General features: G+C 39.5%; 4 protein-coding genes across 9 annotated transcripts; 1 reads left to right on the forward strand and 3 right to left on the reverse strand.

The window, feature by feature from the left end:
* Window positions 1-11102: 11102 nt before the first annotated feature.
* Window positions 11103-73974, forward strand: fbn1 (fibrillin 1). Its single transcript, XM_051134579.1, is given in 67 exon segments — window positions 11103-11573; window positions 11662-11946; window positions 14701-14783; window positions 15460-15558; window positions 18166-18261; window positions 18341-18436; window positions 21257-21454; window positions 24370-24495; window positions 27163-27288; window positions 29210-29362; window positions 29615-29815; window positions 30635-30775; window positions 30856-30975; window positions 31052-31177; window positions 31917-32039; window positions 33897-34019; window positions 34393-34545; window positions 34848-34901; window positions 35674-35799; window positions 35873-35998; window positions 36841-36960; window positions 37043-37140; window positions 37142-37181; window positions 37528-37578; window positions 37664-37789; window positions 38322-38546; window positions 38629-38754; window positions 39558-39686; window positions 41437-41562; window positions 41709-41834; window positions 43120-43242; window positions 43336-43461; window positions 43975-44100; window positions 49868-49990; window positions 50076-50198; window positions 50284-50409; window positions 50557-50679; window positions 53015-53137; window positions 53223-53390; window positions 54952-55020; window positions 55104-55229; window positions 55403-55525; window positions 55604-55762; window positions 55976-56047; window positions 56144-56269; window positions 56566-56688; window positions 56806-56925; window positions 58327-58443; window positions 58659-58784; window positions 58863-58982; window positions 59085-59210; window positions 61311-61466; window positions 61808-61867; window positions 61937-62062; window positions 62339-62458; window positions 64332-64454; window positions 64524-64655; window positions 64732-64857; window positions 64947-65153; window positions 65240-65365; window positions 66635-66757; window positions 67005-67121; window positions 67789-67917; window positions 67989-68108; window positions 69195-69426; window positions 69716-69881; window positions 71084-73974. Coding segments are annotated over 66 exon segments (8619 nt in total). The 5' UTR covers window positions 11103-11573; window positions 11662-11773; the 3' UTR covers window positions 71462-73974.
* A 2907-nt stretch (window positions 73975-76881) lies between these two features.
* Window positions 76882-79460, reverse strand: dut (deoxyuridine triphosphatase). Of its 5 annotated transcripts, none has more exons than XM_051134583.1 (7): window positions 79321-79460; window positions 78490-78640; window positions 78048-78139; window positions 77919-77963; window positions 77761-77835; window positions 77140-77210; window positions 76882-77047 (listed from the first exon to the last, which is right to left on the reverse strand). In XM_051134583.1, exons 1-7 carry the CDS (start codon window positions 79376-79378, stop codon window positions 76991-76993), a joined length of 549 nt encoding a protein of 182 aa, XP_050990540.1. In that variant the 5' UTR covers window positions 79379-79460; the 3' UTR covers window positions 76882-76990. The 5 variants fall into 5 exon arrangements, with proteins under 5 accessions (XP_050990540.1, XP_050990541.1, XP_050990538.1 ...); XM_051134584.1 differs by having other exon boundaries at window positions 78490-78634; window positions 79321-79398; XM_051134581.1 differs by lacking the exon at window positions 79321-79460 and adding an exon at window positions 79132-79273.
* A 3136-nt stretch (window positions 79461-82596) lies between these two features.
* Window positions 82597-95266, reverse strand: slc12a1 (solute carrier family 12 member 1). The gene is made up of 26 exons (XM_051135403.1): window positions 94879-95266; window positions 93674-93817; window positions 93517-93592; window positions 91738-91833; window positions 91522-91661; window positions 91323-91433; window positions 91134-91245; window positions 90066-90193; window positions 89885-89969; window positions 89656-89807; window positions 89377-89484; window positions 89084-89207; window positions 88908-89009; window positions 87650-87805; window positions 87416-87515; window positions 87220-87331; window positions 86928-87068; window positions 86148-86254; window positions 85991-86073; window positions 85552-85680; window positions 84384-84512; window positions 84192-84303; window positions 84014-84100; window positions 83751-83886; window positions 82878-82945; window positions 82597-82781 (listed from the first exon to the last, which is right to left on the reverse strand). The coding sequence occupies exons 1-26, from the start codon at window positions 95119-95121 to the stop codon at window positions 82646-82648; spliced, it is 3117 nt and encodes a 1038-aa protein (XP_050991360.1). The 5' UTR covers window positions 95122-95266; the 3' UTR covers window positions 82597-82645.
* Window positions 95267-96860: 1594 nt separating this feature from the next.
* On the reverse strand, window positions 96861-99849 carry ctxn2 (cortexin 2). Of its 2 annotated transcripts, XM_051134460.1 has the most exons (3): window positions 99683-99849; window positions 99256-99403; window positions 96861-98533 (listed from the first exon to the last, which is right to left on the reverse strand). In XM_051134460.1, exon 3 carries the CDS (start codon window positions 98462-98464, stop codon window positions 98219-98221), a length of 246 nt encoding a protein of 81 aa, XP_050990417.1. In that variant the 5' UTR covers window positions 98465-98533; window positions 99256-99403; window positions 99683-99849; the 3' UTR covers window positions 96861-98218. The 2 variants fall into 2 exon arrangements, with proteins under 2 accessions (XP_050990417.1, XP_050990416.1); XM_051134459.1 differs by having other exon boundaries at window positions 99256-99849.
* Between the last annotated feature and the right edge of the window lie 1207 nt (window positions 99850-101056).

The raw sequence follows: 101056 nt of genomic DNA on the forward strand, positions 1-101056 counted from the left end.
TTTAAATATTTTACCAGAGGTTATTACATCAGACATTTTTGATATCTTTTTAGTATTATTTAGATATTATTATAGATTTTCTTAATATTTGGATTCATTTTATATTTTCTGTTACAGTTTTAGTTAAATGTTTGGTACATTTATATGCGCTTTTGTTATTCTTTTTAGGTTTAATTTATTTTTATTTCAGTTTCGGTTTTAGCTTTTAATTTGACTTAGTAATTTTTAAGCTTAAACTTGAGCTTATTTCAGTCTTAAGGCAACTTTTAAAATTTTTGTTTAGTTTTGAATCCAAGATATATAGTTTTAGGTCTATATGAGAAACTATGGAATCAAACAGGTTGAAAACTGCTGAACTAGATGTTAATAATGGTGGAGCAATTTATTACATTTAGATGAAAGTTTATAATGACAAACATCTGTTTCTTTAGAATAATATCACTGATGAGAGCAGGAGTGTATTTTGAGAGAAATTAATGTGACCTGGAGCAAAAAACCAGTCTTAAGTATCACGGGTATTTTTGTAGCAATAGCCAACAATACATTGTATGGGTCAAAATTATCGATTTTATGCCAAAAATGTTCCATGAAGATATTTTGTAAATTTCCTACTGTAAATATATCAAACCATATTTTTTGATCAGTAATATGCATTGCTAAGAACTTCATTTGGACAAATTTAAAGGTGATTTTCTCAATATTTAGATTTTTTTTTGCACCCTCAAATAGTTGTATCTCGGCCAAATATTGTCCTTAACAAATCATACATCAATGGAAAACTTATTTATCTTTGATGTATAAATCTCAGTTTCAAAAAATGGACCCTTATGACTGGTTTTGTGGTCCAGGGTCACAAATGGTGTTTGTTTTGATCTCAAAGTTGGTTAAAATTGTTGAAACGCTTGCAGTCAGAAGGTGGCGTTCTCGTATAAGCGCAGACTGAAGTTCGAGGAGAACAAAGCTGGCACGGATCTGAAGTCAGAAAAAACACGAAACGCGCAGAGAGACGCTTCAGATTTCATGGGTTCATAACTGCTGTAAAATCCGACAGGAATCCTTCTCAAGTCAGACAGAAGAACTGCTTCCAAATCAAAAGTGTGTTGAGTGAGTGTGAGTTTGGGTGGAGGAGCTGCAGCGGCGCAGGCTGACGTCAGACAGCTGCTCACATTCATCTCACACCTCACGTGAATCTCTCTCGTCTGCGCTCAGACCGAGGGGCTTTCCAGAATTCCTCAGCTGGAGTGGGACAGATTCTGTGCGCTGGACAGAAGAACTCAGACGAATATCACCGAGCTGGGCTGTTCTGAGTGTTTGCAGTCAGATGCCCTGGTAAAGTCAGACGGTTTAGCCCACGCTGACTATGAAGCGCTAGTAAACCAAACAGCTGTAATAAATAAATGCAGAAGAGGGATGAAGTGATTCAGTGAGGGTTTCACAGCGGCTGACGGTGTGACGAAGCGCCTGAAAGCGTTACGGGTCGTTTAGAACAAACACTGGACTGACTCCTGGTTCCTGTAATTCGTGTTTTTCAAATCGCAGGCATCTTCTGCCGTAATGGCAAAATCGTGAGATTCCAGTGCATTAAGTGTTGAGTAGTGGCGTTATTTCCCAGCATGCGCAGCCCAAGGCCAGTAACGCTTTTGGAATTCATGCTTTTGATTATGAGCGCGATCGTGCCGCCTGTGAGCGACTGGCCTCTTCATAAAAGATCCAGAATCTGCTGAAAAACAGTCTAATGACAGACATTTACAACTTGAAATATGAAACACAAGATTCAAGCACAGCGTGTGTTCATGAATTCACCGCAGACACGACTGAACATGTCTGTAGATGAGAACACGCTGCTTTGTTTGCAAACAACAAACGGTCACGCACACATCGGCCTCTTTACAGACCGATGGATCCTCTGCAGTGAATGGGTGCCGTCAGAATGAGAGTCCAAACAGCTGATAAAAACATCACAAAAATCCACAAGTAACCCACACCACTCCAGTCCATCAGTTAACAACTTGCGAAGACAAAAGCTGAAACAAATGAGTCCATAATCCATAATAACGCTTCCTCCAGTGAAAAAGTGGTCTGGTCTCAATCAGGAGAGAAATCTGCACAGATCAAGCACAGCTCTAAACAAATATGTGGCTGGAGTTTGATATGAGAGACAACAGGAGATGGACTTTTATTATGGATTATGGACTTGTTTAAATTTTATTATGCATTATTTTTATTACGTATTTTAGCCAGAACCTACAACTTGACGTTTTTAAAGTGGAATTGTTTGAGGTTTTTTCTTCTCAAGATGTGAACTGATGGACTGGAGTGGTGTTGATCAGCTGTTTGGACTCATCGTTCATTCTGACGGCACCCATTTACTGGTGAGACAGTGATGGAATGACACATTTCTACAAATCTGATGAACAAACAAACTCATTCTAATCTTGGATGTTCTAATTCCAGTTTGTTTCTTCAACAGATTTGTAAAAATGTGTCATTGCATCACTGTCTCACCAATGAATCCTCTGCAGTGAATGGGTGCTGTCAGAAGGAGAGCCCAAACAGCTGATTAAAATCATCACAATAATCCACAAGTAATCCACACCACTCCAGTCCAGACAGTTGTTTTGGGTTGTAAATAGTGCAGATTTCTCTCCTGATTCAGGCCAAACCATTTTTTCGCTGGAGGAAGTGTTATTATGGATTATAGATGTAATGATGTTTCATCTTTTGTCTTCTCAAGATGTGAACTGATGGACTGGAGTGGTGTGGATTACTTGTGGATTATTGTGACGTTTTTATCCGATGTTTGGACTCTCATTCTGACGGCACCCATTCACTGCAGAGGATCCATTGCTGAGCGAGTAATGAAATATGCTACGTTTCTCCAAATCTGATGAAGAAACAAACTCATCCTAATCCTGGATGAACGGAGGCTGAGCATGTTTTCAAAAAGTGTTGGTTTTTAGATGATCTGGTTCTTTAATCCACGTGCCCTTGTAATGTTTAATCAAAATCACGAACGAAGGAATCTCTCTCTTTTCTGATGCCGTGTGCATGAGGGCGGGACAATAATCGCTCCTGTCGCTCACATGAGATCACAGCAATTAGCAAACCACAATGATCCAATCAATTCCCGATGGACAACATCAAGTCCTGCCCTACATTTTTCTTGTTCAGAAGCCGTTTAACTTGGACGCAAGTCAAAAGACATCGCAACTACTGTTTCCATCAGACCTTCAGTTCCTGCAGTGTTTGTTTCTCGCTGTTAGCGGTTTGCGTGTGATCATCACTGGTGTTGTGATTGAATCATCAGGTGTTGGTGCTGTTGGGATTCCAACCGTCAGTCCGACAGCATCATGTGACGCGTCTCTAAACGCATCCGGAGCCAACAGTGACACACGCTGAGAAATATGCTGCCCGTGGCCCCTGTGTGTGTGTGTGTGCATTAATCTACACTACTGAGGGTCTTTTGTCAGGGTCGTTACAGACGACAGGAAAACAAGATTGTGCAGCTGTGAACATCAGCCGCCTGTCGCCCTCTGCATCTGTCAGTCTGTCGTTCTGCTGTTGATGGAGCTCACACACACACACACACAGATCTGATTGGATGAGATCATCTGAGGGTCGTCATTTGTCTTGGGGAACGTGCGATGGGCGAGTCGGTGTGAGTCAGCGAGCGAATTACCTCAAACATCAGAGATGCACGTGATGCTCCGGTTAGTGTGAGTTCATCACCTGCTGATGTCAGACGCTCTAATGACTGCACATAAACTTTACATCTGTACGCCAAGAAACAGAACTGGGTTTAAAAGGCTGCAAGTATGACAGAGTTCGTATGAGGTGCTTAAAGTGCTTGAATTTGACTTTTTAGGCTTGGAAAACCCTTGAAAATAGCAATATTCCTATAAAGGTACTTGAAAAGTGCTTGAATTATTGAAAGACAGTGTATCTATGAAATAAGTGTTGTATTATAAACGCAACACGCAGAATTCGTGGAATTAAAAAATATATTTTTTGGCCTATTTCAGTCATAAAACTATCAAGCTAAACCAGAAGTAGTACTGACAGTGTCGTGTAAACATGCCTGAAGATGCGAAAAGAGGAACGGACCAACCGAATCAATTGAGCGAGTCATTTAAGCTGGAACCACTTTGATTAATTCGAACTTGGTCTTCTTCCCATTTTAAGCGATTCACTAGCAAAAACCAGATCAAATTATTTTGATTATATCATTTTCAAATTTTGACATCACTTGTAATGATTTTAAAGATGTTGCAACATGATTCACTGTTTCAAAACGCTCCAATCGGATCGCGTATCGCGAATCATTTGATTCAGATCGGGCCTTCAGATCGCGTTTCGTGAATCATTTGGTTCGCCAATCATTTGACTTATGTTGGAACTTTGCACATCGTGAATCATTAGATTTAGATCAGAACAGGTTCTTGAATCATTCCACAGTTGAATGATTCGCAAATCCTTTGATTTAGCTTTTGCTTCAGATCTGAACCTAGGAGCTTGGATCGCAAATCATTTGAATCAGATTGGGACTTCGGAGCGGTTTTGCAGTTCTTTTTTTCTGATTTTTTTCTTAAACAGTAGAAAACCTCAAACCACAAGTGAGATCTGTAATTTAAAGTCCTTGAAAATTAAAAAGTACTGCTTAAAATGTTGGTTTACAGTATCTCTACGAACCCTGATATGAACTGAATCAACTGGTCAGTGGTTTAGACAAAGATTGAGACCATCAAAAGTTGGTAGGACATTTGAGTTTTGATCTTCCTCAGGTTAGTCTTGAGCTCCACCTGTGCGCCGGCCATCTTGTATGATTTCGTATGTCTGTTTGGGAAACGGCACTCATCGCGTGTGTAGATGCACATGTGAATGCATGTATGCTTGTTTACATGTGCCTGAGTGTGTGTGTGGGTGCAGGTCTGGCCGAAAGACCCAGTCGACCCAAAACACGAGAGTTTTCCAAACCGTAGATGGTCAAAAATGTGAAGGGAGGTCGTCAGTGTTTTCCTTCGAGCCGCTCCTCTGTGTCAAAGGAGAGAAATGAACCTCAGGGGGCTGAAACATCCAAACAACAGCAGCACCAGAGGATCTCAGACCACTCTAACAAACAGCCCGTGATCGGCTGATTCCATCAAAGACATCCTCATCTCTGTTTGCAGATATTTGCCTGATTATGGATTACAAGTAATGTGAGTTATGTAATCAGATTACTTTTTCCAAGTTTATTTATTTGTTTATTTGGATCCCCATTAGTGGCTAATGGGTCCAGCAAAAAAAAAAAAGATACTAAACTGCCTTAATCCAAATCAGTAAAAATCAATTCAATAAAACATACATACCCCAAATTCATTCAAAACATCAAAATCAACAGTTTACTGTATACTGTCCCATTAGATATTCCTTTACAGATTTTTTTAAACCTCATGTAACTAGTGAAGTGACACGTTACTTTTTAATTTACAAGAAAATGTCATTATACTTTTTTTATGTATCACTATTACTTTTTAAAATAAGTAACACCAGTTACTTTGTTTCCCCGTGTATTCAGTGACTGCTCTCATGTTGCCATGTTGAGAGAAATCGGGAGTAAGTGCAGAGGCGTTGTATGCGCTGTGTAAACATGATGATAGACTAAATGTCAACAGGCATTTACTCATCTCCCTTACACAAAAACAGATTCAGTGTTCCTCAGAATGAATAACAGTGCAAACCTGCAAGAATTAAATATGAAGGTTTTATTTGCATAAACGGATAACTCTTGATTTCATGTTTTGTTTTTATTGTTTTATTGTGTTAGCTGGTATTTTTACTTCATCAAATCAACTGCAGTTTGATTGCGATTATTTGGAATGCACAATGAAAAAAACATTACTTTTGAAAATTAAAAACGGAGTTATCTGTTTTTGCAAACAAACTCTTCATATGTTAAAATAGCACAAATAAAAGTCATGTATTTAATCCCATTTTATTACCCAGTGTCTTTGCTGCTGACCTTCCATGATCCAATCCAAAATGACAAAATTCCAAAAATTGAAGTTGAATTTATATTTCCTTCAGCCACTTTTAGTGTGAAAGGGCTTTTATGTTTGGGCAAATTTTTTTTTTTTTTTTATATATTAAAAATAAACCCTGCCCAGATGAGAGAAAGTAACGTTTAAAAAAAAATAATAATGTAATTAGTTACTTTTTAGGGAGTAGCACAATATTGTAATGCATTACTTTTAAAAGTTTCCTCAACACCAGAGAGGCCAGAGAGTTCATGTGAGAGGTCACAACCCGGGCCCTTATAATGCTTTCCTTAGTGTGTTTACATGCGCTGCTTTCAGATCTTTCTGGGAAGTTCATATTCACAAACTGAGAAATTATAATTATGGCATTAGATGCGTTCAAAGCAAGATTTTGTTTACTACCCACAAATACACTTACGTAGCTACTGTGAAGCGAGTCATTGTTCTAAGACGAAAAAAATCGTACATTTCAGTATCTATCATCTAGACGCATCATCTGTTGCATTCGCCAACAACTGCTTGGAAAATCAAGGCTCAAAGAAAATCCCCACTTGTTTCCCAGTTGAATCATATGCACAATCTTTCCAACATGACTTGAAAGTGAACGCCTGAAACCTTGTTTTTTTCTGTAAACACACTCATTGTCGTGTTCTCTTTGTTAACTGATTGTGTCTGCATTGATTCTGAACTGAGTTAATCCGTACTTACTGGCTTCAGCGAATGGCTCCTTTGTATCCAACAGCTGGTTTAAGAGGGTTTAATAAATATAAATTGAATTGTTTAAAGTCGGTCGTGTGCGACTGTGCCGTTGACCCTCGCGAAGATTTAACGAGCGCAAATCGCCCGATCAAAAGAGAATTTTAATGAAAGCATAAAAATGACATGCTCATATTGAGTCTATCAGTCAGGAAAAGGTTACGCAGACATTTCCAAGACCCTGGATCCGAACGGACCAACGGCGAGAGCCGTAATGTCGAAACGAAGAGCTCTTGGAACGGTGGTGAAACTCCCCAGGAGCGCCTGGCCTGCCAAGGTTTCTCCAGAGGCGCAGCCTAAAATCATCCAGACCGTCACAGAAGATCCTGAAGCGGCGCCCAGAGAACGGCAGGCTCCTCTCGAGGTCTGTGTTTGGGATGCCACAATCAGAAAGAACACAAACGTTTGTCTATCGCTTGCCAAGATCATTCCAAGTGTTTTGGGAAGGTGTTCTGTGGCGCGAGCCGAGCCGAGCGTGAATCGGGTTCAGGAGCTGGAAGACTCGAACGCTGCTCTATATCAGACGAACATCCATCCGTGATCCAGCTGGAGATGAAGCAAAGTCGGATAATGTGAAACACAAATGCATATTCACACGAGAACGGCAGAAAAGAAGCACACAGCCCAGTGTTTACAGATGTACGCTGTGAAATCCTGAAATGTGACGACTAACTATTAATGACTCACTGCACTCTTAAAATAAAGGCTCCATACGGCTGTTTTTAGCCGGAAAGCTGTAGAAGAACCATTTTTGGTTCCTCAAAGAACCTTTCGGTGATCAGAACCCAAAAGAACAACTTTTTCTTAGTGCGAAGAACATTTTGATAATCGAAAGAACCATTTGTGCAGTGGAAATGTTCCACAAAGCTGGTTTACTCAACAGTGCCATAGAAGAACCATTTACGGTTCTCCAAAGAACCTTTCCGCGATCAGTTCCTAAAAGAAAGAACCTTTTGTGCAGTGGAAAGGTTCCTCGTGGAACCTCGACACCTGACAACATTATGGAAGCGACTCCTGCCGTTTCAGAGGTAAAAACCCAGCTGAAAGTCTGAGTTCTGCCGACACGCAGGCGGCTCTACGTGAACCTGAACGCTCTGCGATATCAAAGCGATCTAGACGTGATTAATAATGATTGATTCTGTGAGATTTCAGATACTCCTCCCATATCACTGATCGTCTGGGAGTCGGAGCGCTCGATTCCTGGAGTCCAAGACCACGGGAAATGAAAGGAGACACAGTCGCTCCTGAGCCAAGGCAAATAAACAGTGTGAGAAAGTTTGAGTAAGACGCTTTCGCACAGGCGCACGCTCCCCCGCCCGTCCCTCCATCCGTCTGCGATCCGCACGAGGCCGGGAACAGGAACAGGAATGGGATGCTGTTATTGGGTCACGTGCAGCGAGAGAGAGGACTGAATTCCTCAAAAGTAGGTCAGTATATTGGAGCATCTGTTTAAGCCATAGCGCCGAGACTTAGAGAAAGTAAACACGCAGAAGAATGAGCAGAACTTTGTCGGTCGGCCTCGAACCCCGCAGCCGACGGGACCCGGAGACACACGACCCGCCGCGGGACGCCTGATGAACGATGACGACACGACATAAATGAAAACAAACGCAGTATATGGGACATGTTTATGAGTGAAAAACCACATTCAGTGTGATTCAGAGACTTTATTTTCACCGTGACTCATCTATTTATGAAGGTGGTTGATAAGTAAAGCCGCAGCATTGTTCTAATACCGCTATAAATCTTATTAAGCACTTGAATTTGACTTTTTGACATTTAAGGCCTGGAGAACCCTTGAAAATATCAATATTCCTGAAGAGGTACTTGAAAAGTGCTTGTAGTGTTGAAAAACAATGCATCTATGAAATAAGTGTTTACATTTTTTAATAACCACATACATTTCAAGCAATTAATAAAACATTTTTGCCCTATTTCAATTCATGTCATAAAGCTATTGAGCTAAACCCGTAGTAGTACTGACAGCGTCGTGTAAACATGGCTGAAGATGTGAAAAGAGGAACGGATGAATCGAATCAGTTGAATGAGTCATTTAACCTAGAACTTCTCAGATTGATTCAAACTCGTGACTTTTTTTCATGTCAAGTGATTCACTAGCAAAAACCAGATGAAATTAAAGGAGCCACTCATTTTCAAATTTTAACATCACTTGTAATGATTTTAAAAACCATCGCGTCGCAACACGATTCACTGTTTCGAAGCGCTTCAGTTGGATCGTGTATCGCGAATCATTTGATTCAGGTCGAGACTTCAGAACGGGTTCTTGAATCATTCCGCGAATTGATTGATTTGCAGTCCGAGTCCTGATCTGAATCAAATGATGATTCACGAATCAATATTCGGCTACACTCTTAAATATAAAGCTGCTTCAAAAGGTTCTTCAAGCGATGCCATGCCATTTTTGGTTCCACAACGAAGCATTTGGTCAAGGTTCTTTAAAGAACCATTTCTTGTTTACCTTTTTAGAATCTGAAGAACCTTATTTGCTACAAAGAACCTTTTGTGAAACAGAAAGGTTCTTCAGATGTTAAAGGTTCTTTATGGAACCATTTAGACAAACAGGTTCTTCTATGGCATCGTGAAGCACCTTTATTTTTAAGAGTGTAGGGACTTCATAGCGTGGATCGCGAATCATTTGATTTAGATCTAGAGTGAGTTTGTGAATCTTTTTTTGCTTTAGTTTGGAACCTAGAGCGTGGATTGTGAATATCATGAATGTTATTTATATTGGGACTTCGAAGCAGTTTCAAGAAACCCTTTTTCTGATTTTTTCCTTAAACAATAGAAAACCATAAGTGAGATCTCTGAAGTCTTTGAAAATCAAAAACGGAGTGCTTGAACATCCTTGGAAGTCCTGGAATTTTATTTTACAGTATCTGTACAAACCCTGTACTTAGATATTTTTAGTTTTTATTTAATATTAGTTACACTTTTAGTTATTTTTTTGTGCTTTTGTCATTTTTATTTTTAGGTTTCATTTTTTTTTTTTTTTTATTTCCAGTTAGCAATTTTAGTGCCATGGAAACATTTCTAATTTTGATTTAAAGTTTTTTTTTATTTATTCTGTTTCAGCTTTCAACTAGTTTTATTTTTAGTTTTAGTTACCAATAATAACCGTCTTTTAAGCATGCAAAATTTATTCAGAAACTGCGATGGTTTTGATCCATAACAAATACTAATAAATAAATACTACACATTTCTGTAGCTCCAACAGTAGAGCGCCACGCTAGCAACGCCAGTGTCATGGGTTTGATTCTCAGGGAATGCATGAATGAAAAAAAAAATCATGTAGGTTTAATGCAATGTAAGTTGCTTTGGATGAAAGTGTCTGTCCAATGCATAAATCTGAATGCAACATGTAAAAATACACAATCTAATTAGCCTGTAACAATGCAAACCTGCAGCCCTAAAAGTTTGTTTTTATTTTTAAGTTCAGCTAAGAGGTTGCGATGTATTTGTCTTCTGTTAGTCGCACAAGTTGGCAGGTCAGAGGTCAGCAAACTTGAACTTGTAAAACTTGTCATGCATACGAGATCAATGAGATGCAAAGTGAAGTGTGAGCCCTTGTCGGCTGGAAAGGATGAGCGAGCGATTGCCTTTAGATGAAAGATTATGATGAAAAACATTTGTTTAGAACACTCGGATGAGATCAAAAGCATGTCTTGAGAAAGTAAATGGGCTTAGTTTCGTGTTGACTTCAGTCTGCATTCCTTACAGATGATTACGCTTCTGATGCACAGAAAGCACAAGAGCTCCAGTCCGGTCCAGAGAGAGGAGGGTGCGGCTCGGGTTTCTCCACCCACCGTGAGCCATTGTTCCTGCATCAGTGTCGGGCCGGACCCTGTCGGGTCGAGATGCGGACGGGACGCTCCCCTCCTCTGACCGCAGACGCAGACGCCCACGTCAGGATGCAACAGCCCCACTGTGCATGAAGCAAGGGGAAACCAAGTGCGTTGGTACATCAGTGCGTGGTACTGCGCAAAAAGCCCCGCTCTGCTTTTTGTAAGTGAGGCCACATGCTTCTCCAAAAGCGCACGGTTTGAATTGTGTATTGTGCAGCACGTCTGGAGGGTGAAAGTCATAAATTGTTTCCCATGAGCCCCCTCTCTTTGTGCATTGTTCGTGTTCTCTCATTACACGAGTCAAGGTGCTGCCAGCGAGCGCGCGCGCGCACGCGCCAAACGTGACTGGGAACGCGGACAAGAGATGATGCTGCTGCACAAGTATGAGGCGCGCTCACGAGCCAGAGTCTGTCAGCAGCAAGCGAAAGTTCAGAAAACTTTCAGAAACGCTCCTCCTGACCCAATTCATTGAGCAAACCCTCCTTTTAAGGTGTTGTCAAAGCACGATGTGATTACCGTGGTATTTCGTCTGAAAGTTATTATGGGGTTTGCCTGTGGTGTTGTGTGACGCGTCCTTTGAGCTACCTCGAGCGTGGTCATGATCTCCCCATAACGACTCGTTTTCTTCCTCTCTTTGGATGAATGCGCGTTTATGCATCTCGCAGTGGTTTCGGCGTGTTCCCCGCTTAATTCGCGCAGGTTCTCGCGAGATCAGAGGGGAGCGAGTGTTTTCGGCTGCGGCTGGATGAGATTTGAGTGGCGCAGCAGAATGAGCGCTGATGCAGTAACGCAGCCGCAGCGCTTTGTGTTGCACCTCTGAGCCGCCTTTACGCACTTCTCCTCATCCTGACAACTTTTACCAGGCACTTTACAGTCTTTGTCTGTGCAGCCTTACTGGAGGAGACTTCATCTTCATCTTCCTCATCATCTACTGGAGGTAGGCAGAAACTTTCTTTCCTTCACTTTTATTTTATCCGCCGCTCCTGAAGTTTCTCTGCTGTCCTATTCTTCTTTACTTTCCACAGAGGCGCATCACTAACGCACGCAAAGCTGCTTTCCTCTTCTCTGAGTTTGTGTGTTTTTGTCACTTTGGTTATTAATGTGAGCTGTTGGTCGTGCAGCGGGAGCGCGCGCAGAATGAGGCGGCTGCTCGTGCTCGCGACGGGACTCTCAGCGCTCGTGTCGCTGTGTGTATCAGCGCAGACGCTCGACGCAGGCGCAGACAGAGCTGCGCAGACGCTCGACGCTCAGGAGCAGCCGAGAGCGAACCGATCGAAGCGGCGCGGCGGCGGACAGGACGTGCTCAAGGGGTAACGGGTCTCTTCTGTATCACTGAAAAAAAAGCACAGCATTTACTCTGAACAGCACGGTAACACTGTCATTAGCAGCCGCCGAATTCGGCTGTGGGAACCGCGCTCCGGTGTCCGTCAACGAGAGGCACTACATTAATGGCAGTTTTGGTTTCGTGAACTTTACAGGGAGCTGCTGTTTCCACTGGTTTGTTGATTGTTTGTTTTGCAACATCTCAAAGCGTTTGTGTGGAGCGATGTGTTCATCTAGATGATCCCGATAAAACACAAACACCTATAAAAACAGCAAATTATAGGAAAAGTCTTAATCTCTGTTCACAAAAACCTTTGAAAGCTGGCAGTTGAGACTTGTTATCTCACCATTCAAACTCACCAGAAACGAAAAATAAAATCGTGGGACATAAACTCAGAATTCTGATGTTTTTTAACACCGTTTTTTTGAAGTTCTGTCTATATTCAGAGTTTTCCCTCAGAATTCAGTTCTCTTTTTGTTTCTAAAAAATAATAATCTGATATAATAATTATATAATATAATACTAATTTTGAGCTAGTTTGCCTTTTTTATCTTACAGTTTGCACTTTCATATCACAGTTTCACAGAAGTGAACTTTGTAGACAAACCTTGATTCCGGCTTGGGAAAGGCTGAATGTTTAAAATATACTTTAACAAGCTTTTAGTTGGAAGAATTTAAGAGTGAAATCTGTAAGAGAGACAGGGAGATTTAAAAAATGTTAAAGATAGATAACGATTTCTCACAATTATGAGGAAAAAAAAATCATGAGGCATAAACTCAGAATTCTGATGTTTTAAAACACAATTTTTAGTTTCTGTCTATATTCAGAGTTTTTCCCTCAGAATTCAGTTCTCTTTTTGTTTCTAAAAAATAATAATCTGATATAATAATTATATAATATAATAATAATTTTGAGCTAGTTTGCCTTTTTTATCTTACAGTTTGCACTTTCATATCACAGTTTCACAAAAGTGAACTTTGTAGACAAACGTTGATTCCGGCTTGGGAAAGGCTGAATGTTTAAAATATACTTTAACAAGCTTTTAGTTGGAAGAATTTAAGAGTGAAATCTTGCAATTTGTAAGAGAGACAGGGAGATTTAAAAAATGTTAAAGATAGATAGTGATTTCTCACAATTATGAGGAAAAAAAAATCATGAGGCATAAACTCAGAATTCTGATGTTTTAAAACACAATTTTAAGTTTATATCTATATTCAGAGTTTTTTTCCTCAGAATATAATTATTTTTTCTTTCTATAAAATAAAACAGGTTACTTTGACTTTCAGAGTTTTTTTCTCCTCAGAATTCAATTCTTTTTTTTGTTTCTACAAAATAAAACGGGTTATTTAACTTTTATTTTACTTTTTTTTTATTTCACAGTTTGGAATTTCATATCACAATTTCACAAACAACTAGTGCAATTTGTAAAAAAAAACTTTGATGTTGGCTTGAAAAAGGTTAGAATAATTAAAATATAGTTTAACAAGCTTTTAGTTGGAAGAATTTAAGAGTGAAATCTTGCAATCTGAAAGAGAGATTTGAAAAATGTTAAAGATAGATAGTGATTTCTCACAATTATGAGGAAAAAAGAATCATGAGGGATAAACTCAGAATTATGATGTTTTTAACACAATTTTAAGCTTATATCTATATTCAGAGTTTTTTACTCAGAATTTATTTTATTTTATTATTTTTTTTCTTCTAAAAAATAAAACAGGTTATTTGACTTACAGGTAATTTTGACTTTCAGAGTTTTTTCCTCAGAATTCAATTTTTTTTTTTTGTTTTTTTTTCTGAAAAATAAAACAGGATTTTTTTTTATCTCACAGTTTGGACTTTCTTCTCGCAATTCTGTATTTTATATCCCACAATTCACAATTGTGAGAAAAACGTCTGAATTTTGAGATATAAATTTAGACAAAAAAGCTGCAATTACCTTTTTTATTCATTTTTTTTGTTACCTGGCAGAAACAGGCTTCTCTACAAACCAAAATATAGAAAAGACCATAAATAATAAACATTAAAAATTGACAGGAAATACAGGAAAAAAAAAAAAAATAGAAAACAGGAATAGAACTTTTTTTTGTGTGTATTTTTCCCACATATTTTTGCTCATTTGTTGGTAAAACAACTCTTACTCAGAAATTGCTAGTAGATTTCACAAAGTGCAGTTTGTAGACAAACTTTGACGTTGGCTTGAGAACGGCTAGTCTGAATGTTTAAAATATAGTTAACAAGAATTCAAGAATGAAATTTTAAAAGTGTGAAGTTTCAACGTTTTCAAAATGTAAAGATAGATTACGATAGTATTTTCTTGTACAGTGTACTCTAGTAATCTGATTTATTTACAACTTCAAAAAATCATTTGTAAAGGCCTGTTCACATCAAGAACGATAGCTATATTAGCATCCACGCCAGCGGACGATATTGTCTGTTTATTCTAAGCGCACACTAGTCTGCTGCTTCAAACTCTGCAGCAGGATTGATTCTGATTGGCTGTCAATGTTTTTATTGTTCATCAGCTGGAAAAAAATGACAACAATATCATTTCTCTGTGCCTGTATTGTTTTAACTGTGTACTCTGCTGTTTTATTTTGAGAACGATTTTTAGAACTATGATTCTTGGTGTGCACGGGCCTTTACAGTGTATGTTCTGTTCCCATGTTCTTCCTATGTTAATTTGATTCTATGTATGGAGAGTTTCACATTTGAATTTGACCCCTTTTGCTCGTCCCGCAGGCCGAATGTGTGTGGATCCCGTCATCACGCGTACTGCTGTCCTGGATGGAAGACCTTGACCGGAGGGAATCAGTGCATCGTCCGTAAGTCCTCATCAGTTTCCTGTTTGGTGTGTTCCGGTCCAGCACAAGCAAACGGACGCGAGCTATCAGCACGAGCGAGCGCGACTGTAACAGTGGCGTACAGTGGAGGGCGGGGGTTCCGCGAGCTCTGCGCTGAATGATTGTTTTTAGCTTTCGTCCTGTAAATGAATAGATTGGCAGCGCTCAGGAAGGCTGTCGTGGTGTTGTGTGATTCTGGCGCTCCGTCGTCTCTCGGGTGCGGTGGGTGGGGTGATGTTGTTTACTTGTGAAGGTCAGGAGCGCTAATGGATCCCGGTCACAATGGCCCAGATTCTCTCTGACCTTCTGACCTCTCGCTGACCGCACTTAACAAGAACATTCCGGTAATAAACAGCGTTTGGACGCGTTCCAGTTATATGTGCGTCGTGCAATCGCATTAATCCGATTAAGCCGATATTTCCTGAATAAGACAGCTGGCATATGCCTCGATGAACTGCAAGTCTGTCTCACGGAAAGACCTGGAGCAGGACCAGACCTGAATCTGCAGACTTTGATTTTGTGGGATGAATTTAAACATTCTAGTGTATATATGAGAAACAATAAGACAGGAGATGTGTAGAACACTCAGAATATCACTCATCTGTGAAAGTCAAGCAATCAGTAAATGTCTCAATCATTGTTTTTTTTCCCTCCTCAGCTATTTGTCGCAGCACCTGCGGAGACGGCTTCTGCTCCAGACCCAACATGTGCACCTGTCCGAACGGCCAGATCGCGCCCACCTGTGGATCCAAATCAGGTAATTCAGTCCGCCTGCCTCTCCTCTTCATCCAGGTGTGTGTCCGTCACACAGAGTCAGAGGGTATAAGTAGCAGTAGTAGTAATCATTTCATTAAATTAATTGATCAGTTTCTTCAGCTATTATTTGTTTGCTGTTTTTTAAGTAATAATAATATTTGCATTAAGCACACATTAAAAGGCACACTTTATTATACTTCATTATAGTTTTGATGCATGCAGTTTTAAGATGTTCTTTTCATGCATTCTTAAAGTACTTTCTTCTTCATGTCTATTTTTATACTTATTAAGCCTGCATTTTTGAAATGTTTTCTTTTTATGACCATTTTCATACTTACGATGCATGCATTTTTCAAATGAAAAACTATTTTATATTTTTTCATGTATTAACACTGTGTATCAAATATTCTATATAAATCAACTTGTCTTGATGGCAAATATGATTTTGACATATTTTGAATATTTTTTTGTTTAAAATCAGACATTTCATGATCCTCTGACCGTTTTTTGCAGCAGAATAATGCACTGATATTATCAGCAAATGGACAAATAACGACCCGGCCGATTGCAGCACATGCAAATCTCGCAAGAGTTTCACCGAATATGGTTTGGCATCTTAACGTGAAAAATGTTGCAAGACGGTCATCCGTTTTAGGGTGTTGAAAATAATGGTTTAGTGTCCCGATCGTCTCAGATTCTTGCGGTTGTTTTATGGCCGTGATTGTGAATAACAAATATTGTGAATATTAGCTGTGTCTGGATGGGTGTGTGTGATTTGGAGTCTGTCCACAGTCAACAGGCCTCACCCGCCACTCCAGCTCCTCGCTGGATCACTGCTGCAGCTCCACGGGGAGGAGACGCTCGTGTGTGTGTGTGCGTGTGTGCATGTGTGTGTGTTTGTGCTGTAGTTTGGGGACAAGTTTGTCCCCAGATGTGAGCTCAAGCCTCCCTTCGTGGGCGTCCACAACAGGAACAATGATTCATGCACACAATAATACTGTTTTTGTGCTTTTTACTCCAGGGTTTTGTGTTGGTCTGTAATTGGCTTTATATTAAAGGGGTCCTTTTCCTTCCTCATTTTTACTTTCTGTGAAACACACTCAATTTCAGTGCGTGTTTCCTCTTGCAGAAACAGAAGTAACGCCCACTGCTGTTAGTGTTGGGGGTAACACATTACAAGTAACTAGGGGTGTAAAAATAAATCAGTTTGTAGATCGATTCTGCGATTTTTCCAAATGCATCATGATTCTCTCTGGAATCGAGTCTGAGCATAGTTTAACAGCAGATGGCAGTTCAGGCTAGTTTTTAACTGAAGAAGGGCACTTATGCATTCAAAAGAGTAATTTAAGTGGTTAAATGTATTTGCACCTCAGCTTTTATGACGCAACACTCTCGTAATTCGCTTCAACCTTTTCGAACTTCATAAATGATTATTGTAGATTTAAGTGGTGTGCGTGAAAGGAACTGGAAGCAAGCAGAGCACGGCTGTTTCTAAAGCAAGCAGTGCCTACTGATGTTAAAAACTAAGCTCAGAATCGATTCCGGAGAGAGAGCAATGTATTCAGAAAATCGTAGAATTGATTCACGAACCTACGTGAGGTATGTAATCAGATTACTTTTTTCAGGTAACTAGTAAAGTAACGCATTACTTTTAAATTTACTTTAAAGTTACTTTTCCAAAGAAGTAACACCACTTACTTTGTTTTCCCATCTATTGACTGACAGCTTTCCTGTCCTGAGGTGTGGAGGCGTTATCTCCAGCCTGAGACTTTTCAGTGTCACTTTTGGTGTGAAAGAACCTTTGCAGTTGCCAAAAATATAACTTTAGATTTTTTGTTATTAAATATAAATCAGCAAGACCAGCTCAGGTGACAAAAAGTAACGCAAAAGTAACGTAAGGCATTACTTTCCATAAAAAGTAACAAAGTAATGTAGTGAGTTACATCTTTATGGAGTACCGCAACATTGTAATGCATTACTTTTAAAAGTAACGTTCCCCAGCACTGACTCCTGTGATTGGCTAATGTCATCGCACTGTAGCCACGCCCTCTTTTACAGCATGTCTTGTGATTGTCATGTGATATCATTGATACTCAAGATGGCAAGCGTTGTGGTAGAGCCGTCCGAGGCAAAAGAAATGTTAACGATTTTAAACTCAAATCAACATAAATGTAACCAAATATCTATATCGAGATTATTCTTAACAATTTTTTAAAAAAGGTGACGACAGTAAAACACATTTTGTAAAGCGCAAGAGTGACAAAATATATTCACTTTTGAGAATTTTACGCAACATCTTTATCCAATAGCAGTATGGCTCTTGTGATTGGACAAGACGTGAGTTGTTCAGAACACACCTGCTTGATTACATACGATGATGACACATGAAATCTGCTGATTTCAAATCTGGGCATTTTAGAAAGTTCGAAACACATAATTCATATTTCGTTTTTTTTTTTTTGAGTTCTGAAACTTGCAACCTCTCATATGTGTAAATATCAAGAACATTTTGATTCTCAGTTAAATTTAAAGCAACAGAAGCTTGTGTGTGTGTGTGTGTGTGTGCGCAGTATGTACAGTAAATAACGTGTCTGATGTTTGTCTTTAGTCCAGAACTGTAACATCCGCTGCATGAACGGCGGGACGTGTGCGGAGGAACAGTGTCTGTGTCAGAAGGGATACAGCGGAGCTCACTGCGGCCAACGTAAGACACCCGTAACCCTGCAGCACACATACGGACGCACACGTGGCACATCTTAACCATATCTGGGTCTCTTCTGTAGCGGTGTGTGAGTCCGGCTGTCTGAATGGAGGCCGATGTGTCGCTCCAAACCGCTGTCTGTGTAACTACGGCTTCACCGGAGCTCAGTGTGAAAGAGGTGAGATGCACCTTAAGTTCACTCCAAAGATGTGCATGTGATGCATAGATTTATAAAACATCACAGATGGACATCACTCATCACCACAGACACAAACTACAGACATACACAGTTTGTAGCTCTCTGCATTTCGTGGAACTGTTTCCTCTTAGAAGCCGGTTGAGGCCTGTGTGTGTGTGTGTGTGTGTGTGTGTGTGTCTGTTCAGGACCTGCTTTCTGGACTCTGATGTTCTGTGGATGTTATTAGCAGCAGATGTGCTGGAGTTGAGTGTTTGTGAAACAGGACAGAGCGTTCTCTGTTTGTTTGCTGCTTGTCTTGTTGGAAATCATATTTATGTGGAAATGGCAAGTGGAAACATCCCTTTATGACACATCCTCGTCCTCCCCGCTGGAGCAGAAGACATGATCACGTTAGGAGGGTCGGGTGTGTTTATCAGCGCTGATGTTCGCTGGGGCAACGAAAACACAAGTGTGTGCTGCATTTTGGGTCAGTTTAAAACTCTGAGTTCAGCAAAGCTCTGCAGTTTATAGACACGTCTGCTGTCCTTTATCAGGTCAAGTATGAAGTCAGTTCTCCTCAGCTTCACACAGGAACCGCAGGTGCAGAAAATCACATGTCTAACAACATTTTCAAAAACGCATGTGAAGCTTTGCCTACTCACCTGTCAGTCAACTGTTGTGCTGAAACTGGAGTTTGATATAGATAGACAGATAGATAGATAGATAGATAGATTGATAGATAGATGTCCAGTCAAACGGTGAGGACCCGTCCATGTGCTTGACCTTGATTTAGTGGTTGTAAAGGGTTAATGGTGTCAAGTGTGTGTGTGATTCACACTCAGCTGAAGTCACATTTTTGTAAATGATTGTTAAATTGGATTTGTGCAGGAATGAGGTGCACAGAGAGCGCAGTGAACACAGACATTCCCAGAGATTTATTCAGCTGATGAACTGCAGGAGATCATGAATTCCATAATGAATCAAGCTCAGCTAATGCGGCCTGTGTGTCAGTGTGTGTGTGTGTGTGTACTGGTGTTCCCTACAAGAACCAAATGTCCTCACAAGTAGTAACCCAGTAAATTTTGACCTTGTGGGGACATTTTTTGGCCCCCATGAGGAAACAAGCGTATAAATCACACAGAATGAAGTGTTTTAAGAATCTAGAAATGCCAGTAGTTTAGTGTGTAGGTTTAGGTGTAGAAAATACACATTTTATCCACATTTTATTGGACAAAACCCATTACACCTATGGAATGAACCTATAATGATAGGAATACCAGTGTGTGTGTGTTTGTATGTGTGTTAGTGTGAGTGTGAGTTTTATTGCTCCCAGATGTTGAGCAGTGAAGGGAGTGTCCCCTTCAGACAAACACACACATGACATCACACACACACACACACACACACACACACACACACGTGCAGGGTGTTCCCAGTGTTCACATGAAGCAGCAGTGAGTTGATCGACACTGTAAGAACATCAGCACTGTGAGACTCGTGATCATTCATTCTCAATTGTCTGTTTCACTGCTAGTATAAGTATAAATGAACTATTGTTTTAAATGATTAATCATAATATTTCTTGTAAACTTTTAAACAAAACAGCATGTTCGCTAGTACTGTATATCAGTTTTGTTGGAATATTGTAATTGGTAATGAGAATCATCAAATTTTATTTTAAATATTATATTAGCCCAGCTAATAAAAAGATGTTCTAAGAACATTTCTTTAAGTTCTAACTTTTAGCTATAAAAACATTATTTCTGAATGTTATGTCTCCATTACCTGTTTTTAAAATGTATCAAATTTTTCATCTGAAAGTTAAGGAAACATTCCATTGTATCAGTTTTTATGTTAATGTTACTTTTTAATATATTCTCTAAACCTTCTCTAGAATGTCCAACTAAAACGCTTCAGAAATAACATTCCATGAACAATCTGCTAATGTTTTGAGAACATTATTAAAGCTGTTCTGTAAACACTACTGGAAGAACGTTTGCTCATAACATTGAGAGAACCTTTTCAGAACATTCTGAGAATGTCAGAGTGTGTTGCGGTGCAGTCTGTGTCATCCGTGCAGTTTTCTAGTCAGATTCAGTCTAATGTTCTGCGCTTCACTCAGACGCAGTGCTTGTGTCTGTTCTTTAATAATGTTAACACAAAAACATTATTTATACATCATTCATGGGACGTTTATCTGATATGTTTTAGCTGGAGTTTAGGCTAATGGTTTTAAAAATTTAAAGAACATTTTCAGAACATTCAGAGAACATTCAAAATGTAACATTCAAACAGTCAGAATGTAACATTCAAACATTCAAAATGTAACATTCAAACAGTCAAAATGTAACATTCAAACATTCAAAATGTAACATTCAAACAGTCAAAATGTAACATTCAATCAATTAAAAATGTAACATTCAAATGTTCAGAATGTAACATTCAAAATGTAACATTCAAACAGTCAAAATGTAACATTCAAACATTCAAAATGTAACATTCAAACAGTCAAAATGTAACATTCAATCAATTAAAAATGTAACATTCAAATGTTCAGAATGTAACATTCAAAATGTAACATTCAAACAGTCAAAATGTAACATTCAATCAATTAAAAATGTAACATTGTAATATTTGAATGTCAGGAGTATGTTGCGGTGTGGTCCGTGTCATCTGTGCAGTTTTCTGGTCAGATTCAGTCTGATGTTCTCCGCTTCATTCAGACGCAGTGCCGTCAGTGTGAACTCACATGCACTAAACTTTTGAAGTGTCATGCAAACTGTTGCATTAGTGTGTTAAACATGTTCTGTGTGTCTCTAGATTACAGGACGGGTCCTTGTTTTGCCTCAGTCAGTAACCAGATGTGTCAGGGTCAGCTGACCGGAATCGTCTGCACCAAGACGCTGTGCTGTGCGACGGTGGGACGGGCCTGGGGTCACCCGTGTGAGCAGTGTCCAGCGCAACCGCACCCCTGCCGCCGTGGCTTCATTCCCAACCACCGCTCTGGAGCCTGTCAGGGTGAGACACACACACATACGAACACCCTCACACACACACTCACATGTAGACAGGTGTCGCAAAATAATTGGGGCGTGGGCTAAAAACGCCACCAAAATGAACAAAACACCCCTAAATTCAAGGTAAGGGTGTAAAAAATGCCCCTGAACAATTAAGATAGATCTTTTATGGCTGTCTCGATTAAAGTGAAATATGAAAATGAATGAAACTTGTCGATTGCGGCATTACGTTTACAGTAGGTCTGCTCAGGTTGCATCAGATTTCTTTTTACACACAGTTTGCAACGTTGACATGAGACTGAAGTGGTGAAGCTCTTCCATTCTTTGCTCACCTTTTTATTCAGTCATTTATTCTCAGTTTGAACAGCTGTTTTGTTTTTCATGCGACTGAAATAACCAGTATGAAGGCTGGATTTTCTAATCTGTAAAAAGCAGTAAACAACTTTGTTCATTCAGTGGTTCTTAACTTATTTTTTCCCACAAAAAAACTTTCAGTTAATCAACATTAATAATTATTATTACAATATGAAGAGCAATAATCAACACTAATCCTAGTTTTTCATTAATAGGCTATTTACATTATTCAGTTATTGTGTGAATACATGTACACGAGCAGCATTAAACACACTGTGTAATTAAACATAAATGCCATGTGCAGCTTCTGTTCCAGCTTTGTTGATGTTTAAACGAGTTTAATTGTAACCCTGGACCACAAAACCAGTCTTAAGTATCACGGGTATATTTGTAGCAATAGCCAACAATACATTGTATGGGTCAAAATGATACATTTTTCTTTTATGCCAAAAATCATTAGGATATTAAGTAAAGATCATGTTCCGTGAAGATATTTTGTAAGTTTCCTATCATAAATATATCAAAACTTAATTTTTGATTAGTAATATGCATTGTTAAGATCTTCATTTGGACAACTTTAAAGGCGATTTTCTCATTATTTTGATTTTTGCACCCTCAGATTGCAGATATTTAAATGGTTGTATCTCAGCCAAATATTGTCATATCCTAACAAACCATACATCAATGGAAAGCTTATTTATTCAGCTTATTTAAAAAACTCTTATGGATTTGTGGTCCAGGGTCACAATTGGTATCAGTCTATGGTGTTGTGATTGAGTGAAGTAAGTGGTTCAATTTGACATAAAAACCAACACAGAAGCATCAAATAATCAAGTAATTATTAAAAGTGCCCTTGCAAAGGAGAAAAAATCCCTGGAAATCAAGTCCTGGGGCAAATATTGTTGGAAAATTTTAATTTCTGACCCTGACATAGACACACACACACACACACAGACGGACGGATGGACAGTTCACTCTAATTGAGTCAGATTGGTTTTGGTTCTAATGCAGGAATGCTCGCAGTCATGCAAACAAGGACACACTGTCAGAACACATAGATGCACGCCTCAGCGAACCAGACGATCCCACAACACACACAAACTCACACACACACACACACTGATCAAGATCTACACTTATCAAGAGCAAACACACAGATCCAACACACAAACACACACACACACACTGACTGCAAACGAATCACTCAGATGATGCACCTGTTGATCTGAGCTGAGGCTGACAGGAGCAGTGCTGGGGTAAGATGGGCCAGTCTGTTCCGGTCTGTGGTGCAGGTCTTGAAGAGGATCTCCGGTATTGTCACAGACCAGCTCCGGTGTGTGTGTGTGTAGTTTGGCTGTGACTGTAATTCCTCCAGCTGGGTAAATTCTTTTATCGTCTGGCTGTCTGAGTCGCTCTGGGAGGGTGAGCGTGGGCTCGTCTCGCTTTCGTCTCCTTTCTCTTTCGGTTCGGTCTCACACTTCTCCTCAAATCAATCAGGTTTTTATCTGGTCCCTTAATATTTCTTCCCTATTTACATGTCTCCCCGCTCTTCACTGTCTGTCTATGTGTGTCTGTGTGTGTGTGTGTGTGTGTGTGTGTGTGTGCGCAATGACTCAGTGCTGCATTCTTCTGTGTGTGATGCAGGTGTGTGTACAGTATCACTATCACAGTAGATATTAACCTACGCTAGACTGATGGGATCAACACGTCTGATTGCACTGGTATTCTCCAGTACTGTTCAAAAGATTTAAAGAACTGAATATTTAAATATTTTGAGAAGTTGATCAAAAGTGACAGTAAAGACATTTGAAATGTTGTAAAAAATAATACAAAAAACTTTCTATTAATCTGTGAATCCTAAAAAATAAAATGCATCTCGGTTTCCACAAAAATATTGTGCAGCACAGCTGTTTTCAACACTGATAATAATCAGAAATGTCAGCATATTGGAATGATTTCTGAAGGATCATGTGACACTGAAGACTGGAGTAATGATGCTGAAAATGCAGCTTTGATCACAGAAATCAATTACATTTTACAACATATTCACATAGAAAACAGCTATTTTAAATTGTAATACTATTTCACAATTTTACTGTAATTTTGATCATATGAATGGTGAGCAGAAGACACTTCAAAACACTTAAAAAATGTTACTGACCTCAAACATTTGAACACTAGTGCATGTGTTTTTTTCTTTAATGTGGGTAAAACAGTATGATTTATACAATGGAAGAAGAACATCTGACTGTCTGTACAAAAAGTCACATGATCAATGACTCTCATTTACTTACATTTTACATTAGTCATACAGAAATAGAGCGCAATCTGAATATTATGATTTGTTCACGTCTTAACTCTTTGCTTTGTTTTCAGGCTCCACAAACACACATGAAGCGTTGCGACATGAGACCAGAGTGCTGATGTTTCCTCCTCGTGTTGTTCTGTTTTGAATTATACACACTGATTTGAGTGCATCTGTTGTGTTGTGTTGTTAAAGCATTTCCTCTCTCTCTGTGTGTGTGTGTGTGTGTGTGTGTGTGTGTGTGTGTGTGTGTGCAGATGTGGATGAGTGCCAGGCCATTCCTGGACTCTGTCAGGGGGGAAACTGTGTGAATACTGTGGGCTCATTTGAGTGCAAATGCCCTGCTGGACACAAGTTCAACGAAATCACACAGAAATGTGAAGGTAATCACACACACACACATTAGAACTCACTGTTCAGCTCTGCAGATGGAGTTTCTCTCTACACACATGAACTCTCTTTAACATCTCAAATGTTTCTCCTAAACAGCCGTGACATTATAGAGAGCAAACAGACTCAAGCTGAAGTGCAGATGTTCTCAGATGTTTCTCCTAAGGAAAAGTCCCATAGTCTCACATCTGTCTGAACATGAGTTTCAGAAGACATCTCAACAGTGTCTCAAACTGGGCTCAGATTTGCCAACATTGTCAGATTGTTCTGGCAAGGTTCTCTCAAAATTATGAACAAACGTTCTTCCAGTAATGTTAATAGAACGCTCGTTAAGTGTCCCTTCTTTAATAATGTTAACCCAAAAAACATTTATACTTCATTCATGGAACGTTTTTCCGATCTGTTTTAGTTGGAGTTTAAACAAATGGTATTAAAGAATATTTTCAAAACATTTAGAGAACATTCAAACGTTCAAAATGTAACTTTCAAATATTAAAAATGTAACATTCAAACATTCAAAATGTAACATTCAAACTTTCAAAACGTTACATCCAACAAATTCAAAATGTAACATTCAAACATTCAAATGTAACATTCTCATGTTGCAACGTGATAAAATGGAATGAAACATTTTTAAATGTTAAAAAAACAGCTAGACATTTTGGATGTTCAGAGAATGTTCGGATATAACATTTTCATAAGTCACTGGGAATGCTAGTAAACATACTTTTGTGATTTGGAAAGATACCAAAAGCCGCAGTCAAAAGTCAGATCTCAATATGAAACATTGAAACAAACAAACACATCATTTCTCATCCGATGAAAACCAGTGACTCATTTGGGTCTGTTTTTATCTCTCTTGAGGACTTTTTGTAGAAACATCTGAGACGGAGCTCCTCTGAGTGTTCATCTGTGTGTATTTTTGTCGTCTCAGACTCTCTCTCTCTGCAGTTGTGAGTGTGCTTGTGGCAAAATCTGGTTTAGTTCAGCTCCTCATTTAAACGTCTCCTGTAGTTTGTGTTTTATAGTAGATCGTTGATTATCTCACATAAACTCCATCTATAGCATCATCTAATCAAACTCCATTTGATTCCACACTTCAATGCACTGTCGTTATTTTCATAATTTAATTCTGATGTAGCGTAAATGGTGATCACTAAATGATGATCACAGAAGACGATGTGCGTCTGACATCGCTTAGACAGCGCCATTAGCGTGAGTTTGTTTAGACAGCGAGTCTGAATCTTCTGTCATTAGCTCAGAGACGACGCTTTTAGACATGTTTATAGGACAGACGCACAGAGACAGAGAAAGTCTGGCTGCTTTGCTGTGTTTACAGCAGAACACAAGGGTTTTATTTTTACTCGTGTTCAATCAAACGAGTCGTCGCTGAACTGGAGTGAGACTCTTTAAAGCAGAACCGAGTGTATGTGAGATCTGTACCCGCCCCGCACCCAGAAATAACGGCCCAGAGCTCTGGAAAGCACCCGAGCGAGAGCCAAACTCAAACTGCTGTCCATTATTAGTGAAGTCGTATTTCACTGCAGAGATGCTGCGGTCAGTCGTCTGACAGTACATCTGACGCTCACATTGCTCAATAATTCACATCACACAGCAAAACCCCTTCAAACGCAGCGTCCCGCAGCTGCAGCGTTATGTAGATGACGACCCGTTGCTCTCTTTAGTAGTTTGGGTGCCAGAATCTGAGTCTGAATTCGCCTGATGAGTGTTTCTTAGATAGAAACTGTGTTTCACGTACTGAATGAATAGTTCAAACAAAAATGAAAATGTGCTCACCCTCAGGTGATTCAACACTAGGATGAGTTTGGAGAAATGTGCCCTTCCATCACTGTCTCACCAATGGAGTGAATGGGTGCCGTCAGAATGAGAGTCCAAACAGATGATAAAAACATCACAGTAATCCACAAGTAATCCACACCACTCCAGTCCATCAGTTCACATCTTGAGAAGACAAAACCTCAAACAAATCCATCAAGACATTTTTAACTAAAATCCATAAGTCCATAATCCATAATAACACTTCCTCCAGTGAAAAAGTGGTCTGGTCTGAATTTAGGAGAGAAATCTGCACAGATCAAACACTGTTTACAAGCTAAAACAAATATGTGGCTGGTTTTTGATGTGAGAGACAACAGGAAATTGACTTTTTCACTGGAGGAAGTGTTATTATGGATTATGGACTATGGTATTTTAGTTAAAAATGTCTTAATGATGGATTTGTCCAAGCATTTGTCTTTTCAAGATGTGAACTGATGGACTGGAGTGGTGTGGATTACATTATTGTGATGTTTTTATCAGCTGTTTGGACTCTCATTCTGACGGCACCCATTCACTCCATTGGTGAGACAGTGATGGAATGACACATTTCTACACATCTGATGAACAAACAAACTCATATCTGGGATGACCTGGGGTCATTGTGAGCATAAGACACTTCTTACCGATTCCAAACTTTTAAACAGTAGTCTAGATATCAGTTACTACTGCAGTCACTATTCGGAAGATCATCATGCAGGTTAGCTTTGACTAGTATGATTTTCTTGGACAGCCAGCGTCATGAGTGTGGTTTTGATGGTAAAGATGTTTGTACTGTACTGGCTGATTTAAGTGTGATGATCTGATGTGTTTGTGTGTCTCAGACATTGACGAGTGCTCTCAGATCCAAGGCCTGTGCAATGGAGGTCAGTGTTCCAACACCATCGGCAGCTACTTCTGCAGGTGTCCGGTGGGATTCGACACGGCGCTGGACGGATCGCGCTGCATCGGTGAGTCTGATCCAGCTGTCCTCACTGAAACTCTCCTCCTGTCTGTTTCCAGTGTGTGTGTTTGCAGAGGAAATATTCACATTTCCTTATTGCTCGCTTTCAAAGTCATAACGAAACCTAAAGGAGGAGGCCAGCAGATCCTCCGAACTCCACTGCAAACTCACATTCAGACCGAAAATGAAACAGCCATTTCACACTTTCTCATCAGTTCTCCACGAGAAGACCACATTCCGTGTGTTTTTCTCATTGAAAACCTTTCAGGGTTTCCATTTTTTTAATTTAGGTGAACCCAGATAGAGTTCACCGGGTTTGAAAATCATTGGACGTGAGCTGACTGTGGTAGAACATGTACAGTTATTCATCAGGCCAGTGCAGCACATTCAGCTGAAGCTGATGAATTACATGAAACTGTAAAAATAAGCGTTTGTGCGCGAGACCTTCGGAGGAGGAGTGTGTGTAAGTGGGTCAGTGGTCTTCAGCTGATGTGTGCTGGCTGCGTTTGTGTGGAAGGAATGTGCGCTATGACTCGATCCACTCCAAACGTCTCCTGAGCCAAACATCCCTCTCTTCTCCATCATCAGGCTCCGCTCGCTCGCTCACGCTACTCCTGCAGCTGGAGATGCTCTGTCATTATACAGACTGCGCCGTCACACTGCATATGTGTGTGGGGCCATGTATCCAATGTGAAGTGACATATGCGTGTACCCAGCTAACAAAAATATGTTCGAAGAACATTTTGCTAAGTTATGAAAACATTATTTCTGAAAGTTCTGTCAACATTCAAAACATCCAGTTTAAAAAACATTTTTTAATGTGAATGTTAAGGGAACATTCCATTGTATCATTTAACAAGAATTACAGGAACGTTGCTTTTGAATGTTCTGAAACAAGTAGTAAGGTTTAAAAAACGTTAGACGAAAGTTCAGAAAGAAACATTCCATGAACGATGTGTAAGTGTTAACATGCTAACTTTTTGAAAATTCAATTGAATTCATATTTATAACATTATTAAAGTCCAGATAACTCTAAACGAGCATTCTATTAATGTTGCTTGAAGAATGTTTTATGTTTTATAACTTGAGGGAACCTTTCCAGAACAGTCTCTGTTGGCTGGTGGACGTGTGTTTATGTTGAGTGTTTGTGCATCGCATGAACTGATTTACAGAGGAGTGTTTTTAAACAGATTTTCTCTTTAGCCAATCAAATGTGTGTTTTTAACCCAGCCAGTCATAATATGCACACAAATGCAGATTCAACAGTTTCCTTTTTTTGTCATAGACAAAATTTTATTCCACCCCCACACCATAAACAATCACACCCAGCCCCAACAAAGCAATCCCCAATTAAAGCAAATTACATCTGAAGATCTGAAGAAGAAAAAAAAAACACACGTGAATTTATACATGCATAGCATGACTGGAATGAGAATTAAAAATGTAAATAAATATATTTTTTTAAATAATAAAATAATGATAATAAAAAAATATATATATTTTTATATATTTATACATATATACCTCCACCCAATCCACATCTAAGGTTTTTAAATCATTAAAAAAATCATAAATTGTTTCCATTTTTCAAAAATTCCTTCTCCCCTACCTCTCATATTGTATTAATTTTTTTCAAGTTTTATAAAGAAGGCCAGATCTTTGAGCCATAATGAAATAAAGAGTAAAAGAGAGGTTGTAAGGAGGTCCAGATTCAACTATTTCTATATTTATAAACACTGTGAAATGTGCAAACACTTGTGTGTAGATGAATTGTTTTGGATTTCCAAATCGTGTTTTGTGATTATGAATGAGGATGAGTTTGTGAAATGCAGTTTGCAAATATGCTGTAATCTTATTTTGTGAATGCGTTCGATTATGTTAGCTCATGCCGAAGCGCAGTGACGCTGTGTTTGTGTGCTCTGCTCCAGACGCGCGGACGGGGTTCTGCTACGCTAACATCGTGAACGGACGCTGCGCTAACCTGCTGCCGCAGCGCATGTCCAAGAGTCAGTGCTGCTGCGAGAACAGAGGATGCTGGTCCGGATCCACCGTCCCGGAGATGTGTCCCATCCGCGGAACAGGTGACCGAGACGATTCGTCATGCTGTCGATCAAACAGCTTTATTAATAACTTTATTTTTGTTTGTATTTAAACAACATCATAAAAAGTTTAGAACAGCTGAACAATTGAAATGGTATTTTGAACAAAAAATGTAAAATAATTTTTATGGTACAGAAGCTGTAATCATTTTTTATTAGTCAACTGAATAATATGAACTGAATATGAATATGAAAAATGACTAACACACACACACTCTATCTGTCTCTGCTCAGAGGAGTATCAGAGACTCTGTCTGTATGGTCACACGATTCCTGATCCAGACCGACCGGGTCCGGGTCCAGGTCTAGGTCCGATTCTGATTCCGATCGATCCTCGTCCTGGTCCTGGTCCTGGTCCTGGTCCTGGTCCAGGCCCAGGTTTTCCTCATGTGCCGCCCACATCCGTTGAACTTCCCTCATTCACCATCAGACCAGGTAATACACATAAATGCACATAAACACCTCTGCAAAGACACATTTCACGATTCCGCAAGTTTCCAGAAACAGAATGTTTTCAGTATTCCTGCTCTTTTTAACCAGTGAATTCATGACTTTCAGTTTACAGTTTTTCAGTTGTTGCAATTATGCAAACTTGCATAATTTTTATCCTATGCACACTTGCATGATTTGGATGTGCAAGGCACTATATTTTCAGTTTGCTCACAATTTATTCCTAATAAGATATTTTACAGGATGGCATAAATAGAAAATTGTAAATTCATAGTAAAATTCCCATGGCGTTTTAAGATTTGAATGTTTCCATGTCTAGAAATCACACTTTTAAAATGAGGCCTCCCCATATCAGTATTATTCCATTATCACTGAGATACTATTGTAATTTTTTATCATGATTTTGAAGCAGGTTTTTTATATTTTTTGATTTCTTTTGAATTTTAACATTTTAGTAATTTTTTTTTTTTAATTTTAGTAGTTTTTCTATATTCCAATATGTTTTTTATTTTTATTATTATTATTATTTTTTATTTTAGTACATCAATTTAAATTAAAATAAGAAATGTTGCCTTGGCAACTAGCTGACAAAAGCTGTTTTTAATTTAATTTAATTTAATAATTAATTTAATTAATATAATTAATTTAATTTAATTTAATATTAGTTTAATTTGAAGTTAATTTTATTTAAAATAAATAAAATATTTTTTATGGTTTTAATTTTAGTTTTAGTTAACTCTAATAAGCTTAATTATAATAACTATAGTAGACTCTGAGCCTGACATTTTCCTGTGTCTCTCTTAGTCATTCTGCCTCAGAACATCACGAACATGTGCGAGGCGTTTCGTAACCTGTGCATCAACGGCCGCTGCGTGCCGACGCCGGGCAGCTACCGCTGCGAGTGCAACATGGGCTACAGACTGGACGGCCGCGGCGAATGCATCGGTCAGTGTTTCGCCTGATATCAGACGTGTGGAAGGGGTCTGGGGCGAGCGTTTGATCACGTGTTTTGTTTGTGTGTTTAGATGCGAACGAGTGTGAGCGAAACCCCTGTGTGAACGGAGAGTGTGTGAACACGCCCGGATCCTATTACTGCCAGTGTCCCACTGGATTCCAGAGCACGGCCACCAGAACCGAGTGTCGAGGTAACCGTACACAAACACACACACGCACAATACTCGCACACATGCACACACGCTCACGTCTGCCTGTTGTCTGTAGATCTGGATGAGTGCGTGGCCAACGGCCGCATCTGTAACAACGGCCGCTGCGTCAACACGGAGGGCAGCTTCCACTGCGTGTGCAACGCCGGCTTTGAGATCTCAGCTGACGGAAGGAACTGCCAAGGTGAGACGTCCGACTGTGATCCACAATGCACTGCAGTTTAGAGACAGACATGAGTAGAAGTCATAACTAAGTGTCTGCTTTTAAACCAGTGATGTCTGTATTAGCACTGATGGGACACTACGGGCTAAACTTCATGGCAGAAGTGAAAAACACTGATTGTGTCCACACAGGTTTCATAAATACCACTGTAAATGATCTCTAAACTGATCAGTGTGGACAGTCTGGGTGGGCGGGACATGATTGGATGGGTGGGGCTCAAGTGCATGGGTGGAGTCAGAGTAGGTGTGGTCTAGTTTCAGGGGAGGGGTTAAAGCGAATGTAAACAACATGTTTACAGTATTTCAAGCAAGGTTCGCACAAGTACTTACATTTAGATTTTAGAAATACACGTTCTAGAATACCTGGAGCTACAGATTAATAACCGTCTCTAAAGGAAGAAGAATTAGCAATTTCTGAAAAGTAGGTCCTGAATTATCAGTAAAAGGCTGTTATTATTTCAGAAACTGGGTTTTTAGGTCTTCTCATGTGTTGTAGGGCACTCAAGGCTGTTTTTATTTAATATGTATAATGGGAATTAATATATAGAGAGAATGTTAGAAATAAAAAGTCAATTAGGCAAAACAGACATTATATGTAAAGTGCATGAAAAAGGGCTGGATGTTCATGAAGTGATGCCTGTTGAACCCTGACGGAGTGTTTTGGTTGCTTGGTTGTGTGCGTGTGTGTGTGTGTGTTTTAGACACTGATGAGTGTTTGATAAGGAACATCTGTCTGAATGGCATGTGCATCAATGAGGACGGCAGCTTCAAGTGCATCTGCAAACCTGGATACTTGTTAGATGGTACTGGACGATTCTGTGTGGGTAAGTGAACACACACACAGTTACTAACCGGCCCTAAACAATCACACAAAGACACACAGAGATCAAAATCAGAACATTACTGAGGACCTTTTCACATATTTGGGCCTTCCAAGCACAAACCTCAAAACACACACACACACACACACACACACACACATCTGAAGTCATGCGTATGATGTACTTGCTCATTAATGATTTGTATAGTCTCAGGAGGAACGAGTCTAGAACACAGGAAACCACACACACACACACACACTGTTGATCACACTGATTGCTCTCAGCTTCAGTCTCAGAGAAAGAGTCTGAGCTCAGATGAATTATGTGTATTACTGATCTCACGTTAAAGGAACAGTTCGCCCAAAAATCAAGATTAGACTTCATGAGCAGATGTTTAGCAGCTCTTTCTTGTGCGATAAAAGCAGACGGATCCAGCAGATCCACAAATCAGACTCATTTTCACACCTGAGTCATGATTCTTTAATGTGTTTTAGATACTTACTGCTGTTCATTTTCATGGTGTAGTGAAGAGCGTCCCAGATAACAGGGAGTCTAGAGTTAAGAACAGTAGCGTTACAGAATGTTTGAATGTTTGTTCAGAGCTACCTGGTCTTTAATAATGTTCTCCAAATGTTAGCACAAAAACATTATTTACACAGGTTTCGTACAAGGTGCTTAAAAAGCTTGAAGTATTTGAATGCGACTTTTTGAGATTTAAGGCCTGGAAAAGCTTTGAGAATAGCTAAATATTCCTGAAGAGGTACTTGAAAAGTGCTTGAGTTATTGATAGACAATGTATCTATGAAATAAGTGTTTAATTTCTTTAACAAGCACATATCTTTTTCTGTTTCGAAGCGCTCTGATTGGATCGCATTTTGCAAATCATTTGATTCAGATCGGGCCTTTAAATCACGAATCATTTGACTTAGATCGTAACTCTGCGTTTTTGACTTAGCCGGCGTCCCAATGTGCATACTATCCATCCTTAATTCTATGTGATTTAGTAGTACTTTTCAATACTATTTAGGGCAGATAGTATGCACATTGGGACGCAAGGTCAGATTGGAACTTTGCAAATCAATTAGATCGTAACCTTGAATCGCAAATCATTTGATTCAGATAGGAACTTTGCGTATCGCGAATCATTTGATTCATATTGGGACATCGGAGCGCGTATCACAAATCAGAACTTCGGAGCTGGTTCCTGAATCATTCCGCAAATTGAAGTCCTGATCTGAAATGATGGTTCACGAATCTTTTTTTTCTGAATTTTTTTTTCTTAAACAGTAAACCACAAGTGAGATCTGTGATTGAAGTCCTTTAAAAAAATCAAAAAAGTAGTGACAGTGATTTTATTTTACAGTATTTGTACGAACCCTGTTTATAGTTGGACATTTTAAAAATATTACCATTTGTTACAAAACATCCAGAGAACATTCAAAAATAACATTCTCATAATGTTTACATGTTCCCTTAAAGGGTCAATTCACCAAAAATGAAAATGTACTCCTCTTCCTGATGTTTTAACCCTGCATAAGTTTTTCTTTACTTCTGTTGAACACAAAAGATATTTTTTCATTCTATAAAAAGTAAATGATTGCCGTCAACTGTTTGGTTACTTTTTTTGCAAAATATCTTCATTTTGGTGAACTATCCCATTATTGTTCATATAAACGTTTTTAAAACATTTAAAAAGACATTCAGAGAACAATAAAATGTTCTTAGTAGATCTGAATTGTTAGCTGTATGATTAGTTATCTGTAAGGGTTTTGATCAGGTTTGAGGTGTTCTGTTGATGCTCATCACGTGTGCAGATGTGTGTGTAGCGTGTCATGTGTGTTCTGTGTGTGTTTGTGTCAGATGTGGACGAGTGTGAGACTACTGGCCAGTGTATGAATGGTCACTGCGTCAACACAGAGGGCTCGTTCCGCTGCGAGTGTATGGCGGGACTCGCCGTGGGGCTCGACGGACGCATCTGCGTAGGTGAGTGCAGCCACATACACACACACTCACTCACACACACGCTCGCTCACTTATACATGCATACTCTTGTACACACTTGTGCTCATGCACACACACTTATGCATACTCTCATACAGACACACTCGTGCATGCATACTCATATACGCACACACACACATGCATACTCTTGTGCAGACTCGCATATGCACACACACACACACACACACACACACACGTGTCGTTTGTTGTTCAGTGGGTTTCATTAAGGGTTTTGTTTGTTGTTCTGAGTGTTGAAATGTTGTTCTGCAGTCGTTTAGTCAATGGCTGTTTATCACGGCATGTTGTTGTTGTTGTTGTTGAACGCGATGCTGAGGACACTTTTGCTCTCCTGCAGACACACACATGCGCAGCACGTGTTACGGCGGTTATAAGCGCGGTCAGTGTGTGCGCCCGTTCTTCGGCGCCGTCACCAAATCCGAGTGCTGCTGCGCCAGTGTGGAGTACGCCTATGGAGAGCCCTGCCAGCCGTGCCCGCCGCTCAACTCAGGTACACACACACACACACACACACACACACACGGGTGTAGCGTGACTCTGCACCAGCGTCCAACCAGCAGCAGCTCCCACACATCACTCCTCACCTCTCCTTGCCATGGAAACCATGACATCATGGATGACATCAGCGCCTTGAGAGGTTCAGCATGTCTGAGATTGAAGCTTCTCAGTGTGTTTGTGTGTGACTGGAACCTTAAACACACACGCACACATACACACACACACACACACAGCCATGTTTAAAGTGCTCTGGCATCTGCAAACACGTTGTTAAATTGTGTGTTTATGTTCCAGCTGAGTTTTCGGTTCTCTGCAGTCACGGCCTAGGAACCACGACTGACGGCAGAGGTGCGGTCACTCTTACACACATACATGTATACAAAAGAACTCTGAAGAAGGTTATATTTTACCCCAAAATCCGAAAAATGTATGAATAGATATGTAATTTATATAATTAGTCTGAATTACTAAGCAACTGTATATTTAATATAATAATAATAACAACAAGAATATTAATAATTACATATTTTTCTATTATAAAATGAATTTTTAAACTGTATTATTCTATTAAATAATATAATTATAGTTAATAGTTATTAAAATTATATAAAAAATAATATGATAAATGTAACCAATAAAATAAACTTTTATTAAGTACAGATTACCCAGATTTCACTCAAAAAATAAAGACATTTGTGTATATAATAAAATATTTAAGTATATAAAAATTACAAATAATACAAAATAAATAATAAATATCTAATAATAACATACAAGATAAATACTAGTATTTAAAAAAAAATAACAAATTACCCAAATTTCACTCAAAAAATAAAGAAATTTGTGTATATAATAAAATATTTAAAAATTATAAATAATACAAATTAAATAATAAATATCAAACAATAAGATATATGATGAATAATTTTATTTTTTTTTTTAAATTAAAAGTGTTATAATTACATAAATTATACAGTTAAGTTTACATTAACTATTACTTAACAGGTGTATGCATAAAATAAACAATTTCTCATTTTTTCATCTGATTTATGGGTGAAATATGAGCTGAATATGTTCTTTGTGAGATTAATTGCATCCAAGTATGTTCTCCGTGTTTCAGATATAAACGAGTGTGCGCTGGATCCTGAAATCTGTCAGAACGGCGTGTGCGAGAACATGCTCCGAACGTACAAGTGCAATTGTAATCTGGGCTTTGAGGTGGACATCAGCGGGAAGACCTGCGTCGGTCAGTATCTCTGCAGACATTAGCGCGAGAAGCGCGCAGACGTCTGCATCACGCGTGTGCGTCTGTGTTTCAGATGTGGACGAGTGCATGATGAACAGACACCTGTGTGAGAACGGCGTGTGCAGGAACACGCCCGGCAGCTTCAACTGCCACTGTCCAAAGGGCTTCATCTTCCAGCCCGAGACAGAGGTGTGTGAAGGTGGGTCACGTCACACACACACACACACACACACACAACCTACATAATATTTGTGACTCTGGAGCACAAAACCCGTCTTGAGTATCACTGGTATATTTGTAGCAATAGCCAACAATACACTGTATGGGTCAAAATTATCGATTTTTCTTTTATGCCAAAAGTCATTAGGATATTAAGTAAAGATCATGTTCCGTGAAGATATTTTGTAAATTTCCTACCGTAAATATATCAAAACGTAATTTTTGATTAGTAATATGCATTGCTAAGAACTTCATTTGGACAACTTTAAAGGTGATTTTCTCAATATTTTGATTGTTTTGCCCCCTCAGATTCCAGATTTTCAAACAGTTGTATCTCAGCCAAATATTGTTCTAGCCTAACAAACCACACATCAATGGTTTATTTCAGGTTTCAGATGATGTATAAATCTCAATTTCAAAAAATGTACCCTTATGCATCCTTAAGTTTTGTGGTCCAGGGTCACATATGAATATAATCAGATGGACATGTTTTAATAGCGTCTAATTTTAGCTGAAAACAGACACGAGTTGAGCAGTTTGATTCATTTCTGTGAACTTGATTCACTTGATTCAGTTATTTGTTTGCACCCTAACTCACACATGTTCTTAAGACATACTTCAAGTATAAAATGTTGAAGTTCTAAAATAAGAAAAGAGGTGGTACAATAAATTTGCTTCGTTTGAGTGAATCAGTTCAAACTGTCCATTTTAATGAACTGACATAAAACTTTGATTCAGTGAATAGTGTTCAAAGTGTTGCATTGACGACTTTTTGAGTGTTTACATGTTGTAATCACATCTGATGTTCTCGTGTGTGTTCAGATGTCGACGAGTGTTTGAGTAACCCGTGTGTGAACGGCGAGTGTAAGAACAGCGCCGGGTCGTTCCTGTGTCTCTGCTCTACGGGAAGCACACTGGACAATTCAGGAACTCTGTGTGTGGGTGAGTTCACTTCCTGTCCCTTCACACATCATCAGACGTGTGTGTTAAAGCCTCATGCGCGCTGCGTGCGTGTGTGTTTCAGAGACCACTAAAGGCACGTGTTGGCTGAAGGTGGTGAACGGACAGTGTGAGATTAACATTAACGGAGCGACGCTGAAATCTCACTGCTGCGCCACGCTGGGGGGCGGCCTGGGGCTCACCGTGTGCCAGATGTGAACCAGGTGAGAAAACCAGAACCGTGTTCAACCATGTTCTGATAAAAATAATAAATGTTTGTTGAGCAGCAAATCAGCATATGAGAATGATTTCTGAAGGATCATGTGACACTGAAGACTGGAGTAATGATGCTGAAAATTCAGCTGCGCATCACAGAAATAAATTACACTTTAACAGATATTCACATAGAAAACAGCTGTTTGAAATTAGAATAATATTACACATTTTACAGTATTTTTGATCAAATAAATGCAGCCTTGGTGAGCAGAAGAGAATCTTAATCATTAGTGTATGCTGGTGTTCTGATCTGTGTTCTGTTTGTTTGCTAAACGCATGTTTTGTGTGTTTCAGATCCGTTCTGCTCTAAAGGTTACGGGCGGTCGAAGGGAACCGTCTGTGAAGGTGAGATCTCACGTCACACTTCACTATCTTCATATGTTTAGAAGTGAGTTTCATGTTCACCTGATTCACGTGTGTGTGTGTGCAGATGTGAACGAGTGTGAGGTGTTTCCTGGCGTCTGCATCAACGGGAAGTGTGTGAACACGGACGGGTCGTTTATTTGCCAGTGTCCCACTGGGATGACGGTGGATTCGACTGGAAGAACCTGCATTGGTACGTACAAAACACCAGCAGAATGCGTTTATAATGACTACATCTACATTTACACCTGTAGAGCTTTTCTGACTTCAATTTTCAGATTCATGTTTGTGTTTGTGTTATGTTGGCATGGAAAAAATGCATAAATGTGAAATGCTAAACACTTTATTTTTTATAAATGTAACTGAAATAAAATAATTTGGTGTTAAAAATAAAATTAAATAACATTTGTGTTCTTTTAGTCTGCACACAACACCCTCAAACCAGTTAGTTAAATGGGAAAATAAATGTCATTGCTAAATAAAAACAGCTGAGAACAGCTGTGGATCTGTTTATTCTAAATGACACTTTAATTGATTCTTTTTTATTATTGCATATGCACAGCTAGACTGTTCTGCATTTATGCAAATGATCACGCTAACTGTAAATGAGCATGCATTTACAAATGACAGGAATTCATTAACATACACGTTTAACTATTAAATCCGAGCTTTATGAAGCATTTATGAATTGCAAAAGTGTTTTGTGCATATGTGTGTGTTTGCAGACCTGCGCACGGAGCTGTGTTACCTCACACACGAAGACGAGCGCTGCGGCGCTCCGATCCCCGGCCGGCACCGCGTGGACGCCTGCTGCTGCTCCGTGGGCGTGGCCTGGGGCCCGGAGTGTGACGAGTGTCCGGAGAAAGGAACGCCAGAATACAGCCAGCTCTGCCCTCGGCCCGGATTCTCCCACCGCGGAGACTTCATCAACGGCAAACCCTTCCTGAAAGGTGCGTGCACTCGCTCATACACTCACACATTCATTTAGTTAATTCGTTTATCCTGACTCGTCATTGTTTGTTTTCTCCGCAGATATAAACGAGTGTAAAATGATCCACAGCTTGTGCACAAACGGCCGCTGCAGGAACACCATCGGGAGCTTCCGCTGCAGGTGCGACAGCGGATTCGCTCTGGACTTTGATGAAAGGAACTGCACAGGTGAGATCAGACGCAGGAAATGAGGTTCAGAAACACATGTGAACACTAATGAGTGCTGATGTGTCATGTGATACGCAATCATCGTGTCTAAACAAGGCTAAACTATTTAGGCTATTTATGGCTGTAAAATAAAACAATCACGTCATGCTGGTTAGTAGCAGGTGGAACTGAACTCAGTCTAGATCAGGGATTCACATCTTTGACTCTTGGGTTCTTCACCGTCCACAGTAATATTCAATTAATTCATCTGACACAGTTATGTTTTCAGATTTTATAAGTCAGAATAATTTAATTTAATTTAATTTAAAATTTAATTTAAATTAATTTACAGAAACTGTAAGTGTTCAGAGTTTAAAATAAATAAATCAAATTATAATTATTTAAAATAATTCAACTTTAGGTTTCCAGACATAGTGGGACCTTCTTTAAGTTTTAATTTAAACCAATAAATCAGCATGACTTTTCCAGTCATTTCTGAAAAATATTAATTTTTAAAAATATTTTTTACTTTTAATTTTGACCTGATAAGTATTTAGAGCTTGGCATAATTAGTAAAATGCATGTTCATCATAAAAATACTTTGGAGTGTTAGTATTTTATGAATTTCTATGACTTTTCCAGGTCAGTACAATTGATGCCTGCACAATATACAGTGCCAGTTTTACTGAACAACTTAAATTAAGATCATGATTTTTAGTTGTTTGAATGTGTTTTCATGCTTTGTCTTATTTTAACTCATCCTGGTTTGGTTGAGATTGGTGTGTGGGTATGTCCTTTAATTGTGTGTTTGTGTGTTTTCACAGATATCGACGAGTGTCGCATCTCTCCCGATCTGTGCGGTCACGGCACGTGTGTGAACACAGCCGGCGATTTCCGGTGCGATTGTTTCCCCGGATACGAGAGCGGATTCATGATGATGAAGAACTGCATGGGTGAGACGCTCACACGCGGTTTTTCAGAAAGTTTGACCGATTCAAGATTTCAAATTTTGAAATGTAACTACAGCGTGATTCATGTAACATTCAACAAAAAAACAAAAACAAAGTCCTATATAAAAAACAAACGTTCAGTTCAAAGTGCAGCATGTATGAAGTTCAACATGGTGTAAATGTAAAACAAACTAATTTGTTATATATCTCTGCAGAAAATATATATGAAATATGAAGACAAATATTGTCTTAAGCATATCCTATATCAGAAATAATATGAAATAAGAAAAATGCCAAATATTTCTGAGCCAAAGTGTAGACATTAAGTTTCATAAGTCAACTTGAAAAGTCAAGACAGTTCAAAGTCTTCATGTCTGTCAGTATAACAGCAGCGATTATTACCCGTAAATGAAAACAGCAGCAGCTTTCAGTCTGTCAGACATACAGTAGTGTCTCTGCACAGCTTTCTGCTTTTCCATTGTTTTTTATGTAAATATGACTGACAGTGTGTATAATTGTAATCTTTGCTAATATTTTTATTCAGACCTGATTCTACATTACATTTGAGTTAGGACTGTCAGTCGATTACAGTTTTTTTCAAAATAAATTTGACTGTGAAAATACCCACAAAGATTATTTAAAGCTATTTTTTGTGTTAAATGAGAAAGTGGACATTACAAATTGTAGCTTTAGAAATAAATATTTTATTTGATTCAACATAGAATTTATTACACATAAACATTTAGGCTGCAACAGACAAACTATGGAACATAAAAGAAGATCATTTGAGAAACATGAAACAAGTCATTGTAACCAACACAGCTTCGTTACCAACAGTGTTCAAAATTCCTTCTGTTATTTTCCACAAAAAAAAGGTCTGAAATGACACAAGGGTGAGTAAATGATGACAGAATTTAATTTTTGGTGAACTATTATTCACCAAAAGTGCTTTTATTATTATTATTATTATTATTATTGTTTTATAGAAATGATAGGCTACTCTAAATAAGAAACTAAATCTGCCAGCAGGTGGCGGTAAATGTCTCTATGAGTCATTCATTCATTCGATTCATTCAAAAGTCTGATTCATTCAGGAATTAAGTAAATGGCTCATTTTATGAACGGGCCTTTGAATCATTGATTCACACGATTCGTTCAAAACGTGGATTCATTCAGAAAATAAACACCGCTGTGTTGCTCTAAGATCCGCAACAATTCTGCTGTGGCTTCAAAGGTGATATGTTCTCTGAAAAAATGAGCAAAAACACATAATATTGTCTTTAAAACATCAACTTTTTATTTACTGAACTGTTGTATAAAATTACATTTAAGCTCGTGATAGATCAGGACAAAATCAGCACTCGTGTCATATATCGCTCTTGCTGCCGATGTGATATCGTGTGACGTATGAGACAAAACACATATGGGGCATTTTTTGTGCCAATATCTTGAATTTTAGAGCGTAACTGCATTTATGTTGTTGCTCTGCATCATATTTGTCAACAGTCGACTATATGATATACAAGATGACGTACAGGTGTGGAGGAAATATTTCAAAATATTTAAATCACGTTACTTTTTCAGAACTATTTGACGCATTTAACTGACAGCCCTAATTTGAATGAATCCATAAAATCAGAAGAATTGCCCAGGCCTAGTTAGATGGGACTGACAGTGTGACGACTGCGGTCACGTTTCATTATTCACAGGTGTAATATCAGAAGTGTCCTGAGTAATGTGTCCTGTGTTCCAGACATCGACGAGTGCGAGCGCAACCCTTTGCTCTGTAGAGGAGGTGAATGCATCAACACCGAGGGCAGCTTCCGCTGCGAGTGTCCGGAGGGCCACGAGATCGCTCCTGACGGCTCCGCGTGTCTGGGTCAGTACACGTGCGTGTGTGTGAGTGTGTGTGTTTCATGTTTGTTGGATTGCAAATTTTAACCAAAACCTTCATTTGTAAACATCCTGAATTCAGTTTTTGGTTATCGTGTTTATTGTGTGTTTTGTTTTGTTTCTTCTCTGCAGATATCAACGAGTGTGAGCTGAGCGACAAGCTGTGCAGGAACGGTCAGTGTGTGAACATGATCGGACGCTATCAGTGCTCCTGCAACACCGGCTACAAATCCACCGAAGACAGACTGTCGTGCGTCGGTAAGACACGCAGATGCTCATATTAAACGTGGCGTTTCCCACATGAATCACTGTGTTTCGTCTGACGTCACTCGCGCCGTGAGTCCAGACAGCAGCTCTCGCCGCTTAAACAATCCTAATTGAGTTTGTCGTTACGGTTTCCTGTGCGCTAAACAGGCTGCTCGTGTTTTAAAGACAGTGTTCTAGTTCTGTAACCACTGAAATCTCAAATTCATCATTTTTACAGCAGAATGTCACATGGATGTGTGAAAATGCGCTCCTAAAACTAGAGAAAATCAAACCTGAAGTCGGCGGAATTTAAGAAATATGCACTTTCTCATCCAAGTGAACTAAAATAACGATATGTGTGGAAGCCGAAATGTTTTGTGCACTATATGTGATCCTGGAGCACAAAGGGGCTTAAGTAGCACTGGTAAATTTGTAGCAATAGCCAACAATACATTGTATGGGTCAAAATGACCGATTTTTCTTTTATGCCAAAAATCATTAGGATATCAAGTAAAGATCATGTTCCATGAAGATATTTTGTAAATTTCCTATTTTAAATATATGAAAACTTAATTTTTGATTAGTAATATGCATTGCTAAGAACAACTTTAAAGGTGATTTTATCAATATTTAGATTTTCAAATAGTTGTATCTCGACCAAATATTATCCTTAACAAACCATACATCAGATGATGTATAAATCTCAATTTCAAAAAAATTACCATTATGACTGGTTTTGTGGTACAGGGTCACATATTAACATTTGTGCTCCTTAAAGAAGATTTAGGATTCTCATTATAATCTGACCCTGAAAGTGTATCTTTGAGCAATCCTGATCATTACATATAACTCTAAGGAACAAGAATGTGCAAAATGATTATATATGTACATTATTAATGTACTTTATAATGTGCTTTGGACATCAGTTTTAGATCAGAGAGCTTCTGAGATGATACCGAGGCTTCCATAAATATCCAAATCAAAATGTGTTGTGCACCATGACAAAAAGACAACACTGTTCTTAAACCAAGTAAAATAAAAACAAAAACGGCTGGTTTTGAAATATAGATAATCATTCCATAAATGAGGAAGATTAAAATGGACTGGACCACTTGATGATCATCTGGAATCTGTCGGGAAATAACAGCGGGAAAATAAACACACATGTTGATCAACAAACTTACAGCAGCCACATACAGGAATATACTAAGCTCCACATTATTACTGTACGCAAACTATAGACTCTAAACAGAATCTGACGTGTGAATGTGACTCAGGTGACGTGTGTGTGTTTCAGATATCGATGAATGCACCATTGAGAACGGCGGCTGCGAGACGTTCTGCACGAATTCAGAGGGGAGTTACGAGTGCAGCTGTCGCCATGGTTACGCCCTCATGCCCGACCTCAGGAGCTGCACAGGTCACACACACATTACACACACACACACACACACACACTACAAACACATGCTCACACTGTACTGATGGTCTGTCTGCTGGTGTGTGTGTGCAGATATCGATGAGTGTGAGGACAGTCCTGACATCTGTCACGGCGGTCAGTGCACCAACATCCCCGGTGAATTCCAGTGCCTGTGTTTTGACGGCTACATGTCGTCCGAGGATATGAAATCATGTCTGGGTAAATCACACGCTCACTCATTAATGAGGCTCATTCGTAACACAAACACCTGCTTGGAGATGTGCTGTGGCAATACCATGGTATTATCTGAAGTACACCGGAGGTCTGTGTGTGTGCCGTAACGCAGGGTTTCCCAAACTGACGTTGATGAGGTGATGAGAACCTAAAAATGAATTAAATCACACAAATGTAAAACAGCAAAAAAGTTTCAATTAAAGAAATCTAAATAAAATGCTAAAAACAAATAAATCCTAAAATGTTAAAATAAAAAAACAATGACATTTTTTATTTCTTTACTTGCACATCTTGTAATTTTAATCAACAACAGAGAACTATGAACTTGCAAGTGTGTTGTTAAAGTATTAAAATATGAATCCCTGTCATAATGTATGAATATGGTACTCATCAGTACTGGTAAATGTCAAAGCAGTGTGCTGATACTATTGCAGTACAAACACACTCATACAGTACACACGTTCTCTTATTGAATCTGTGTGTGTGTGTGTGTGTCAGATGTGAACGAGTGTGAGCTGAATCCAAACATCTGTCTGAGCGGGAAGTGTGAAAACACAAAGGGCTCGTTCATCTGTCACTGTGACCTCGGCTTCTCCGTCAGGAAAGGAACGACCGGCTGTACAGGTGAGACGCCCTTCACACACACACACACACACACACACACACACACTAAATTGCTGACTACTAGAACATTTATTAGAACTTCATAATCAAAGTTAAAATTCTTCAGTGCTTCATTCTAGTGTGTGTTTGTCATTTATAAGCTGTTATAGTTTTTGTTCATATTCCGAATTATATTTTATTTTAAATGTCCTGTTTTCATTTTAAGTTTTAGTCATTTTTATTTTTACTTACAAAATGCCACCACCAGCATTTTTGATCATTTTCACAAAACTTCCATGCCTCCCAGAATAAGTTGTTAATGAATATCTGAACATGCAATATGTCAAATCAAAGAACCGAACTGAACTCTGCTTTTAAACAAAAAAACATGTTTTATTGTAGCTTCATGCAGCCATTTTAAATCAACACTTGAATGTGGGCAAGTTTCATTAAAAAAAGCAAAATTTTGGGGAAAAAAAATGAAGAAAATGGTGTTTTTGTCAGTCTGCGTCTGGATCAGATTGAGAATGATGATCAAAACATAAAAACAAGTTTTCTCATTCCTGTACCACTTCCTGATTTCATATGTAGCATTAGGCAGTAGTTTTGATGTATATGCTGTTTAATCTCCTTACATACACGATCGCTTATTTTTGGGTCATTCCACGAAATTGGTGCCTTTTGGGTCCCTAAGAAATCAAAAACATAGATTTAATATAACAACAAATAAATGTGCAATTTATTCTTTCATCAATATTACACTATAAAAGTCAACTAAATATTATTTTAAATCATTTAAATAGCTTTTTTTGGCCTGTCCCTCACTGATTTTTCTTTTTCAGCAGGACTTTTAATTTTGCAAAATGATATAAAATCACATCTGCATATTGTTCTAAATATAGACTCATTGTTAAGCAATGTTTTTGGCATAAGTATGCATTTTTTTCTGTAAAATATGAATCATTTTATTGGTGTCCCCTGATTTCATGTCAGCCCTGTTACCCTCATCAAAAAACCCATGTAAAATAATGTACATTCATGTGACATCATTTCTAGGAGGCAACATCATCTCTCAACCAGGATTCCAACACTTCAAACACCAGCATGTTTCCCTCACTCTATTTTTGATGATTTATGAGGCTTGACTGAGGGGGGAAATCATGCAATGTCAAACCTGTTACCATTTTTAAAATGTAAATTTACACATTTATTACATTTAATGTAATCAACATATATTAGTAAAATCCTTTCAAAGTGTACAGTATGTGCTTTTATGAACGTAACTATTAGCAATCAGCAAATACTTTTTAGAGCAACAGGTTTTGACGTGTGTAACAGGGCTGACGTTGATTAGGTTTGACCCTGTTTTTTAAAGATAGTCTGTTTAAAATTCAAACATTTTAAAGATATATTATTGAGCTAATGCCTATATCTTTCAGTAGCATATGAGTATATAGCATCTAGTAACGCTTGTGTCGGTAACAGGGTTGACGAAAATACCAAAACAATAGTCACAGAATAATTAATGACCTAGCGTGAGATGGAGTCTTTAAGGTGTCTTCATTTCGTAGATGGATATTTAAAAAATGTTGATTAAACTTTTTTATTTTTCAATTTTTCCAAGTGGAAAAGGCACTAATTTTGTGGAAAGACCCTTTTACTTCTTCGCCGTGTTTTGATTGGGATTTTCAACACTGTTACAGAAGATGCGTAACAGCGCCTCCTGCCATATGATTCTTACTTAGATTGTTAATGGCGGTTGCTAGGGTGTTGCTGGGTGGTTCATAAGGTTGTAGGTGTGTTGCTAGGGTGTTCTGGGCGGTTGTCAGTTTGAGCTCTGTCTCTATGTCTCTCTCTCAGTCTCAGTCTCTCTCTCTCGCTCATATTTTCCGTGTTTTCGGAGCATGTTTTCCTGGTCTGATCTGAGTCAGCGCGCAGGAATCCCGAGGCGCCTCATGTTCTCGGAGCTCCAGCTCGGGATATCTGCACGTGAGGTTGAGCTGGGAGAAATTCGGCCCAGATTCCTGAGCGCTGATCAGCGGCTAATGAAACGGCCCGTTGGAGCCGCTCAGGCAGTGGAAGCAGATGGGCGGCAGCGGCAGCGGCGCTCGTCCTCGTGTTTGTGTGACCGAATCTTCTGGCCCGCTTCCGAGCTCGCGTCTGCGTGTGTTTCTGTCCTGTTCGTATTTCTTTCTGTTGGCTTTTCATTTTAATTTCTTTCACATTTCCATGCTAAAAGCATTTCACGCACATCTGCGGCCGTTTGTTTCTCTGTGTATTTTCGCTGGTGATGATTTTAATGTGTGTCATTTATAAACGTCCTGCCGCGAATCAGACGCGAGCTTCATTTAACGTGATGTTTTCCAGGCGTGATGAGACTGACGTCTGATGGTAATGAACTGAAGATCATTTATTTGGGTTGTGTTGGATTGTGGGAGAGCTGAATCAGTGATGGATGAGCGTTTGAAGGTCATCTGCGTTCCTCTTCACGTGTGTTTTAATTGGCCCGTCGGGCACGTGTGAATAGGGTGATGCCATCAGTGGGCGTCAGCTTCATGGGTGGGGTCAAGGTCAGGGGTCAGCGCGCACACACACACACACCATGTCAGAGTGTTTTCCAGTGTTTCAGGATTTTTATGTTTCTGGTGAGTTAAAAATGAATCTCTGTGTGACAATTCAACTAAAGTCTGAAACATGAATAGAAATAGAACAGAAGGGACTCTCTTTAACCTGAAATATTTATAATAGTGCTGTCAAACAATTAATCGCATCCAAATTAAAAGTTTTTGTTTACATTATATGTGTGTGTACTGTGTATATTTATTATATATTTATATAAATACATACACATGCATGGATATATATATATATTTATTTAAATCTAATTGTTTATAAATTAAATACATTTATATATAATAATAATTATATGAATAAAATTATATACATGTAAATATAAATAAATATTTTAAATATATATACTGTGTGTGTGTGTGTGTATATGTATATATATATTTATATATATATATATATATATATATATATAATATACACAATATACACACATATATTCTGTAAGCAAAAACTTTTATTTTGGATGCAATTAATCGTGATTAATCACTTGACAGCACTAATTTGTAATTATAAATATAAATATAAATTAAGATTTTAAGATAATTTAACAACATATTTGCGTGTTTATGCCGCTTTGATTACTTTTTTATTTAATTGAGATACTGTTATAGTTTTTAAATATTTAATTTTTAATTTTTTTTTTTGATATATATTTAATATTTGTAATATATTTTTATCTGTAAAGTTTTACTTTTATTGTTTTTTTAATTTGTAATTTTTATGAATTAATTCATGTTTAGTAAGCATTTTATTTTGATTGTTTTTATTTTAAAGTAATTTTTGGTCCCACTTTATTTTACGATCCAATTCTCACTATTAATTACAACTTTTGCCTCTGTAAGCTCATAATTTGCTTCTTCTTATTAGTAAGGTAGCTGTTAAGTTTAAGTATTAAAGGATCTAAAATATTAGATATTAACAGCCAATAAGCCAGGAATATGCATGGTAAGTAGTTAATAGTGAGAACTGGTCCTTAGAATAAAGCGTTACCTAATATGTGTATTTTAATTTTACACGTTTATGAGTTCGTTTTTCAGTAAGTGTTTTATTCATTATTAGTGTGTCATGTGCTGTGTATTTGTTCAGTCCACAGATCATGATGATCTTCCTGCCCTAGAGAAACATTCGTCATGCAGTTTTATTCTCTTTCAGCACTTCACGTGTTTGTGCTTTAATTCTGTGTAATTTGACTGGCGTGATAATGAGTCTTTATTGATGAGCTTGTTTATCTGAGCTCAGTTCCCATCAGGCCAGTTAAGTGGTTTATTTTGGAGTAAACACTGAAGCGCTCCATTATTTCCTCTCTCTGGTTTTATCACTTTGATTCGGTGTCAGCTGGACGTGTGTTGCGCATATTTTGCGGATTAGATTTGCTCTAATAAAAGCTCAGCGTGCTATCGGGACGAGCAGACGGAGAGGTCGCTCCGCTCCGGTTATTTGAGGACAGACCGAGAGCTGCGGTCTAATGAGACTCCGTGGAGGAACAGAATGTGAAGGTCTCGCAGCTGAACTTCATCAGACACGTTCAGCGACGCGCTCGTTAAACAATCTCATTAGACGGACACTGACCGCTCGTGGGATGCTGGGATTAAGCGGACGCAATTATTTCAGGCCCCGCTACAGGAGATGACGTCACGCTCCGGGACGGCGCCGCTCACGTGGTCAGGCGTCGTGTTCACGGGTCGCCAGATGTGAACTTGAGTTCACTGTGTGGCGGGAGCGCGACGTGTCATGTGACAATATGTGTGTCGCAACAGAGTGCAAAGTAAATGCTTCATTCACCATTGTGAAATTGATTTTTAATAATAACTTCTAAACCTTTACAGACAGACCAGCTTTGCTTTTCTTTAAGGAATTCATTCGCAATTACAGTTAAGTCCAAAAGTTTACAGCCCCCTTTTGGAATCTTCAAAATAAGAGGGATCATACAAAATGTGTTATTTTTTTTTATTTAGTACTGACCTGAAGAAGATATTTCACATAAAAGATGTCCATAAGAGAAAATAGTTGAATTTAAAAAAAATGACCCTGTTCAAACGTTTACACCCCCTTGATTCTTAATACTGTGTTGTTTCCTGAATGATCCACAGCTGTGTTTTTTGTTTAGTGATAGTTGTTCATGAGTCCTTTGTTTGTCCTGAACAGTTAAACTGCTGCTGTTCTTCAGAAAAATCCTTTAGCTCCCAAAAATTCTATGGTTTTCCAGCTTTTTGTGTATTTGAACCCTTTCCAACAATGACTGTATGATTTTGAGATTCATCTTTCCAAACTGAGGACAACTGAGGGACTCACATGCAACTATTACAGAAGATTCAAACACTCACTGATGCATCAGAAGGAAAAACCATGCATTAAGAGCCGGGGGGTGAAAACTTTTGGAATTTGAAGATCAGGGTAAATTAAACTTAATTTGTCTTCTGGGAAACATGTAAGTATCTTCTGTAGCCTCTGAAGAGCAGTACTAAATGAAACAAATGTGATATTTAGGCAAAATAATAAAAAAGCACACATCTTCATTCTGTTCAAAAGTTTTCACCCCCTGGATCTTAATGTATGTTGTTTTCTTCTGGAGCATCAGTGAGTGTTTGAATCTTCTGTAATAGTTGCATATGAGTCCTTCATTTGTCCTCAGTGTGAAAATATGAATCTCAGTATCATGCAGTCATTGTTGGAAATGGTTCAAATACACAAAAATGCTGAAAAACCACAGAATTTGTGTGACCTGAAGGATTTTTCTGAAGAAAAGCAGCAGTTTAACTGTTCAGGACGAACAAGGGACTCATGAACAACTATCACTAAACAAAAAACACAGCTGTGGATCATTCACATAACAACACAGTGTTAAGAATCAAGCCATTTTTATGAATTCAACTATTATTTTCTCTTGTGGACTGTGTGTAAACATCTTTGATGTGAAATATCTTATTCAGGTCAGTACTAAATAATCAATAACATGCATTTTTTATGATCCCTCTTATTTTGGTAAAATAATTAACATTTTGCAGATTCCGAAAGGGGGGGTGTAAACTTTTGACCTCAACTGAGAAACAAAGCCTAACAAATCATGGCAAAAAAAAAATGCATATTTAAAAAATATGCAAAAAATGTTGGTTACACTTTCAGGTTGTGACTCTGTCTTCATGTGTGTGTGATTTAGATATTAACGAGTGTGAGATCGGCGCTCATAACTGCGACCGACACGCGACCTGTACGAACACCGCCGGCAGCTTCAAATGCAGCTGTGCTCCGGGCTGGATCGGGAACGGGATCAAATGCACAGGTATGAATTTTTGCTCATGATCTGGTGTGTTTGTATTGATGGTGGTCAGGTGTGCAGCAGAGCTGTTTCCCGTTTCCTGTTTCAGATCTGGACGAGTGTTCTAACGGGACGCACCTGTGCAGCCCCAGCGCGGACTGCATGAACACCATGGGCTCCTACCGCTGCCTGTGCAAGGAGGGATTCTCTGGAGACGGGTTCTACTGCGTCGGTACTGATTCTCACACACACACATATTCATTCACACATGTGATGTGATGCTGCTGTTAACGCACACGTGTGTGTGTGTCCTGTAGACTCGGATGAGTGTGCGGAGAACGTGAATCTGTGTGAGAACGGACACTGTCTGAACATCGCGGGTGGATACCGCTGTGAGTGTGACATGGGCTTCATCCCCACCGCAGACGGGAAAGCCTGTGAAGGTGAGACACTCCTCTGTCTGTCTGTCTTATGTGTGTCTATGTGTGTTTGTGCCTCAGAGCTGTGCGGTTCTGCAGTTTCCTGTGAGTCCAGTTCCTCCAGATCAAGGCCCGTAATGCGTTACAGCTGTTGTGTGTGTTTCTCCGCAGACATAGACGAGTGCACGTTTGCAGACATCTGTGTGAACGGCCGCTGCCGCAACATCCCAGGTCTCTTCCGGTGCCTGTGTGACCCCGGATACGAGCTGGACCGCAGCGGAGGAAACTGCACAGGTATGGGATCAGCTCACGCACCAGACACGTGACAAGTAACGTGAGTTCGTAATCAGATTACCTTTTTAATTAACTAGTAACATAACATTACTCTTTAGTAATTACTTTTTTAAATAAGTAACGCAAGTTACTTTGTTTCCTTATTTAGTCACTGGCAACTCTCCTGACTGCATGTTGAGAGCAGTGTTGGGTGTAACAAGTTGCTAAGTAATTAGTTACTGTAATTTAATTGCTTTTCCTTGAAGAAGTAAGGGGTTTCTCTTATATTATTTCTGTAATTTAATTACAGTTACTTCTTAAGTACTTAAACTTAATACAGGCTGTAGAACATTTATATACAATACAATACAATACAATAGTGGATTTAAAAGTCTAACCTTAAATTGCATGCTTTTTCAGAACATTGGTGTACTTTAGTGTTCAGTTCTCACTATTAACTTGTTGGCTGTCAACAGTGTTGGGGGTAACACATTACAAGTAACATGAGTTATGTAATCAGATTACTTTTTTCAAGTAACTAGTAAAGTAGCGCATTACTTTTCAGTTTACATGAAAATAGTTTCCTGTTTATTGATTGAAAGCTCTCCTGTGCCAGGAGTGAAATCAGGAGTGAGATGTTACTTTAGTTCTAGAATAAATGTGAACATGCATTAATTCATCTCACTCACCAAAAAAAAAAACAGATTCAGTTTTCCTCAAAATTAATAAAAACAATTAAATGCAACTCAGAATATGACGCAAACCTGCAAATTAAATGCTAAAGAATACAAATATCCTTTATATATTTAATCCTGATTTATTAACTGATGTCTTTGCTGATGACCTTTGTTGATCCAGTTCAACCATACTAATAAGCAAAATGTACTCAAGATTAACTAACATTTGTTCTTCTCATATTTTTTATTGCTGAAGAGTGTTGAACTTTCATGTTCTGCGTTCTACTGTACAGACATTAATTCACTTTTCCTTCAGCCTGAGGCTTTTGGTGTAAAAGGGCTTTAACAGTTGCCAAAAATATAACTTTTTATATTAAAACAAACAAGCAAACCCTGCCCAGATTTAAAAAGTATCTCAAAAGTAACATAATGCATTGCTTTCCATAAAAAGTAACTAAGTAATGTAATTAGTTACTTTTGTAGGGAGTAACGAAAAATTAGATTGCATTACTTTTAAAAGTAACTTTCCCCAACACCGGTTATTAGCATGAATGTTACTGGGATATTGGTTGTTTATTATTACTTGAAAAGCACATGTTACTGTCTTATTCTGCAAGACCTTATTCTAAATCCTTAATTCTACCCAATTCTTAAACTTAAAATGGTCAAAAACTACTAAGTATAAATAAGCAGTAAATAGGTGCAAATTGAGGCAAAAGTGTAGTTAGTTCATAGTGAGAATTGGACCTAAATGTAAAAGTGTGACCAGAATAATTTGTGACCCTGGACCATAAAACCAGTCATAGGTATATTTACAACCAGTAGCACAGGTATATTTATAGCAATAGCCAAAAACACATGGTAAATTATCGATTTTTCTTTTATGCCAAAAATAATTAGGATATTAAGATCATGTTCCATGAAGATATTTTGTAAATTTTCTACTGTAAATATATCAAAACTTAATTTTTGATTAGTAATATGCATTGTTAAGAACTTTATTTGGACAACTTTAAAGGTGATTTTCTCAATATTTTGATTTTTTTGCACCCTCAGATTACAGATTTTTTTTTTTTTTTTGTATCTCGATGAAATATTGTCCTAACAAACCACACATCAATGGAAAGCATCAATTATTTATTCATCTTTCAGATTATGTATAAATCTGAATTTCAAAAAATTGTTGTTAAATTGAAAGAATTAAAAGAACCATTTCAATTCTATCCTTATATTCTTCATTAACTTGTCAAGGTTGATAAAGGATTTAGAAAGTAATTAGTAATAAGTAATTAAATAATTTTTGGAGAGAGTAATTTGTCCAGTAATCTAAATACATGCTACAATGTAATGAGTAACTAGTAATTAATTACTTTTTTGTATAGTAACTTACCCAACACTGGTTGAAAGAAATTGGGAGCCTGAGGCTTTTTACTTTCATTTTTGGTGTGTCGTTTACAGTTGCCAAAAATTTAACTTTTGGTCTTTTTGTTATTAAAAATATATGAACAAGCCCAGCTCAAGTGACAAATAGTAACGCAAAAGTAACATAATGCATTACTTTCCACAAAAAGTAACTTAAGTAACGCAATATTGTACCGCATTACTTTTAAAAGTAACTTTCCCCAACCCTGGTGATCTCTCCTCTCATCTCGCTCTTCTCTCTCTCTGTTCTGTGTCAGACGTGGACGAGTGCGCCAACCCGACCACCTGCATCAGCGGCCTGTGTCTGAACACGCCGGGCAGCTACATCTGCAACTGTCCGCCCGGCTTTGAGCTCAACCCCACTGGAGTGGGCTGTGTCGGTGAGACGCCTTAACCCTGAACACCCCCAGCCGACGCCGTATGCGCCGCGGCACTCACGATGTCGTCTGTCTGTCTGTCTTGCAGACACTCGCTCTGGAAACTGCTACCTGGAACTGCAGTATCGTGGTGATTTCTCAGACAGTCTGTACTGCTCGACGGAGATCGGTGTGGGCGTGTCCAAAGCGTCCTGCTGCTGTTCTCTGGGTCAGGCGTGGGGGTCGCCCTGCGAGGCCTGTCCGACGCCCAACTCCAGTGAGTCTCACACACACGTGTACTAGTTCTCGATTCACTCTCTGCAATTCTAGTTATATATGGGACATTTATTTGCAAAAACAAATCATGTTTTTCATTGTGCATTCCAGTTAATCTCAATCAAACTGCAGCTGGGTTATTTTGATGTAAGATAAAAATAACTAAAAATACAGCTAACACAATAAAAACATGATAACATAATAATAAAAAACATGATTTTTGAAAATTTGAAAACAGCCTTCATATGTAACATCATCATTTATTGGGTACTTTCATTTGGGAGGTGGCTGTCCCGAACCCTAACCCCTAAATTTGAACTTATGAAAATCATATTGAAATAATTTTTATATCTTTTTTTTTCATTGTTCCAAAATACCTTTTTGATTCTTTTAAAAAGTGAAGTTTAAATATATTTTATTTTATTTTATTTTATTTTTTTCTTTTTCTTATGAAACTTTATGTGAATAAAAAAAAAAGTCTCGCATTTTTCATATCATTATCGAAACCATGTATGTATGTTTTAGTCCATTGGCTGAGATTTATTTTAACTAAACCCATAAATGTATGATCAGTAAATATTCCTGTGTCTCTCAGAGCTACAAGGTGTAAGCAGATACTGTAGGTCTCATCATTTTGAGCTAAATGTGTTCAAAAGTCTGAAAAAATTTGTGTGCAACTTTAAGGAACGCCACAACCGAACACCTTTTGCAAAGAGATGGAACATTTCCAGTAAATTTCAGAAATTTTCCAGAAATTTGGAAACTTTTTCAGGATTTTTTGGAATCTTCCTGGGATTTCTGGGATGTTTCCAGAAATTTACCAAAAATTTTCCACCCCTTTGCAACCCTATTTGCAAATAACACTTTTTTTGGGTGTTATTCCATAACATTTAGTTTTTATATGCGTACCACTTTTTAGAACTGTGCTAGCTAACCATACGCTGATTAGCATCTTTAACTTCAAAAGTATCTAAAATGGTCACCACCGAAACATTTGGTGGTGTTTCAGTATTGACGTCTTTGTTTTTTGGGGTTTTATCCCATAGAATTGGATTAGACATAAAAGAGAAGACATAATCCTCTTATTTTGGGAAAATGAGCAAAATGTTAATACAGTTATGCAATTTTGTATTTTTGTATGTTTTAGTAGTGTTTTAGTATGTGAGTTAAAATTCTGTACTGTGATGTAGTCGCTATTAAAGCCTTACTGTCACGACTGAAGCACTGGATTTTATCAAAAATAAATTGTACTGAATTATCAACTAAGATGTTCTGATAGTTTTTGGTTCACTGTATGTTCAAACTAATGAATCCAAAACTTGAAATCCAAAAACTGAAAATACAGTATGAGAATTAACTCCACAATTACTAGAAATGTTTTAAAGTTTTTGGTAAAAGACACATTTTTGGAATTTTTTTTCCGAGACATTTTCAACGCTGTCTTCTGTAAAATGGCCCTTATATATTTGTTAATGAGTAGGTTATAGTTATTGTTAATGATTATTATTATTATAGTTGTTGGTTCAGTTATCATTCTCTGATGTGTTGTTTGTTTCTCTCAGCGGAGTACAAGGTTCTTTGTCCTGGAGGCGAAGGATTCCGACCCAATCCCATCACGGTGATACTAGAGGGTAGATCTACAGCGCGCACACACACACACACACACACATCCGTCCTCCAGTGCTGCGTGTTGACCTCTCTGTCTGTGTGTCAGATATCAACGAGTGTCAGGAGCTGCCTGGTCTGTGTCAGGGAGGAAACTGCATCAACACGTTTGGCAGTTTTCACTGTGAATGTCCGAAAGGTTTTGCACTCAGTGAAGAAACCAGAATCTGTGAAGGTCAGTCCGACTTCCTCTTTCACACACTCTCTGTCTCTCTCACTAGGTCGGCTTTATTTATGCAGTGCTTTACACTCAGAGGAAGTCTTTTCCAATTTTGCATGAAGCAACAACATTGTGACTCAGTTTAGAATGCATTTTCATTAAAGTATTGATTCATTGTGTGTGTGTAGATGTGAATGAGTGTGACCGTCAAGGCATCTGCGGTCCGGGTCAGTGTTACAACACCATAGGGAACTACACCTGCATCTGCCCAGCCGAGTACATGCAGATCAACGGAGGAAACAACTGCATGGGTGAGTCACGCTACACGCGTCACGCCGGCGGTGTCCTTCGGTGCAGACGCTGATGCGTTTCTTCTGCTGTGTGTTCAGATATGCGCAAGAGCTTGTGCTACAGGAACTACTACTCTGATAACGCCACGTGTGATGGAGAGCTGACCTTCAACATGACCAAGAAGTTCTGCTGCTGCTCGTACAACATCGGCCGGGCCTGGAATAAACCCTGCGAGAAGTGTCCCATCCCCAGCACCAGTGAGACACACATAAACGTTCATGCATTCATTAATTCAGCAAATAAGGAAGTTTTAAACATCTGTATGTCTAGAAGAGTAGGGCTGGAGACTCTTTTTTAGCCATTTCTTGAATAATGTCAGGGATTTGACACATAAACCTTTAAAAAGTCTTTGAAAATTTGGCTTTATTAAGCACACACAGTCATGATCGTAACGCTGTTCTCTACTGCAGATGAGTTCGCTGTGCTGTGTGGAAGTGAGAGACCTGGATATATCATTGACATTTACACCGGTCAAGTCATTGGTAAACACGCAGACTCATTCAAAGACATTCAGACACACAGTTCTGTGTCTTCAAGACTTCACATCCATCCTCTGCGTGTGTTCGTGTGATTCACAGACATCGACGAGTGCCGTGAGATTCCTGGAGTGTGCGACAACGGCGTGTGTATCAACATGATCGGCAGTTTCCGCTGTGAATGTCCGATGGGTTTCGTCTATAATGACAAGATGCTGATCTGTGAGGGTAAGAGCTGTAAATATTACATCTGTTTATTTGAGATTATCATATGTTTGCATATATGTCTGTCAGCCTGTTATGAAAACAGAGATGTCTGTTAGTAATTTAAAACCTTCATTCATGACATTTCATTGTTTTAAACAATAAACAAACATGATAGTATAGTCAGCTGAAGCGTTGATACATGAGTGTATTTTATCAAATAAGCGTCCGTGTTATGCCCCTTGAGAGACTAAGATCTGCAATAACGAACAGAAACTGTGACAGGATTTCCCAATGCTCTGTGAATGACGTGTGTGCAGATATTGATGAATGCCAGAACGGGCCGGTGTGTCAGCAGAACGCTGTCTGTCTGAACGTTCCTGGAAGTTTCCGCTGTGAGTGTAAACCTGGATACCGGCAAACTCCCACCCAGCAGTGTGTCGGTGAGTGTGTGTGTGTGTGTGTGTAATGAAGATGTCCCATCTCATATTGCTCATAGTGTGTGTGTGTGAGATGATAATGATAGTGATGATGATGATGATTGTCTCTTCCTTTCTCAGATCGTAACGAGTGTGCTGAGAATCCAAACATCTGCAGTCCGGGTCAGTGTATTGACATGGTGGGTAGTTACCGCTGTATCTGCCCCAACGGCTTCAAATCCATGCCAGACCTGTGTATCGGTGAGAGATCAGCCTCACACACCCGTCCATCTGTCTGTCTGTGCTACATCCTCATGTATATAACCAACTAACTACATGTGTTCATAACTAACTGACCGTCTGTGGTCTCTGTTCATGTTCATAACTAACTAACTAACACTAACTAACTAACCAAACCTAACTAACCATCTGTGGTCTGTGTTCTTAACTAATTTGTAGTCTGTGTCCGTATCTAACGAACGAACTAACTAACTAACTAACTACCTAACCACCCGTAGTCTGTTCAGAACGTAACTTACTGTCTGTGGTCTGTTTATAACTAACCAACAGTCTTTGGTTTCTGTTCATGTTTATAACTAACTAACTAACTAACCAACCAAAACTAACCAACCATCTGTGGTATGTGTTCTTAACTAATTGGCAGTCTGTGTTCATAACTAACTAATTAACTAACTAACTAACCGTCTATGGTCTTTTCATAATTAACTGACTGTCTGTGGTCTTCATTCATAACTAACCAACAGTCTGTGGTCTCTAACTAACTAACTACCTAGCTAACCATCTGTGGTCTGTATTCATAACTAACTGGCAGTCTGTCTTCATAACTAACTAACTAACCAACCGTTTGTGGTCTGTGTTTGTAACTAACCAGCAGTCTGTGGTCTCGGTTCATGTCTATAATTAACTAACTAATTAACCTCCTAGCTAACCATCTGTGGTCTCTATTCATAACTAACTAGCGGTCTGTTTTCATAACTAACTAACCAACCGTCTGTGGTCTGTGTTTGTAACTGTGGTCTGTGGTCTCTGTTCATGTTTATAACTAACTAACTAACTAACTAACTAGCCGCCTGTGGTCGGTTCATAATTAATTGACTGTATGTGGTCTTCATTCATAACTAACCAACAGTCTGTGGTCTCTGTTCATGTTTATAACTAACTAATTAACTACCTAGCTAACCATCTGTGTTCTGTATTCATAACTAACTGGTGGTCTGTGTTCATAACTAACTAACTAACTAACTAACCATCTGTGGTCTGTGTTTGTAACTAACCAGCAGTCTGTGGTCTCTGTTCATGTTCATAACTAACTAACTAACTAACTAACCATCTGTGGTCTGTGTTTGTAACTAACCAGCAGTCTGTGGTCTCTGTTCATGTTCATAACTAACTAACTAACTAACTAACTAACTAACTAACTAACTAACCATCTGTGGTCTGTGTTTGTAACTAACCAGCAGTCTGTGGTCTCTGTTCATGTTCTAACTAACTAACTAACTAACTAACTAACTAACTAACTAACTAACTAACTAACTAACCATCTGTGGCTTGTTTGTAGTTAACTGACCTTCTGTAGTCTGTTTTCATAGTAGCTAGCGGTCTGTGTTCATAACTAACTGTCTTTCTGTGATCTGTGTTCAGATGTGGATGAGTGCGAGCGTCAGCCGTGTGGAAATGGAACCTGTAAGAACACTGTAGGCTCCTACAACTGCCTGTGTTACCCAGGATTCCAGCTGTCACACAACAACGACTGCATCGGTACACACACACACACACACGCACGCACGCGCACAAGTGTTAACGAATGATATTTTAATGATGATACTGTTTTCTTTCACTGTTTTTCCTGTTGACTTGAAGCACGAATGGCTGTTATGTAGAAGTTTATAAATAAGCATAGAATATTTATTAACTCCACAACAGACAGACATGTGTTTGTGTGTTAACAGCTCTGTTTTGTTTGCGTTGTTCAGATACAGACGAGTGCACGTCGCTCCGTGGCTTGTGTCGGAACGGAAACTGCATGAACACGGTGGGCTCGTTTTTGTGCTTGTGTCTGGACGGGTATAAACTCTCTCCTGACGGCCGGACGTGTGTGGGTGAGTCCTGAAGCTGCTCCGCTGGACCTCCAGCGTGTGTGTTTGTGTTTGTGTTGACATCACATCTCTTCTGCTCAGACATCAACGAGTGTTTGATCAGCCCCGGCACCTGCGGCCCGGGAACGTGCCAGAATCTGGACGGCTCCTACAGGTGCATCTGTCCTCCTGGATACTTCCTGCAGAACGACAGATGTGAAGGTCAGTGAGGTTCAAGACGACGGTCACGGCATCACTAGCACCGGTCCTCACGGCGATGCGCTCAAACCGCTGACGTCCGTGTGTGTGTGTGTGTTTGCGCAGATATCGACGAATGCACTCAGACTGCAGAGATCTGCATCTTTGGCAAGTGCGTGAACACGCCGGGCAGCTTCAGGTGCGAGTGTCCGGAGGGATTCCAGCTGTCCGCGAATGGAAAGAGATGCGTGGGTGAGTGATCGCAGACATATCCCACAGCTCCACTGGTCTTCGTTCCAGAGGCTCCTATACACGAGTTTGTTGAGAACATGATGCTGCAGGTCATCAGTCAGGAAGCTCGTCATGTTTAATGATTTGTTCCTCATGAAGTAGGAAGGAAAACGTTCATTTATTGTCTTTCACTCACTCATACTTTCCATTCTGCCTCTCTGACTCCGTGTGTGAGTGTTTAGAGGCTGGAAAGGGTTCTGCAAATGAAAAACAGGCCTCGGGGAATAACAGCAACACAGCCGCCCATCTCTTTCTCAACAACACACACACTCACACACACTCACTCCACCACTGAAATTCAGTCACTCTACTGTAAAAGTGTATGGACTGCTACTGTGTCTATGTACAGTTAGTACAGATTTAGCTCATTTCTGGGTACAGAATAATTCTGCTAATGTACTTTTAAGCATTGACAAATTATTTGAGAAAGAATCATTCAGCAGAACACTTGTCACGCATCGGTGATTCTCATGTCATCTTAATCATTGAGTTGGCTTAAGAAAATCTCTTCCTAGAGCTACAAGTTACAACCACCCAACTATCAAACCCACCAAAAATCTCATAGACTTTGAGCCAGAACTCCCAGAATCCCTTGAGACTAAATCAACCTTTGTTTCTATATTCATTCTAAGCCATTCAATCTCTCTCTCTCTCTCTATGTATCTAACCCTAACTCTATCTAACTCAGGCTAGCAATACGTTGATCATGCTAACAACATGCTAGTAACATGCTAATCATGCTAGAATCATGCTAGCAAGATGTTAATTATGCTAGAATCATGCTAGCAACATGCCTGTAACATGCTGATCATGCTAACGTGCTAGTAAGTTGCTAATCATGTTGTTAAAAACATGCTGGCAACATGTTAATCATGCTAGAATCATACTAGCAACATGCTAGTAACTTGCTAGTCATGCTTGAATTTTGTTAGCAACATGTAATTAACATGTTAATCATGCTAGCAACATGCTGGTAACATGTTAATTAGGTTAAAAACATACTAATCATGCTAGAAACATGCTAGTAACTGGCTAATCATAGTAACAACATGCTAATTCATGTTAAATCATGCTAGCAACATGTTGATTTACATTAAATCATGCTAGTAATATGCTAATGATGCTAGAAACATGTCAGTAACATGCTAGTAACTTGCTAATCATGTTATAAACATGCTAACAACATGCTAGTAACATGCTAATCATGCTAGAATCATGCTAGCAAGATGTTAATTATGCTAGAATCCTGCTAGCAACGTGCTTGCAACATGCGGATCATGCAAACAACATGCTAGTAAGTTGCTAATCATGTTAAAAACATGCTAGTGACATGCTAATTATGCTAGAATCGTGCTAGCAGCATGCTAGTAACTTGCTAGTCATGCTTGAGTCTTGTTAGCAACATGTAATTAACATGTTAATCATGCTAGCAACATGCTGGTAACATGTTAATTAGGTTAAAAACATACTAATCATGCTAGAAACATGCTAGTAACTGGCTAATCATAGTAACAACATGTTAATTCATGTTAAATCATGCTAGCAACATGTTGATTTACATTAAATCATGCTAGTGATATGCTAATTAATGCTAAATAAAACATAGTTAAACTATGCTAAATCATGTTAGCAGTACGGTTAAGTCTTGGTAGCAACATGCTGATTCATGCTAGAAACATGCGTATGTTTCCACTTTGTCTGAAACGTCAATTTCAACAATTGAATTCAAACTTTATAGCTTTTCAAAGTTATTTCAAACTTTCAGACAAATTCAAAGTTCATCTACAAACTTTACTCATCTTGTTTTATTTATCATTTCTGGGTGCAACTTAATTTTATGTGTAGTTATTTTCAATAATACATGTTTCCATTTAAGAACGAATGAGCTTTATTCTTTCTAAAAATGGTTCTTCTCAAATGATTCTTCTCAGTTGACTCTGCCCAAATTTGTGAACTGATTCTTCACAAATGGTTCTCCAGTTATTCTTCTCCAGTGATTCTGAGAATAATAATTGGCAGCTTCACACAAAAAAAAAATCAACATCTGTTTGTCATCATCAGATATTCGTGTGAATTACTGTTACACTAAATTCGAGAACGGACGCTGCCAGGCTCCGAAGCCCTTCAACACCACTAAAGGCCTCTGCTGCTGTAGCGCGATGCCGGGTCAGGGATGGGGCGACCCGTGCGAGATCTGCCCCTCTCCGGACGAGGAGGGTGAGTGCAAACACACACACACGTGTTTCCATGTTTTATGGGGACATTCCATAGGCGTAATGGTTTTTATACTGTACAAACCCTATTTTCTATCGCCCTACACCTAAACCTAGCCCTCACAGGAGACTGTGCACACTTTTTTACTTTTTGAAAAAACTCATTCTGCATGATTTATAAGCCTGTTTCCTCATCGGGAGCTAAAAAATGTCCCCACAAGGTCAAAATTTACTGGTATTACTATCCTTGTGGGGACATTTGGTCCCCATAACGTGATTAATGCCAGGTACACACACACACACACATGATGTGATGGCAGTAATAATTATTGTGTGTTTTAACAGCACACAAAGCTCTGTGTCCTGCTTCTGGTAAAATCATGACGACAGATGAAATCCCTGTGGGTGAGTGTCACTGAATCAGACACGCACACGTGTGTTGGTGAGCACAGGCTGATCAGTCGTGTGTTTCAGATGTGGACGAGTGCACAGAAAACCCTGGCATCTGCAAGAACGGCCACTGCATCAACACGGACGGGACGTTCCGCTGCGAATGTCCGTTCGGCTACCGGCTCGACACCACCGGGGTCAACTGTGAAGGTTTTAAACCGATCGTTTCCAGTCATATTTACTTCTGATCATGAATTATGAAACAAGTTCAGTTTCAGTTGTAAAGCAGCTCTACATTATTCATATCTCTTCAGTTCATTGTTGATTCAGTCTAATGTTGATTCAGGTTTGTTTATTGTTGAATCAGTTCAGTTCAGTGTAGATTCAATTCAGTTCACTGTTGATTCAGTTGAGTTAAATGTTGATTCAGTTCTGTTCTATGTTATGTGTGTGTGTGTGTGTGTTTCCTGCGCTGTCTGTCATCAGACACGAACGAGTGTGAGCTGGGGAACCCGTGCGGGAACGGCACTTGCACAAACGTGGAGGGAGCGTTCGAGTGCAGCTGTGACGAGGGCTTCGAGCCCGGACCCATGATGACCTGTGAAGGTCAGTGATGAGCTGCTGCTGTAGTTATTCCTCAGGAACTGCTGGTTTTCCTGTAGGCCGCTTTCACACTCACTCTCACTTTGCTTCATTCTGAAGCCCAATTTGATTCAGACTGTATGATTGAGTTCTGGTCCACCATATTAGTGTGAGTACTGATTACCAATCTAAATCTAATGTTTTTTTTAATCAAGGATACATTTCAAAAGCTTTTTTTTTATGCCATGAATATAGCCGTGCCTGGCTTGTTTTTAAACTATACATGAACAAACAAATCTAATGATCAGATTATTGGAGTGTAGTTTACGAGCTAAACCAGTAGTAGTGCTGACAGTGTCGTGTAAACACGGCTGAAGATGCAAGAAGAGAAACAAATGAACCGAGTCAGCTGAGTGAGTCATTTAAGCTGGAACTGCTCCAGTTGATTCAAACTCGTGACTTCTTTTCATTTGAAGCGATTCACTAGCAAAAACAAATTGAAAGAGCCATTCATTTTCGAACTTCGACATCGCTTGTAATGATTTTTACAAACCATTGTGTCGTAACATGATTCATCTCACATCATGAATCATTTGATTAGATTGGAACTTTGCGTATTGTGAATCTTTTGATTCAGACTTTGTAGCTTGTATCGATAATTGATTTGATTTAGATCAGAACTTTAGAGTGGATTCTTGAATCATTCTGTGAATTGAATGATTCGCGATCCGTGCTCCGAATCCTGATCTGAAATGGTGGTTCGTGAATCATTTTATTAAGATCGGGACTTCGGAGCGGTTTCGTAAATCTTTTTTTTTCTTAAACGCTAGAAAACATCAAACCATAAGTGAGGTCTCTGACTGAATCCTTTAAAATAAAACAAAAGTAGTGCTTGAAAAGTCCTTGAAAGTCTTGGAATTTTATTTAACAGTATCTGTATGAACCCTGACTATTACAAAATATTATTTTAGTCATTCTACTTCAAAATTCCAAGTTTAAATCAATGTGTTACTTACAGAAATCAGTTTTGGCCATTAAAGTAAATAAAAAAAATAAATAAATAAAGACAGTTTTCTCACAGTTCTGAATTTATGTCTTAAATTGCAAGATATAAACTCAGAATTGCATTAAGGTTATTCTGAGAAAAATTCAGAATTCTGTGTTTATATCTTGTAATTCTGACTTTTTTCTAACAGGTGTGAGAAAGTGAATTGTGAGATATAAACTCAAAATTGCAAGAAAATATCAGTTACCTTTATAGTTTTATTCTGTGGTTTAAACAGGCTTTCATAGTTATTTGGCATTTCTCTGAAATTATTTGTGAAATTTGCTAAAATTATTTCAAAGTAAATCCTACACTAATGTTTCTTTTTTTTTCAGTGTACGGTGCTTTTTCATTGTTTTTCTATGTAAACATATTAGATGCATGCCGTTCACCTATATATTTACATTTTGCATCACTGCAGCATCTCATGCATGAGCACAGCATTTTTATAACATCATTTTAAGTTAAAAATAGCTCAACTTTTAAAAAATCTCCAATCCTTGTGTTTCTCCTTCATCTGCCCTGCATCTTGCATTTTTTAGTGCATAAACACGTTCTGTGTGAACGGCCCCTTATGCTTCACCAGCCATGCTTCTGTTTATTTGATTTTGCTACATAAACATGCTCAAAGTGGCTTTGCATGATATGCAACATGTGCTGCAACATCTGCAGAGCCGCAAAGAGACATACATTAAACCGTAACAGCATCAGTAGCTTCACTTGCTCCAGTTAGTCTGGATTGTTTCACAGTGATGGTGAATCATCCACGTGTTTACAAACTGAGCGCTGATGTCAAACACTCTCTAGTGTGAATTCACCGGTGTTTGATTAAAACATATACTGTGTTGTTAGATATCAACGAGTGTTCCCAGAATCCCCTGCTGTGCGCGTTCCGCTGCGTCAACACGGTGGGGTCGTACGAATGCAAATGTCCAGCGGGATACGTGCTGAGAGAAGACCGCCGGATGTGCAAAGGTAAAGACGACTCTTTCAGCATCGCAAACACGTATCGTCACGTGTGAACGCTCCGCTTGTGCTCATCAGATCAGAACGAGTGTGAGGACGGGCTGGACGACTGCGCGTCCAGAGGGATGACCTGTAAGAATCTGATCGGCACGTACATGTGCATCTGCTCGCCGGGATACACCAGACAGCCCAACGGAGACAGCTGCGTGGGTGAGTGCCTCACGTCCCGATGTTTAATGACACTCTCTTTAGCGCTCAGACTCCTGACGCATGTGTTTGTGCACAGATCTGAACGAATGCACGGCCAAACCGGGCATCTGTGAGAACGGCCGCTGCGAGAACACGGTGGGCAGTTACCGCTGCGTCTGCGATCAGGGCTTCAGTCCCAGTCCCAGCAGAACCGAGTGCATCGGTAAGAGTGTGGCTCAACTCTGTAAAGCATCTATGTGGAACGCCAGCATCTCAAACACACTGTATGCTGTGTGTGTGTTTGTGTGTCAGATAACCGTCAGGGCTTCTGCTTCCTGGAGGTTCTCCAGACCATGTGTCAGATGAGTTCCAGCAGCCGCGTCAGCGTCAGGAAGTCCGAGTGCTGTTGTGACGGGGGCCGCGGATGGGGGCCCAACTGCGAACTCTGCCCGCTGCCCGGGACCACGCAGTACAAGAAGATGTGCCCGCTGGGACCCGGATACACCACCGACGGACAGGGTAACGCAGGCGGCGCGCGTGTTCGTGCCGATTGAGTGTGTGTTGTTCGTGTGTGGATCTGTGCGTGATCTGTGTGTGCTGTGCAGATATTGACGAGTGTAAGGTGATGGGGAACCTGTGTAAGAACGGCCAGTGTCTGAACACGCTGGGCTCCTTCAGCTGCGTCTGTAAGCCGGGATACACCAGTGACATCAGCAGCACTCAGTGTGTGGGTGAGTCTGAATCACAGATGATTGCTTTAGTAGTGAGCACAGTTTGAGACATTTCTGAGATCTCTTCTGAGGAGACACTACTGATGACTACAACAAATACAATAAATGTAGCCATAACTATGATGATAACTAGAATAACTACAGCAATAACTAATAACTGTAACCATGACTGTAAATGACAAGTGTACTGGTGACACTAACCGTAGCTGCGTTTCCATTACGCTTTATATTGCGCAATTTGATGCCATGCCTAATGCCATGACCTAACGTGAGAGAAAAAAATTACGTTTTAGTTGCATAACATCAGTTAATGGAAAATTCGTCATTTGGCCATACCTTTTTGTCAACATTTATAAAATATCTTCAGAGTTTTGCGCAAAGCTGTAATGGAAACGTGCCTTAAAGGAGAAGTCCACTTCCAGAACAACAGCTTACAAATAATGTAGTCACCCCCTTGTCATCCAAGATGTTCATGTCTTTCTTTCTTCAGTCGTAAAGAAATTATGTTTTTTGAGGGAAACATTTCAAAATTTTTCTCCATATAATGGACTGATGTGGTGCCCCGATTTTGAACTTCCAAAATGTAGTTTAAATGCAGCTTCAAACGATCACAAATGCGGTTGTAAACGATCCCAGCCGAGGAAGAAGGGTCTTATCTAGTGAAACGATCGGTTATTTTAATAAAAATCATACAATTTCTATACTTTTTAATGTCAAACGCTCGTCTTGTCTCACTCTGTCTGGACTGTTTTTGTTCAGGTTCATGTCAGTTAGTGTATGTCGAAAAACTCCCATCTCATGTTCTCCCTCAACTTCAAAATCACCCTATATCACTGTTTTACCTTTTTTGTTAAGGGTGTTTGATCTTCTTTGCATGTTCACTTTGCAAACACTGTGTCTGTTCTTCTGCAGCGATGTAGGATGATTTTGAAATGATTTTTGAAGTTGAGGGAGAAAATACGATCAGAGTTTTTCGTCATACCCGAACTGTCTTGAGTCAGAATACACAGAGTTCAGGGAGAGAAAGACAAGACGAGCGGTTGAGATTTGACTATAGCGATAACTATAACAACAATTATAGCAAAAACTATAATGATAACTGTGATAACTATAGCAATAATGATAACTATAGTGATAACTATAACAATAACAAAATATCAGGTCAACTCATAGACTTTACATTAAATGTGTTCACAAGTCAGAGTATGTCATGATATTTCACTGAATTAATGATCAGATTTGTCTAAACCTGATCTTGTGTGTGTGTAGATGTGGACGAGTGTGTTCAGGCTCCTAAACCCTGTAACTTCATCTGTAAGAACACGGAGGGCGGGTACCTGTGCTCATGTCCACGTGGATATGTGCTGCAGGACGACGCCAAGAGCTGTCGGGGTAAAAAACACACACACACACACACACAAACACAGAGAGCGGTTAGTGAGTCTAGACTAAATCTGACTTCCTCCTGCCCCAGATAAGAGCAGAACTCACACAAACACACGGCTGATTAAACACACATCACGTTAATGACACACAGCTCATTATTTACACCAGTGCAGTGTTACGCCCGCAGAATCAGAGCTCAGGTTCACCGGCGGGACAGCGTGCGCACGTGTTTTCTGATTCTCTGTGTCTCCAGATCTGGACGAATGCGCCACCAAACAACACAACTGCCAGTTCCTGTGTGTCAACACCATCGGAGGATTCACCTGCAAATGCCCACCGGGATTCACACAACACCACACGGCCTGCATCGGTGAGAACACACACTCTCACACGGAGATACTAAATAGATGTTTACAAGGGAGAACACACGGTTCCGACGTCATTTGTGTAAACTAGGAGTTTTTATTTGCTACAGTATCTAAAAAAGCCATGTCAAAAATTAGAAATAAAAAACTTTTTGTTGGATTTAGTTGATATATATATATGTAATATATGTTTGTTTTTATATTTAGTTTTATTTCAGGTAACTTTAATTCAAGTAACAAAGATGTTTTTATGGTTTTAGTTTGTTTAACGATAACTTGAGTTAATAGTTTCATCTGTCAGCTTGGAAATTCAGTTCAGGTCATTTCAGTGTTTCCTGAATAAATACCACGGTACATATCCAAATACTCTGGTACTGCGCGTTGGTCTTGAACAGATGTTGAGGAAGGTGCTCTGATGATGTCACGTCTGCCGCTCCAGTCGTCTGGTGCCACGGTGACCCAGCTGTCAGTTGTTATGGGATGTACGGTTCTGTTGCCGTGGTCACAGCAGCTGGTGTTTAGATGTGATCCATTAGCTGAAGTAAACAGCTTTAAAACACAAACCCAGCACTGTGTCCTCAAGCACTTCCCTTTCCTGTCCCGACACACACATCATGATCAACATTCATAGTTCATAGAGTGATGAAGTGTGTGTGTGTGTGTGTGTGACAGATAATAACGAGTGTGCCACTGAACCGGGACTCTGCGGTCCAAACGGAGTGTGTCAGAACAGCCCCGGCAGCTTCAACTGTGAGTGTCAGAGAGGATTCTCCCTCGACCCCAACGGACAGCACTGTGAAGGTACACACACACACACATGCACTCACACACATACATCAGAAGGTTTCACTAATACAGTGTGTGTGTATCAGACATGGACGAGTGTGTGGGGAATCATCGCTGTCAGCATGGCTGTCAGAATCTGGTGGGCGGCTACAGATGCAGCTGTCCACAGGGATACCTGCAGCACTACCAGTGGAACCAGTGTGTCGGTGAGACCTGTCTGTCCGTCAGTCAGTTTTTCTGTCTGTCCGTCCATCTATCTGTCTGTGTTGTCTGTTCGTCCAACTGTCCATCTGTTAGTCAGTTTGTTTGTCTGTCTGTCCTTCCATCTGTCTGTCTCCCTGTCTGTCCATCTATCTGTCTGTCCATCTGTCTGCCTGTCAGTTTGTCTGTCTGTCCGTCCTTCTGTCCATCCATCCATCTGTCTGTCCTTCAGTCCGTCTCCTTGTCTGTCCATCCATCCGTCTGTCCATCAGTCTGTCTGCCTATCTGTCTTTCTGTCTCTCTGTCCTTCCATCCGTCTGTCCGTCCATCTGTCTGTTCTTCCATCCGTTTCTCTGGCTGTTCGTCCATCCGTCAGTCTGTCTATCCATCCATTCATCTGTCAGTCTGTCCATTTGTTGTTATGTCTCTATGTCCATCTGTCCACCTGTCTGTCCATTTATCTAACTGTCCATTCATCTGTCTGTCAGTCAGGCTGCCTGTCCTTCTGTCTTTCTGTCCATCTGCCTGATTTGATTGAACTTTTTCAGTTGAATTATAGTCCTTAGTCAGTCTGAATTTATTTGATTACAGTGTTAATTTTTGACACCTTAAAGAGCAGCAAAATGGCATTTATTGTTTGAATTTAGTAATATAACTGACACAATTTAAAAGCTGATACTTTGTTTCATATTAAAAGTAACAAAGCACAAAGGATGTTGAATAATGTTTGTTTGTTCATGGATCAGTTGAAAAAATGCGAAATAAAACAATGATTAGGGATTTAAGAATCAATATCAGTTACTCAAAATATGAATAAATTCAAACAGGAAATCAATTTTGTTATCCCAGTCTGTGTGTGTGAGGTTAGTGTTTTCCCAGCATCCTCTGTGGGGTCTGTCGGTCTGTGACTAGATGCTCTTCCTGTGCTGATTAAAGTCTCCTGGTCTTTGGTGTGAATCCGGCTGGTCCTCGTGCTGCTTCAGACATTGCGTCTGCTCACCGAGAGATTGCCAGGATGTAAATTTAGGTCAGTGTCGCGGCGCTGTGGGAACAGGCCTGACCTTTGACCCCGTGTGTGTCTGTGTGTCCAGATGAGAACGAGTGCCAGAACAGTCAGATATGTGGCGGCGCCTCGTGTCACAACACGCTGGGCAGTTTCCGCTGCCTGTGTCCGACAGGCTTCGCCTTCGAACAGATGACGGGTGGCTGTCAGGACATCAACGAGTGCAGCTCATCACAGAACCCCTGCACCTTTGGCTGCTCCAACACTGACGGAGGATACCTGTGCGGCTGCCCACCTGGATACCTGCGAGCTGGACAGGGGTCAGACTCACACACACACACACACAGTGAAAATAAAGCAAAATAGTTAAATTAAAAAACAAAAACAAAATATAATTGCAAGCAGTGATCAAGCGCTTCAAGGCATTTAAGGAAATATGGAAATAGACATATTGTTTAGCAAGTCCACCTAAATTAATAGGTGGACCCCTAATAGAAATTAATAGGTGGACCCCTAGAACCCCTAATAAAAATGTAGATCCACACTCTGCTTAATTTTATTGTCTCGTGGTGTTTTTCTGCATGACTCATGCATGTGTGTGTGTTTCAGGCACTGTCTGTCCAGCGCGGGTCTGCCGCCCAGTGGATCTCCTCACATTCCCGCCGGTGATGATGAGAACGCTCTCTCTCCTGAGGCCTGCTACGAGTGTAAGATCAACGGCTTTCATAAGAAGGGCCGCAAACGAAGAAATGTCAATGGAACTGAGGAGCTTCGGGTAATAAAGCATTCACTGGCACACATATACCCTCTGTGTGACTCATTACCCTGATATAAACCCAGCACATGCTCAGGTGTGATCATACAGTCAGTGGCATCTGGTCATGGTGTTTTTGTAACTTCTGGAATCACAAAACAAATCAACACTGCCAGGTTTTTGCCAGTAAAATGTTTAAAACCAAGCAGCTTTATCAAGCAGTTTTATAATTGCTGCAGAAAAGGTAGGTAAAAAAAAGTTTGCAGAGACAAACTTTGAAGTTGGCTTGAGAAAGCCTAGCCTGAAAGTTTTAAAAAGTTTAAAGAGTTTGACAGTTTTCAGTTTAAAATGTCTGAAAGTTTTGAAGACAACAGTCTATTAGAAAAACAGAGAGATAGCATGTTAACGTTACTAGCATGTTGTTAGCATGTTGCTAGCATTTGTTAACATGATTTTAGCATGATTAGCATGTTGCTAGCATGTTTTGAACATGATTATCATGCTGCTAGTATGTTTCTAATATGATTAGCAATTTACTAACATGTTGCTAGCATGTTGTTACCCTGATTAACATGTTGTTAGCATGATTAACTTGTAGCTAGCATGTTGTTAGCATGAGTAGCATGTTGCTAGCATGTTGTTAGCATGATTATCATGTTAGCATGTGTAGCAAGTTACTAGCATGTTGCTAGCATGATTAGCACATTATTAACATGTTGTTACCATAATTAGCATGTTGCTAGTATGTTTCTAACATGATTATCATGTTGCTAGCATGTTTTTAACATGATTAGCATGTTGTTAGCATGTTTCTAACATGATTAGCAATTACTAGCATGTTGCTAGCATGTTGTTACCATGATTAACATGCTGTTATAGCATGTTTATAGCATGACCAGCATGTCACTAGCATGTTGCTAGCATGATTAGCATGTTGCTAGCATGTTGCTAATATGTTTTTAGCATGTTAACATGAGTAACATGTTGATAGGTATATGTTTGTAAAGTAATTTACAACAGCGGCTCAACCGATCGGAATCAAGGACCGGAACTGCTTGTTTTATAAATAGCATTTCAGTATTTCAGCTTTCTCAAGCCAACTCGATAATGAAAATATGTGTGCGTTTTGGAGTATTGTGTTGGACGGCAGGGAGCTGCAGTACATGTGTGAATGCGCGTTTGGAGATGAAGCTCGTCCTAACGACGTGCGTGTGTCTGTGCAGAACGATCTGGACTGGGTGAGTCTGGCCAGTGTGGACGTGGACAACACGCTGCAGCTCCAGCTGAACATCAGCACGCTGAAGAGCAAAGACCACATCATCGACTTCGTGCCGGCGCTGTCCACGCTCTCCAACCACGTGCGCTACACCATCGACTACGGCAACGACGACGGCCTGTTCCGCATGAACCAGAAGGACGGCGTCAGCTACCTGCACATATCCAAGAAGAAAGCTCTCCAGCCGGGAGCGTATTATTTACAAATCCGCAGCGTGCCGCTGTCCGGCAGCAGGGAGCCCACGGGAGAGCGGCCCGACACGGACTACCTCAGCGGGCAGCTGGGAGACGCTCTGCACATGAGCGTACAGATCGTCCTGCACTGACGGACACACGGACAGACTGCCGCAGCCTCGCCCAAAGAGCAGCACGTACCGCACCCGCGCATCATACGCTCGCATCCCATATTACACACTCCCACCGCCGCCGCGGACCAACGGACGGAAGGGTCGCGTCGCGCCGCGCCGCGGCCCGGCTCTCGCTCTCGCTCAGTCTATCGTATCTTACCGGTGCTAGTCACGTGAGCGCGTAGATTCATGCACTGTAATAACCGACCCACGCCGTCTGCGGCTGCCCGACGCTAGCCTTTCTGTTCTCTGCAAATATGCTAACGGGGTTTCTGCAGCTCTTATCAAGGTCACTTCAGAGCAATAAAGGAACAAATTCAATGGAACACAATACTTCGTCAGCATGCAACACTCCCAACGGACCGCCATTACTGTTTCGTTCATGATACGGAACAAACCGCTTATGTTTTGAATATTTGTGCTCAGAAACACTAGAATATGGAAATAACTTGTACTGTAAATCTGATCACACTGCATAAAACTGCTGTTCTTCCTCAGTATTTCTGCCTTGTTTTCCAGTGCAGATGTCTAAAGATCCTTAAATCAAGAAGCAAAGTGACCAATGTTGGGGTAACGCATTACGAGCAGCGCAAGTTTTCAAGTAACTAGTAAAGTAATGCATTACTTTAAATTTACAAATATCTGAGTTTTTTTTCAAATAAGTAACGCAGCTGCCAAAAATATAACTTTTGGGTTTTTTGTTATTAAAAATAAATAAGCACAGCTCAGGTGACAAAAAGTAACACAAACGTAACGTAATGTAATGCATTACTTTCCACACAAAGTAACTAAGTAACGCAATTGGTTACTTTTAAAAGTAACTTTCCCCAGCACTGAAAGTAACAGAACAGGAAGTCTCATTTTCTGAGAAATGTATCAACCTAAAGTGTGTTTATAATTAAGGGGGGACCATTTTCAACAAAAAACTGAAAACTTGTGTTTTGGCCGTACATTTACACTAAAATGTGAGGGCCTAAAATGCAAACTTTTAAGACAGGTTTCAAAGTGTACGTTTTTTGTAAATAATCACTGTGTAAACTAACAAATTTTCTTTTTTTTAAAGAGACATCGCAGCTACTGGCCGTTTTCCAATCACATGATCTGTTGAGGCGAAATCACATGACTTTTTTGTTGCACATCTAGGCATTTATTCAGTAAATGTGTTTCCATCAGTTTATGCATGTTTTCTCATTGAATAAAAAAATAGCCCATTTAAGATTGTATGCCCATCTTGCCGTTGCCGGTTCATTAAAAATGAGCGTAAAAACACATGATAGGTGTCGATACAGCTATCGACAGACGTTTGTTCTTGTTTTAAGCATAAACCTGTTTAATTTCTCAGAGACTTCGTATGTTCATTTTGCATCTCGATTTAAGAATCTTTAGACATTTGCACTGGAAAACAAGACAGAAATACTGAGGAAGAGATTGATGTTTTGCAGTGCATGCAACATTTATGAATTTTAGTCTTTCTGCTTTGACTTCAGACCGAACGCAGATCTTTGTAAGACCCTCAGAAACCCTGTCCATGTAATTTAAGTGTGTCTATACTGTAACCGTGTCACTTTTTTACTCGCGATCGCATTTGTAAACTAGAGGACCCCTGGAACGGAGGGGTTTGTAATGGTGCTTCTTATAATGACCAACTACTTGTAAACTGTGTTTCTGTGACTCGATCCATATGCACTGAGGTCTGACGGCCACACGCACCTCCACACACACCCTGTGGCCTCCGGCGATGAGAACGCCGCCTCTGCCGTCTGTACGACCACGTTCTGTTCTGTCTTCACACTCGTGAGGGGTTTAGATGTACATTCACAATAAAAACATATTTTTGGTTGTACGGGCGACTCGAGCGCTGGCCTTCTTTCAGAGCGGCTGCCGAACTCCATCAGGTCTCAGGATCGCTCGCTCTCGCTCGCTTCCACTTAGAAAAACGATGATTTGACATGGACGACATTGGCATCATATAATACCGCTGCTTTACAGAATTGCCAATACTACGGTATTCTTTAACCCTGTAAAGCCTGGCATAAAAAATAACAGCTGGAAAAATCATTTCTTCAAATGAAACCTTTAGACAAAATATATTACCAGAAAGTTTGCAAATGTGTTTTGTGTTTCCAAAGGATTTTATGGCTCATATCATCTGAAATTGTCAGAATATGGAGCTCAGGTTTATTCAGAGACTCAAACTGAGCAAAAACATGCTGATATTTATATGATGAAATTATGATGCTTATAATGTAAATCAATGAGATCTTTATACAAGTATAGCAGAGACTGACATAAAATGATCTAAATATCAGTTGTCGCTCTATATTTCCAATAATATGTCTTAGTAAAATGAGTTTGAAATGGTCCAAACATATAATGCAATGCAATCCAATGATGTTTGAGAGAAGAAGAAATAAAGCACCAGCTGAAGTGGACGTTTGTACAATTACACTAAAAAAATTAAACTGGAAAAAAAAAAAAAAAAAAACTCCAAACTATCAATCAAACAACAGAAGGAATGGAGTAGATTGAGTGTGACAGCAAAGTTTTCCTCTTGTTGATCATGTAGAGGAGTATCAAATATTATACAGCAGGGTTTATAGGGTTAAAATCTCACTTATCAAGCAATAATAAAGCACATAACATTTCAAATGGACCGTAATTCTGGCAGCAACAGGTGTGATACCAATTTAAAATATGGATTAAATATTAAATATATAATCATATATTAACTGCACACATTAAAAACAAGCGTGTAGGTTTCATTTTGGCATTGGTGGGGACATAACAACACACATTATATTGTTTCATCCAAATGATCGCTAGGGTCAGTTTAGTAGTGTGGATGTTGGTAAAGACATGTCAGGGCGTCTCATGGCGTCTTCTACACCCTTGAAAATCATAACAAGCGATGTCCGGCTTTGGAAACTATGGTTCTCTCCTTAAATACAAAGAGATCAAACAACAGATCCATGAGTTCATCCAAATTTCACGAAAAGCTTATGGACGTAATTATAATATAAGTCAGACATTGAAGTGAGTTGCTGTTTTTGTCTCTTCTGAGGAAGATTCATTCACTTGTTTGCGAATGAACCACACAAAGACATTTTGCTCCGTTTTTTTAATGTTCCCCCAATCTCATTTTGCGAGTGACTTTTCTTTAAGTGAAGTCTTCTTTGAATTGATTGACTGCTCAAAGGTAATATAGGAAAATAATAATTAATGTGTTTCCTGCTAGCTACATTTCAGATACGTAAACAAAAATCTGGCTCTAAACCTCTTATTTCTTTAATTAAAGTTGAATTAGATAAGTACATGGAAAAAAATCTAAAGCGCTGTTCATCCTAAAAAAAAAAATGCTTGCTTCAGATGTGAAAAGGCAGAAAATTGAACCTGATCCGAATTTTTCTTTTATGACGGACGAACGTTTCGGAGTCAGTGTGTAAAGGTCATTGCACACTGAGTCTGCAATTTTCGCACTTAAAAAATTAATTCGACCTCAAGTTGTGTCAGTGGCGTTTACACAGTGCCTTCGAAACTTTCATCCGTCATAAATTCGGATCAGGATTTTCTACGTTTTCGCATCTGTAGCAAGCATTTTGATAGGAAAGGATGACAATTTCGAACTCTGTGTTAAAAGACCTTACTCCGAGGGGGAAAAAAAGAATTTCTAAACCATTCACAATACCCGAAGTTCTAATCTAAGATGAAAACCCGCTCCGGAATCCCGATTTGATTCAAAAGATTCCTGCTCTGAATCAAATGATTCGCGATTCCGCTACGAGGTTCTGATCTAAAATCAAATGATTCGCTACGAAGTCTGATTCACTATAAGCGATCTGAAGTCCCGATCGGAGTCGATGATTCGTGATCCGTTTGGAGTGCTTCGAAACAGTGAATCATTTTGCGACGCAATGGTTGAACTGATTCGGAGTTTCGAAAAGCTCCATTTCACCATCGTAAGTGCTTTTTAAAATCGTAACAAGCGATGTCGAAATTCAGAAATGAATGGCTCTTTTAATTTGATCCGTTGCTAGTGAATCACTAGAACTGAATGATCAAAGTCACGAGTTTGAATCAACCGAAGCGGTTCCAGTGTAAACGACTCACTCAATTAATTCGATTTGTCTGTTCCTCTTTTTCCGTCTTCAGCCATGTTTATGCGACACCATCAGTACTAAAACTAACGAGCTAAGCCGGTGGTATGACATTAACTGAAATAAGCGGGAAAAAGTATGTTTACTAATAAAATAACCATATTTCTATTCCAAAGATACTACAACTATATACTATAACTAGTAAAACACTCCATTAATATGACGAGCTGCAGCTCAGAATACATGTTAGATGTAAACACTGTTCATTATGATGGAGTTTGTAGCTTAATTCACTAGATTTGAAATAGTTTGAGCTGCAGTTCAATAGGAAATCAGTTGAAATCATCCAGTCACCTCACACCATTCAACACAATCTGACATTTAACAGTATATATTGTAATAAATATTTGAAAGTGATCATGAGCATTGTAGTTGAAAGCAGCGCTGAAAAAAGGCCGGGGCTACATAAGATCAGCATCAGACAATGCAGTGTTCATTTTGTATTAAAAGATCTGTGCTTATTTAAATAATTAAACACTTATTTCATTCCCCAGTTTTCAAGACAAGGCTTAAGCCTAAAACACGCCAGTGCATTTGTTTTGTCTCAAGATGCACGTCAGTAATCTTTATTTCTAAAGGCACGTTTATAAAAATGACCTAAATGTCGTCACTAAAGTATGGCCTGTCTGAGAAACCAGGCCATTGTCTTTAAATAATTCAAGCAATATTCAAGTACCTCTTCAGAAATATTGCTATTTTTAATGGCTTTCCAGGCCTTAAATTCGGGAAAATCGGTATTTTGACATTTCCATGAATATGGTTCATTCAGTTCAGTACTACAGTACTGCCATCAGTATTTTTACTTTCATCAACTTTCTTTTATAGCAACAGTAAAGAAAATTATTAGAATATATTTAACCCAAACAAAAATCACTAAATCTAGATGCAAGTCTGCAAATGATCTAGTTATCAAAGTGAGAACTCTCCGATTTGAGTTTCTGTTGTCTGGATTCCAGCATATTTGTCCAAACCTCAGTCTGCTTTAGTTCATAATGGCTGCGGATGTTTTATAAACTGTCCTGTAGCGCCACCCAGTGGCTTCAAAGCGACATTCACAATATGGTTTGTTTAAACCATAGTTCTGTGCTGAAAGAAAAAAATTTAAAAAAATTGTGGTTTTGGTCAGCCTTGCCAGTGTTTACCCAAAAACTGAGATGACCAATCGGTTTCAAAAATGAACAAAACCTGTGCCGATTTAAAAAAAAAAAAAAAAAAAAAACACACACAACACACACACACACACATTTGTGCATTTTGTATAAACAGCTTTATTCCACAGTCAATTAGTTAAATGACTCATCTTGAAATAAACATTTAACAAACTATACATATTATATTCAATACAGTAACACTTTCAGTTGGTGCCGGTGGAGCCGAAGCCTCCCGCTCCTCTCTCAGTATCATCCAGTGTCTGAAACAAGAAAACATGATATAAAAACAGCAGATGCTTTTATAGAAGTGACTAACAAATGAAGTACGTGTGTTAATGACAGCACGGTTTACCTGTAACTCCTGCAGCTGTGGGTAACAGATTCTCTCACAGATCAGCTGAGCGATGCGGTCGCCTTTCTTCACTGCAAACACAGCGATTAAAATGGTGAAAAATACACGCATGTCATCTAGAACTTTGACAGAACTCATTCTCACCCTCATGTCATCTCAAAGCTCAAATAATGCATTTTTTTTGTTTTGTTTTTTAAATTTACAGCAGTCTTGTTTTCCAATGCAAATTCGCACAATTCTTAAAAGCAAGATATACTAGAAGCAAAATTACAAAGTGAGAAGTCTGAGAAATTTATGATGGAGTTTGATTAAAATAAGAACAAAAATATAAATTTCATGTCATAAGTCGCTTTGGATAAAAGTGTCTGCTAAATGAATAAATGTAAAAAGTTTAGAGGTTTCTGATATTTGTGCTTGTTTTAAGCAGAAACTTTTCATTTTGCATTTCCAATTCAGATATCTGAACTGGAAAACGACAAAAAAAAACACTGAGAAAGATACTTATTTTTGCAGTGCATGAAACATTTATGAATTGAAGACTTCATGCTCTGATTTTTTTATCTTTTCAGGCCCCAATCTGTGGACGGGTGAATTAAGACCTGCAGAAACTCAGAGTCTCACCTTCAAACGGCTCTTTGTTGAAGTTGAACAGCACGACTCCCAGATTCCCCCTGTAGTCCTCGTCGACCACACCAGCTGTAGAGACACGACACATGTGATATCACAGTAAAACATCACATTCTCACGTCAGCGGCGAAAAGCGATTCACAAGGACGTACCGCCAACGTCGATGAAGTGCTTCACCGCAAGACCCGAGCGAGGAGCTGCAACACAACATCACGGCGTCACATGAGGAAACAAGCGCAGATTCTGGACTGACGTCACAAGCTTCTGTAGTTCTCACTCACCGACTCGGCCGTAGTATCCGTGCGGAACCGCGATCTGGATATCGGTCTTGACCAGAGCTTTATCCATGGGGCCGATGCTGTAGTCATACGCACTGAAACACACACGCACCAATCACAGCTCACCAAAGACAAAAGCAGCAGTAAACACAGAATTAACAGAGAAACACAATGCACCGGTCTAAATATAAGCAATGCAGCATGCATGTGCAGAACACCACCTAATCATCAAATGCACTAATGCAGCAGTAAACGCTAGCGTTTAAAGTGTTTTCTGCAGGTCAAAAAGGACAAAAGGCGGAATAAACATGGAAAAACCTCTTAAACTTAAAACAGACAAAGATAAAAACTGAATCAGGAGGAAAAAACCATACAAATTAGAAATATGCATGAATATACATGTGCAGAACACAGAGGGCTCTGGATCCTCAATGTCGACTCTCACCTGTACAGATCGAATCCCGCGGCTCGGTTCGATCCTCGGCTCGGTGTCGTGGCGTTTTCTGTCAGTTTGGCGAATTTCAGCACCATTTGTTCTTCATATCCGTTCGCTGCATCACTCTTGCTTCTCTTGTGCGGAGAAACCGCTTCTGTAACTTCAGAGCAAGGCATTTTACTGACGCGCGAGGCTGCAGTGACTGAGCATGTGATGTGACTGAATAGATGTGAGCCTTGATTCCCGCGCGCGCGTAAGTCAGAATGACCCGGGCGGGAAGGATTCTGAGTGGTGGTACTGCTACATGACGTATTAACGGCAAAAGAGCACATGCAACGTTTGCATTTAAAGCCGGCGTTTATTAAGATTAGCTGTCATGATGAAATGAAACGATCCGGCGGTTGTGGCGACTCCTAATCGGGAGAAGCCGAACGAAAATAAAGTTGTCGTTATTAATCTATACACCAGATTATATAGCATACATATTTCTAAATGTACTACATTCATTACGCTCTCTTTATCAATGGAGTTAAAAAATAGGATTCAACAATCACCAATACTGCAGCGGCTGTGATATCGCGGAGCGCCGCGCTGCAGTCCGTTATTAACGGTTATTTCGCGGTTTTGTCGTGTTTATATAGAGCTGCTGACCTCCAGTGCCGCGTCCGGCCACAAACACGTTTAAACCGCGAACAGCAGTGACAGAAACAAGCCGGATCAACATCTTCAACAGTCATTCCGCCATTTGTGTTACTGCTGCATTCTGGGAGTTGTAGTTTATTCTTCATCGTGTTGTGTAGTTCCCGGAGGTTGTGAAACGGTCAAAAGGTTTAAACTCACCTTCCATCGCGTGCTTGTGTGAGTCTCCGTTTTGTTGATTCATATGAAGCGGAATCATGTGAACGTTAAACGGCTCATCCTGAGGGAGAAACTCGTCACGACGGCCTCCTGTCAGCGTTAAATACTCAGGTGAAATTAATTAATTCTGATCGTCACTACAAAACACCTGATATCCTGCGAATGTTGTTTGAATATTTTTGCGATTATATTAACGCGTTCGTTTGAATTTCGTTGTTCTTGGTTTGAATCAACCGTTGAAAAATTGGCGCGCTAACCACAGGTTCCCTCAAAATACTATTACTGTTACTGGTGTAAAATCACAATACATTATTTAATCAGGAATGTCACATTCAAACAGTAACAGAACGTTTATGTCATATTTATTTTTATAGCAATTTAAGAGAAATTAGTTAAAAATCTCTATACGCAGCAGTTTATAAAGACGGCGGGCATTTTACAACTTTATTTCTTTTATCAAGACCAACTTATGTCAGAGAAGAAGTAAAGTATGATAAGGATTATTATCAACATTGATGCTGTTTAATTACAATGGCGAATCCATCATGGCGGGAAAAAATTAATCGTTGTAATCGCAGGTTAGAATTCGAATCCCTGATTCATGTTTAAAATTAAGTGGTGCAACACAACTCGATTGAAAATAAAACCCAGATCAACAAATCATTGATTAGCTCTAAACCCATAGTATTGCAAACCCCATATATTTGAGACACTTGAATGCATTTTTCAAAAATGTATTTATTTACTGTGGAAAATGAATATAACATGACAATTTCACACAGTCTTTCCCAGTACCACAGAAATATAAATAGGATCGGCAATCATAACGGCCGTTAGTGAATATATTTACAAAAGTATGACTATATCTGACTAAAATAAGATGCTTTAATTGATCATTTTAAATAATGTGATACTAAAGTGGTTTTATACTGTTTGCACAGCTCTTTGTTGTTCTAGCTACATGTGTCCAGTAGAGGGCAGCATAGAGTCACAGTGTGTGTCCAGGCCCGTAGCCAGCCTAGCGGAAGGGGGGGTTCTTTTTTTCCAAAAAGTGGACCTTTTTCAGTTCCCACTCATTTTGTATTTAACTATGAGGTTCAGATACTTGATTTTGTTGACTACTCATGCACCAATCTGTGCTGTATTATCATGTGTGATGGTATTTTAATAAGCATGATTTTTTGATTCATTAAAAATATTTACTACAATGTTGTCAAACTGCTTACCAAGATATCGCCTTGTTCAGTAAATATACACAAATACCTAAAGCAATAAGTAATTTAATTAAATGAATGACATTTTCAATGCAATAAAATCACAGATTCTTTGCACTAACACATATCCAAATGGTGGGTTATTAATTTGGTGTACTTTAAGAACTCAAAATCCAACCCATGTTCATTGTACAAATTGAACAAACTTTGATGACAGTCTGAAAAATCGGTTCTAGAACTGCCCCTGGTGAGAATATACTGTGTTCTTACTTGACCCATGCTACACCCTTCCACTGAGTTTTCTGAGCCCCCATTCTGGGCCCCTTTCAACCTCTGAGCCCTATGCAGTCTTTCCTCCTTTTCAAAATACAAATATCAAGAAAGGAAATTTATGCAAATTTATATATATATATATATATATATATATATACACTACCGTTCAGAAGTTTGTGGTCAGTAAGACTTGTAATAGTCTTTAAAGAAGTCTCTTATGCTCATCAAGGCTGCATTTATTTGATTAAAAATATAGAAAAAAAAAACTGTAATTCAAAATGTTTTTACAATATAAAATAATGTTTTTTATTTTAACATACTTTAAAATAGAATTTATTCCTGTGATGAAAAGCTGAATTTTTGTCAGCTGGTACTCCAGTCTTAAGTGTCACATGATCCTTCAGTCTAATATGCAGATTTATTATTAGAATGATCAATGTTGGATAATATCAACAGTTGTGTTGCCAAATATTTTTTGGAACCTGTGATTTTTTTTCAGGATTCTTTCATGAATAACAAGTTTAAAAAGTACAGTGTTTATTCAAAATATAAATATTTTATAACAATGTAAATAATTTATTATTAACTTTTAATACACTTTTAATTATTAACTTAATACATCTTTGGTGAATAAAAGTATTAATTTCTTTAAAAAAAAAAAAAAAAAAAAAAAAAAAAAAAAAAAGAAACAATAAAAATGTACTGACCCCAAACTTTTGAACGGTAGTATATATATATACTACCATAGTGTATATATATATATATATATATATATATATTTAAAGACCTGCAGAAATAGAATTAATATGGAAAAAAATGGCTAGTAATATGATGTCCTGATTTACAGCTCAGATAATGTTCATTATCAAAAACAGTAACATCTGTTACAATTGTAACAACCTTATTTTTAAAAAAAACTTTATTATAGACAGGACAGATCAGAAAGGACAGGAAGTGATATGGGCGGCGGGAAAGGTCCCCGAGTCGGGACTCGAACACGGGAAGCCCGGAGCACGCTGCCCACAAGGCCGTCGGCGCTGAGAACCACCTTATTTTTGTATGATGAAATTATTAATAATAATTATTCACCTCAATACCATGGTATAAAAATGAACAACATGGCTTCTAGGTATTTGCATGAAGAACGGTGGTCTTAGTATAAATGCACAAACGCTATTAATCACAAAATACTGTAATTATATTCCATTACTCCTTTAATAGACTTAATACATGTCTACATAATAGCCTAATATAACACAGTTCGATATGTTCCACAATTCTGCCGCAATACCATAGTGCAGTCAGTGTTACAGTAAAAATAATCCATATTAAATGATTCTGACTATCGTTGCGCAGTGTTTCTGCTGTTTGTCAGCGCTGTTTCATCTGGTTAAATCGCCATGTCATTGTGTTCTTCATCGAATTCAAACGCTTCACTCTGGATCTCACGGCGCTGTTTCGTGATCGCGAGTAAACGCATCTGCTGTAGTAAACGCTCCGCTGCTGTGTGAACTGTGATCCGAGCTGATAAGGCCGCTTCAAACGACTAGCACATTTAATCCATAACGCTATTTTTGTCTTTCCGTCCCCAAATTTAAGACCTCTTGAAATTATAATTAAGACTTTTCTTATATTTATTAAGGTATTTAATACTTTTTATGGCTTTAAAAGTGCGTTGTTATTTAAAAGAACATTTGTTTATTAAAAAAAAAAAAAAAAACGTACATAAATTCCGGACCTTTGACTTGATGGGGTGGGTCGTTCGAACCACCCGAACCCCCCCTGGCTACGGGCCTGGTGTCAGTGTTTGTTGTGTTTGTTCAGGAGTAGAAGGTGAGCACACTCTGATGGTTTCCACGTATCAAGACGGTCGGAGGTAGATTCATTGTGAGTGCGTCCAGCCAGGCCATGTACAAATAATCAGAGACGGAGCATTTACGGGCGATGGGCAAGCTCCTGTAACACACACACACACACACACACACACACACATACGTAAGTCACATGATCACATACTGAGACACACATAAGATTAATAAGTATTTGACTTACACAACGACGAGTTTGGCTGCTCTCGAGCTCTCCTGAAGAAGCTCATTGAGACGCACTTGCAGCATCGTCTGCGGACAGTAAAGCACAGACGGTTATATAACACACTCATGTCACTGATCATTTAGTTTAGTCACTTGGGATGTGTCTTAGTACATTGCCAGAAAAACATTCAGATTATGATTTTTTTACTGTTTTTGAACAAAGTCTATTCTGCTCACCGAGGCTGCATTTATTTGATCAAAACAACTGTAAAATGTGAAATATTTTCATGATTTTAATATAGCTGTTTCCTGTGTGAATATCTGTTAAAATGTAATTTATATCTGTGATGCGCAGCTGAATTTTCAGCATCATTACTCCAGTCTTCAGTGTCACATGATCCTTCAGAAATCATTCTAATATACTGATTTGCTGCTCAGTAAACATGTTGAAAACAGTTGTGCTGCACAGTATTTTTGTGGAAGCTGTGATGCATTTTATTTTTCAGGATTCACAGATGAATAGAAAGTTTAAAAGAACAGCATTTATTTGAAAAATAAATATTTTGTAACATTAAAAATGTCTTTACTGTTACTTTTGACCAATTTCATGCATCCTTAATGAATAAAAGTATTATTATTATTGTTGTTATTTTGTTTTTAATCTTATTCCAAACTTTTTTCAGCTCTGATATTAATCAAATGTTTGTCGAGCAGCAAATCAGCATGTTAGAATGATTTCTAAAGAATCATGTAAATTATTCCAAACTTTTGACTGGCAAGGGTTTGTGGGTAAAGTTAGCCTGACTCTGGCTTTCAGAAGGACACATGCACTAATGCACGTCTCGTGTGTGATTCAGTCTCAGGACAGCCGCAGTGTCCTCTAGGATTCTACCTTCTCCTCAAAGGCGTCCAGCTCGGCATCTGTGATCTTCCAAGGATGTTCTTTCCTCAGAGCTTCAGCCTGCGTCGTCTCCTTTGAACCCTCGTGCAACCGGAACGGCTCGATCATGTCCTCGAACAGTTTCCAGCTAACACACACACACACACACACACACACACACACACACACACACACACACCGTGAGTGCATTCAGAGCACGTGGAGCGTGTCAGAGAATGAAATGAGGATTAATTGTGTGTGTTTTTCAATCTCACCTCTCTGCGCTGGGTTTGACATTGATGTCTGCGATAACTTTGATGTCGGCGCATTTGATCCTGAACTTCTTCAGGAGTTCCTGCATCCTGACAGACAAAAAACACACAGGTTACTAGTCTGTCAGCAGCTGTTTTATTAGAGGCGTCAGCGTCTGTTTCTGTGTGAATGCTGACATACTCTTCTTTGTCCTGTTCGATGCGTTCAGGCTGCCCCGCGATGAAGATCCTGAGTTTGCAGTCCTTCCATTTCTTCCGTGTGGTGAGAATATGAGGCAGGAGAAGCGTGAGACCTGCAGAACCACATGAAGAAAAATGAACATCGCACGTTAAACCTGACAGAAGAGAAGACGTCTGGAGGATTTGCGCTCACCTCCGTCATCAAACAGCCACCAAACGTCAATCGTCCCTTTGCCCTGTTTCCTCTTGAACTGGCTGCTGGCCTCCACCAGACGCTGGTTCATCTTCGCCAGATCTGATGTCTGAGGAACATCTAGAGAAACTGAAGAAGGAAAACGAAAAGCTCTCAGCTCTTCTTGACAAACAGGTGATGTTTAAGATCAAAATCCAGACTGTATTTAGCATCAGTGTGTTTGAATTGGACTGCAAAACTGATGTGAGAACTGGTGTGATCTGAAGGGTTTGAAGCACAAATTCAATGCATCTAAAAATAATTTGAACACCAAAGTCATGCCAAAAAATTGTAATTAATTGCAAAAGATATAAAAAGTTAAATCAAGAAGCATCTGCACTCAAATTATGTTTGAGCTTTTTTCAGAACTGAATTCACTTTTCTAAACCATTTTTTTTAATTGGTCTTTGGGTTCCCAAGACATTTTGAATAATGTATTTACTGATTCATATTTTGAAACCAGTTCTAAACTAAAAAGCAAAAAAATTAATAAAAAAAATTGTTTTATTTAAAAAAAAAGCATAAAAACTAAAACTAAAACCATTAAAATATTTTTTGTTGCTTGAAATTAAATCAGCTTATTTATTTTCAGTTATATTTATTTAAATAATAAATAAAGCCAATTGTTTTGACATTTTGTTGACTAATGCAAATACATTATACAGTATCTGTGACTCAAGTGTCCAAATTCATTTGTGGCCACTATATGTGCTTTATTAGACCACAGTCATTAGAGACATCAGCACAAAAGACCAACAAATTAGCGTTGAATGGGCCTCATTCATGAAACTTGTAATTTGCACATAAAACAGACCTTCCCGAAAACTCTTCTCCGGATTCACAAATACTTTGTAAACATCTGCAGAGGTTGAGTCCATTAAGATGCTCCGTCCTATCAAAAACCTTCATGTTTGTGAAAAGAAGCGGACGAGACAGTGAGTTTGGAGTTCAGGGCGCTGTGCTCCGTCAGACCAGACTATTAGATTATAACAGCTCAGACGGTTTTACAGAAGCACATTTAATAAGGTTTTATTAGAGCGCTGGAGCTCCTGCCTGATGGATGCGCTTACAGAACGTCTTCAAGAAGGATTTGTTTGATGCATATGAGAGCGAAAATGAGCGGTCGTACCTTTGCTAGTCATCTCTTTTTTGGAGGATTTCTTGGACTTGTTGAAGAACCCTTTTCCTCCTTGTGGCTGAAAGTCGCTCTCCTCCATCTCCAGCGCCTGCTGCTCCAAGAGCATGCGCTCCATTTCCTCTGACAGTCACACAACATGACATCATTTAGCATCACTTTGATGTCTCGCCAATGAATCCTCTGTAGTGAATGGGTGCCATTGGATGCCGTCCAAACAGCTGATAAAAAAAACTGACAGCACCCATTCAGTGCAGAGGATTCACTGGTGAGCAATTGATGGAATGACATGTTTCTACAAATCTAATGAAGAATCAAATTCATCCCAGTCTTGGGATGGGGATTTTCATTTTTGGCTGAACTGTTCTTTTATCTGAGCGTTAAATTGAACAACACGTCTTGTTACTCAGAGAGTTTGATGGTGGTGTTGTACCTTCCGCTCTGAGGATGTGAGAGATGTCCATCCCCTGACTGATTCTCAATATCACGCTCCCGTGCTCGAAATCAAATGCGTCGCTGCAGGGAGAACAGAACGTGTGTGAGAGAGAGACAGACGGCAGGTGGTTCAGACAGACAGTTTGAACACTCACTGTAGAATTCCCACGTAGCTTTGAACTTCCTGTGGTTTGGCGGTTTTCCAATCACACTTGAATCCCAACATCACTGTGTTTGGCTTCATCCTGCCGAGTCCTGACGCCTGTGCGAACACACACACTACAGTTGAGGAAGTGTTTACAGAAGGTTCAAACACTCACTGATGCTCCAGAAGGAAAAAACATACATGAATATCCGGGGGGTGAAAACTTTTGAACAGAATGAAGATGTGTGAATTTTTCTTATTTTGCCTAAATATCATTTTTGTTTCATTTAGTACTGCCCTCCAGAAGCTACAAAAGATACTTGCATGTTTCCCAGAAGATAAAATAAGTTTAATTTAACCTGATCTTCAAATTCAAAAGTTTTCACCCCCAGCTCTTAATGCATGTTTTTTTTCCTTGTGGAGCATCAGTGAGTGTTTGAATCTTCTGTAATAGTTGCATATGTGTCCCGTAGACTATCACTAAACACAAAAACACAGCTGTGGATCATTCAGGAACAACACAGCATTAAGAATCAAAGGAGTGTAAACTTTTGAACAGGGTCATTTTTATAAATTCAACTATTATTTTCTCTTGGACTATATGTAAACATCTTTTATGTGAAATATCTTATTCAGGTCAGTACTAAATAAAAAAAGAACATGCATTTTCTATGATCCCTCTTATTTTGCAGATTCTGAAAATGTAAAATTTTGACCTCAACTATATTTTAGCACTGTTAAGATTTCAGTCTATCTCTCTATGTATCTGTGTGTTTGCATTCTCACTGACCTGCATCAGCGCTTCTGCTCCTTTTTGCAGGTTCTCGCTGGCGACAGGCGTGTAAAAGGCTTTGCGCTTCTGCTTGTGCAGCCACTGCTGGTTCTGCTGAACGGCCGCATTCATGTCCTGCAGATTGTTATCACGCGGACCCTAAAACACACACGCCGTTGACTTTCAACTGCTTAATAAAACGTGATTTAATTACATGATTAAAATCGGCATAATCTGCCTCCAGGATCCCGTAGGAAGCCCTGATGTTTGCGTTGACAGTGATGAAGCGTGCATGAGAACATCTGCTCACCACAAACACCTCACAGGTCAGACACAGCCCATAATTCTTAGTGAACGAATGTGCCAAGTCCAGCAGCGCCGGTCTGCTTCTGGGCGATCCTGTCATCACGAGACACTTGGGTCTGCGACGGGACAGGAAGAGCAGAGAAACGGTGAGAATCTAATCTGCATTAAACACATTTAAATCTGTTTTGACCTGAGCGCACCTGAAGTTCTTGATGTGTTCGTCCACACCAGATAACGTCAGAGCGTTGTTCACGGCGTTTATGAACGTCACGGCTTGAGTGGACGAACCCCAGTTCACATCTGGAGAAGCAGGAAACATCAAGTGTCTATTCAGTCACTGCACTTCTGTTATTCATGCTTATATTTATGTTTTTATGTTATATGTCTCTCTGTTTTATCTGTTGCAGGAGCGACTCGTGTATCTGCGTTCTTACCTGGCTTCTTCACGGTAACGTAAATGTAGAGGAAGAGCTCGATGCCGTAGGTGAGCAGAGCCGCCCACCAGTTAATCACAAACATGACGGCACAGCAGAGCACGGCTCCGAACAGAGACAGCCACATGTTGTAGTACTTATACGCCGGTCTCCAACCTGCACAAACACCAGCACTTTAACACACAGGAAGTGTTTACAGAGTCTTTAGATTTTAATTAGTGGTTATAGGGTGTGTTTGTAAGTCTGTTCCAAAACCTCACGAAATGCCTACATAGACAGCATTTAAAAACAAAACTAGTTATATAATGAAATCCCTAAATGAACTGCAGCAAACCAGTAATGGTTAATAAAGATAAATGTTGACAATGACAACTACATTCAATGCCTAAAGGAAAAAAGTATGTTTTTAGTTGTATTTATTGTATTGTATCGTCATGCCAAAGTTAGATTATTAGAATTTACTTATGTGCAGCATGTGGTGTTAGCAGTGAGCGTTCAACAGTTTGAATTGAATCATTGAATATTTTAACAGATTGAATTGAATCATTGAACATTTGAATTGCTAGAACTGAGACACCGATAGTTTGAACTGTTTGAATTCAATCCTTGGGCATTTGAACTCGTCGAATTGAACCATTTAACGTTTGAACTGTCTGAAGTGAATCATTGCGTTCAAACTGTTGACTTTAGTCACTGAGCTCTGGTTAAATTTGAAGTGTTCATGTGAATGGGTGAAAAAATTGAAGATAATTCCTGTCCTTTTCAAAAAGGGTCATGTCAATTTCACCTAATTAAGATGGTCAAAGATTATTTACAGGGTAGAAGATGTACCTCTAGGTTAATTTTGTAAGGAGTTTATTTGAGAGTAAGTACCTATGAATGTTTCTTTTGTTTTGTGAATGGTTTCTTGTAAAATAAGTTAGAATTATTTTTTTGTGTGTAAAGAGGGCAAATTGGATTAATACCCGAACGCAGGTTAAACTGGTTTATTCTTGTTTGGTTTGTTGTTGTCTTTGGCTCAAAAGGGTTCACAAGGTTTTTTTTTTTAATCCATGAGAATCCTATGTAGAACTGCCTTTAGAGTATATATATATTTTTTTTTCACTTATAAGTAATTTAGCATCAATTGAAAGGGTCACACATGTCTCAATTTGATAATGTTTAGATATCTGTACTAGATTATTTTTTTGCAGTGTTTGTAGGCAGCTATCTGGGTTCTGGAACAGATTGTGTGTGTGTGTAAAAGTCGAGACAGGACCTGGGGATTTGGCGTATGATGCGTGGAAGCAGGAAAAATTGATGAGGGCGTATGAGGCCAGGAAGAAGTTGGAGATGATGGGAGCGATGGTGTTGAGCTCAGCTGAGACACAAACAACCGCTGTTACTTGATCACATCTGTTACAATGAGTCATTTAATCACTCTTATATATTTACCGATGAGGATGAACGCTACGGCGATGAAGAAGGTCAGGACGTATCCTCGGATCGGCTCTTTGTTTTTCCCGTGACCTTTGGCGAAGAACTTGAGGGCTGTGTAGATGTTGTCCTTGCATAGAGCCTGTGGACAGATTCGTTTTAAAATCAGTGTTGTGCAACCAAAAACTGGACTTTTAAGAGCTTCTTTACAATGTACTCTGGTCTTTTATTATATTTTAAGATTGTCCTATAAAGGTTTTTAGCTGATCCAGTATTTATTGGTTTTAAATGGTGTGCATGTGAACTCTGACCTGGAAGACTTTGGGCGCGCTCACTAGAGACGCAAGAGCTGAAGAAAGCGTGGCTGAAAACGTTCCTGCCGTGATGAGCGGTCCAAACCCAGACACTAGAGTCATTACCTGAACATAAACACACAAGAGCCATCGTTTGGGAAAGTTACTTTTAAAGTAATGCATTACAATGTTGCGTCACTTAGATACTTTTTATGGAAAGTAACATGTAGTGTTGCTTTTGTTACTTTTATGTTACATTACTATTTTACACAGGTCACGTATGTTCATGACTCCCACCTGGAAGTTGTTCATGAGGCCGTAGTTGCATTTGGTGGTTTGGCAGATTGAGAAGTCGTAGCCCAGATCACAGGCTGAAGAGAAGTTGCAGCTCGAACCCGGTACAATAGTGTCGTTGCGGTTCCCCGTCGCGTCTCGAACGACCGTCACAGCTGCAGAGAATCAGCACATTCGTTCTGTTAGACATCCATACTGAGAGACTCATTTCAAGTGTGCGTTCAGGACTCACAGACAATCAGCGCGATGCCCAGGTACGTTATTCCTGTGATGAAGATGGCCAGCAGCGTTCCTTTGGGAAGAGCTGCCTGAGGGTCCTGAAAAATCAGAAGTGTTGGTGTGTGAAAATATTGAACCAGCATCTGTTTGCACAGTCATTTCAGATTAGAAATGTGCCAGACTCTCGCTCTTACTTTCAGATCTCCAGAGATATTGGCTCCAGCCAGAATCCCAGTGGCTGCTGGGAAGAAGATGGCAAAAACAGAGAAGAACGTTTCTCCATCCCGGAAGTCAGGTAGAAAGTTTTCCTCTGCGATCGATTCTGTTTTAAACACAGAGGAGATGTATTTGACAAGGTTCATGGATGACACAGGATTTCTGCCTGCTTTATTTTCCTTTATTCGGTTTGTGTGTCATTTTTAGGACTTAATACACTCCTAAAAATAAAGGTTCTCTATTGGCATTGATGGTTCCATGAAGAACCTAGAACATCCATGGAATCTTTCAAATGCAGAAAAGGTTCTTTATGGTCAAAAAGGTTCTTTAGATATTTAAAATGTTCTTTAAAATGGTTCTTTTAAGAACTGTTCACTGAAAAATGGTTCTTCTGTGGCATCACTGCAAAAACACCCTTTTGGAAACTTTATTTTTAAGAGTGTACTGATACTTAATTCATGACCATCCGCTAGTATTCTTCAGTTATCACCGTAATATTTTAATAGGCTGCCTCAAATAAAAAAATATATCTAATTTTATCTAAATTTAGATTTTTTTTCTTTTATTGTTATGTAAACAGATATACTAATTCAAGGTGACAAATCAAAAACATAAAAGTTTTTTTCTTTTTAGTAAAAAAAAAATCAAGCATTCAGTGTCATCCTTTTTTTTCTAAAATGTATTTTCTTTAAAAAAAATCTCTGTTTTAAACTAAAAACACAAAACATTTTATACGTTTTGGCCATTTAGTTACACAATAATGACATTTTGGAGTCGTAAACGTTTTTGAAAATGGGTTTCAAAGTGCAATTGTTTTTAAAGTGATACCGTTATTGTCGTTTATTTGTATAAATGTGATTTCGTGAAAACGTTGTCTACCTATATGAAGTGACATTACCAATTACTGACTGGGAATGCAGAACTCAGTACATAATTTTGAGAGTCAGACATTGAAAAGCACCAATCAAAATATGAAGGGACATTCATGGTCTTTAAATTTCAGGCACAAATAGCAGTGTTTCTCGGGTGATGTTCCTCTGTCTCACCTCGATAGTTAAAGAAGCCTTTGGAACGCTTGTCTTCTGTGGAGGGAATCACTGTTCCCACAAATACATTGGCAATGGCCACCAGCAGGATCACTAGCAGAGCCACCTGAGCCTATAGAGAGAGAGAGAAGGTTCTCAATCTGCTTAGTCATGCCTAAAAACTCAAACCCAGCATGCTCCTGGTCTTACCTTGGCCTCCCACTCCATTCCCGCCACAGTGATGCCCATCAGCAGAACCACTGTTATACAGCCGATGATCCTGATGTCATTCACTGGATCTATTATAAGGGCATCATTTTCCTGTAAAAAAAGAGACATGTTTGATTTTCAACACCATCTTAGACCACTTAAATTTCCAGGCTGGTTTTATTATTTTTAAGATTTGTACCTTGAGTAGCTCCACCACCGTTTCAGAAAACCCCACGACATACATGGCCACGGCCACAGCGTTGGCAAACGCAAAGATCAGACCGATGGAGCCGCCAAATTCAGGTCCCAAACTGCGGGAAATGAGATAATACGCCCCACCTAGAGCACAAACACACTTCCATGAGCTCAGGGTGAAGACTCGATTCTGCTGCTACTCAGTTCAAGTGTGCTTTACCTCCTCGTACCACACCGTTGGTGCATATAGCTGACATGGACAGACAGGTGACGCTGGTCACCACCACACTCAATATCACAACCACTATCCCCAAACCTGAAACACACAGATACTTCATCAGGTAATGAAATAATCTTTGATTTAATATGAACCTAAATACATCAGACCCATTTGCATAATTTTAATCTGTTTGCGTTACATTTCCCAGGTCAGGCGGGTTTGGAACGGCATGATGGTGAGTGATTTTTGGCTGAGATATTCTTATTTTAGTATTTAATCTAACTTTTTTAGCAGAATATAAACATACATTCGGTGTGAAATGCTCAGTATATGAACACACTCAGCCCAGTGTGCTTCGGTTACTGTGTTTGCTCAGCGCTATAACGAGATCGTTGAGGAATAAAAGCGCTTATCGCCTGCAGTCACTCTCACCTCATAAAATACGTAACGGCAGTGGGTTTCTGATGGGCTGTAATGTGTTTCGCCTGCAGCTCGAGGTGTCTGACTGGAACTGAGCTTCTCTGGAACTTTCTTAGAAACTCAAACTTCTGACACGCCATTAGTTACGCGCCATAAACATCAGCAGTGACCTTCAGCGCGTTCCACACCGCCGCTGACCAAACACGACGAGACTTAAACCTCCTCAGATGTTTCTCCTGAGAACCAGATCCCAGTAATCTCACATGTGAGCTTCAGAAACGGTTTCTGTGGGTCTTAAAAAAGCTTACTTCGCCCTTCAACAGATTTAAGACCTAAAAAGCTTTTAAATCGGAGCAGAAAGACTCGTTTTTTACAGTTGTGGCATTGAATGTTGCATGCACTGCAAAAAATGAGCATCTTTCTCAGTATTTCTGTTTGTTTTCTAATAAAAAAATTACTTTTAATTAACATTTATTGGAATGCAAAATAAACATATGAAGTCTTATTTTCTGAGAAATTGGAACAAAACTGTGCTGAAAACAAGAACAGTTATGTAATATCTTGAATTAAGATGATATTTTCTTTGGCAGATATTTGTGCTTTTTTGTCCGGTAATTTTTGCATCTTAATTTAAGAATTTTTAGACATCAAAAAACAAGACTAAAATAATGAGGAAGAACAGCACCAACGTCTGGAATCAGAAATATAAACTCCCAAGAATTCTCAGACTAAATGTTTTTAAAGTCAATGTTTGTAGTGTTTTCCTGTGAAAAACTCAAAGTTTTCAGGCCTTCTGGGTGTTTTCTTGATGTCTAGTGTGAAAAGAGTCCCTTGAGTCTCTAAGCTGCTCTTCACATTCATGTTTTAGTTTCATACACACTCTGTGTGTCAATATCTGACTCATTTGTGTCTCTTTCTATTTGTTCTCAGGAATTTCAGAAACATTGATGCTTCAGTCTTCAAAGAGAACTCTATGAAGTCTCCAGATGTCTGAAAGTGCATCTCTGAGTATAAATCTTCCTCTCTCTTAAAAATGAAGGTTCTTTATTGGCATTGATGGTTCAATATCCATTGAACCTTATAACTTTCTTTATAGTGGGAAGAGGTAAAATGTTCTTCACACTAAAAAAAATGTTTCTCTAAAGAACTGAACACCAAAAATTGATTCTGCTCTGGCACTGCTGAAAAAAAGGGCTTTATTTTTATGAGGAGCTTTATTTTTGGGTTTGTGTGGGCTGAGCTGAGATCAGATTGTGTGTGCGCACAAATGGAGAATTCAGTTTTCTGTGCTGAATATAAATGAGCACCTGCTGTGTGTTCAGCGAAGGTTTATGAAGGTCGCAAAGATGAACTTCTCACCTATTCCTGCTTGTCCGAATACCCACGACAGCCGTATGAACAGCATGACACCCCAGATATTCAGCATGCATCTCACCTGCAAACGCAACCACACAATCAGACTCCATCAGAGCGCTTATAAAGTGAGTTATAAAAGTGCTAAAGTCAAATAACTCACCAGAACTCCTTTGATCCAACCAAATTTCACCACACCTCCGGCTTCGCTTTCTTCCAACGGGGTGACGGACTCCACATCGCCCAGGGTCGAGGTATCCGCTCCTTCTCTCTCCTCACCCGGACTGGGAATAGTAAGGCCTCCATTCTGATGAAAAATAGGGAAGTTGAAATTAAACCCTTTTGGGTAGTAAACAAACTAATCTAAAATTGTGCATAATCATCTTTTATAATCATTATATAAGCAGCTTTTATGTATGCGGGAAAAAACAAAACTATAGATTGTGGCCACAAATTAATAACTTGTTTTCACGATTTGTTAATTTGTGGCCAAAATCGAAAAACGCTCCTTCATCTGATTTAAATCATTGCAACAATATATTACTTTGTTCCCTAACTGTATTAACTGATTTACTGTGAGAGAACAAATCAGTAAATCTTGGCCACAAATTAAATAAAATGAGGGAATGAACATAGGCAATTGAAATAGTTAAAAACTAATTTTCTTTTATGCAAATACATACATTTTGATGTTGGACAAGTCAGTGGACAAGTTATGCAATTTATTAATTATCTCATATGCAGAATGCATAATATTTCTGTGCTCTTGTGCCTTGTAGGAGTGATTCACACAGACGCTCTGACTGTGACTCAAAAGACAAATGTATTTGATGCCCAGAGAAGATCATTTTAAAGGGTGACTTGGCAGTTTTTGTTTTCGTTGTTTTTTTCTTGTAATAGAAAATTTGAACAAATGGATTAGGAGCATTCTGCAAATAACTTTCTCCGACGTCAGGACCGTGTGCACACGTGCTTTCTGGATCAGCGCAAACTTTTCAGCCCTTGTTTGCATTAATTACCCCGTTTATGGTCGGCGGATCAATGCATTAGACACAGAAGATCGTTACTCATAAACCAAGTGCTGCTCTCTGGCTTTCTCATTAGGTTGGTTATTGATCTCTGTCTGCGTCAGGTCACCGCCGGGCCACCGTACCGACACCCGCTTCTGCAAATTAGCCTAAAATCAGCTCAGCAAACTGCTGTGGTCTAAACCCTGAGTCATGAATCGTGATTTACGTCAAGTAAATATCACACGTGTTGCGATGCATGGGAAGAACGGATCGCCTAAGTAAGTACTTTCTGATTTATTCCACAATTTAAAAGTGTCTTGTGTCTGACTATATATTGTTAATTTCAGGTGTGACTCACCTTCTGGAAAACATCATGCAGGTCTTGTAGGGAAGGTCTGATGGCTCTCTGTCCGCTGATGCTCGCCGCGTTACGATAAAAGTTGACGTTCGGCACCCGGTCCAAAGTGTCGTGCCCAAAAGCACTAACCACAGACAGCCGCGCGCCTCGCCGTTCCCCGTTACCAAACCCGTTTCCGCAGAAAGACGTCTCCTCGTATTGTGGAGGGTCGTCTTTAGATTTCTGAAATCCTGGATTCTCCATCAGGAGGTTTTTGTGGGTTTGGAGAGTCAATTAAGTCAAAAAGTAGAATAAATTAAGCTCTTCTGAGCTTCCAGATTAGGTCTCTTTGTTTGGGCCACAAGTGGATCAGATGCTTGAGAATCAGACCACTGTGTTTGGCTGATGTGTTTATGTATCACTTTATATAGCTGCTGCACTGGTGGAAGCTCATTGGTCCATCCTGTTGATGCTCCTAGTGGAGGTAAAAATGTTCTCGCTCCATCAAAGGTGACGCTGTTGAAGTGCTTAAAAATTAACAGCATATAAAGACCCTGAGAGGTTGGATACTGGAGATGCTTTGAGTTTGGCCTCATTTTATGAGTTTTGATTGTCATGCCTAAGTGGAAATTGATGTGGATGCTTTTATATTTGTCACATTGCTTTGTCGCATTAAACCGAGTGTCTAAAAAGCGAGTGTTCAGATGGACGAGATTTCAGTTTATCGAAACGGAAAATCATACAAACAGAGTCCCGTGCCAATTGTATAGTATTTTCTGGTTGCGCAGATTCATTTGACACAGTAAAAAACAGGGAATCCGCAAACCAAGCAAGTCCAAAGTTCTTTTATAACATCGAACGGACATGAAAAATATCAAGATTCTTGTAAAGATTCTACGGTGTTCTCTTTATGATGTAGGCATGTGGCGCGGGAGGTGTGATACCTGGTCATGTGAAGTGTTTCTCTGTTGATTGGGTTAATGTAAAGCCAGCAATAATGGGAACTTGCTCTGGGCGCTTCTGACACATTACTAAAATACTTCCTTATTACCCATAACTCTTAAGTTGTATAATGTTTTCACACACCGGTGAAAACCGAGCCGACCTTGGGAAGGTCTCGCTCCAGCGCGGTTAATAGGAAAGGTCATCGAACGAGCGGTAGGTGATGTTGTTCTCCGTCTCTCCTCTGATTGGCTGGAAGGGATACGGGCGTGGTCGTTTGACCTTTGACCTTGAGCTGATACGCTGATTCTAGATACGCTGGATGTGATTTCAGGCTGATTATGTGATGTAAATCAGGTTTGACTCCCTCACAGTCGACATCAATTGAGTGTTTTGCTTTTCTGCCCTTCACGAATCCCCCGGCGCGCCTCTGGTAAAAAGACATAATGTTATCAGTGAGGTTCGTGCTGGGACGCAGCGCTCCATCTGTGTGTGTGTGTGCGGCCAAAGGACTGTCTGGAAGCAGTTACCCATCAATATGATTATAAGCAGCCATCGCTATGGTTACAGACGCAACCAATGGTCAATTTCCATGGTCACTATGGTTACAGACCGTCTTATTCAGGCTGATGCGTCTTGACTGAGTCCAGACTAAATCCAGCAGCACGCGTAGTCCGGTTTACTGCGATAGACTCTGTGAGGCGACACGTAAGCGCTGCTGTTTTCTGAGAAAGAGCCACAATGTACTGATAGATGTTTGCTTTACAGACCATATAAAAGAGCATTTACAATCATTTTACTTGCATATTAAAATGCATTTCTGTGTGCAATCGGAAAAAATAGGAGGGGTGTGTGTGCAGATCAGAATGTGAGATTGCGGTGGATTTTGCAGTGTTTGCAAAAGTGGATTTTAGGGGGTTTACAGCCCTTTTCCGGAGCATCGCCACCTATCCCAAAGGTAATGCATCGTCCCTAGCTAGTTGCTGTAACCTTTATTTGAAATGTTAATCAGAATGAAATGACTGTGTGAACTGCGCAGTAATGCATCACTGCTCAACAATGAATGCATTCATAATGTGCGCTGATTAATTATTTACAGTAAGACGTGCAGCCTGAATTTACAAAGAAAATAGAATGATTTTTTTATGTTTTAGGAAAGAAACGGGCAGAACGAGGAAAAGGTCCAGAACTGTTTTATTCCAGCAGATGAACACAGACCATCGCGGCGAGGGACGTTCTGTCCTCCTCGGCGTGAGAGAAACACAAAGAACAGTGGTCTTCAACAGTGGTCCTCACGCACACAGACGCACACAAACACAGATCGTCCTGTGAGAGATACGCTACCGCTGCTAAATGAAGGCACAGAAATCCAGTAAGGCAGATTCACAGCACTAGAACACTGGAGATGAGCTACGCTTTCATTGGTGCATCACTCGCATCCAGCTCGCAAATTTCTGCTGTTGTCATGGTGACACACCCTTCCTCTGTCACACACACAAACAAACATGGAGGTGGCAGGATGTGTCACAATTTCAGACGTGACATTCAAGAATCTTCACTCGCAATGTCCTGTAGAGTCTCTGCGGTTTGTGTGCAGATGTTTCGTAGGCAGTAAGTGAAGAGAAACTGATTGCTAGTACTTGCTAGAAAAACACACACGGGTCTACAGAGATGTTTGCACAGCTTTTCAAAAACAGCAGGTTATTGTAGTGTTCGACTGGCATCGGAGACCCAGATCACGGTAAACAGGAGAGTTAGGCCAGAAAGGTACTCGACGCAAGTATGCAAATGCTTGGCCGGCGCATCGCGAGCATGCGGTCCTTTATAACGGGGTGGAAGCGTGAATGAAAGGGCGAAGGTACCCTGTTTACATCCTAGCATTGTCTTGCACATGTGCCATCTTGTTTTATTTGAGTTCAAGTCTTTCTTTGCTCTTCCCTGAGATGCCCAGTGGCTAAATGGTGCGACATCATTTTCCAAAATCCAAGAGTGATGTCGTAACAGCAGGCCATGCGTCACAGTGTGTCGTTTGGATGAATTCTCTTTGGGGGCGTTCGCACAGGACGCGTTCTCGTGAGCTATCGCTGCTATGTAGAGTCGCAAAGGGGTGAAAAATTCTGGAAACTTACCAAAAGTGTCCAAAAATAAAGTTTCTGAAAATTTCCACCCCTTTGCACCCCTGTCAAAATGTGCATGCATCATGCATCAAGTCTTTGGCCATTGCATCATCAAACATTACCTATTTCTACGAAGGTGTGTCAGGTTAAAAAAAAACAGTCTGGCGTTAAAACGTTTTGCATTTCGAAACCTCGTTCCAGAACGCGTCCCGTGTGCACGCCCCCATATGGTGCAAAAGGCTTTATATGATTTACGGGGCTCTAGAATGAAGCCATGGATTGGGGGTTTGGTGTCTCTGGCCTCAGGTAAGAGCGTATTCAAACGTCCCCTTTTCTAGGCCCTCCAGTCCGTCGCCCCAGCTGGATGATGGCATGCTACTGTAGGGGTCCAGCAGGATCCGGAAACACCTGACGATCAACAGGCCGAGAAACACCAGCAACATCCCTACGAACGCGAATGCCGTCTTCTGCTCCAGACTCAGAGAATAGGCCATGATGTCACTCCCGCTCATGGCCGTTAGGCTGTGGTTATAGTGAACGCTACACATGTTCCAAGACGAGCCCCGTCATCCTGCACGCGTCGGTTAGGGTGGCGATCAGCACGGATAGATGGACGCCTGTGAAGGTAGAAGATGGTTAGAATTAATTATGCAATCAGCTCTGTGGAGCATGCAAACTTGCCTAAAGTGTTTCATCGGTGATGTGCATGAAAATACGGCCAGTGTTATGCAACAGACAGGCTGGGTGTGAAAGCAGGACATGGTGAATGAATGGATGCGAATCACAGGACTATTTCTGAAAAGTTCTAACGATAGTGGTGCATCACGGCGAGTCATTAATGCAAATGCACCCGCTTATATCTTAAGTAAACAGGTAGATATGTGCATTATGCTTTGCAGTGTGCTGCAGCCCTTGACTCTCATGCTCTATTAGTAACCAACAGCATGCACCGTCTAATCGCAGGTGATAAGATTTCTCAGCAGCACAGAGTTGCAGCACTCCCTGCTGCAACAATAAAACGAAGACAAATGCACTCCCTCAGAAACGAGCAGAATGCGGTGCAGCAAACATTTGTACTTGAGGAATCTTGCAGAGTCAGAGATTACAGCACACGGGCGACATCTTTAATCCGAGCGGCCACTCGAGTCAGCACATGCAGCGCACGACACCGGGACCTGTTGCATTCCAGCTGCGACTCGACCGATGGCGCTCGCTGTCGTGTGTCGTTCGCATGGGTGCTGCATGCAGCACGAAACTGTTTCAGAGGAGGTGGGTGTGGATGAGCAGCAGGTGGCTGAAGAACGGCATGCATCGGAGCTGAAACCAAAACGCATCTCACCTTCATTTCGGCCTCATTCTGTCAGACCTGTTGTGGGCGGTCAGTCCGTTATTCCTGCGGCTGCCGTCGTACCCCTCATCACTGCAGAAGAGCGTGTCGAGCCCTGCGCACAGCCAGCAGGAGTTCCACAGGCTCGGCTTGACTGCTCCTGAAAAAAAAGAGGCTGATGGGGGGAGTGAGAGGCAGCGGCGCAGACACGCTCAGAGTCAGAAATCTGCGACTGGAATGCTCTCGCAGCCCTGCTGTCGCCTGCGCTTCCTGAGCGCGCAGCTGCTCTGTGTGTCCCTGCAAACACACCGTCTCCCTCTCTCCCTCTCTCCCTCTCTCTCTGCCTGTCTCTCTCTCCCTCAGCTTGGCAACCACTTGTTAGTCTCAGCTGGTTTGACTCTGAAATGCTGTTTTTTTTATTTTTTTCCCCTGCACACACCTGTTCTTGTTTATTTGGCCGGTCTGCGACCACTCCCCCTGAAATGTGATGTTCCCAGGAGGCTGTTCTGCCTCGAGACGTTGCTGTCTGTTAGGTGAGCTGGTGCAGCGGCCACTTCGGTGTGTCGGTTTCATCAGCATGTAACTCAATTAGACCTTGTGCTTAAAGCATCATTAGATGCTCCAGGATAAATGATGCGGCTCAGCGTGCTTTTAAAGGCACAGTGATGCCTTTAACCCAACATGCCACCAATTCACCATGATTTTTTACACTATGATGAATGTGTGAGTGCAGCGCTAGGGTGTAGTGGGTGTTGTCCAGTGCTGGGTTGTAACTGATTACATGTAATCTGGATTACGTAATCAGATTCAAAAATAAAGTACTTCGATTATATAACATTTTAAAAAGCTCATAACCGGAATACAGTTACTTTTTTTATAGATGACATGATTGCATATTACTCAATGGCAGTAAGTTTTTTATAATGTGATTACCCTAATTCTTCGTTTTCCTTTCTAAAATCCTACTGTTTTTACACATTTGGAAAGTCTTCCAGCTTTTCATCTAGTCACAGTTTGGGAAGCCCTGGCATAATCTAATGTTTAAAGGGGTCATGACCAGTGTTGGGGAAAGTTACTTTTAAAAGTAATGCATTACAATATTGCGTTACTCCCTAAAAAAGTAACTAATTATACTACTTTAGTTAATTTTATGTAACGCGAGTTACGTAATATTATTACTTTTTCCAAGTAACTAGTAAAGTAACTCATTACTTTTAAATTGACAAAAATATCTTACTTTTACTTTTCCCCTCATTTATTGATTAAAATCTCTCCTGTCCCCATGTTGAGAGAGATCGGGAGTAAGATGTTAGTTCTAGAATAAATGTGAACATGCATTAATTCATCTCACTCACAAAAAACAGATTTAGTATTCGTCAAAATGAATTAAAACAGTGAAATTCAACTCAGAATATGACGCAAACCTGCAATAATTAAATATGTTAAGTAATACAAATATCCTTTATGCATTTCATCCCATTTTATTAACTGATGTCTTTGCTGCCAACCTTCGATGAGCCAATTCAACCATACTAATAAGCAAAAATTACTCAAGATAATCTAACATTTGTTTTCTTTTTTTTTTTTATTGCTGAAGAGTTGACATTTTTCTTCTGTGTTCTACTGTACAGACGTGAATTTACTTTTCCTTCAGCCTGAGGCTTTTGGTGTGAAAAGGCTCTCACATTTGCCAAAAATAGAACTTCTTATATAAAAACGAACAAGCAAGCCCTGCCCAGATTTAAAAAGTAATGCAAAGGTAAAGTAACACATTACTTTCCACAAAAAGTAACTAAGTAACATAATTAGGGAG

The sequence above is a fragment of the Labeo rohita genome, chromosome 18 (assembly GCF_022985175.1).
Source record: "Labeo rohita strain BAU-BD-2019 chromosome 18, IGBB_LRoh.1.0, whole genome shotgun sequence".
In the NCBI taxonomy this organism is placed as follows: Eukaryota; Metazoa; Chordata; class Actinopteri; order Cypriniformes; family Cyprinidae; genus Labeo; species Labeo rohita.

Coding starts and splice junctions, on each gene's coding strand:
- ctxn2 (XM_051134460.1), bottom strand. CDS start 98,464: ATGTGTAGCGTTCACTATAACCACAGCCTAACGGCCATGAGCGGGAGT.
- slc12a1 (XM_051135403.1), bottom strand. CDS start 95,121: ATGGAGAATCCAGGATTTCAGAAATCTAAAGACGACCCTCCACAATAC. Junction 89,208..89,376: donor GCGCGCCCAAAGTCTTCCAG/GTCAGAGTTCAC, acceptor ATCTGTCCACAG/GCTCTATGCAAGGACAACAT. Junction 85,681..85,990: donor TCACATCCTCAGAGCGGAAG/GTACAACACCAC, acceptor TGTGACTGTCAG/AGGAAATGGAGCGCATGCTC.
- dut (XM_051134580.1), bottom strand. CDS start 78,812: ATGTGCTCTTTTGCCGTTAATACGTCATGTAGCAGTACCACCACTCAG. Junction 78,140..78,489: donor GCGGGATTCGATCTGTACAG/GTGAGAGTCGAC, acceptor TGTGTGTTTCAG/TGCGTATGACTACAGCATCG. Junction 77,048..77,139: donor CACAGCTGCAGGAGTTACAG/GTAAACCGTGCT, acceptor TTCTTGTTTCAG/ACACTGGATGATACTGAGAG.